Genomic DNA, 121,487 nt, shown 5'->3' with positions numbered 1-121,487 from the left:
AGACACTCCTTTGATGTTTGCTAATGTTCTCCCCCTTTTTCTCTCCATCCCTCTGGATTTGCAGCAGAAGAGAAGACGGAGAAGATGGATACCACTCCTGCCTCAGAGGAAAAGAAAGGTAGCTCCCCTCGCCATCATTCTCTCTCATTTTGCACTCGTCAATCAGCAAACTGCAGAAAAGGACATACTGTTGGTTTCCGTGCTTTGTGTCGGTCCACGTTTCTTCTTCACTCCGTTCTCTCTCTCACCCCATTTTCAACCTTGTTCTGTCTGCAGAGCAAAAGGAGGAGAAGGATGGCGTGAAGGCGGAGGAGCTGGCCAAGCTGCAGAACGGGGACAGTGTGAAGGAGGGAGCGGCGGCCAGAGTCAGTGAGGAGAAGAAGAAAGCCAAGACGAGATTCATGTTCAACATCGCCGACGGAGGATTCACAGGTAAGAGAACTGGAGTGTCAAGAGGGAAAGCATACCACAAACGCATGCGCAGATCTCCACACGTTCTCAGCAGAGTTTTGGTTGGTTTCATACATGGTTAAGCGCTACTCTTGGACTAAATAGCGTTTTCAATGGTCTCAGTTTCAACAAGTCTCAATTGTTACTTCAGGGAATCACTCTTTTTCTCCCCCCTACAGAGCTGCACTCCTTGTGGCAGAATGAGGAGAGAGCCGCCACCGTCACCAAGAAGACCAATGAGATCTGGCACCGTCGCCATGACTACTGGCTTCTGGCTGGCATCATACAGTATCCTTTTATACCACTGTTGACAAACTATGCTGCCCACCGTGGCTCTTTGCAAACAAACATCAGTGATTTACGGTCAAATCTTTCTCTTCAAAATGTAACCGGTGCAACGCTCATTGGAAAATTGCCTGTAGCAGGAAAAGTACAATCTCAACAGATCTAATAACTATGGCCAGCTTCAAGTATTGGTTAATGGTCACATACATTAGGCCAATATTGGGTCATACCGCAAACAGTGGGGCCAGTCTGTTTTTGTTTATCCCTTGACTCTGGCGCCCCCGAGACACGGCTACGCGCGTTGGCAGGACATCCAGAACGACGTGAAGTACGCCATCCTCAACGAGCCCTTCAAGGCTGAGATGAACCGAGGCAACTTCCTGGAGATAAAAAACAAGTTTCTGGCCAGGAGGTTCAAGGTATAAAGGCCTTTATTAGCCATGATCATTTATAAGCCACCTCTTTTTATACCCCCCCCCCCCAGGCCTGTTTGTCAGCCGGTCTCATTTTCACTCTTCTCGCGTAAAGATTTGTTGTGCTCCATGTACACACTGTGCATTTTGTATTGCTGTATTCTCATCCACTCCTGTGCTTCCCCATCTCCTCTCATCCCTCCTCCCCCTAGCTGCTGGAGCAGGCCCTGGTGATCGAGGAGCAGCTGCGCCGGGCGGCCTACCTCAACATGTCGGAGGACCCTTCCCACCCCTCCATGGCCCTCAACACTCGCTTCAGCGAGGTGGAGTGTCTGGCCGAGTCCCACCAACACCTCAGCAAGGAGTCCATGTCGGGGAACAAGCCCGCCAACGCCGTCCTGCACAAAGGTAAGCTAGCCAGCTGGCACTCGCCTAGTACGCCCGGGTCGAGTTCATTAGGGCACACTGTAGAAAAATGTTTGGCAACGGAAAATTAAAATGGTTCCTATGGTACCTCCCCATTTAACTTCGTGTCTGACCGTTTTGTGCCTACTGAACGTGACCCTGTGCAAAGGAATAGGAAGAATAGTGTCTCTGCTGACAGACCAAAATACATTTATCAACCTAACCTAAAGTACCTTGAGGCTTAGTTGAAGATTTGTAAAGTTAATAATAGATGTATTTTATACAGCACTTTTCATTCCAAGTAAGAAAGGAAGTATCTTAACAGGAGGGAGCATAATGGAGAGTCAGGCAGGGAGGTAGAGATCATTCATCGGCCACCCCGTCTTCCATTGTCACAGTTCCTCCTTCGTAGATGGGCTGGATCGTCCACTACTGAAATGTAGCACCCACCTGGGTGACGCTTCGGCGACTGTAAGACCATCACACCTCAGCAGTGGTCCAGAAAAGCCCCCTTACAAAGTGTAATTCTGCATCTCTGTACACCGCTGTCCACTTTCCACTAGGAACTGGGGCAGGAGGCAAAAAGCCAATGCTGTTGATCTGGTGTTGCCGAGTCATTCAAATCATACTACTAGCTAGCTAGTTAGCCAAGCCAATATATATATTTGCAACAATTTATTTTGCTTTGTCATTATGGGGTATTGTGTGTAGATTGATGAGGAACATGAATCACTTTTCGAACAAGGCTGTAATGTAACAGCATTTGGAGAAAGTCAAGGCATCTGAATACTTTCTGAATACACTGTATATAGGCATATGTAAGTTGGCAAGCACTTCCATTCTCTCTTTCCCCCTCAGTGCTGAAACAGCTGGAGGAGCTGCTCAGTGACATGAAAGCAGACGTGACCCGTCTCCCGGCAACCATCGCCCGGATACCCCCGGTCGCAGTGAGACTCCAGATGTCCGAGAGGAACATCCTCAGCCGCCTGGCCAGCAGAGGCCCCGAACCACAGCCTCAACAACCGCAGGTAAGCATCCCACCCCAATGACGGGTGTGTGAATGTTTTGTGCACAAGTCTTGTCACGTTTTGTAATGTGCTTGTTGCGTTCTTTCTCTTACAGCTGTCACAACAGTAGCCTGGCTTAGCCCCCTTGAACCTCACCACCTCTACATTCCTGATCGGCACAGCAGACGATGATGCGCCCAAGCTTGAAACCACGGCCCTTTATATAATATGGACTTGCAGCGTTCCTACAGGCTGACTCCTGGACACTGTGGAAATAATAGCTATTTTAATTTTTCCTTTTGTTTTGACTTTATTAATATTATTGATATAATGTTATTATGATTTTTTTGGGACCTAAATAAAAATGTAATAAAGGATGTTTGTTTTTTTATCATGTGATTTTGTGTGTGTGTGTGGGGGGGGGTGTTGAGGGAACGATTCAATGGTGTATAAGCAAGGCTAGTGAAAATATACAGAACAGGGAGGATCTAAGAGTGACTGAATCATATATTTGTTTTACCTCTTTTTGTTCCAGTCAAGACAAATTCATTTAGACTTTGAAGTAACAGACAGACTGATGAATGTTTATTTTTTTATTAAATTGGGGGGGGGAAATAAAATCACCTGCAGGCTGCCAGTTGGGGAACCCTGGCGTAGGCTGTACAGGGCCCTTTATATGATAAAAGGAAATGGAGTGAAAGGACCATGCACTGCCTGGACCTTAGTGGTACTGTGTGGCTGTTAGGAGCTTGGTGGCAACAACGCAAGTGTTGTGTGTTCAATTCCCACTGGGGACAGTCATATTAAATTGTATGCATTCACTGATGTAAATCGCTTTGGGTGAAGTCTCAATGACATGAGGTAAGATGAAATTCCAGTGAACCCGGTGGAGGCACACAGTCTATTCAAAATGTCTTGTGTTGTACAGACATTGTTCTTTTATACTTTATAAAAAAATCATTATGCACAACTGCAAAGAACGCGACCTGCAACGAGACCAGTTCGTAAATTCTTCCTGGAGTGCCAGTGGCATCTGGGTGTTCGTAAATTCAGCAGTTATTCTGCGCTATGGCACACTCAGGGCGTAAATTAGCTCTGGCTATCTACTCCGATTTCAGAGCACTCTCGTCTGAGTGTGCCAGAGCGCAGAATAACTGATGAATTTACAAACTCTCAACACCAGTTGAATATTGCCTGTGTCAGTAAACATCGGCAAAAAAGCTTCATTAAATTGTTGCCAGCAGCACAGTTAGTCACCAACGCTCTGGATAACATGATAACAGCCTAACCAGCTCCGCAAGGGTGAGTAAAATGGTCAGTGAGGTGTTCTCTCATTTATGTCTGGGAGAAGCTGGCCAAAGTTAGCTTGACTGCTGTGAGGTCAAGAACGACCAGCTCAACCTTGCTCCTCGGCCAGAGCGTCCAGCGTGCGCTCTAAACGCTCTGAATTTATGAAGGCTTACAAAGGCCCAGAGTGCGCACTGGCACTCCAGAGTGAATTTATGAATGCTCATTAAGTAGATTTCGGTTTCAAAACTGTAAGTCTTAAACACATGCTTAGTACTGTTAAAAAACACTGGGATTCAGATAAAGGTGCCTGAAACAATGTGACTACTACAGAGCCCAAGATGCAGCAGACCAACAAACAAAATACAATTACTTGGGGTTTTATTTTTCGGGGGCTGAGGGTCCCCCCCAAAATGTCCCCATGTTGGGGAATAAGAGATTTGAAAGTCTAGGTTTGAGATCAAATATGTCACCAATTACTGTTCCAAAATAAATTAGAATGTCAGATCTTTTACTTAATAGTGGAACTCTAAACATGCACAAATTCCCATTGGAACACAGCCACTTTAAAAGTGCAGGGCTTGTGCAACGTGCCATACCTTCATCTTACAGGAAGTATATATATATGTGAGGAGAAAGCTGAAGTCTCCATCTATCCATTGATGTAAATATATCCTCTGTCCGATTCCCAGTTCGTCCACTAGATAGCAATAGGAGAACACATGATGTCTCTTGGCCACTTGAAACCAGCTGCATCTGCTTTGCGTTGTGAATCACTGTCCCAAAATGGCTGAACGTATTTCTCAGCATGGGGGTTTCTTATGACAGTAGAAAGATTTGATTTCGATTTCCCTAAAAACAATTCCCAAAAAACAATGCCTGTAGCTTTCAAATAATATATAAGTTTCTATTTTCAAAACAACCGCTCAGAGTTTGACTTGTTAATCGGGTTCACTTGATCTATTATTATGAATTAGATTCAAATATGATCCCATTCATGCAGAAATACAGAAAATCCTAAAGGGTTCACAAACTTTTCTCTTAGCACTGTAACTCTGCTGGCTAGGTTAATTTACTAACTGTGTTATGTATACTTGCTGCAGATAGATCCCTGTGGCTCAGTTGGTAGAGCATGGTGTTTGCAACGCCAGGGTTGTGGGTTCGATTCCCACGGGGGGCCAGTATGGAGAAAAAAGAATGTATGAAATGAATTGAAATGCATGCATTCACTACTGTAAGTTGCTCTGGATAAGAGTGTCTGCTAAATGACTAAAATGTAAAATGTAGAGGTGGAGGCATCAGAATCAAACTACTTGGAACTTGTCTAAACTCTTCTAGATGACCCAAAAAAGAGAGAACACTTCTTCCAAGTTGGTGTGAGAACAATATTTCTAAAACAGACATTTAAATCAAGGAGGTAAACTGAACTGAACTGCAGTGCATGCACATCCTATTCCATTGAAATCCTTGTTACTGGCTTACTCAGTACTGCTGAAACTCAACTTGTATGCATTAGAGAGGAAACGCGCCGGGACGATTGCTTCTGACCAAAACACCGGTTGTAATTTGTTGTCCTGTTTTCTAGGATGTTTTTCCAGAGGAATTCAGCCCCATGTATGACACATCCCTGATGTGGGACTTTTTCTCCAGACTGGAGAAGCTGCTTCCAACACCAACATTTCAACAGGTAGGTGCAATTTGGGAAGAGACAATTGTGGCAGTCTTGAATTTCTGATGTCTTTGATGTCTGGTAGTACTAACAGGAAGTTGCCCCACTGTGTATTATGTTGTCATATTGCTGAGTGTACCATAAATTCTTGTTACTTGGTCAATTGAATTTGTTGCACGTTTAAAACCACCTCCCGTTCTCAGACTGCATCCTGGCTCAGACCTGCCCCCTCTATGCTGAAGGAGTGTGCACAGTCTGTGACTCAACCTCAGCCTTTGAAGACTCTCCTCCACCACCACAGATGCCATGGCCATTTATTCGCTAATGGTAGACATTTTTGTTGAAGTTTTTCCATCTCTGTATTCATACAGTGGCAAATAAGATGTATTACATTTGAATCATGGTTGCATAACACCTGCTAGAGACTCACACGTCAGCCACAGTTGAAAAGCTCCCACTAATCAATGACACTTGTTATACCGGCTGCAGACAACATGTAAGACTGATGGAGTGGTTTTGATCTTGATCTGTAAAACATGCCTCTGTTAATGTTAGCAGTCAAACAGAACGCTTCTCCTTCCTGAGCGGTATGACGGCTGCGTGGTCCCATGGTGTTTATACTTGCGTACTATTGTTTGTACAGATGAATGTGGTACCTTCAGATGTTTGGAAATTGCTCCCAAGGATGAACCAGACTTGTGGAGGACTCCACATTTTTTTTCCTGAGGTCTTGGCTGGTTACTTTAGACTTTCCCATGATGTCAAGCAAAGAGGCACTGAGTTTGAAGGTAGGCCTTGAAATACATCCACAGGTACAACTCCAATTGACTCAAATGATGTCAATTAGGTTATCAGAAGCTTCTAAAGCCATGACATCATTTTCTGGAATTTTCCCACTGGAATTGTGATACAGTGAATTATAAGTGAAATAATCTGTCTCTAAACAATTGTTGGAAAAATTACTTGTGTCATGCACAAAGTAGATGTCCTAACCGACTTGCCAAAACTATAGTTTATTAACAAGACATTTGTGGAGTGGTTTAAAAATGAGTTTTAATGACTCCAACCTAAGTGTATGTAAACTTCCGACTTCAACTGTATCTCTCTGTAGTTTTCTCCATTAATCTTTCCCATAAAACATAGAACCACAGTCCCTGCCGCTGAAAAACATCCCCACACCATGATGTTTCCTACAGACGTGACGCTTGGTATTCAGGCCAAAGAGTTCAGCCTTGGTTTCATCAGACCAGAGAATCTTTATTCTCATGGTCTGAGAGTCCTTTAGGTGCATTTTGGCAAACTCCAATCGGGCAGTCGTGCCTTTTACTTGGCTTCCGGCTGGCCACTACCATAAAGGCCTGATTGGTGGAGTGCTGCAAAGAAAGTTGTCCTTGGTGGTTCCAAACTTCTTCCATTTAAGAATGATGGAGACCACTGTGTTCTTGGGGACCTTCAATACTGCATACATTTTTTTGTACCCTTCCCCAGATCTTTGCGTCGACACAATCCTGTCTCTGAGCTCTACAGACAATTCCTTCGACCGCATGGCTTGGTTTTTGCTCTGACATGCACTCTCAACTGTGGGACCTTATATAGACAGGTGTGTGCTTTTCCAAATCATGTCCAATCAATTTAATTTACTACAAGTGGACTCCAAGTTGTAGAAACACCTTAAGGATGATCAATGGAAACAGGATACACCTGAGCTCAATTTCGAGTCTCATAGCAAAGGGTCTGAATACTTATGTAAATAAGGTATTTCTGTTTTACTTTTTTTTATACATTTGCAACTATTTCTAAAAACCTGTTTTCACTTTATCATTATGGGGTATTGTGTGTAGATTGATGAGGAGAAATAAATAATTGTATAAATTTTACAATATGACTAATGTTACAAAATGTGGAAAAAGTCAAAGGGTCTGAATACTTTCCGAATGCACAATGTACAACAATACAGCAGTTTGTAAATATCAAAGTGTCACTACCGTAACAAAATACAATACTGTATCGATATTAACCGGTTTTGTATCAGTATTGACCGTTTCAGGTGTGGCAATTTCAGCGTATTTTCCACTTTCCAAATCAATAGATGCACAATCCGAAAATCATATGATACAATCCAGAATATCCGAATTTGTATATAATTGAGAAATTATACACGTACGGTTGTGACACTTCTGGACCACATTTAGATTTTCAGAGTTTAGCTCATTCTCAAGCAGAGGCACACATGATAAAGAATCTCAGCTAAGTGACCATAAGGTCAGTTGATCCTCTTCAAGGGGCAGTGCAGTCCTGTGGTTTATATATACTGTATCTGTTTCTACATTATGAGGTTGGAATAATACTGAACTTGTGAAAATTATAATGCCCTTTTAGTGTAAGAGCTGTTTAAAAAGACCGCCTGAAATGTCAGTTTGTTTTGCAAGGCAGCGGGTTTGGACCGCCTGGCTACATCACCAGACGGTATAAGTTAACAGACCAATAACAAAGAGAGTTTGCCCACCTGCCAATAATAGCTATACATCAGATTACATGTCCCTCCCATTAGGCTCCAATTAAACACAAGAATGGAGCTATATACAGGAAGAAGTACCAGATCTATGTGCAGAGAGGTATGAGGTATTTGAGATAGATATGTACATATAGTCAGGGTAAAGTGACTAGGCATCAGGATAGATAATAACACGGGTAAAATAATAAACAGCAGCAAATGATGAGTGTAATGTAGTGTGTGTGCGTGTGAATATAAAGTATGGTCTAGTGAGTGTGCATAGGATCAGTACAAGATAGTTTGTGTACCATTCATTGACTATATATCAGTATGGCTATTTAGCAGTCTTATGGCTTGGGGTTAGAAGTTGTCTTGGAACCTGTTGGTCCAAGAGCTGACGCTCTGGGACCATAGCCACAGGAAGTAGTTTGGGGGTGCTGCAACTTTTTTCTCCGCCTGCACTACAGATGGCTATATCGGTCCGCTAATACAGGACTAGTAAAGGCCCAGTGCCCTACTGCAGCACCACTACTTCCTGCGGCTATGTACCGGAAGGTAGCAGAGTGAACAGTGTATGGCTTGGGTGGATTCTTCGGCAATTTTTCAGGCCTCCCTCTGACATATAGGTCCTGGATGTCAGGGAGCTCGGCCCCGGTGACACACCTCTCTGTGTCAAGGTTTTCAGAAGGCACTCCTTCAGAGAAGTTTTCAAAGTACATAATATACATAAAATGTGGAGCCGAAATGCTTCTCGGTAATGTGGAATTATGTCAGACATCACCTGTTCTATAGAATACATTTACTATGATTGGAAAGATACTATCTATTTGGCTGTTTTACAGAGAAACGGTCAACAGATGCTGTCCTTCGGCAAGTCAGTTTGTATTCCTTTCGTTCTATTTCCTAACATCTTTCGATATAGCAATATTCAGAAACGCAAGACGACTTCAAAGAGGACCACCTGGAACTCGACCATTGCTTCTTGTAGATGACGTCATGTTTGGAAGTAGCCCACCACTTTGTTTAGGCGACCAAAGGTATTGAATTTGGCTACTACCACTGATATTAACCATGTGGTAACTTACTAGATGCTGTAGGCTACTAGCAACAAAATTAGATCAACATTATCGACAATGGCACTGGCAGACGATGTCGAATGGCCATGGTCGCCGGAGGAGACAAAGGCGCTGATCTCCGTATGGTCAGACGAACAGAATATTCTGGAAATGGAGCAAACATGTAGAAAAAAACATGTTTACAGGGAAATTTCGGAGCGGCTAAATGACCTTGGTGTCAAACGGACGTGGAAGCAGTGTCAAAATAAGATGAAGGCCTTGAAGTACAAATACAGACAAACACGAAGAGACCCAAACAGTAGTGGCCGAACAACCTTTCCAATATTTTCTGAACTGGACGAATTTCTCGCCGCCATGCCTGATATGACCGAGTCTAAGGAAACTGGCGACGAGGAAGATGGTAAGCAAAGGTTAAATGTGTAGTTTTCAGTGACACACCATCATCGCTAATTGTTTTCTTGGAACTATGTATGGATATAAATTACACAAATGGAGTAATATTTTATATTTCTCAAGATTTAAGAGTTTAGTTGTCGCCGGCTAAGTGTCTGTATTATAGTGTGTGAGCGATGTCACAATTTAGGCCAGTATTTGGGTGGGTATAATTTGTAATACGTTCCAACAGGAATCTGTTCCAAAAACTTCTAAAGTACAAGGTTAACGCATACAAAGTAGCTTGATCAATTCACCTAGCTATCTAGTTGCCGAATAGGCATCAACTCACCACGTAGCTTATTTTTAATGTTTGTCCAGAGTGAGGACAGAAATGTTTAGGAGTAAACGTGGCGAGTGAAAAACGAAATAAAATTACCATTCTAATCAAGTGACAAGTGTGGGTATAATTTGTGGAACGTTCCAACAGGAATCTGTTCCAAAAACTTAGCAAATACAAAGTTGTATAGCGGCAGAATAACTTTTTGTATTTACGAAGTTTTTGGAACAGATTCCTGTTGTAACGTTCCACAAATTATACCCACCCTGTCACTTGGTTAGAATGGAAATTCGTCCTCAGCCTTTCACAACACCCCAGACACACACGTTAAAGGTCCAATACAGCCGTTTTTTTAAAATCTAAATATCAAAGTGCCTGGATTAGGACCTGCGCCGCTTCCTGTGTGAGGAAGAGCATTAACCTGCAGGAGCGAGTTACTGCTTTGATGTTTGCAGAGAACGACAGGGTGTTGTCTAGGTTCTTGGCACTCTGGGTGGGGGACACTGGAGTTGTCAACCATGATGGAGAGGTCTTGAAGAGGGCAGGCCTTCCCCAGGAGGAAGAGCAGCTCCATCTTGTTGAGATTGAGGTGGGTGTCTGACATCCAAGCTGAGATATCTTCCAGTCACACAGAGATGCGTGTAGCCACCTGGGTGTTAGAAGGGGGGGGGGGGTCATCTGCATAGCAATGAAAGGAGAGCGTGTGAAGATACGACTGAGCCAAGTGACTTGGTGTATAGAGAGAAAAGGAGAGGGCCTAGAACCAAGCCCTGGTCACCTGATAGGAGGAGAGAGAGAGAGAGTCAGCTTTGGCAGTGCTGAGAGCCTCCTTGACACAGAGAAGAGCAGTCTCCGGTTGAGTGACTCTCCTTGAAGCTTGACTGGTTCGGGTCAAGAAGATCGTTCTGAGAGAGACATGGAGAGAGTTGGTCAGAGAAAGTATACTCAAGTGTTTTAGAAAGAAGAGATACCTGTCTGTAGTTTTTTAAGTCAGAGGAGTCGAGTGTTGGTTTCGTGAGGAGCGGATGTCGTGTCAACCTTTTTCAAAGGGATTGACCATGTCGTCCGCAGAAGGGGGGGATTAAGGAAAGAGAAGGTGGAAAAGAGTATCCTAGGGTTAGAGGCAGAAGCTTGACATTTAGTGATATAAAGTGGCTTTAGCAATGGATACAGACGAGGAGGGAGTGAAAGGATGACCGGTCATCCGTAAGTTTAGTTTTCCTCCATTTTCGCTCCGCTGCCAACCGCCCTGTTCTGTAAGCTTGCAATGAGTCACTCAGCCACAGAGCAGGAGGGGAGGGCCAAGCCGGCTGGGAGGAAAGGGGACAGTGCGAACAGTGGAGGCTGGTGGGAGAAGCTATAGGAGGACAGGTTCATTGTATTGTCTGGAATGGAATAAAAGGAACGGAGTTAAGCACGTGGTTTCCATATGTTTGATACCGTTCCATTTATTCCATTCCAGCCCTAACAATGAGCCCGTCCTCCTATAGCTCCTCCCACCAGTCTCCACTGAGTGCGAGTCATAGGATGCGGGAAGGGAAGGGAGTAAGGTGGAACAGGCAGAATCAGGATACAGGAGGGAGAAGGATTTACCAGAAGGTAGATATGATATGATAGAAGAGGAGAGAGTAGTGGGAGAGAGAGAGAGTGAAGATTGTGACAGTGCATGACCATCTGGGTAGGGGCTGAGTGGCTAGGGTTGGAGCAGAGGGAGACAGAAAAGGACACAAAGTAGTGATCAGAGAGGGGGGGGTTGCAGTGAGATTAGTAGGCAAAAGTATTGCCTGCCTTGTGTGGTAAGGGACTGGGAAAGGGTGAGGTCAAAAGAGGCAAGGATGGGAGAGAGAGCATTGAAAGAAATTAATTGAAGGGATATGTCGGGAGGTTGAAGTTGCCGAGTATGAAGAAGGGTGAGCCATTGTCAAGAAATTAGTATATCAAGGTGACCAAAATTCCATCCCACCAAAACAGGCTGAAATTTCAGGTGTTATTTTCAAACAGCTTTTACACTAAAGGGCATTATCATAATTTTCACATATTCACAGTATTATTCCAACTTCATAGTGTGGAAATATACACTGAGGATACAAAACATTAAGAACACTTGCTCTTTCCATGACAGACTGACCAGGTGAAGACTATGATCCCTAAATGATGTCACTTGTTTAATCCACTTTTTTTTTTTTGAGCCTTGTGACAGTTGAGACATTGGACACACCTAGTAAGCAATACTATACACATTAAAAAGTGAAATACTGTAACTATGTTATCATAAAAATACAACTCCAAGCTAGAAGTATCAGAACGCTTAGAAAGGTAGTTCTAACCTTAAATATGACTGGGAGAAGTGTCAAGAATAAGAAAGCAATATATTCCATAGTACACTAGAACACAGCAAACATGAACAACAGTATTAACATAGCTGAGGGAAATTGAGCAAAATGTCCACTAGATGACAGCAAACGGACCTATCACACACAAGGTTAGAACACTTAAAGGTAGTTCTGATACTTCCAGCTTGGAGTTGTATTTTTATGATAACATAGTTACAGTATTTCACTTTTTAATGTGTATAGTATTGCTTACTAGGTGTGTCCAATCAATTATGTAACCACTCCCTCTTCAAATTAGGGCTAATTGGAAAAGCTGTTCAAAAGAGGACATTGTATTATTTCTTTGTACTCCCTGACGAAGGCCATGCGGCCGAAACGCGTCGGATGTTTAAAACCTTGTTTCTATTGAACATGCCATACAAATAAAGGCATTTTAATTAATTATATGAAGAGTGCCTTGGTCCTCCTTTTTGAAGACTTTACATGTTGCGTTTCATATTTTTGTTCAGTGTATATAAAACATAGGAAAATCAAGTTTTTGACTGCACTGGGCCTTGACACAGGGTGCAGTGCCTTGAGAGCAGTTGTGGGGGGGGGGGCTAAGTGCCTTGCTCAAGAACACAACAGCAGGGCACAGTTTTTCAAAACTGTAGTTTTAGAAATCGAATTGGGTATTTCAACACATAAAAATGCGACGCCGATTCTCGGAATAGGGATTCATATTTGGTAATCCAATCTGACCTTTTATTCAGGAATAAATGTTTTTGCATTTTTCCAAACCCAAAGGCTGTGATTAGGATTGTTTTGATGCCGTTAATCATGATCCCGCTGGAAGGGTGGCTACAGCGTGGATTTAGAAAGTTGAAAGGCACCACAAGCAAGATATTCAGTGTAACTAAGGTGGGGAGGTTTAAAAACAACAACTTTCATCTGAAAACCAAAGCTTCATTATGTTAAATTGACTGCAGTATAGTATGTGGTCAGTTGTTATATTGAAGTATCAAATAAAGGCATGTACTTACATGTAAGTGAAATGCAGGCTCAATTTAAACAAAAAAAATCTTAGTTACCTATATTCGTGTAGGCTCAAGTCTGTTTCACCATGAAAGCGGAGAAGTAATAGGCTATATAACCTGTCCAGTAAAAGGTAAATCTCTAGGCTACTGCCACCCACATTTAGCTAGCCAGCAACAAAACATCACCATGATGTGTGAGATCTGCTCATCTGTACGCTGCAATCGCAATAAAGGTGGCTTGGAACGTCAACAAAGTGTTTCTTTCCTACCAGGTCGTCCTCTTCCTCTGTCGTCTCTGCGTCTTTTGGTTCCTCCACTGCGGCTGGTGTCCGCAGCTCTATGGCAAGTTGTTCAGCGCAGAGACACAATGGACTACGGGTTGGTGGAGGAGTTTGTAACCACTGTGTTGGAGATAACCCCTGATCTGATGAGTTACAGAGAGAAAGTCCAGCTCATCATGGGGCTGCGAGCACAGGTGAGAAATTAAGAGGGGTGTGGTTGAGGTAGGAAGTTGGGTGACGTTGTGTTGTCAAAATCCCCCTGCAGACTGAAATCGATGTTTGTTTCGTCCTCTACAGTAAGGGCCCTGACAACTATACCATATTTGTATTACTAAGTGGAGGTATGCCATATAACTGATTTTACAATGGGTTTTGCAGGAGGCGGGGTAGCTTGCGCTAGTCCCACATGGCCAATCATATTAGCTGCACACTCTGATCATGCCGTCTGGATGGATAGGCGCAGAAGAAGGACTAGTCGGATAAATAACAACATTAATTGTTGCAAGACACTAAACGGAAGCTTTCTATGCTGTATTGTATCGACGTCTTAATTTGTTTTTACTTAGCTCGCACGCTAGGTGCCCATGCTAGCCAAACAGCTGTGGTCTTTCCAATGAAAGTAAGAGTCTTGTGGGCGTAGCCAATATGACGACGGAGTGACGTGGCTTCTCTTAATACAGGCTTCGGCTGTACTTTATAGTATATACCACATACTAGAACATTCCTATATCGTATTCAAATCAAATCAAATTTATTTATATAGCCCTTCTTACATCAGCTGATATCTCAAAGTGCTGTACAGAAACCCAGCCTAAAACCCCAAACAGCAAGCAATGCAGGTGTAGAAGCACGGTGGTTAGGAAAAACTCCCTAGAAAGGCCAAAACCTAGGAAGAAACCTAGAGAGGAACCAGGCTATGAGGGGTGGCCAGTCCTCTTCTGGCTGTGCCGGGTGGAGATTATAACAGCACATGGCCTAGATGTTCAAATGTTCATAAATGACCAGCATGGTCAAATAATAATAATCATAGTAGTTGTCGAGGGTGCAACAAGTCAGTTTACTGCCAGATTGGTTTGCGTCCAAAATGTTTCAGTGTTACCTGTTTGTTGTTGACAGCTGGTTCTGGAGTTGTGTCGCTCTGATCATTCAGCCGACCCGGAGACCATCCAGCCACACCTGAGCAGGATGAGGACCTGCATCATCACTCATAGAGAAAAGGAGGTGAGTGCCACTCTGTGATCAAGACTTGTAACTCTGCCGCCCGGGTTAATTTACTAACTGTGTTATGTATACTTTCTGTAGATAGATACAGAGGTGGAGGCATCAGAGTCAAACTTCTTGGAACTCGTCCAAACTCTTCTAGATGACCCACTTGAGAGGGAACACTTCTTCCAGGTTGGTGTGAGAACACATTTTCTGCTAAACTGACATTTAAATCTGGGAGGTAAACTGAACAGCAGTGTGTGTATGCACAATCTTGTCCTCATTATGAATGGTGTGGCTGTTGAACAAGTTGAGGAGACTAAATTACTTGGCGTTACCTTAGACAGTGAACTGTCATGGTCAAAACATATAGATTCAACGGCTGCAAAGATGGGGGAGATGTCTGTCCATAATAAAGAGGTGCTCTGCTTTTTTGACACCACACTCCAAAAAGCAAGTCCTGCAGGCTCTAGTTTTGTCTTAACGTGATTATTGTCCAGTCATATGGTCAACTGCTACAAAGAAAGACCTAGTTAAGCTGCAGCTGTCCCAGAGCAGAGCGGTACGTCAGTGGGCTAATATAAATACTATTCATGCCAGTCTCTTGGCTAAGAGTTGAGGAGAGACTGACCGAATCACTTGTGTTGAAAATTCATGTTAACACAGTTAACAGCACTGACACGCACACAGTTACCTCACCAGACATGCCACCAGGTATCTTTTCACACTCCCCAAATCCAGAACAAATTGAGGAAAGCGGACAGTGTTATATAGAGCCGTTATTGCATGGAACTCCCTTCCATCTCATATTGCTCAAATGAAAAGTGAACCTGGTTTTAAAAAAAACTGCTAAAGCAACACCTCGCGGCACAACGCCTCTCCCCTATTTGACCTAGGTAGTTTGTGTGTATGTATTGATATGTAGGCTACATGTGCTGTTTTTAGATGTATGTAGTTTTGTCCTTGAGCTGTTCTTGTCTATTAATGTATTGTGTCACGTTTCAACAGCTAATGAGGATCCTAATAAAATACAAAAAATGATATTCCATTGAAATCCTCATCACTACTCGGTTCTGCCGGATCTCAACTTGTATGCGTTAGCTAATATTGAGTTGACTTTGTTAGGTTCTGAACAAACGGAGTTAAAAACTCAAACGGACAACTAGGAAAAAGCTCAAACCAAGTTTATTCACCCACTGGGTCATACAGCTGCAAAGACAAGGTATGATTACACAAGCACATGTATTTATAACCTTCTAATAGGCGGGGTCAACTCTGTGCACGTCTAGACAGCCAATACATCTCTGTTGCTAGGCAGGAACTTAATTGGGCCCTCTCACTGCCTGACACTAGAACCTTTGTGGGCGTGGAATTGTATGTATGTGAGAGGACTGTAGTAGGAGAGTTGTTGTGGTGGGCCCCTCTGCCCCCCCCCCCCAACCCCCCCAGAGGTTTCTTCTCACTTCATCAGTTGACTTGACCTCGAGATGCAATCGTCGCTCCTCCCTTGTTCTGCAGCTGGCCTGCCTTATCAGAGACTTAACTATTGCCGTTTTGCCTCCCTCCTAAGAAACAAGAAGGTCAATCAGTACGTTCTAGTATGGAAACATGAAGAAGTATATTTCAAGCTTGAATCCAACAACGTATAGCTACTAATGATGTCAATAGAATGCATTTCATCTGTTGTACACCACTCAGATGCACTTTAATGTGTCTTCTAGGAAGTTTTTCCAGAAGAATTTGGCCCCATGTATGACACAGCACTGCAGACTCTGATGTGGGAGTTCCTCTCCAGGCTGGAGAAACTGCTTCCAACACCAACATTTCAACAGGTATGAGCAATTTGGGAAGGGCCAGCGGTGTCAGCCTTGGCTGATTTTTGAATTGGTGTTGTCATATTGCTGAGTGTACCATACGTTCTTGTTGTTACTTGGTCAATTGAATTTGTTGCACGTTTAAAACCACCTCCCGTTCTCAGACTGCATCCTGGCTCAGACCTGCCCCCTCTATGCTGAAGGAGTGTGCACAGTCTGTGACTCAACCTCAGCCTTTGAAGACTCTCCTCCACCACCACAGATGCCATGGCCATTTGTTCGCTAATGGTAGGCTTTTTTTCCCCCAGCTCTGTTTTCATAACAGTAGAAAATAACTGTTTTGTAAGATTTTAAATCATGTCTGTAACCACCTGCTCAGAAACGAACAGGCCTGCTACACTGGACGTGTAACGTTTGCAGAGCGTGAGATGTTCCTGGTGTTTGAAAGGAAACCTGGGCGGAAGCAGCGTGGCTCTGCATTCATTTACGCTTAATATGTTATTTTCAAGATATCAATTTGGTAAAGAGCTGAGGCATGGGGCTGGAAAGATTAAATCGTTCATATTCCTAAACAGAGCTATGGATGCAAGGACTGACCATCCGTGATACCAAAAATAGTTTTAACCATGTTTTGAGGCTATATAGTGTTTTACAATTACGTTGTTTACAAACAATCTTATATTTGTGGTTCTGATGGTGTACGACAGTTGAACTAAGCTCATGAAGCATTTATAAGTTATATTCTTCAAGAATCAATGGGTATATAATGAATGTAAAGGTAAAAAAAAAACATGTAGCAATCACAATAAGACATTTTATTGTTCTCTCTTTTCCACTATTTCAGCTCATTCATCTTGTGATGATGATCGCATCCTCTCTTCACTGTCTCACAAGTTTCCACCTTCAGAGAGGGTGGAAATGGACATTGATGAAGCACGCTCACATAGCCAGTCTATAGCCACATGTGCACCCAGAAAAGAAAGGGACACTTTGATAGAGCAAGATAATGCAGAGAAGAAGCTGGGGATGAGTTTTGACACGGTTAAGAAGGCAGTGGAAATGACGGATAGAAGGAACGAAGAATGGGGAGAGAAGAACTATGAGGAGAGACTGCAACATCAGTTGGATTATAATGTTTTACAGGTCGAGATTGTAGATGGAGAAGACGTGTCCTCAACGTCATTGACAACAGCCGACAATGTCGGACAGACCTGGTCCCCAAAGGAAACGGAAGCGCTGATCTCTGTATGGTCAAAGAAACAGATTCTTCAGGCGATGGAACGAAGTTACAGAAAAAAACATGTGTATAGCGAAATTTCAAAGCAGATGAAGGACCTTGGCGTCAAAAGGACTTGGAAGCAGTGTCAAACAAAGATAAAGGACATGAAGTTCAGCTACAGACAAACACTGAGGAACCCAAGCAGTAGTGGCCGAGTGACCTGTCCATTCTTTTCTGAACTGCACACATTTCTCGCCGCCACGCCTGATGCAACTGATATCCGGTTGCCTGAGTCGAAGGAAACTGTCAAGGTTTCAGATCCAGAAGTCATGTTCTCAGATCAGGATGAAGGGCCTTCTGTGGATGTCAAGTTAGAGAATCTACACGAGGAAATGGCTTCCAGAAAAGAGACACACAAGACACTCACTGGAATGAAAACAGAAGCGAGGAAAGGGGATGAGGCTTTTCACAGCCCTCAAAGTGACAGCAGGGTGAAAATCGGAAGAATATCCCACCGTTGCGAACAGATGGTTGAAGACACGTCAGATTTGGACCTTCAGCCCGTAGTGATGTTGACGCAACTTGATGAAACCCTTCTGATGACAGGTGAGTAAAACATTTGATATATCACTTAAAACAATAGATTAATTTATGGATGTTTTACGTGTGTAGAAAATGTAATTCCAAGTCTCAAGTTAGAGGTGAGTGACTACTCTCTGTATCCTCCTCTCAACACCAGGTGGTGATCCTCATCCTGTTTCCCATACCACAGGGCAGTCTTCTAAAAGAAGCAAACGTGCCAAAATATGCTCCTTTTGTGGGAAGAGTTTTGTTGAAGCAAAGGATTTGACAACACACATGAGATCTCACACTGAGCAGAGCCCTCACCAGTGCACCCAGTGTGGGGAAGGCTTTGACCACCCGGACGACTTACAAAAACATTGGCAGAATGATTGTGACGAGATGATGAAACAGGGGGTCAAGGAACACCAGCATGGAAAGGACAGGATCTCAGGAGAGTCCAGTAATGCAAGTACTGATCCAAAAACATGCCATCTATGCCATGAGACATTTGAATTTCAGTATGTGTTGAAAAATCGTCTTATTGTATTTCACAAAGGCAAAAGCCTTTATAAGTGTCCTCTGTGTATGAAGGGTTTTGGGTACCTCCGTGATTTGAAGAAAGACCAGAGTGAAAAAAGAGGTTGTCCTACAAGTGAAGCCGTCAAAAAAAGGAAGGAGTTAGGGTCAAATGAAAATGTTGTCGGACTGAACTCGACCCCCAACAAGTGCCCTGACGTCTTCAAGTGCTCCTTTTGTGAAGAGATATTTTCTCGGTGCATGGACCTGAAGAGCCACTACAGTCGTACTCATCAATTTACGGGACCGTTCCCCTGCCCTTCTTGTCAGACGACTTTTGTTTCATTAACTGAGCTGCGCTTACATCAGAGAAATGAGTCCACTCCTTACCAATGCTCTTTGTGCCAGCGATCATTCTTATCACTCGATAAACTGACTGTTCATGAGAGAATTCACACAGGGGAAAAACCGTACCTCTGTGCTGAGTGTGGAAAAGGTTTCCGGGATGCAAAAACCCTGGAAGAACACTCTAAGATTCATATTGAGGGAGAACTCCACACCTGCTCCCATTGTGGGAAAAGTTTCAAGCGAAAAGAGCTATTGAAACAACACATGTTAAATCACAAAGATGCCGCTTTCATCTGCCCAGACTGTGGGAAGAAGTTTTTTCGGTTGGTATGGTTAAGAAGGCATATGTTAATCCACACTGGCGAGAGACCGTTCCTCTGTGATCTCTGCGGGAAGGGTTTCAAATCTACAGTTGAATTGAGGTTGCACACCCGGACACACACTGGAGAACGGCCGTTCAAGTGCCCAGAATGTGGAAGAAGTTTTAAGCAGAAGTGTCATCTGCAGATACATCGGCGGACACACACAGGGGAGCGGCCGTATCCGTGCACCGTGTGCGATAAACGCTTTTATGTCAGCAAAGATAGAAAACGACACATGCTCATCCATACCGGAGAGAAGCCGTTCAAATGTCAAGTATGTGGCATGGCTTTCAACCGTAAAGGGCATTTGAGGGTACACCAACAAACCAAGAGGTGTTCATATAGGCACACAAGTCCCCTACATAGCACATCATTATAATAAGTGGTTTCCTGACTGACAGAACTGGACCTGTTCCTTTAAGCCACATTTTAAGATCTGAAGCCAAGAAAAAGTATTTGTTTACAAAGTGACAACAATATAAACCACAGTTGTAGCCTATGTTTGTTTTTTTGTTACAATGATGGATTTTGTAAAGAACTTCAAGGACGTGTTATGTATGTGACTGTTATTACATTGTTTTTTTTAAAGGCATGGGCATAGCGTCTGGTTATTTTAGTTGTTAGTTGGGTCATTCCTAGTCTGCGGTGCTTTTTGGACCTAACTTTTGGGGGGAAAGTATCTTTTAGATTTTGTTGTTGTATTCTATCAGAAAAGGGACATGTTTGACTTTATGAAAGACATATTGGTCAAGCTCAGACACTTAAATGTTTAGGTGCATTTTCCAACCGGTTAGGTGCATAATCCTAACAGGGTCAACATAACTGGAAATTTGGAGCCTAAATCAGCCATAGCTCTGTGAGTGAGCAAGATTGAGGTAGCGTAATGGTGAACACTTGAACCGGATTTTTAACTTCCCTATCAAATGTTTTAACATTTTAAGGAATTTGAGTGGGACATACAGAATAACAACATGGAAAAATAGATGTTTATTTAGCTTTGCACCATTGGTGGGAAAACAAAGAAAGTATGACACTTCTTGAATAGAGAGAAATAGTAAATATTGGTGTCTTTTTGTAGGCACTAACTCCATGGTTCGTTGGACAAAGCCTATAGGGAAATGAATGACGTCTTTTGTAGGGTTTTTGGATAAACGCCGAAAATAAGGTCTGGTAAACACAGGCTTAGGAGATCTGACCTGTTTTGTTCTATGAGATAATCTTCGTCAGCTAACTAGACTTTGAGTTTTGAAACATTTATGTAATAATAAACTAAACGTATATAAGATCTCCTAAGCCTGTGTTAGCCTCTGACCTTATTATCGGCATTTAACCCAAAACCCTATTCTTTCCCCACAGGAATGTCTGAACGAACTAGAGGTAACTCATTTCCGCTTTAAAGGACTACAAGCTGGCGAGCTCTATGTGGTGGCATTGTAGGAAGGGGCTGTTTTTAAAGGAGCATTACAACAAAATAACAGGGTGGGAAGTGACATCAGGGACACACAGAAAACAAATAAAATAATAAATACAATAATCATGAAAAAACCTTTTTGAAGAGAGAAATTAACTAGGACTATAAAATAATAAAAGCTTTTAAATATTTGATGGGTTCTATTTCTTATGGACGTTGATGAATAACACTCGAGTTCATGGCAAAAAACACCTACATCCACTAAAAAAATTTTGCAAAATGCATAAAATTCCCTTTCAAGATCCACATTTTTGTGTTTTTAAGGTAAGACACTTGACCTTTTATATTTAAAGCCTTTTGGAATCAACATTTTACAGTAAATAAGAAGTGATATTTCCCGGGAACAGAAAAAGCACCACATTGTAGGAATGACCCTGATGGTTTTGGCTGCATTTCAGTCATATTGCACAGATTTTCAGACTCGAGTCATATTGATTGGGTGCTTGAATTGTTCAACACCACAATGTCCATTTTTTTGGGTGACCGAAGTAAAATGATTATAAAGGATTGTGTTGTCATTGGGAGGAGTATGATTCAATGGTTTATGATCAAATTCAATGTTAGATTCTGCACATTTTGCTATGAGTAGAGAAAATATTGTAGTTTTAAAGCTACTTTCCTGGAATACTGCACATTTTGCTACGTGGTGAAGAGAAACATTTGCAATTTTAAAAACTAATTTCCTGCAATTATACACATTTTGCCTTGATTTATGCCATGTTCATACGATATCTGGTTGAATAACAAAATCAAGAGGGGCCCCCAAAAGGCTAGAGGGGGACCCCTGGAGGTGCTCTAAGTGCCTGGTCGGTAATTCATCCCTGATTATTACAAGGTTGAGATAGCTGGCAAGACTAATTTACCTAGGAATATATAACATTTTAACTGATGTGGGCTAACTGAGTGACTGACAACTACTGATGCACTACCAATTTAGAAATTGCAACCTTGTGTATTCTACTACCAACAGTAAATTGAGACTGGATTCCTAAAAAAAATATATAATCATTTTCACGAGGCCCCTTGAGGGTAAGTCCGCCACTGATAACTAAACCATAGGATAAATGGTAAGCCTTCTTGCGTAAACATTTTAATTCATAGGTCTATGATGAACATGAAAGCACTCTCAGATAAGTTTTCAAAGTACTTCATAAATATAAAATGTATTGCCTAGTTGAATAAATAGACATGCTTCTCTGTAATGTCTGAAATATGGAATTATGTTAGACCTCACCATTTCTATATGTATTATGATCAAATTGAACTCAGTGTGCAGACATTGATACCATCATCTGGACTGTTTTACAGAGACATTTAAATCGAACTTGCTTCGGTAAGTTGGTACGTATTCCTTTCAATTTCTAACATCTTTGGCAATATTCAGACACGCAGCACGACTGCAAAGAAGACCACCTGGAACTCGACCACTGTTCCTTGTAAATGACGTCATTACGTCACGCCTGGAAGTAGCCAGCCAAAGAGGGAGTAGTCCACTGTTCAGGCGACCGAAGCTTTTGAATTTAGCTAGGTACTACCACTAATATTAACCTTGTACTATCTAACTTACTAGCTGCTGTAGGCTATTATCAACTAGATCAACAATGTCATTGGCAGACGATGTCGGATGGACATGGTCGCCGGAGGAGACAAAGGCGCTGATCTCCGTATGGTCAAACGAACAGATTCTTCAGAAGATGGAGCAAACGTACAGAAACAAACATGTTTACAGCGAAATTTCGGAGCGGCTAAAGGACATTGGTGTCAAACGGACGTGGAAGCAGTGTCAAAATAAGATGAAGGCCTTGAAGTGGAGATACAGAGAAACACTGAGGAACCCAAGCAGCAGCCGACCGTGTCCATTCTTTTCTGAACTGCACGAATTCCTCGCCGCCATGCCTGACATGCCTGAGTCTAAGGAAACCGACGATGAGGAAGATAATGGTAAGCAAATTGGAATGAGTAGTTTTCAGTGTCACACTATTCATGTGAAAAGATCGGATGTGATTGGTCGAAAGACCAATTGGTGTAAAAATTGGGTTGCCTGTGTAAACCCAGTCACACAGATCGTCTTCCAATAGTTTAAGGATACATTTAGATGGGCAGCCAAATTCAGTTATTTTTTTCCCCACTAATTGATATTTTGACCAATCACATCAGCTCTTCTCACAGCAACTCTTTTACAGAACTGATCTGATTGGTTAAAAGAACAATTAGTGAAAAAAATATCATAATTGGGTTGCCTGTGTAAAGAATGTAACCAGGCTTAATTGCGACCACATATAGGTTCAAAAGAGAGAGCGCTGGCTGGAGGACAAGATTAGTTGAAATGGAAATTCGTCCTCTGTCTTTCCCAATATCCCCCAGACACACACGTTGAGAGGCACAGTGTGCAGCACCCCTGGATTGAGAACAGCTGGGAGAGTTTAAGTGCCTTGCACAAGAAAAACTGAGCCCTGCTGTTAACAAAATAAAATCTGATCAGATTTGGGCAAGGTGGGGAGGTTTAACTTGAAAAAAAATAAAAAATTGTGTCTGAAAACCAAAGCTTCATTATGTTAAATTGACTGCAGTATAGGTTAGTTGTTAAATTGATATGTGTCAAATAAATGCATGTAAGCTGTTATTAAAAAAAATCTTAGTCACCTTCATTCATGTAGTTTAATCATTTCAGTTTCACAGAAGGTGTAGAAGTAGTAACAAACTGTCCAATAGATGGCAAGCTTCTAGGCTACTGTATGGAGTGAGATAGCTGCCAAAAGGTTGAACATACACTACCGTTCAAAAGTTTGGGGTCACTTAGAAATGTCCTTGTTTTTGAAAGAAAAGCAATTTTTTGGTCCATTTAAAATAACATCAAATTGATCAGAAATACAGTGTTGACATTGTTAATGTTGTAAATGACTATTGTAGCTGGAAACAGCTGATTTTTAATGGAATATCTACAGAGGCCCATTATCAGCAACCATCACTCCTTTGTTCCAATGGCACGTTGTGTTAGCTAATCCAAGTTTATCATTTTAAAAGGCTAATTGATTATTAGAAAACCCTTTTACAATTATGTTAGCACAGCTGAAAACGGTTGTTCTGATTAAAAAAGCAATAAAACTGGCCTTTAGACTAGTTGAGTATCTGGAGCATCAGCACTTGTGGGTTTGATTACAGGCTAAAAAATAACTTTCTTCTGAAACTCGTTAGTCTATTCTTGTTCTGAGAAATGAAGGCTATTCCATGCAAGAAATTGCCAAGAAACTGAAGATCGCATGCTCTGCACTTTATTTGGCTAGTAGGCAAATAGTCAAATTAGGGTATAATGACTCTGACTGCATGCCTCCAGAAGGGGTGCTTTTCCTAAGGCTCATGGTGCTGTGGTGCTGCATGGAGATCAAACTCTTTAACTGGGCAGCAGTGTGTCGATGGAGGGAATAGCCTATACGGTGACTACCTAAGACCACTGCAGAGTTATTGTAAAGTGTGAGAATAAGCTTATGCCAGACTATATTTAACCTCTCCCATGTTATTTTCAAAGTCCACATGTTCATGATATTCGTCGCCAGACCCACTGGCTCCAGGTCATCTATAAGTCTATGCTAGGTAAAGCTCCGCCTTATCTCAGTTCACTGGTCACGATAACACCCACCCGTAGCACACGTTCCAGCAGGTAAATCTCTCACTGATCATCCCTAAAGCCAACACCTCATTTGGCCGCCTTTCCTTTCAGTTCTCTGCTGCCAGTGACTGGAACGAATTGCAAAAATCACTGAAGTTGGAGACTTTTATTTCCCTCGCCAACTTTAAACATCAGCTATCTTGAGCAGCTAACCGATCACTGCAGCTGTACATAGTCCATCTGTAAATAGCCCACCCAATCTACCTACCTCATCCCCATACTGTTTTTATTTACTTTTCTGCTCTTTTGCACACCAGTATCTCTACTTGCACATCATCATATGCTCATTTATCACTCCAGTGTTAATCTGCTAAATTGTAATTATTTGCTCCTATGGCCTATTTATTGCCTACCTCCTCATGCCTTTTGGACACACTGTATATAGACTTTCTTTTTTTTCTACTGTGTCATTGACTTGTTTGTGTTATTGGCTTGTTTATTGTTTATTCCATGTGTAACTCTGTGTTGTTGTCTGTGTCAAACTGATTTTGCTTTATCTTGGCCAGGTCGCAGTTGTAAATGAGAACTTGTTCTTAACTAGCCTACCTGGTTAAATAAAGGTGAAATAAAAACATAAAACCCGATTTGATATAAATCATGTCAAATTATTTTAAATTCATATAACCCCCTCCTACAGAATATGCTTTGGCAAAATTTAGTGATGAAATAAATATCTAAATATTGTAATATATTTTGAGTGGAGGAGACTCCAGTGGTCATACATAATTCATAGATTCACCAAAGATCTATTATTGTTCCGTGTTTCATTATTCCTGGTAGATACTGCTGGTTATCTTTCATTATTCCTGGTAGATACTGCTGGTTATGTTTCATTATTCCTGGTAGATACTACTGGATATGTTTCATTATTCCTGGTAGATACTGCTGGATATGTTTCATTATTCCTGGTAGATACTGCTGGATATGTTTCATTATTCCTGGTAGATACTGCTGGTTATGTTTCATTATTCCTGGTAGATACTGCTGGATATGTTTCATTATTCCTGGTAGATACTGCTGGATATGTTACATTATTCCTGGTAGATACTGCTGGATATGTTACATTATTCCTGGTAGATACTGCTGGATATGTTTCATTATTCCTGGTAGATACTACTGGTTATGTTTCATTATTCCTGGTAGATACTGCTGGATATGTTTCATTATTCCTGGTAGATACTGCTGGATATGTTTCATTATTCCTGGTAGATACTGCTGGTTATGTTTCATTATTGCTGGTAGATATTGCTGGTAGATACTACTGGTTATGTTTGCAGACAGAGCCCAGAGAATGGGGTGGTGCAATACTGAATTAGTCATATTTTGATAAGGTGCATGCATGGGGATGTCTACGTAACTTTTTTTTATACTGTGTTATGCTTGTTTGTGTGTGTTATGTTTGTTCAAACTCTGAACGGTATTATTGTATATGTCAGAATTGCAACACAAGATTTGTTCAAGCCTACAATGTTAGTCTGTAATCGTAACATGGTGTTTGTATGTTCACAGATAAAATTTTACGTTTCACGCATGGCTTTTCTTACGATCCTAACGATACATAAGTTCAACCTTTTGGCAGGTATTTCACTCCATACTACTGCCACCCACATTAGGCTACCCAGCAACAAAACCACATGACATGTAAAAGTCTGATAGTCCGCAATCGCAATAAAGGTGGCTTGGAACGTCAACAAAGTGTTTCTTTCCTACCAGGTCGTCCTCTTCCTCTGTCGTCTCTGCGTCTTTTGGTTCCTCCACTGCGGCTGGTGTCCGCAGCTCTATGGCAAGTTGTTCAGCGCAGAGACACAATGGACTACGGGTTGGTGGAGGAGTTTGTAACCACTGTGTTGGAGATAACCCCTGATCTGATGAGTTACAGAGAGAAAGTCCAGCTCATCATGGGGCTGCGAGCACAGGTGAGAAATTAAGAGGGGTGTGGTTGAGGTAGGAAGTTGGGTGACATTGTCCGCATGTAGGATTCCCTTGTGAAAGAGACCTTGGTTTCAATGGGACTCCCCATTAAGGTAAAAATAGAAAAAATCACATCAAAGTTTATTGGTCGCGTCCACAGTTTAGAAGATGTTATAGCGAGTGCAGCGAATTGCATACAGTATGTTACTTGCTCCTAACAATGCAATAAAATATCAAACAAGTACCGTAATTTCCGGACTATAAGCCGCAACTTTTTTCCCACGCTTTGAACCTCGCGGCTTAAACAATGACGCGGCTAATATATGGATTTTTCCCCCTTTAAATTTTTTTTGAAAGGAGATGACCAGTGGTTTCAGTGCACAGGAGGAGGAAGATAGTGACCAATGACTTTCTTGGTAGGCTACTGTTTACTGCAAATCTTTTATTTTCGTTAAAGCCTACTTATTTTTGTTACAAGCCGTGTTTCGTTAAAGCCTGTGTAAAGTTCATTTGTTTCAATGTACTGGTAGGCACCTGCGGCTTATAGACATGTGCGGCTTATTTATGTTCAAAATAATATTTTTTTTTAAATTCAGTGGGTGCGGCTTATATTCAGGTGCGCTCAATAGTCTGGAAATTACGGTACATAAATAATTAAAATGGAATCATGTCTAATCAATCAATGTTAATGTTATATTTCACACACCATGATCATTGTTGAGTCCTCTACAGTAAGGGCCTCTAAAACTAGACCATATTTTTTTGTACTAAGTGGAGGAATACAATATAGCTAATTTACAATGGGTTCGGCAGCAGGAAGGTTGCGCTGGTCCCACGTAACCAATCATTTTTGCTGCTTTCTCTGATCATGCTCTCTGTCACAGTTTCTGTGTTAGCCAAACAGCTGTGGTCTTTTCATGAAAACAAGCGCCCTGTAGGCGTAGCCAATATGGGGACTGAGTGACATGGCTTCACTTGATACAGGCTTTGACTTTATAGTAAATACCACATACTAGAACATTCCTATATCGTACTCACTGCCAGATTGGTTTGCATCCAAAATGTTTCAGTGTTACCTGTTTGTTGTTGACAGCTGGTTCTGGAGTTGTGTCGCTCTGATCATTCAGCCGACCCGGAGACCATCCAGCCACACCTGAGCAGGATGAGGACCTGCATCATCACTCATAGAGAAAAGGAGGTGAGTGCCACTCTGTGATCAAGACTTGTAACTCTGCCGCCCGGGTTAATTTACTGTGTTATGTATACTTTCTGTAGATAGATACAGAGGTGGAGGCATCAGAGTCAAACTTCTTGGAACTCGTCCAAACTCTTCTAGATGACCCACTTGAGAGGGAACACTTCTTCCAGGTTGGTGTGAGAACAATTTTTCTGCTAAACTGACATTTAAATCTGGGAGGTAAACTGAACAGCAGTGCATACACAATCTATTCCACATCCTATTCCATTGAAATCCTTGTTACTGGCTTACTCAGTACTGCTGAACCTCGGCTTGCATTAGCTAATATTGAGTGGACTTGTATAGTTACTAATTATGCATTTATTTAATCTGTTATACTCGACTCTTCTAGGAAGTTTTTCCAGAAGAATTTGGCCCCATGTATGACACAGCACTGCAGACTCTGATGTGGGAGTTCCTCTCCAGGCTGGAGAAACTGCTTCCAACACCAACATTTCAACAGGTATGAGCAATTTGGGAAGAGCCAGCGGTATCAGCCTTGGCTGATTTTTGAATTGATGTTGTCATATTGCTGAGTGTACCATACGTTCTTGTTGTTACTTGGTCAATTGAATTTGTTGCACGTTTAAAACCACCTCCCGTTCTCAGACTGCATCCTGGCTCAGACCTGCCCCCTCTATGCTGAAGGAGTGTGCACAGTCTGTGACTCAACCTCAGCCTTTGAAGACTCTCCTCCACCACCACAGATGCCATGGCCATTTGTTCGCTAATGGTAGGCTTTTTTTCCCCCAGCTCTGTTTTCATAAGTGGAAAATAAACATTGTATTACATTTAAACTTGCTACCCTGAACGGGAACTTTTGCAGAGATGCTCCCATTGTTTGAAAGGGAACCTGGGCGTAAGCTATGGGTGACGCACTGTTTCCATTTTCAAGGTATCGATTTGGTAAACATCTGAGGGATAGGTCTGGAGAAATGTAACCACATATATTCGTAGACGACGCTATGGATGCAAGGACTGACCATCCATGATTCCAAAATGTATCATTTTAACCATGTTGAGGCTATAAAGTGTTTGTTTACAAGTATGTTTACAATAATGGATTAAAACAAGCATATACAGTTCATTCGGAAAGTATTCAGACCCCTTGACTTTTTAAGCGTTTTGTTATGTTACAGCCGTATTCTAAAATGTATTGAATCGTTTTTTTCTCATCAATCTACCCACAATACCCCATAATGTCAAAGCAATAACATGCCTTTAGACTCTTCCTAGAGCTGGCCGCCCGGCCAAACTGAGCAATCGGGGGAGAAGGGCCTTGGACAGGGAGGTGACCAAGAACCCGATGGTCTCTCTGACAGAGCTCCAGAGTTCCTCTGTGGAGATGGGAGAACCTTCCTGAAGGACAACCACCTCTGCAGCACTCCACCAATCAGGCCTTTATGGTAGAGTGGCCAGACGGAAGCCACTCCTCAGTAAAATGCACAGGACAGCCCGCTTGGAGTTTGCCAAAAGTCACCTAAAGACCCTGACTATGAGAAACCAGATTAACCGGCCTGATGAAACCAAGTTTGAACTCTTTGGCCTGAATACCAGGTGTCACATCTGGAGGAAACCTGGCACCCTTTTATTCAGCCACAGGGACTGGGAGACTGGTCCGTATCAAGGAAAAGATGAACAGTGCAAAGTACAGAGAAATCCTTGATGAAAACCTGCTCCAGAGAGCTCAGGACCTCAGACTGGACAACGATCCTAAGCACACAGCCAAGACAACACAGGAGTGGCTTCAGGACAAGCCTCTAAATGTCCTTGAGTGGGCCAGCCAGAGCCCAGACTTGAACCCGATCGAACATCTGTTGAGAGACCAGAAAATAGCTGTGCAGCAACGCTCCCCATCCAACCTGACAGCACTTGAGAGGATCTGCAGAGAAGAATGTGAGAAACTCCCCAAATACAGGTATGCTAAGCTTGTAGCATCGTACCCAAGAAGACTCGAGGCTGTAATCGCTGCCAAAGGTGCTGCAAGAAAGTACTGAGTAAATTGTCTGAATACTTACGTAAATGTAATTTCTTCGGGGGTTTTTTAGACGTTTGCAGAAATTTCTAAAAACCTGTTTTCGCTTTGTCATTTTGGGGTATTGTGTTTTAGATTGATGGGGGAAAAACTATTTTATCAATTTTAGAAGAAGGCTGTAACATAACAAAATATGCAAAAAGTCAAGGGGTCTGAATACCTTCCGAATGCACTGTATATTCTTCAAGAATCAATGAGTATATATCATTAAAGTCACAGGAAGACAAAATATTTGATTTTTTTGGATTTTTTTCCCCCCCCAATGTTTCAGGTCATTCATCTTGTGCTGATGATCGCATCCTCTCTTCACTGTCTCACACATTCTCAGAGAGGGTGGAAATGGACATTGATGAAGCACGCTCACATAGCCAGTCTAAAGCCACATGTGGACCCAGAAAAGAAAGGGACACTTTGATAGAGCAAGATAATGCAGAGAAGGAGCTGGGGATGAGTTTGGACACGGTTAAGAAGGCAGTGGAAATGACAGATAGTTCTTCTCTCCCCATTCTTCGTTCCTTCTATGAGGAGAGACTGCAACATCAGTTGGATTATAATGTTTTACAGGTTGAGATTGTAGATGGAGAAGACATGTCCTCAACGTCATCGATGACAGCAGACGACGTCGGATGGACCTGCTGGACCCCCGATGAGACAACGGCGCTTATCTCTGTATGGTCAGATGAACAGATTCTTCATAAAATGGAGCAAAGTTATAGAAAAAAACATGTGTACAGAGAAATTTCTGAGTGTTTAAAGGACATTGGTGTCAAAAAGACGACGAAGCAGTGCCACAATAAGATAAAAGCTTTGAAGTGGAGATACAGAGAAACACTGAGGAACCCAAGCAGCCGACCGTGTCCATTCTTTTCTCAACTGCACAAATTTCTCGCCGCCATGCCTGACATGCCTGGGTCCAAGGAAACTGTCAAGGTTTCCGATGAAGTCGTGTCTTTGAATCAGGATATAGGGCCTGTGGATGTCGAGTTGGAGCATCTAAATGAGGAAATGGTTTCTAGAAAAGGGAAAGACGAGACCCTCACCAGAGAGCAAACAGAAGAGGGAAAGAGGGATGATGCTTTTTGCAGCCCTCAAAGTGACCGCAAGATGAAAATCCCCCCCAGAAAACTTTGTCGCAAACAGATGGTTGAAGATATGTCCTCAACAACATTGGTAGACAATGATACACGGACCTGGACCCTGGAGGGGACGAAAGCACTGATCTCCGTGTGGTCAAACAAACAGGTTCTTCAGATGATGGAACAGAGTTACCGAAAAAAACATGCGTACAGTGAAGTTTCAGAGCGGCTAAAGAACATTGGCATCAAAAGGACGTGGAAGCAATGCCAATCAAAGATGAAGCACATGAAGCACAGCTACAGACAAGCATTGAGGAACCCAAGCAGTAGTGGCCGAGCAACCTGTCCGTTCTTTTCTGAACTGCACAACTTTCTCGCCGCCATGCCTGACATGCCTGGTTCCAAGGAAACTGTCAAGGTTTCCGATGAAGTCATGTCTTCAGATCAGGATGAAGGGCCTTCTGTGGATGTCGAGTCGGAGCATCTAAATGAGGAAGTGGTTTCTAGAAAAGGGAAAGACGAGACGCCCACCAGAGAGCAAACGGAAGAGAGAAAGAGGGATGAAAGTGACAGCCGAATGAATATTGGAAGAAAACGGGCAGTTGAAGATGTGTCTGATTTGGAACTTCAACCCGTAGTGCCGCAAACCCAAATTGATGACAACCTTCTTGTGACAGGTGAGTAAAACATTTTTAAACAATATATTTATGACATGTATGGAAGTTGTGTGTGTAGAATTAATTCCATGGTTTAAGTTAGGGGTATGGCAGTGTGTGTGTGTAATAACTGGGTTGAGAGTGACATCTCTATCCTCTGTGTCCTTTAACAATGGATCTTCTCTCCTCTCAACACCAGGTGGTGATCCTCGTCCTGTTTCCCATACCACAGGGCAGTGTACTAAAAGAAGCAAACGTGCCAAAATATGCTCCTTATGTGGGAAGAGTTTTGTTGAAGCAAAGGATTTGACAACACACATGAGATCTCACACTGAGCAGAGCCCTCACCAGTGCACCCAGTGTGGGGAAGGCTTTGACCACCCGGACGACTTACAAAAACATTGGCAGAATGATTGTGAGGAGATGATGAAACAGGGGGTCAAGGAACACCAGCATGGAAAGGACAGGATCTCGGGAGAGTCCAGTAATGCAAGTACTGATCCAAAAACATGCCATCTATGCCATGAGACTTTTCAATTTCAGTATATGTTGAGAAGGCATCTTATTGTGTTTCACAAAGGCAGAAGACTTTTTAAGTGTCCTCTTTGTCTGAAGGGTTTTGCCTTCCTCAGTGCTTTGAAGAAACACCAGAGTAACAAAAGAGGTTGTCCTACAAGTGAAGCCGTCAAAAAAAGGAAGGAGTTAGGGTCAAAAAACCCTTATGCCCGCATAACTCCAGGACTTTCCTTAAATACAAATAATTCCAAAACGTGCCCTGTATGCCATGCAACTTTTTCACAAACGTCTAGTTTGAAAAGCCACTATTTTTACCATCATGCCCCAGACAAAAGCCGCTTCAAGTGTCCCCGATGTTTGAAGGCTTTTGTATCCCACAGTCAAAGGAAGAGACACCAGCAGAGCAAAAGAGGTTGTCGGTTAGAGAGAAGTCACAAAAATGGGAGTAGGCCAGCATGGTCGCTGACTCTTAGGGAAAAGAAAAATGAGATTCCTCAGCCTTCCAGTACAGCAACCCAGGAACCAACAACCTCTCAAGTTCCCACCACTACAGCACAGTCCTCTAATAAAAAGACAATTCCCAAAGCATGTCCTGTATGCCAGAAGACTTTTAAATTTGAAGCAACCATGGTAAGGCACATTGCTTCTCACCAAAAGGAAAGTCTCAACAAGTGCCCTGACATTTTGAAGTGTACCTTTTGTGAAGAGATCTTTTCTCAGGGCATGGACCTGAAGAGCCACTACAGTCGTACTCATCAATTTACGGGACCGTTCCCCTGCCCTTCTTGTCAGAAGACTTTTGTTTCATTAACTGAGCTGCGCTTACATCAGAGAAATGAGTCCACTCCTTACCAATGCTCAGTGTGCCAGCGACTATTCCGAACACAGTATACCTTAACTATTCACGAGCGAATTCACACAGGGGAGAAACCGTTCCTCTGCGCTGAGTGTGGAAAGGGTTTCCGGAGTGAAAAACTACTACAATCACACTCTAAGAGTCATGTTGAGGGAAAACCCCACTCTTGCTCCACTTGTGGGAAAAGGTTCCAGAGAAGAGAGCTATTAAAACAACACATGTTACATCACAAAGATGCCGCTTTCATCTGCCCAGACTGTGGGAAGAAGTTTTTTCAGTTGGTATGGTTAAGAAGGCATATGTTAATCCACACTGGCGAGAGACCGTTCCTCTGTGATCTCTGCGGGAAGGGTTTCAAATCTACAGCTGAATTGAGGATACACACCCGGACACACACTGGAGAACGGCCGTTCAAGTGCCAAGAATGTGGAAAAGGTTGTAGGCAGAAGAGTGAGCTGCAGGAGCATCTACGGAGACACACGGGGGAGCGGCCGTATCCGTGCCCCATATGCGATAAACGCTTTTATGTCAGCAAAGATAGAAAACGACATATGCTCATCCATACCGGAGAAAAACCGTTCAAATGTCAAGCATGTGGCATGGCTTTCAACCGTAGAACACTTTTGAGGGTACACCAAAAAAACAAGTTGTGTTTATATAGCCATACAAGTCCCCTACATTATACACCCCTACATTACACATCATTGTAATGTTGGGGATTTGTGGTCCTCGATCAGTGTTTGGATTCATGAAAGTAATTTGTTGTATATTGCTCATTACATTTGAGAGTAGTAATTGTTACGTTACATATTACTCATCATATGAGCGAAACCCCACCGAGGCGCTATGCTCGGTGCTGAATCCTTCATTCACAATCGGCAATTGATAGCCTAATATTGTCACCCATCAGACTATTGCGATTTTAAACTGGTCTGTAGGCGACATCTTTTATATGTGTGAAATTAGTTTTGATCTGCCTTTAGTCAACTGTCAGGTGAAGGAAGGGCAGCGGGGGGAAACTAAGTCCTCCTAAGCAAGGCTAACGAAATGCAAACTACAGTGGGGTCCGAAATGATTGACACCCTTGATAAAGATGAGTAAAAATGACAATAATAAATAATTGAAATACTGAGCTATATTGTATGTAAAAAAAAATTAAAAAAGGGAAATATTATTTTATACAATTGCTCACATGAAAAGATTTTGTTTAACAATTATTTTATTTTATTTTTAAAGGTAGGGGTCAAAATGAATGCCTCGCGTTCATTGCAGATCCTTGATATCCTTCGTCTGCATTTATGGACCGCCCTCTTCAATTCAAACCATAGGTTTTCAATGGGGTTCAATTGCAAAATGGCATTATACTTGGAAAGATGGTTTAATCTGTGGATATTTGAGGCTTGAAGAATGATTGATGGATTGGCCGCTGTGGGTGATAATCCAGCATTTGCAGAAAGAGAAAATTAGGAATATACAGTACCAGTCAAAAGTTTAGACACACCTACTCATTTAAGGGTTTTTCTTTATTTTTACTATTTTCTACATTGTAGAATAATAGTGAAGACAACTACATGTACCGTACATGTGAGTAAAAATAGCTAAATAATTATACATACAGTACCAGTCAAGTTTTGACACACCTACACATTCAAAGGTTTTTCTTTATTTGTACTATTTTCAACATTGTAAAACTAGACATTGACATCAACTATGAAATAACACATGTGGAATCATGCAGTAACCAGCCAAGAGTGTGCAAAGCTGTCAAGGCAAAGGGTGGCTACTTTGAAGAATCTCGAATATAAAATATATTTGTTTAACGCTTTTTTGCTTACTACATGATTCCATATGTGTTATTTCATAGTTTTGATGTTGATGTCAATGTCTTGTCTTGCAATGTGAAAATAAAGAAAAATATTTGAATGTGTAGGTGTGTCCAAACATTTGACTGGTACTGTATGTATAATTATTTAACTACATGTACTGTACATGTGAGTGAAAATAGCTGTTAGTAGAATTATGGTTGTCTATTAGTTTAGTGCAATCGGGAGGGGTGGTAGGGGAATAAATTAAAGGGGATTAGAAAATATGTAAATAATTACATTTATATCATTTTGAATACTAGAATGGTCATGAACCTTCTTATGATGGTTCAAAGGTCAGTCATATTGGTCAGGGAGTTTGTCAACCATGGTTTGCCAGTGCTGTGGTAAGATATTGTGAAGAATTTACCTGCACTGTATTTGTGTTAGCTAGCAAGACAGTTTTAGAGGAATGACTCAATTTTTGTTATTTTTATTAACCGTAAATATGCCAACATTCCATTCAAACAATTTAGTCAATCCACAGCCATACACTGGCTGAAATCAGTTGAGGATAGGACTTAAGCCGAAACCACACAGTGACGCCGTCGACGATGTCAAAATTTGCTTGCGAGAGTAGAGCGCGTCAATTCACATACATTACGTAGAGTATGCCAACTTAATGTCATGAGAATCCACAATAAACGGTTGTATTTTTATGTTCGCTATGTAGCCCTTGTCAATTATTGTTGTGTTCCTTTTTGACTTACTTTATATGTCCTACGGGAGCCACTGTATCCGCCTCCTGTTCTGTTGGGTCACAAGGAGAGCTACCCTACCTACTGTAGCGGTTTATAAAGAATTTAGCTAGTCTCATTCTTTCTACATAACAGTATTCTCTCTCGAACAGAGTTCCAGGAGTTTGCCAGCCATAGCCTGCCTAGGCTATATGCCTGTGTCGAAATTAACAGGTAGGCATAAAGTTATTGTTTTCAAATATGTATTATTGACACTGGCAGCTAAACTTAACACTAAATATACACTTTTTAACTGTTAATTCCTAACATAAATTGCCAGAAAATAAGACGTTGTGCATTATCTGCTCACTTTACCAGCATTGCTTTGTGTAGACGCGAGAAAAATAAACGTGCTTTCTTTTTGAAGCACATGATGCCGTTGACGGTGTTGACGCTCGCGGCCCATCTGTATTCTCTCATTCCTGTTTGTACATTTTTTTTTTTATAAAAAAAAAAGCTTTTTGTTTGATTTGGCCTTAACAAGTAGTAAATGCAACTACTGATATTGTATCATATAATGGCACACAGCTTTCCAAGAACAAATCTGATATTTATACAGAAAACGTGTATAAAACTCATATAAACAGTATTTATTATTTGTCTATAATCCCATTACACAATTTCTGACATCACATGCCTTTTATTTTCCTACATATGTAAAAGCAGGAAATGCATCACCTATGCCTTTACTGCCATTCATTCCAATTAGACTGGTTTTGGATTTCTCCCTGACCAAGATGGCTGCCATTTTGGTCCCATTATGGAACTTTGAGGATACATGGCATACTCCCTGTAGTAATATAATAGGATCTCTATGGATAGAACCCACAAATAAGCAGATAAGATTGTGGGTTTAGACGTGTGCTTGAGGTTCTTATCTTGCTGTAAAATCACTTGCAGCCAAGTTTTTTTTTTTGCTAAAATGATCTGTTACTGGGTAGTTCATGATGGCGTTAGTTTTAATCAGCTAACTTACTTTCAGGGGATACATTAGGTGGCAATATCCAAATATTGGTTGATTTGTTAGTCATCTATAGCTACCTGGTCTCAGAACATTTATTCTGTACGTAAATCTGAAACATTCCATTAAGTATGATATTTTACATCTGTGCAGATTGTCCACTCAAGTAAACTGGGTGAACTATATTATTTCCCTCTGTTTACTGTCATAAACCTACACGGGGGTGTGTTTAGTACAGTGTAGTCAAAGTGAAACTCAATCATTTCGCATATCTTGTTGTCTTTCTTTGCTATTACTGTACCTTTTTACAGTGAAGTTAGATTGGAGGGAGGTATACAGGTCTTAAGGGAGAGAAAAAGGACATGTGGATATCGAAAGACCACTATACCTAACAAGTTAGTTCAAGACATGCATATTAATTTGAAAAACAGAAGAGACAATCATTGATTGGGAAAAAATGGAGGGAAACTCATTCAACATGGACCGATCGGGGTTCGCTTTTGAAACAGGATTCATTCTCCCCCTTTGTTCCAGCTCTATAACTTTTGTCCACGTGGTCCCCCCGCCTTTCCCCCCTCAATATATCAGAGAAATCCATGCAGTCATTAAATGTTATAAGCCTTGTGTAATGTCACAAATTGTCCCTTGAAGGGAAAACACACAAATGGGATGGGGATTGGGGGGGGGGGTGAAGAAAGACAAAAACACTTGGAGAGAGCGCCAAAAATAGAATAGATACTTTATTGTCCATTTTTACAACAGAAGTTGATTGATTTGCTGTCACAATACCCAACCTTACACACACACACACCCACAAGGTCCGGGGAAGCACAGCGTCAGCCACAGAGCAGCGTCACCAGAGCAATTGTAGGGATTAAGTGCCTTGCTCAAGGACACAGCGGCAGAGAATAACCCGTGAGGATAGAAGAGGGAGAGGCACTGCGCCGACGTCTACGTGTGCATGGTGGTTTTCAGATGGAAGGCATTGGTAAGAAGAGGGGGATGAAGGAGGGGTAAAGGGAAGGCAGGATTCACACGTGGATTTGGCGGCATTTCAGTATCTCGTCTTGCGCTTGTTGTCCGTCCCTGAAGAGGCCAGCTCAATAATAGAAATACACTGCAAGGGAGAAGATGAGAGACCATGTACAGTGCCTTCGGAAAATATTCAGACCCCTTCCCCCTCTGCCACATTTTGTTACGTTACAGCCTTATTCCGAAAAATGATTAAATACATTTTTCTCAATCTACACAATACCCCGTAATGACAAAGTGAAAACAGGTTTTTAGACATTTTTGCAAGTGTATTAAAAATAAAAAAAATACCTTATTTACATAAGTATTCAAAGACTTTGTTATGAGACTCAAAATTGAGCTCGGGCGCATCCTGTTTCCTGTTTCTACAACTTGGAGTCCACCTGTGGTAAATTCAATTGATTGGACATTATTTGGAAAGGCACACACCGGTCTATATAAGGTCCCACAGCTGACTGCATGTCAGAGCAAAAACCAAGCCATGAGATTGAAGGAATTGTCCGTAGAGCTCCGAGACAGGATTGTGTCGAGGCACAGATCTGGGGAAGGGGTACCAAAACATTTCTGCAGCATTGAAGGTCCGTGGCCTCCATCATTCTTAAATGGAAGAAGTTTGGAACGACCAAGGCTCTTCCTAGAGCTGGCTACCCGGCCAAACTGAGCAATCGGGGGAGAAGGGCCTTGGACAGGGAGGTGACCAAGAACCCGATGGTCTCTCTGACAGAGCTCCAGAGTTCCTCTGTGGAGATGGGAGAACCTTCCTGAAGGACAACCACCTCTGCAGCATTCCACCAATCAGGCCTTTATGGTAGAGTGGCCAGACGGAAGCCACTCCTCAATAAAAGGCACATGACAGCCCGCTTGGAGTTTGCCAAAAGGCACCTAAAGACTCAGACCATGAGAAACCAGATTCTCTGGTCTGATGAAACCACGACTGAACTCTTTGGCCTGAATGCCAAGCGTCACATCTGTAGGAAACCAAGCACCATCCCTACGGTGAAGCATGATGGTGGCAGCATCATGCTGCGGATATGTTTTTTAGAGGCAGGGATTGGGAGACTAGTCAGGATCGAGGAAAAAATGACCAGAGCAAAGTACAGAGATCCTTGATAAAAACTTGCTCCAGAACGCTCAGGACCTCAGACTGGGGTGAAGGTTCACCTTCCAACAGGACAACAACCTTAAGCACACAGCCATGACAACGCAGGAGTGGCTTTGGGACAAGTCTTTGAATGTCCTTGGGTGGCCCAGCCAGTGCCCGGACTTGAACCCTATCTAACATCTCTGGAGAGACCTGAAAATAGCTGTGCAGCGACGCTCCACATCCAACCTGACAGAGCTTGAGAGGATCTGCAGAAAATAATGAGAGAAACTCCCCAAATACAGGTGTGCCAAGCTTGTAGCATCATACTCGAGGCTGTAATCACTGCCAAAGTAAAGGTTCTGAATACTTATGTAAATGTGATGTTTTTTTTATACGTTTGCAAAAATTTCTAAAAACCTGTTTTTGCTTTGTCATTATGGGGTATTGTGTGTAGATTGATGAGGGGAAAAAATTATTTCATCCATTTTAGAATAAGGCTGTAACGTAACAAAATGTGGGAAAAGTAAAGGGGTCTGACTACTTCCTGAATGAACTGTAAATATCACAGAGTAAACAGTTGTTTCCTACTTTTGACATCAGACTACAGCAATACAAAAATAAATGTGCATGTATTTCACAAAACTCAAGTGAAGCAGACTTCGTCTGTAAGTGAAAATGTATACTGAACAAAAAATATAATACGCAACGTAAAACAATGGCAACGATTTTACTAAGTTACAGTTGATATAAGGAAATCAGTCAATTGAAATGAATAAAGTAGGCCCAAATCTATGGATTTCACGACTGGGCAGGGGCACAGCCGTGGGTGGGCCTGGGAACGCATAGGCCCACCGACTTGGGAGCCAGGCCCAGCCAATCAGAATGAGTTTTTTCCCCTACAAATGGGCTTTATTACAGACATAAATACTCCTCAGTTTCATCAGCTGTCCGGGTGGCTGGTCTCAGACAATCCCACAGGTGAAGAAGCTGATGTGGTGGTCCTGGGCTGGCGTGGTTACATCAAATTTGTGGTACATGTGGTTTGCGGTTGTGAGGCCGGTTGGACAAACTGCCAAATTTGCTAAAACGACGGATGTCTCAAAACTTGAGACATCTGTGGCATTGTGTTGTGACAAAACTGCAGATTTGAGTGGCCTTTCATGCTGTTTAATCAGGTTCTTGATATGTGTAACCGATGTGAAATGGCTAGTTAGTTAGCGGTGGTGCGCGCTAGTAGCATTTCAATCGGTGACGTCACTCGCTCTGAGACTTGAAGTAGGGTTTCCCGTTGCGTTGCAAGGGCCGCGGCTTTTGTGGCGCGATGGGTAACGATGCTTCGTGGGGTGTCAGTTGTTGATGTGTGCAAGGGTCCCTGGTTCGAGCCCGGTTTGGGGCGAAGAGAGGGACGGAACCTACACTGTTACTTATGCCACATGTCAGGTGGATGGATTATCTTGGCAAAGGAGAAATGCTCACTAACAGGGATGTAAACACATTAGTGCACAACATTTTATGGAAAAGCTTTTTGTGTGTATGGGAAATTTCGGTGATCTTTTATCTCAGCTCATGAAACATGGGACCATCACTTTACATGTTGCGTTTATATTTTGATTCAGTATAGCTATATATGGTACTTACAGAAGACAACTCCAACACATATGACTCCTATGATTCCCATTATTATCATCATCTGGAGAAAAAAAAAAGAAACGATATAAAACCTTAAAATATGAACACTTCTATATTATCTCTAACACATTTCTGTATCATTTTTAATCTGGAGAGGGCTGAATCAAATCCCTTCAATGTTACTCTCTCATCATGACAGCTGTAACCTTGCTCTTTGCATATACACTACATGACCAAAAGTATGTGGACACTTGCTCATCGAACAACTCTTTCCAAAATCATGGGCATTAATATGGAGTTGGTCCCCCCTTTGCTGCTATAACAGCCTCCACTCTTCTGGGAAGGCTTTCCACTAGATGTTGGAACATTGCTGCGAGGACTTGCTTCCATTCAGCCACAAGAGCATTAGTGAGGTCGGGCACTGATGTTGTGCGGTTAGGCCTAGCTCGCAGTTGGCGTTCCAATTCATCCCAAAGGTGTTCGATGGGGTTGAGGTCAGGGCTCTGTGCAGGCCAGTCAAGTTCTTCCACACCGATCTCGACAAACTATTTCTGTATGGACCTCGCATTTCTGTATGGAGCAAACTGTTGGGTTTCCATGGCCAAAAAGTTGGAAGCACAGAATTGTCTAGAATGTAATTGTATGCTTTAGCGTTAAGATTTCCCTTCACTTGAACTAAGGGCCTAGCGCAAACTATGCTCGGCCATGGAAACCCATTTCATGAAGCTCCCGACGCTTCAGCACTCGCCGGTCCCGTTCTGTGAGCTTGTGTGACCTACCACTCCGCGGCTGATCCGTTGTTGCTCCTAGACGTTTCCACTTCACAATAACAGCACTTACAGTTGAGCGGGGCAGCTCTAGCAGGGCAGAAATCTGACAAACTGACTTGTTGGAAAGGTGGCCTACTACGATAGTGCCATGTTGAAAGTCACAGAGTTCTTCAGTAAGGCCATTCTACTGCCAATGTTTATCTATGGAGATTGCATGGCAGTGTGCTCGATTTTTATACACCTGTCAGCAGTGGGTGTGGCTGAAATAGCCGAATCCACTAATTTGAAGTGGCTTCCACATACTTTGTATATATAGTGTATATTGCTTGCTGTTGCTTCTCTCCATCTCTCTCATGGTTATTTACAATGTACAGTAGATCAGCTACTGATCATAAACAGATCAAACTGTAATGCGTTACATAGGCCGGGATTCAATCCAAGAGCAGCGGACTGGAAAGGTCAACCTTTTAAAAGGCAATTTCCAAAGCAAAATGCATGCACATGTCGGTTCAAGCGTAAATTACCTTTAAAAGTCTGCTCTATAATGTCCCTTGGATTGAATCCCAGCCATAGTAAACTCAGCAAAAAAAGAAACGTCCCTTTTTCAGGACCCTGTCTTTCAAAAATAATTCGTAAAAATCCAAATAACTTCACAGATCTTCATTGTAAAGGGTTTAAACACTGTTTCCCATGCTTGTTCAATGGACCATAAAGAATTAATGAACATGCATCTGTGGAACGGTCGTTAAGACACTAACAGCTTACAGACGGTAGGCAATTAAGGTCACAGTTATGAAAACTTTGGACACGAGGCCTTTCTACTGACTGAAAAACACCGAAAGAAAGATGACCAGGGTCCCTGCTCATCTGCGAGAATGTGCCTTAGGCATGCTGCAAGGAGGCATGAGGACTGCAGATGTGGCCAGGGAAATACATTGCAATGTCTGTACTGTGAGACGCCTAAGACAGTGCTACAGGGAGACAGCACGGACAGCTGATTGTCTTCGCAGTGGCAGACCACGTATAACAACACCTGCTGCACAGGATCGATACAGCCGAACATCACACCTGCGGGACAGGTACAGGATGGCAACAACAACTGCCCGAGTTACACCAGGAACGCACAATCCCTCCATCAGTGCTCAGACTGTCTGCAATAGGCTGAGAGAGGCTGGACTGGGGGCTTGTAGCCTGTTGTAAGGCAGGTCCTCACCAGACATCACCGGCAACAACGTCGCCTATGGGCACAAACCCACCATGGCTGGACCAGACAGGACTGGCAAAAAGTGCTCCTCACTAACGAGTTTTGATTTTGTCTCACCAGGGGTGATGGTCGGATTCGCGTTTATCGTCGAAGGAATGAGCGTTACACCGAGGCCTGTACTCTGGAGCGGGATCGATTTGGAGGTGGAGGGTCCGTTATGGTCTGGGGCGGTGTATCACAGCATCATCGGACTGAGCTTGTTGTCATTGCAGGCAATCTCAACGCTGTGCGTTACAGGGAAGACATCCTTCTCCCTCATGTGGTACCCTTCCTGCTGGCTCATCCTCACATGACCCTCCAGCATGACAATGCCACCAGCCATACTGCTTGTTCTGTGCGTGATTTCCTGCAAGACAGGAATGTCAGTGTTCTGCCATGGCCAGCGAAGAGCCCGGATCTCAATCCCATTAATCACATCTGGGACCTGTTGGATCGGAGGGTGAGGTCTAGGGCCATTCCCCCCCAGAAATGTCTGGGAACTTGCAGGTGCCTTGGTGGAAGAGTAGGGTAACATCTCACAGCAAGACCTGGCAAATCTGGTGCAGTCCATGAGGAGATGCACTGCAGTACTTAATGCAACTGGTCGCCACACCAGATACTGACATTTACTTTTGATTTTGACCCCCCCTTTGTTCAGGGACACATTATTCCATTTCTGTTAGTCACATGTCTGTGGAACTTGTTCAGTTTGTGTCTGTTGTTGAATCTTGTTGTGTAAATATTTGTATGAACAAATGTGAAATTTGCTGAAAATAAACGCAGTTGACAGTGAGAGGACGTTTCTTTTTTTGCTGAGTTTATAAACAAAAGCACTATAATACTGCTGCGGCACGTCCCATGTGGATTATACGCCAGGAAGACATAAGCATGACCATGACACTACTGCAAGTCAATCATCAATTCACATTCATTTCTAAAAGACCTTTTTACATCAGCAATGACCTAAACAGGTACACCGGTGTGATGTAGTTTATGCCTGTATGGCAAAGAATGATTCCATTTCAGAGAGAGGTTAGCCGTGATGAATATTATATTACAGCACAAGAGAGGAGAAAAATACAAATAAACTATTGGGGCGGAGACTGGATGACAGATTATACAAGGGGATCGTGAGCGAGAGGGCGAGAGAGAGAAGAGAGAGGAAGGGAGGGTTAGTACATAACAGAGGAAGAGAGGAATAGAGGGAGCATTAGAGTGAGAGGGAGAAAGGGATGAGCTGTAGGGGTTACATCACGAGTCGAGCCACAGCTGAGTTTATAATCCTGCATCACACTGTAATCCAGATTGGGATTTCTAACCACTCCCCCTCCTCAATGGACACACGTGATTGGACGGGCGACGGGACAGCCATCTGTGCTCAAAAGCAGAGGGAGGGGGGGTGGTTGGGGGTTGGTTGAGGGTTTATAAATTCATGCTGTGAGAAAGGTGGATTGAAGCATGGTTGATAGAAGGTTCTACATTTTGTGTCTGGTAAGGGCTCTACTCAATCCGTATCGCCGAAGTTCAACGTTACAGCGTGACTGAAATTTCAAGGCAATGTTCCCGTGTTAGCGGCTGCATTCACAATAAAAAAAGCGTTGCATATGTCGGCTCAACTGGAAATTCAAGTTACATTTCTACTGTGCAATCTAACACTTCAGCGATACAGAGTGAATAGAGCCCTAAGTGAGGTCACAGGAGAAAGGAGAAAACAAAGGCCTAAGATGGTAGTTGTAGGGGCAAAGGGTCACATAGACTGGCAGGATTTGCACTTTTGGGAATGTTCTGTTGGTTCCATATTCTGTTGGTTCCAGGTAAGCTCAGTCAAGCGCAGCTAAAGTGAAGGATTTCAAATACTGTATGAACCCAGGTCTGATATGTTGGAGAGAGAGAGTTCTCTCTGTATAGGGACATCATTTGTATAAAATGTCTGAGCACTGTGGAAATACCCCAATACCTTATCATGATATACAGTTAGTGTGTGACTGCCATGGTATGGTAGCCTGCACTATGCAAGCCTAAGCATAAAACAGCAAACTCACTTTATAATTAAAGAGTGACCTATGTGAAGGTTATTTTACAAATGACTCCTGCTTGTGTGAAGAGTTGCATGAGACCTGAAGACTTGTGTTAGCCCCCTGAAGTAATGCCTAGGCATTAACTCAGAGGGCTAATACAGACCTGCGGCGTGTAGGAGAACCGGGTTTGACCCCAGTCGGGCGCACACGCACAAACACGAACCTTGAGGTTTTTCCACCAGTACTTGTTCTTCAGCTTGGCAGCACTGCTCTCGAACTGTGAGGCCCCGGCTTGCAGCGCGTCGGCCCTGTCGTCCAGCTCCGACAGTCTCTGATCCCTCTCCAACACCTTGTCCACGTTCACACGCATGATGTCCACAACCTATAGGTGACAGGAGTGGAAAGGAGAGAACAGTCAGCATCATGCTAGTTTGGCCTTATCAGACCTCAACACTGTATTTCTTGTTGATGAAGAAACCTACAGGTATCTGCCAAAATAAAGGAAACACCAACATAAAGTTTCTTAATAGGGCGTTGGGGCACCACGAGGCAGAACAGCTTCAATGCACCTTGGTATAGATTCTACAAGTGTCTGGAACTCTATTGGAGGGATGTGACACCATTCTTCCACGAGAAACTCCATAATTTGGTGTTTTGTTGATGGTGGTGGAAAACGCTGTCTCAGGCACCGCTCCAGAATTTCCCATAAGTGTTCAGTTGGGTTGAGATCTGGTGACTGAGACGGCCATGGCAGATGGTTTACACCATGTTCATGCTCATCAAACCATTCGTGACCAATAGTTCCCTGTGGGGGGCATTGTCATCCTATGGGGGCATAGTCATGGTAGCCAAAATAATAGCCTGCCCAACATTTTTTTTATACATGAGCCTAAGCACGATGGGATGTTAATTGCTTAATTAACTCCTACACCACACCTGTGGGGAAGCACCTTCTTTCAATAGACTTTGTAGCCCTCATTTACTCAAGTGTTTCCATTATTTTGTCAGTTACCTGTAGAACGTCTGCAGTGGAGGCTAGCATTGCCCCGAATGGTCGGGAAATCAATTCTGACAGAGTAGAAGTAATGTGAACTTTTAACTGCCAATGTCAGTAATGTACGGTAGACGGTAAGGGCAGGACAGAGTCGACATTACCCAATGACCAGGTAATCAATCACGTCTGATCAGAACGGATGTTGTGAATCGTTGGTTGAATGCTACGGTATTTCAATAGCAACGTTTTTACCTCTATGGGCCCTCTTCATCCTCATTATGAGTGATTACAAAGGATGTGTAAACCTAAACTTTAAAAATGTTGATGTGACTCACACAGATGGCTAGAGAATACGTCAGGTTGTCTCCCTCTGTGATCAATGTTTCGGCCCCTGTAACCTCTCACTGACTCATCCCTATTTTCTTCGATCATTCTTCCTTTTATGGACCACTCATCCTTTAATCCCATCCTGCCTCCCATCACCTTGCCCATCTTCTCCACTTAGGACCCCCATCCTCCCATCGTTCTTGACTTTGATTTTCATCTTACGTCGTACTACAGTAAAGAGAGTATCCTTTATCCCTTCATTCTTTCCTCTCTTCTTTCCCCTGGCTTTATCCTTTCCTCCTTCCCTCTATTCATACCCTTCATTATCGTTTCCTCCCACCTTCCACCTGGTCTTTATAATAGTTTGCTTCACATATAAGCCTTCTGTACATCCCTGACAGATAAAGGTTGTTTACATGATCGTCTAAATAAATCAATCACACCGACATATCAAAAGAACAACACTTCAAAAACGGTCCTCTTTGAGTCTTACCTCGTCCACCTGTGCCTGTGTCTGCTGTAGTCGTCGGTTACTGGTGAGGTTGGGTGCTGGGGCCGAAGGCCCCCCCTCTCCCTCAGCGGCTCCCGAGGTTCCTGCGTCTGGGGTCGACCTGCGGAGAGAGAGAGAGAGAGAGGCATTATGTTCCTAACAACAGCAACTGACAAAAACCCACCAAAACGGATTATTTGTGTACCTGTTTGACATTTTACTCCATCGTTAGGGAATAAAAACATAACCATTTTGCTGCACGCACATAGACTTTGATTCTATCTGATCTTGCTAAGCCATATAGTAAGTAGGCTATACTAGCATTAGCATCTAAGTGAAGAATAACTGAAGTGGGCCTCTTCAAACACTATTAATAAGCAGTATTTGTCAGTTGTTTTTGTACATCGGCTATGGTATAAAATTGTCCATATGATGTTTAAACTATAAAAGGCAAATCATAGGCCTGTTCTATCATCATGGCTGAGCAAACCCTGACCAAATAACCCCTCGGGTTTGATTTGGTACAGAGCCTGTATTAGACAGGCTTGATTTCCACTGGCAAAATGGAGAGGGATTAGTGGGAAAAAGCCATGAAGGCTGCTCTTAACAAAGATGGATGCATCTTGTTCCAGATAAACAAGCCAGGCAAAGTGCTGTAGGCTAGTGATTAAAAAAAAACGATCCAAATTATATATATTTTTTAAACACTACAACACTTCATAAAAGCCAATATGAAGATGAGCACAGTGATGAATATTGACTGAGTCATTGTGAATGAGGCGTTCTACTATTGATATGATGAGACTGACAATAGAGAGACATCTAGCCTAACATTTCATTGTAATAGGCCTGCTTTCTGTGATGTATTTTACTTTTCGGGGAGACTATTGGAATACTAAAATAAATATATAAGAGCAGCTGTTTTAATAGAGCTTTAGCTTAGCAGGACCCTAACCCATAATTGCATTTAGTTGACATTACCAAAACAAACACTTTCTCTAACATCCTAAAATCATTATTTAACACACCGTATCTCTATCAGACACTATTTTAGAAATACATCGTATACATTTAGCTGAATTAAAAAACAGGATACAATTCAGTTTACTCACATGTCGATGGTAGCTGCTTTATACTAAATAATCCGCTTTCAAGGGAGAGAGGAGAGGGAGGGCTCGCACAGTGAGCGAGAGAGAGAGAGAGCGAGAGAGAGACTATAGCTATGTTTGTGAAAGTAGTACTGTACACAGACAAGGGACTTTTGGTTCAGTACTCCGTAGGAATCCAGACGTCTTCTGTCACTTTGGTCCAATTTATTCCAAACTCTCTACTGAAACAACTGCGAGGGGTCGCCTGTGGAAAATGTCGATGAGCCTTTGACGCACGACTCGCAGTCGGCAAGCCTACAGAGTGATGCAGCAGGTTCCCTGTATGTGACCGTCCCAATCGATAGTTGTATAAACACTTCTAAATGAAGTCAAAACTCTAGATCCAAAGTTTTTGGATTGATATAGTCGACTACTGAAAAATATAGCCAGTGGAAATGATCACTTGCTTGTCGCCACGAGAAAAGTGCGCTCTCTCAGAATGTATAATTCCATCAGAAAAACTACAGCTGCTCTGACTTGCTTTTGTGAACCTCTAGGGAGAGCCTACTGCTTTGTCTCGTTTTTCTCAGACCAATGATGCTTGAAAGTAACTCATGTCAGCTTCTAAGAGTAAATCCACTGCAAAACAGAAATGGAACTAGCTCAACATAAAGTGAGTGAGTGTGCGTACACGGGAGTGAGTGCGTCTGTGTGCTGGTTGCTTCGAGCTTATGCATAAGCAAGAAATCCCGTTTAGGCAGCAGATCATTATGAAGTTGAGGTCATCTGTAGTGGTCACGTAGCAGAAAGGCTCTCCAGCAATGACTTCAAAGTCGAGTCATTCGTTTCTTGTTTGGCTTTTAGGAAAGTCTAAATGGAAAGCGAATTATGAAATAATTAGGGAGTATGCGCCCGAGGGGGAAAAATGTTGTCATGGAGATTAATAGAAACAAACAAACTCCAGGGACCAGAGTCTCCTTCAAGATATTTTATTCTGTACACCACTTCCATTAATACATTGACAGATTGTTTCCGGAAACCTAGAGGTTGTTCAGTAACAACAGATACAGTGTATACACAGTCCCAGATAAAATATATTGGTCTCACAGGAGTACACGTCATAGTTTGCAATCATTCTAATCTTCCTTTACAATGCTGCTGTTTGACAAATTCATATTGGAAAATCACCTGCATTTCAAATAATGTTGAGACTGGAACTGTAATGTGTTACTCTTTGACCACATATAATCGTATTATTTCACCGCTGTTACTAATATTCACATTTCAACAGATGGATTTATTTACATTTCGATTTTTTTCAAAAGTTTACTTGCTGAGCTTCTGTACACAGTTGCATGAAGAGGTATGGTAGTCTATTGGTCGCTATGGTGATAGAAGTCTTAAGACTGCTTTTGCTGTGTTGCTTGCTTCTGTACATTCTGCTGTGTTGACTTTTTTTTGTGGTAAAGATTAGAGAAATGACTAGGCAGACATTCATGTTTTTATAATATGAAAGATATGTTTTGAATCCCCAGAGAGGTTGAACAAGTAAACTCTGAATCAATTCCTGCAATTGTCATAGACAGACATACACTACATGGCCAAAGGTGCAGTATGTGGATATCTCTGTTTATTATCATCATGTGTAGGCCTATATATTTCTCCTTTTTCACGCATTTCTGGAACTTTGGCTACCAGCTTTGTGCCTTTTGTGCACTACTTCCACATGCTACACTAAATGACCAAAAGTATGTGGACACCTGCTTGTCGAACATCTCATTCTGAAATCATGGCCGGTAATATGGAGTTGGTCCCCCCCTTTGCTGCTATAACAGCCTCCGCTCTTCTGATAAGGATTCCCACTAGATGTTGGAACATTACTGCGGGGGCTTGCTTCCATTCAGCCACGAGAGCATTAGTGTGGTCGGGCACTGATATTAAACTTCATCCCAAAGGTGTACGATAGGGTTCAGGTCAGGGCTCTGTGCAGGCCAGTCAAGTTGTTCAACACCGATCTCGACAAACCATTTCTGTATGGACCTCGCTTTGTCCACGGGGGCATTGTCATGCTGAAACAGGATAGGGCCTTCCCCAAACTGTTGCCACAAAGTTTGAAGCACAGAATTGTCTAGAACGTCATTGTATGCTGTAGCGTTAAGATTTTCACTGGAACTAAGGGGCCTAGCCCGAACCATGAAAAACAGCCCCAGACCATTATTCCTCCTCCACCAAACTTTACAGTTGGCACTATGCATTCAGATAGGTAGCGTTCTCCTGGCATCCGCCAGACCCAGATTCGTCCGTCGGACTGCCAGATGGTGAAGCGTGATTCATCACTCCAGAGAACGCGTTTCCACTGCTCCAGAGTCCAATGGCGGCGAGCTTTACACCACTCCAGCCAACGCTTGGCATTGCGCATGGTGATATTTGATATTAGGCTTGTGTGCGGCTGCTCAGCCATGGAAACCCATTTCATGAAGCTCCCGACGAACAGTTATTGTGCTCAGCAACGGGTGTGGCTAAAATAGCCGAATCTACTCATTTGAAGGGGTGTCCACATACTTTTGTATATATAATGTATATATGGTCTAGCCCACTGCTAAGGCATTCCCAGGAGTCAATGTGAATGTTTGATACACAGACAAATAGTCATATTGCCAGAAGTAGTATATAACCCATCAATTTGATTCTGCGCAAAACGGTGTATCTCAGAAGCACACTGTGTCATTTTAAACCCTGCACAAAATAATATCTACAGACAGAGGTAACCAACATACATGCACACCAACAGGTATACTAGCTTTTTGTGTATCCATGAGAACACCCAAAGACACTCTCAATACAATGGACACCTTTTCAGTCATACTGTCTGAAATCTCTTTCTGAAAATCTCTTACATGGCTTCCTCTTCACAGTGTACATTTACATGTTATTTACATTCAGTAGGCTAACAGCTAGTAAAGGTGTTACATTTGAGCATTTTTACACAGCGTTACAATTACTGTTGAATACAGATCATTTTGTGCAACTTTATATGTGCAGATTTACAAACTGTACAATGTAGAGGGGGGGAATGTTTTTACAATACGCTTTCAGACATCAACAAACAAAGGAGCGGCCCGATTGAATCGTGTGGTTGAAATGTAAAGGTAATTTCCAATTGAGCCGACATACGTAGCGTTTACCGTGAATGCGGTCTCCGCGAACACAGAAACCTTTGAATGTCAATCGTGCTGTAACGCTGATATTCTGCGCGGATTGAATCGAGCCCTAGACGTGATTGTTGTTTACGTTTTCTACAACTGTAAACATTGAGCGTGTTCAAGTGCGATGAAACTGTGCCACAACCACAGACAACCACAGAGCTCACAAAGCAAATGGGGTTTTAACACACTAGGTGGTCTACCCGTGCTCAGATAATGAAGGTCTCGCGCTACGTAAAACTTGTCACCGAGTGACCTTGAACGAGCTCCTAAAGCAGTTATTCGCCTGCTAGCTGTGTTTTATTGTCCTGAACAGAATTAATATCTACTGTGCTTGTCCCTTTGTCAGAGGCATTTAAACTCATACCTCTTAGGCTCTACATTTAAAAAAAAAGCGCACAAAAACGGCAGTCTGATTCACCGTTGGTTAATCAGAGAGCTTTTTTCCCCATTGCAGGTCACTGCTGGCTGGGTATGTATACACTTGCATTGAGTGAGTGCTTTTATAGGACGTGTTTATGTGGGTTGTGATATCAACAGTATCCAGGGGTCTACGTGCAGTATGCTCCTGTGTTTGGTTCTAGTTTGGGATTACAGCAATGTGCACGACCGTACAAAGCTAATGGTCCCAATGGTTTTCTTTTAACTCTAAACTTTGGAGAATAATTATACCTATGGCTTTTGTGAATTGTCTTTGCAAAACGACATAATATTATGCTGGGCATTTCATCTAAAAAAATATCAACTGTCATACTTTCATTGTCGCAATTGTAATAGAAAATAAATTAATAAATAGCAATAAAAATAAGTTATTTATTTATTTAAAAAAAAAAATACTGTAGCTATCTGAATTTCAATGACGAATGAAAAAGGGATGAAATAAATAAAGTGCATGAATATGTAACCAAGCAAAATAAATAACAATAAAGTTGTGAACCTCTCTGTTAATAACATGTTGTGTACATACAAATGTTGGGAACCTCTGTTAATAACGTGTACATACGAATGTTGGGAACCTCTGTTAATAACGTGTGTACATACAAATGTTATGAATCTCTGTTAATTACATGTTGTGTACATACGAATGTTGTGAACCTCTGTTAATAACATGTGAACAAACGAATGTTGTGAACCTCTGTTAATAACATGTGTACATACGAATGTTGTGAGATTGATTAAAACGGCTTTACATCCATTCATCTTTCTATATGTTTCTCAGAAATTGTATCCATACTTTCAAAAAGGGAAAATGGAATGAGAAGGATATTAACTATAAATAAAATAGATTTTCATAGATGCTATCAAGAGCTAGACCCTTTCCCTTTAGCAAACTGTAAATGTTAATTTTGTTCAAATGTGACAGTACTAGATAATGACTTATCCTGTGCAATGTTTTTGCTAATGGTGCATTTTTTTGTTTGCCTTCAAAAATTCTGCTGATGTTTCAAGTCTGTAAATGCAATGTAACATAAGGCATTTGTTCCACAAAAACTGTGTGCAAATTGTTTTCGATTGGATCTTGATACATATAGCAAGATCAATGGGCAAACTTAACAAAAAGGTATATATTTTGATCGTTCATATCATAGAAATATCACAATGTTAAGAAATCCAATTGATTTCCTTATTCTAAGTGCCATTTAGTCCTACCACAAGAGGGCAGTGGTGACTTATGGCCCTGGAAAGAGTCTGCTGGCTTTACATAATTTATGGCAAAAAAATGTAAACTGGTTTTACATCATTTATGGCAAAAAAATGTAAACAACAGCACTATCCAGACTATGGTACATCTACAGGGCATCATCAGTAAGGGTTAGGACTTCCTCCATGGTAAGTGAGGGACGGTACCACTATTAACCTTGGTGTCACAGTAGGGTTCATCACTTTCAGAGTCTGCGGGTGGGGACACCTTATTCCTCTCCTTCTCTCCGTCATCAGAGTCTTCCATTACCGCAGTAACGAGAGGGGGAGATTTCCTGAAAGGGAGACGGAGAGGCGGAGTCAATACAACCGGCAATGACCTTGAGACAAGACGACTCGAACAGTCCGTGCTCATTGCCTGGTCCCAAAGCTGTTTGTGCCGTCTTGCCAGCTCCTATGGTCATTGGCGTTATAATGATCATAGGAGATGGCAAGACGACACAAACAGATCTGGTTCCAGGCTACCATACTCACAGACAGGTCAATGTAATGGCATATGAAATCTATCACTATCAGTACAGTTGGGAGAATTAAAGAGTTAACTTTTACTGTAACTAATTTGTAATAGATGCATCACCAGCACATATTTCACACATTAAGAATTGTATTTCGTTACATGGGTTACTGTTCGATGATTACGAATGAACTAGGTGCTTGGCATCACCCTGCGAGAGGAGTCACAGTTACAGCATAGATCTCATTCCTCTCGTCTTTTCACCTCTTTCTGGTGTCTAATACCAGCCGTATCTCTAGGGTGTCTCTTTGACTGTTTGGATATCTCATACAGGTATCTCATACTGATATCTCATACCTAGGGCATCTTTTTGAGCGTTTAGAGTGTTCAGCACCATGCGGAGGTGTCTGATACCTGTCTCCACTCTGGGTGATGAGTCTCCTGCACGTCTCCATCTGCACGTCCAGGCCTCGCTTCATGGAACACATCTCCATGTACTCGTGCAGGTGTCTGTTCATGTCACTCTTAGCCGTGGCCAGCTCCAACTGCGGGGAACCAACGTAAGACATTCGCTCCGGTTTAAAATTTTCACCACAACATAATTTTTTTTTTGGGGGGGGGGGGGCAGGATCTTTGCAAATGCAAAACCAAAGGCCGCAGTCATTTACATAAATCTTTTCTTATTTTTCGGTGTTTGCTTTTTGGTTGATTGCATTTGTACTTATCGTGGCCGTGGGGAACAGAGAATTTAGCAATTTAGTTAACAAGAGGACGACTTCTGGAAAGGAGTTCTATTCAAAGAAAAAGACTATACTACCTTCAATTTGTTACTTCAATTTAACTTATCATCTGCACAGGAACTCATTTCAACAGTGACTCATGTAAGCATATAGAATGACCGTCTTGTTTATTTCCATAATATAATAATCCCAGAGAAAGTTCTATGTATTTATGGCTCTGTTTACAGCAGTGCTTCATCGCTCTCTGCAGACTTTATAAATAGCCTTCTCATGCAGCAAAGCCCTCATATTGTACAAATAGCAGCGGGAAAACTGGTACTTAGAGAAGGGCTTGTGTGTGTGTGTGTGTGTGTGTGTGTGTGTCTCACCTCGATCTGGTCGATGGTTTCCTGATACTCCTTCTCTCTGGTCTGGAAGAGAGACTCTGTGTCCTGTATTACCTTTTCTATGGACTCCTCCTGCTGCTGCTGTTGCTGTTGTGTGTGTGTGTGTGTGTGTGTGTGTGTGTGTGTGTGTGTGTGTGTGTGTGTGTGTGTGTGCTGTGTACGTGTGTGATGTGTGCTGTGTGTGTGTGTGTGTGTGTGTGTTGTGAGCGAAAGAGAGAGAGAGAACAATTGTTTTGTGCTAATTTGCCTAATATAAATGAGATGAAAAGAACTTCAATCAGTATATGGAAATCTAAAACACTTCCCATCCATTGCCCTGCCTCTTTTTTTCTGATATTGTCTACAGATTTTTTTTTAAATTGTCACTATTATTTAAATTGTCCACTCATGACTAACCAGATTGTTATTGGGAATGAGAATGACTAACAGTACCGGGGTAAATCAAGATAAGTGTGTGTGTGTGCTACCAGCTTATCTACATTACACTGTGATCCAGGGATCAGGACATGCCAATGTCACAGTCGTACATGGAATGTGTTAAGTAGGACACAGACACACAGATATGGCAGCCCAACCATAAGAATGATTGACAAGCAGGAAGTACAGTGGCTTTGGTTAAAACATGCCCTTTAACACAGTTCTGGGATCAGCTTAGCCTAGCCAGCTCCTAACATTAACCATTACATTGGTAAATACACAACTTATCTTAGATCAGCCAATGTCTACCGGCAAGTATAGTGGCTTACCTCTCCCTGTGTCTCCACTGCCCCCAGAGTGTATCCTGGGAAATCCTCCCACAGCAGCAGAGTCTCCTCAGTCTCCTCCCAGGCCAGGCTGTCACAGTCGTCCTCGAACTCACACTCCCTCCTGCAAGACCAACAATAGTATGGCTTACCAGTTGTACATCTATTTATAGTTCACTGGCCGACTCTGATCCACTCACGTCTTACAAGTGACAGACTCTAGTCCTGGAGATCGGCAGTGTGTAGGATTTTTATCCAGCCAAACTCTTAACAGTCCTGATTCAAAGAACCATGGTCTGAAATTTAGACCACAAGCTTTTGTATCAAGTGTGTTAGTGCAGAGTGGCTCTCCAGGTGTGACGTTGGAGACCATATCCTAAATAGTTAAAGAGCAGCCAGAGAACTCACAACTGGTTCAGCATCCTCTGCATTTCCTCGTTGATCTGATTGGCTGATGTGCTACATGACTCCTCATCCTTGCCCGCCTCGCTCTCAGAGATGCTGGTTGGTTCGTCCCCGTCGCCGCCTTTAACCGATTGGGCCGCCTGTTTCCGGGGCCGGCGGGTCAGAGTGGAAGGAGGTGTGGCCATCTGCTAGATAAAGGTGTAACAACTGTGTAATAGCAGTGTAATAAAGGTGTAATTAACATGGTTATTAAGGTATAATAACACAGGTATGAGTTGACCTAGAAGATATGAGTGGACTTGCCTCCACAGAGTCGATCACGCCGTAACTATACTAATTAGCTAGAGTTAGCTTACCCTGGAAAAATCCTACACGTAACCATTACGGTGGTAAATGCTAAGTTGTACTTAAATCCGTGTCTAGGGGCTACTTAACAGATAGTATAGTTAGTAGTATAGTGGCCTATGAGCGGTCCTGACCTGGAAGATCTGGATCATGTCTTCACAGTTCCTCTGCTGGGCCACGTCACACAGGCGAGCTGTGATGTCGATGCGTCTACAGATGTCCATGTCCACCTTCATGGCCTTCTCCTGGATCTTACTGTCCAGATCCGACAGGTTCTGATAGAGAGAGAGGAGAGGAGAGCGAGTGACACTCGCAAAAGGAAATATGTGTTCCCAGATCTTCTTTGTGTTTTCAAAGACATTTCCTAAGTAAACTGTACCAATACCATAAAAGTAGTTTGTTCGAGATTTTTGTTACTCAAAAGCGAGTAGAGCTAAATTCCTATTCCACGCCATCTCTCGTGGGACTACTTTTGAGGTATACAAATCTCAACAACTTTTTGGGGTGAGCTATTCCAACAGTGCTACGAGGGACTCACGTTGCTCATAAGGCCTTTGAAGAGGACCAGCTCAGCTTTCAGCTGTTTCACCCTGAGGGCCAGCTCATCCTGACACACCTCACTCTCCTGGAGGTCCTGTGTGCACAGGACACACACACACACACACACACACACACACACACATACACACACAAAGAGCCTAATTTGCATAGCATGTATGACATAAAATATCTGATTATGAGTATAAGTACACCAAATCAACAAAATGGGTGGGGTATTGAATAGTTCATTTGTAGTTCTGTCTAGCTAAAGTAACAAAATACACTCTCTACTACTGCTTTCCAATCAACCCAGCTGATCTGAGGTGGAATCATCATGTTAGTGTGAAATATTAAAGGGATAATCTGCAGTTCAAACAATAACAAAGCAGTCACCCACCACATTTTTAGGTTAACAGCTTAGGGATGGGGCTGGAGAAATGTAACCAATATCAAATTCATAAACAGTGCTATGGACACAAGGACTGACCATCCATGTGCTCAAATTGATAGTTTGACCATGTTTTAAAGCTATACAGGGGTTGTTTACAATTACATTGTTTACAAACAATGGCGTTAAACACGCTTATGTTCTGAACAAAAATATAAAACGCATCGTGCAACAATTTCTAATATTTTGCTGAGTTACAGTTCATATAAGAAAATCTGTCAATTGAAATGAATTCATTAGGTCATAATCTATGGATTTCACATGACTGGGTGGGGGCACAGCCATGGGTTGGCCTGGGAGGGCATAGGCCCACCCGCTTGGGAGCCAGCCCAGCCAATCAGAATACATTTTTCCCCAAAAAGGGCTTTATTACAGACAGAAATACTCCTCAACACCTCCGTCCCTCCCCCCTCTCTGATGATCCCACAGGTGAAGAAGCTGGATGTGGAGGTCCTGGTCTGGTGGCTTATGGTAGAGAAATGAACAGTAAATTCTCTGGCAACATATCTGCAGTCAGCATGCCAATTTCACGCTCCCTCAAAACTTGAGACATCGGTGGCATTGTGTTATGTGACTAAACTGCACATTTTAGAGTGGGATTTTATTGTCCTCAGCATAAGGTGCACCTGTGTAATGATCATGCTATTTAATCAACTTATTGATATGCCACACCTGTCAGGTGGATGGATTATCTTGATAAAGGATCAAATTCTCACTAACGGGGATGTAAACAAATTTGTGCACATTTGAGAGAAATCAGCTTTTTGTGCGTATGGAACATTTCTGGGATCTTTTATTTCAGCTCATGAAACATGAGACCAACAGTTCACATGTTGCTTTCTATTTTTATTTCAGTGTATTTTGGGTTCTGAGGGGGTTAGACAGTTGGACTAACCTCATGAGGTATTTATACGTTTTATTATTCAAGAATCAATGGCTTTATATCATGAATAAAAAAAATTACGTAGCAGATTGCCCTTTATCATTGACACAGCTAAGGGCTTACCTCCTCCAGCTCAGCCACTTTCTCCTGGAGGTCCACTCTGACTGTGTACTCTTCCTCCCATCTATTGAAAACACACACACACACACACACACACACACACACACACACACACACACACACACACACACACACACACACACAGAGAGAGAGAGATCATATGGATGAGAATGGAGATTGATGAGGAAGTCATCACACACCATCATCACTGTCTCTTCTCTTTTGGGAACAGTATTGACGTCAGTATTCACTGTTATAACGACACTGCTTCCAGACAGCCAGTGTCAAAGACGCAAAGACACAACTTCCACTTAGACACCCAATTTTAGCAGCTCAATCCCACAATTGCCATTATTGTCTATTAGGGTACTCCAGAACCTCAATTATTGCAACCATCTGTGACTGAGGGTAGATAACTATGTCAAAGGCCAAAAATTGTAAAATAGTAACACTGGTTACAAATACCAGAGACAGAAATCAGACAGAGAGCCTAATATCATGTACTATAGGCTACAGTGTTGTGTTCATGCGGTTCAATAAAGTTTGACGGTGTTTGAATCCATGTTGTGTGCCTGATCTCCCTTACTCAGCTGTGTTACGCAACAGATGCAGTATGCATGTAGAGCACGCTGCTGCAACACTTACAGAAGGCGAGAAGTGGTGCCATATTGCACATTACCTCGACGCACTGTTATTGGTCTGCTCAGTGAATACAGTAGCCTGTTTTTAATGGTATACTTGGGCATCTTATACTGCAAGTTCTACAAGCCATTAACGGTATACACTTCATAAACTGAATGGAAAATTAAGTTGTATTCCATCTTCCCACAGCCCCCCTGGAAACTCATTAAACAAACACCAATTGTCTGATATTGTATTGTTATGAGACATTTTTTTTATTTTTATGAGATCCGAGGCAAATGATTGGAAATGTTCCCGTTAAGCCATTTGACCTTCTCAATAAAAGAGAATTAGAGGAGGGTGTTTCGACTGGCGAGTCATAGAGGCTTGTAAACTGAGAGAGATGCCTTGTTGCCATTAACATTCAGACAGTGGACTACAGGCTGTAGGGAAGGTTACTGGTGTCATTTAGTGACGTCAGCGGCTTCTCATGGACGCTGCAGAGGGCGAGTGGCCGTACGGGATGGGTAGAGGGGGGGGGTGAGAGAGAAAGAAAGACAACGGAAAAGAGAGTTTGTGTGTGAGAGAGAGAGAAATAGTGGGAGCGGGAGGTGAGAGAAAAAGAGATCAAGAGATGGAGTGATACAGAGAGAGAGAGGAAGAGAAATAGGGAACGTGAAAGAGAGAGAATAATGTGGAGAGCCTCTGGAGCCACCACTAGCGGTCACAGCTTTCAGCACAGTGCTGCATTGCAGGTGCTGAGACAAAAACGCAGAGGGGCGGAGGAGGGGGAGAGAGAGAGAGAGAGATGGGGGAAGGCCATGTAAGTGACAAAAACAAGTGTACTGCTGACTTCTCTCCAGCCAACTCAGCCCTCTCTAGATAATCCTCCTATTGGATAAGAGATTGGCCAGTGCTGTTCTTCTAAATGCTGTGCTCAACTATGTTTGAACTATGATCCCCTACAAGCATATAGTGAAGCCTTGTCATGCCATATCATTTTGGGAAGTACAGGGGCAATTTGAAGACAAAAAGTAGAGCAGCTAAAAACACTTCAAGGTTTACAGAGTAACCAGAAGCCATCTTATGGAGGATGATGACGAGGATGATGATGGAGGACGATGACGAATGACGACGACAAAAACAGAACAGATGTCTCTCCATTTCAACTCAGCTCTAAGCTACACAGTACTTCTGCAGCATGATCATCAGCTGGACAGCCATAGAGCCTGAAATATAGCTCTGCCTTATATTACAAGATATGCATGCAACTCATCTAGACCTTGCATGATGATGTAATGTTATTTTCTTGTGTTCTGGGGTGTAATTTGGTATGAAGAAAGCAAAAACACTCAATAGTTGAATGGGCTCAAAATAGGCTACTGTTCGTTGAGATACATTGCACTCCACATTTGTAATAGGAGAACCCACTGTAAATATCTCTAACACAATCATTTTTTCTAGTTTTCTATGACAAGACCCCTTTTATATATCCCCATTCTGACATGAGGTTGGCAGAATGACAGTGAGATGTTATGGTGGCTGTCGCTATAAACAGGATCACTGATTAGTAGACCCAGATGTGTGACTAGAGCAGGGCTGGAACAAAAGCCTCCACACCCCTTCGCTCTCTAGGAGGAGGGTTGGCCAATCCTGGGGTAGGGGTGTTGCCCTAATAATGATGGGCTAGAGAGAGACAATAAATGACATCACACATCAGGCCTACAAGTGACAATAATGTAGGCTTAAGGCCCCAGATCTTTAAACAATGATACTCAAGACTTCTTCATTCATACCTGCGTTTATACTCATCCCTCTCTCGTTTCACCTTTCCCAACACGTTGTACAGGGCCCGTATTTCAGGGGTGATGGTGTCGATTTGAACACCTACTCCGTCCGTTTGGGCACAAGGCACACCCATGTCTGTTACACGCGACTCCCGCCCCGCGCCAAACCTGCGGTCGTGGTTGTAGGACCAAACGGTGCCGGGAAGGAAACGGGGAGGCGGGATAGTAGACATACCAGTCCCAGAACTGACATATTTCTCGTTAATGTTGGATATATTGTTGGAAGTATCAGTAGGGGTTAATAAAGGACTGAGGGAAATATGTGGAGTGAGTTGGTTGGAATTGAGGTTGGAAGTCGAGTCAGTCAGAGTCGAGGTCCTAAATACTGATTTGCTGTTGGACTCAAAGGAGGGAGTTGTAGGCCTGTTGAGTGATGGAGAGAGAAGACCCCCGGGCAGGTATGCAGAGTTATTGACGTTCTGGAGTGGGATATGTCCGGGCCTAACTGCGATGGGCCCTACGAAACCAGTCTGGACTCCCATTTCCTTAGTCAATGGCTTTTTCCCGTGTCCTTCTGAATTGTCCTCATTATTTTCCAAAGCCTGTTGAAGCTGCTTCTCCAAAGCTTTATTCCGACGCTCCAGTTCATGAACTTTAGCCAAAAAGCAACGGAAGCGCAAATTCAAGGTCTTGAGAACACTGATGTTGGAACCCAAGTCGTTACGCAGGTCCATCGCTGCGGGGGGCGGCGGTGCACGGTGCATGTTGTTCTGGTGTAAATAAGCGAGTCCTGAAGGTGGCAGCGAATTTAAGTCCAGGCCAGATATGCCATCTTGTCCAAACCCAGTGTGGTCGCCCAAGATGAAGCCTGAGTCAGCTGCACCGTAGGAGTCTAGGCCTGTCATGGAAGAATCAGAATGGCTCCCCATCTGGTTATGCTGCTGTTGCTGAACCAGGAACGCGTTCTCCCCCAATAATGGATTCATGCTTGAGTATGAAAATCTGAAATGCTCAAAATCCGGCATCAAAACAGACTTCTTAATTTAGCTTGAAAGCTAACTCCTGATGAAAACAATAGCCAACTTGCTCTAAAACTATCCCTAAATAGCCTTAACCTATGACGACTTAGCTTATGCGTTCCACCATGACATAATAAGAAAACCGGAAAACAAATCAAATCATTTATAGGCTATAGGTAAATAGGTGCTATTAAACAAGTAGCCTATTCCAGGTCTTAAAATGAGACGCGCCAGTGATTGAAAGAGCCGCAGCAATCAAGCGGTGAAGGCTACGCAAGCTACCTGGCTGGCCGCAGTGCAACTACTAACTTTGGCGTAGGAGATAAGTCTGCTGAGGAAAACGTGCTGTCGGGACGATGGCCAGGCAGAAATAAACAGGCTACTGCGGTTTTTAACTACCGTCATGACTAGAGTAAACGCGCAATAGACATCCTAATTTTGGATAGGCTACTGCTTGGCTTGAGTGAATTTCCCGACACTTTTAATTGATATCATAATGTGTGTTTAACACCAATGGTATTATTATTTGTTTCAATGATTTTGTTTAAATTCTTTATTTCAATTGACATGGCTCACAATTTAGGAGTTTTACGGCACACTCAGCGTCACTTGGGGACGTCGAGCGTTCGATTCACGAAATGCATTTTGTTTGTCAAATCCCTATCATTTCAAAATTACACAGAATACATGGAATTATTATGAACATGAACATATACAGTACCAGTCAAAAGTTTGGACCCTCTCATTCAAGGATTTTTCCTTATTTTTGACTATTTTCTACTTTGTAGAAAATAAGATAAATCCCTTAGATTGCAGCCCAAATAAATACTTCAGAGTTCAAGTAACAGACACATCTCAACATCAACTGTTCAGAGGAGACTGCGTGAATCAGGCCTTCATGGTCGAATTGCTGCAAAGAAACCACAACTAAAGGACACCAATAAGAAGAAAATACTTGCTTGGGCCATGAAACACGAGCAATGGACATTACACCAATGGAAATCTGTCCTTTGGTCTGATGACTCCAAATTTGAGATTTTTGGTTCCAAACGCCGTGTCTTTGTGAGACGCAGAGTAGGTGAACGGATGATCTCCGCATGTGTGGTTCCTACTATGGAGGAGGAGGTGTGGGGATGCTTTGCTGGTGACACTGTCAGTTATTTATTGAGAATTCAAGCCACACTTAACCAGCATGGCTACCACAGCATTCTGAGGCAATATGCCATCCCATCTGGTTTGCGCTTAGTGGGACTATCATTTGTTTTTCAACAGGACAATTACCCAAAACACACCTCCAGGCTGTGTAAGGGCTATTTGACCAAGAAGGAGAGTGATGGAGTGCTGCATCAGATAAGCTGGCCTCCACAATCACCCAACCTCAACCGACATTGAGATGGTTTGGGATGAGTTGGACTGCAGAGTGAAGGAAAAGCAGCCAATGCTCAGCATATGTGGATCTCCTTCAAGACTGTTGGAAAAGCATTCCTCATGAAGCTGGTTGAGGGAATGCCAAGAGTATGCAAAAGCTGTCATCAAGGCTAAGGATGGCTACTTTGAAGAATTTCAAATATAAAATATATTTTCATTTGTTTAACACTTTTTTGCTTACTACATGATTCCATATGTGTTATTTCATGTTGATGTCTTCACTATTATTCTACAAAGTAGAAAATAGTAAAAATGAAGAAATACCCTTGAAGGAGTAGGTGTGTCCAAACTTTTGACTGGGGCTGTATGTATGTATGTATATATATATTACAATGAAGCAAGCATGGCTTTGAACAGATGTTTTCTTTTGACTGGCTATGTACCATCTTAAAACAACAGGCAGGTACGTACAGCACAGAGGTCTATTAGGTCATCATTTTCAAAGGCTGATAGGAAGTTGTAGAATTATTGTAGAATGAATTAGACTGCAATAAAACTGGAATGGAAATAACCAACTCGTCACTTTTCAGACGAGCTATTATCTCTAATAATAGTAGTCATTTCAATGCACAGTTCTCCAACATGTAAGTGAATTACATGTATTGGTAAGAGTTGAGACCTTGAATGGAGGAAAGTGCTTCTTCCTCAACATCCTCTTCCTCAACATCTTTCTCCTCAACATGCAGGGCTGCGGGTACAGGAGCCATGACTTTTTCTTTTCTTTAACTTGTGGATGTGGCATAGGTAGGAGCAGCTGTAGTCGGGCTGGAAGAGGTTTTCCCAACATTATCTTCCTCCTCTATGAGACAGAGAAAGAGAGCGAGAGATGGGGCATGTAAACCCATTTAGCCTTCAAATTTAAAAGGCACAAACTGTAACTTTGGCAATAAGACGAAGACAAACCCATTCATGTAATATTTACGATTTCCCCATCTGATAAATGTGAGATTGCGAGGCCCATTCGAACACACCATCGGACAGACAACTGATCTCACCCAGCTCCTGGAAGAGAAGGGGTTGATCTTCTTTGAGACACTTGAAGGTCATACAACTCTCATTTGATCCTGGGGGGATCTTTTCTTTGTGTATTTGATCGTACGCCTCCTGTTGCATCATGCCCTTTCCAAGCAGGTAATCCACTATTACCACGGTGACCCTCTTAATGAGTGTGCACATCCACAAACGCAACACCTTGGATTCAGATGAGAAAAATAAGTGTTTATTTTTCAGGAAAACTTGTAATCTTTTACACTGGTGATGATTTGAAGCAAGATTATTTTTCACAAGTTACATGTTTATTTTGAAAAAAATGCAAATATGTGATATAGCATTTATTGCATCTCTCCTCAAAATGTTTTTCATAGTGCCTCTATGAGATGAATGGTAACCCTGAACGCTCTTGCTAACCCTGAACGATGTCATCTTGATCACGGTCCATATTTGTAAACTATTTCACAGAAGCAAGGCTGTAACGTAACATTTGGCAAAAGCTAAAGGGTCTGAACACTTTCCGAATGCACTGTAATAGTTTATCGGAATAGTAATAGATTGGACAGAAAACTATTTTTCCTCAGAAGTGCGCACCGGTTTTCCCTGTCGTAAAAAAAATAAAAGGTACATTTAGTGACGGTTATGAATAACCCCTAGAAAGTTCACTTACATGAACAATAATAGCCTCTTTTTTTTGCCTGTTATCTTGTTCCTGGTCTTGTGTTTAAAGAGCAATGATCTGTGTGATTTGAATGCATTGATCTCTTATTGACTTGATCTGACATACGTCACTGACTATAGCTCCTGCCATCATGTGACCTGTTTCTCGTCTAAGGAACCAACAACAATATGGAGAGTCAAGCATTTTTCTTTAGAATACAATGCACTACTGAACTAGTCTACTTTTTGCTTCCATCTGGAAAATGGTTTCAGTTAAATGGTTACACCCACTTCTGAAGAACTCTCAATCACTCCTCAGAAAAGGTATACTTTCACTTTCCACTAGGTGTTGACAGACAAGTCCATCTACACATCTCTTGTCAACATCATTTAAGACTCAGACTTGAGTAAATGGGAACATTTTAGCATGCCATTCATGGTCCAAATGATTAGTTATACAGCCTCTGTTGGGCTTTAATGGAATGTACCCTGAATGCCAAGTTTGATTCACAGAAATAAAATGTAAACAGATCTAAATTAATGCGTGGATTTGAACAATTCAAGCATATACAAGACGTGCTCCTGAGGACTGAGACGACAAAATAATTTTCAGAAACCGATGACTTTTATTGACAACTAAGGCACGGCAGACAGGAATATTCTGCAGGAAAAAAAACAGACTCAGTCTTCTGAACAGAACAGAGGTGTGACTTATTATAAAACATTGCTATAGACTTTACTACTGGGTTCTTTCACGGGCGGTGGACTGGTTGGATGTCCGTTCAGGAGAAGGAAGAGGCCTGGGGGGGGGTTGGAGGTGTGTTGTGGAAACTTTACTCTTTGAGTGCCATGTGCAGACACAAGTCAATAACGCGGTTGCTATACCCGTACTCATTGTCGTACCTATGGGAGAGGGAGCAAGAGGAAGGAGTCTTTATAATGTATATAAATATTAAAAATTACAACATTGATTGTGTTGGGCGGGGGGGGGTTTTGGGGGTAGGTCTAGATAGATACATACCATGAGACCAGCTTGACAAAGTGGTCGTTGAGGGCAATGCCTGCCCCGGCGTCAAAGATTGAGGAACGTTTGTCGCCGTTGAAGTCTGTGGACACCACCTGGGGGGGTTCGGAAGCAACAGGCTTTAGGCTCATTATGTGAAAAACTGAAATGAACAAACCAATTAACTCTACTGCTCTACTGCTCCCTAGTGTTTGAACTCAGGTATTGCATCATATGACCTTGAGGCTCAGTGCATGAGTGTAAGGAACGCTTGGGCCCTGTTGATGTACTCTTTAAAATCGCATCCTTCCTTATTTCCTTCATTGTGGTCATCACTGACATGACAGCAACACAGATCCTTACTCACAGCTATCAAATCATGTTAGATCAGATTTCTTAAAGTATGGAAGGAATGATGCATTTTATAGTATTCAAGCAGGGTCTTGGAATGGGAAAATATTTACCTGGTCCTCCGTGTATCCCAGAATTCCCTTCATGGGTCCTTTGGAAGCCTCCTTGATGACTCTCTTGATCTCTTCATAAGGGGCCTGAGGCAGACAGGAGAAAACATTAAAATGTAGAACAATGTAACCAAATGGAGACAAATGCCTGTTGCATGTTATGTTGACAGTAAGGAAATGTGCAAAAACAAGGGTATCTTGTAGTTGGGTTGGAAGCGTGGGCAAGAGGAATTAGGTATTCGGAGTAGCTTTACTTGTGCATAACATCTATTTCAATAAAATGCCTCAAAAAGAGCAGAGAGAGCTGATTGGGAGACTTACAGCCTTCTCAAGACGGACAGTCAGGTCAACCACGGACACGTTGGGAGTGGGGACACGGAAGGCCATGCCTGTCAGCTTGCTGTGGGTCAGGAGGTTCAGTTAAAAAATGAATGACAGCCCTGGTTTTGATATACAGCTGAGGGATGGGGCTAGGGAAATGTAAAGCTTTGGAATATTCAGATGCGCCCTTAGTGAAAAGCACTATACAAATCCCATCCATTATCACCATGGTCGTAAAACCTCCATTACGAAACCAGTGGTCCCGGATTGGTTCATACCCGTTCAGCTCTGGGATAACCTTGCTCACGGCCTTGGCGGCGCCGGTGGAGGCAGGGATAATGTTCTGGCTGGCACCACGTCCATCTCTCCACAGCTTACCGGAGGGCCCGTCAACAGTCTTCTGTGTGGCGGTGACGGCGTGAACTGTGCTCTGGGGGAAGAAACAAGTGATATGGATGTTAGTCTAAGCAAGTTGTTGTTCATTAGGCACCAAACTGAAGAAAACGGGAAGTTACCATCTGAACTAATAAGAAAACCTAATTTAAAAATGTTCCACTGTGTACCCTAATGAACACAACCCAGGACTTGTGCAGAGCAGCAACATGGCTGTTGTTAGCATTAGCATGTACATTGACGTCTCTATTAATGTTAGCATTTACATCTCCACCAGTGTTGACCCACTTTTTACCGCTACATCCCAGTCCCTATGGTAATTGTGCTGTTTGGATCCATTCTTACCATGAGACCCTCAATGATGCCGAAGTTGTCGTTGATAACCTTGGCGATGGGAGCCAGGCAGTTAGTTGTGCAGGAGGCGTTGCTGTGAGGACATGACATCATTATCAATAATAATCAACATGCTCCCACTCGGAAAAGACGCTACGCCACTTCAACGTCTGTTACACCGACAACAAATCAGCATCTAGCCACTCCTCCACCCACCTTTGAACCACATTAAATCCTGCCTCTCTGAAATAAAAACCTGGACGCAACAGAACTTTGCCTTTGTGCTGGGTGTGTTCTTCCAGTCCAAACTCCAGAGTTTTGTCGTCAGGGTCTTTTCTACAGCGACACTCAGGGTCTAGAACTCCTTCTAGACCCTGAGTCCTTCTAGTCCTTCTAGTCCTGTCTAAACCTACCCATAACTCCCACTCCACCTCAGTTCCTTCAAATTTCTTGTTTGTTTTGCCTTTATGTTTCCTTTATTGCCCATTAGAAAAGCGGCATATAAGAACCATTATTGACAATATGACAGCGCCACAAATGTTGAGTAATTTAACATTGTGCCACACAGCCATAAAGTAATAATTTTAAGAGCAGCAACCTGTAGTTTTATTTTAAGCAAACCTGTATTAAAATCAATAGTTTTCCATGTTACCCAGTCTGATTTGTTGTTTTCTTACCTCAAGAGAAGATATGCGGCTGCCATATAATTTTAATACACGGTCTATGGAAATCCCTGTGAAGTAAACAATGCGAGTACACACAATTTGACAAAAATGGTGGAAAACAGTTCTGTTCCAAAATCTGTCAAACACCTTCTCTAGCGATATTGTCCCAATGTTTTCAGGCCACGTTTCATACTCGCATTCTCAGTAAGACTGAGAGGGAGGGTTTTTGACCTGCTGGAACTGAGTGTGTGTGTTTCAGTGATTGTTTGTACAAGTAACATATCACCATGTGGCAGGACTGTTTGTACAGGTCACACTGCGCCTTTAAAATAATGTTATGGTGGAGGGGAGTGGCTTACCTGACAACCTTCAGGGAGTTATCGTAATGATGGTGGTTGACACCCATCACGAACATGGGGGCATCAGCGCTGGGGGCGGAGATGATGACCCTCTTGGCACCTCCCTGCAGGTGAGCCTATGGTGGTGGTGGGTGGGGTGAGAGGTCAAAGAGTACATTTGTGTAACAAATACACAGCATCAAGGCTGCCTTGCTTGGTTCAGTCACATACAGCCGATGATATGCAAAATTGGTAGACTGGAGGCGATTAAAACGATTTACAACATGAAAATATATACAGCACTGTGCTTACTCACTGCTCACCCACAATATTATAGCCATGAAGTATTTAAACATATTTTTCACAGAATTCAAGTATAGACCATTGTCAATATGACCTACTTCCTACTGCTAGTGAACTGAGGTACTTACAGAGGCCTTGTCGATGGTGGTGAACACACCAGTAGACTCAACAACGTAGTCAGCGCCAGCGTCACCCCACTTGATCTGGGAAGGGTCCCTCCTGAAGATGGCAAAGAGATGGGAGAAGTTAGGATTAAACCACAAAACCAGGGTTAGAATAAATATATGAGTTGATCCCCCTTTGCTGCTATAACAGCCTCCACCCTTCTGGGAAGGCTTTCCACTAGATGTTGGAACTGCGGGGACTTGCTTCCAGTCAGCCACAAAAGCATTAGCGAGGTCAGGCACTGATGTTGTGCGATTAGGCCTGGCTCGCAGTCGGCGTTCCAATTCATCCCAAAAGTGTTCAATGGGGTTGAGGTCAGGGCTCTGTGCAGGCCAGTCAAGTTCTTCAACACCGATCTCGACAAGCATTTCTGTATGGGCCTCGCTTTGTGCAAGGGGGCGTTGTAATGCTGAAACAGGGAAGAGCCTTCCCCAAACTGTTGCCTCAAAGTTGGAAGCACAGAACTGTGTAGAACGTCATTGTATGCTGTAGCATTAAGATTTCCCTTCACTGGAACTAAGGGGCCTAGACCAAACAATGAAAAACAGCACAGACCATTATTCCGCCTCCAAACTTTACAGTTGGCACTATGCATTTGGGCAAGTAGCGTTCTTCTGGCATCCGCCAAACCCAGATTAGTCTCTCGGAATGCCAGATGTAGGAGTGCGATTCATCACTCCCAGAGAACGCGTTTCCACTGCTCCAGATTTCAATGGCGGTGAGCTTTACACCACTCCGGCTGACGCTTGGCATTGTGCATAGTGATCTTAGGCGTGTCTGTGGCTGCTCGGCCATGGAAACCCATTTCATAGAGCTCCCGACGAACAGTTATTGTGCTGATGTTGCTTCCAGAGGCAGTTTGGAACTCTGTAGTGAGTGTTGCAACCGAGGACAGACAATTTTTACGCGCTACAGCACTCGGCGGTCCCGTTCTGTGAGCTTGTGTGGCTTCCCACTTAGCGGCTGAGCAGTTGTGGCGCCTAGACGTTTCCACTTCACAATAACAGCACTTAGTTGCCTGAGGCAGCTCTAGCACAGCAGAAAACTGACTTGTTGGAAAGGTGGCATCCTAGTATGGTGCCACACCGAAAGTCACTGAGCTCTTCAGTAAGGCCATTCTACTGCCAATGTTTGTCTATAGGGATTGCATGGCTGTGTGCTCGATTTTTTTATACACCTGTCAGCAACGTGCGTGGCTGAAATAGCCGAATCCACTAATTTGAAGGGGTGTCCACATACCTTGTTTGGTCCAGCCTACTGCTAAGGCATTCCCAAGAGTCAATGTGAATGTTTAAGATACAGACAAATATACATATTGCCAGAAGTAGTATATAACCCATCAATTTGATTCTGCGCAAAACAGTGTCTCAGAAACAGTTTCATTTCAAACCATGCACAAAATAAGCCAATGAATGTACCTGGAGCATTAGTAAAAAGGAAAAACACTTACTCATGGAAAACTGTGATGTGCAGGTTGCCAATGATCAGCTTGCCATTCTCTTGTCTCACTTCACTGTGCATCCATACACCGTGAGTGGAGTCATACTTGAACATGTAGACCTACGGAACAACAACCTTTAGGGAGGTGTTCAATATGAGAACAGTAAACCTGTGCACCTGAGATTTTTCTAGAGTTTAACCGAAAGAAACCTGACCCACTCAAGGTCTGACTTCGGTAAAATATTTTTACATTTCTCCCTCAATTTCAGTAACCTATATTTTGATTTTACATTTCGGTGTATTAAGCAGTAGGCTGTGTGAAGTTCTCACCATGTAGTCCAGATCAATGAAGGGGTCGTTGATTGCGACGACGTTGACTTCACCGCTCTTGGCAGCGGCACGGGTCACCAGGCGCCCGATACGCCCAAATCTGAGAAGAGAAAAATTTTTAAATCAGTCTTACAGGTAATTCATATATATGCAAATTCATATTACCACACTATACCAGGCGGTGGCAGCAGCCATGTGACGCAGGCAGACACACCCACACCTAAAAATGAGTCCTGCACACAAGGGTCAACGGATGGCTCAGCAAAGGAGTCAAAGTTCATCAGAAAGGAGTCAACATGCATCAGAAAGAACACAAGGCAAAAAACAAAAGGTTTGGTAAGGTGTTCTGGCGAAAAATACCTTGTTATCAATTTCCTTTAACAAGTCATTTAGTTCTGGTCAGCAAAGTTACAGCATACTATACTTCACAAACCGTTTTGGAACTGCGAACAGTCAGCATGATCTTTTAGTCAGTCATTAGACATCATTTAGTTTCCATACTTAGGAGGAGTGAAATATCAGTCTCCAGGTCGCAGCGTTTCGTCTTTCAACTGGGCACAGTAAAACTGTTGGGTTGATTTTGGGAAAGGGTCTATCATAACAAACTTTAATCTTCCAGCAGTTTAGTGACAGCTGACTATTGGTCAAATAAAGGTTAGAGGAATAGGATTTGTAAGAGTTCCTCCAAACTGTCTCGCTGTGATCTCTGAACTTCAGCTGAAAAGGTTAGCGGGATATTATTAGATGGGTAGAATAAAGGAATGTGACAGCTGAGGAGAGGAAAGATACAAGAGTGTTGCAAAGAGGCGTTGTGACAACCAAACCATAAATAAGTAGAGGATGGTAGTGGCCAGACCAGGGAGGTGTTGAACACACCATAGCAAAATGAAAATAAGCATTTCTTATTGCACAAGTTCAGGTAGTCCCTTCTCATTTCGGCCTGTATGCTTCTGTTTTCGTTTCTAGTGAAAGCTGTACAACCCAGGCTTGTGAATTTGAGAGCAAGCGCCTATGGTATCAACTAGACTCAGCCGCAGGCTTATTTTATTTGAGCGGATGGTCAGGGGCCCGGAACATAATTACAAATAACTGCAAGAAGCCCAAACGGATATAATATTGAACTAAAACAGAATCATTTCAAAACTTGCTTACATTTGTATACGATATCTCTATTATGCATGGGAATACTTTGGAACAGATTTCCAGAATTAAAAAAATATTTAAAAAAAAAAAATCGCTTGGAGCTGATTTGCGGGGGTTTTTTTTCAGTCTTTTATGTCCAACAACATGCATACATATTTTTCGGAGAAAACTTGGAGCGACAAATAAATTATTTAAAAAATCACCCGCGGGCCGGCCGCCAGCTGGAGAACCCTGGCCTATGGCATGTACAGTACAGAAGTGCAATGCAGCCCAGGGTCTATCCTGAGACCCGATCCTGTCATCAGAGACGTCTTATGTTCTCTTTAAGACAATACCATTTAAAAGATCCTAAATTTGCCCAGTGACAGAAGCAGACACACCCCCAAGTAAAAACAGGAGTCTTACACACAATGCATGGCCCAGCAGTTTGGTCAGGCTTATGAACTTGAGAGCAAGCGCCTATGGAATGTACAGTACGGAAGTGCAATGCAGCCCAGGGTATTACCTTGTCACCTGATCCTGTCAACAGCCTGTTCTTTTTAAAATATATCATTTTAAAGAAAAATATGCAACTTACCCATTGATTCCAATCTTCACCATTCTGCCTGATCTTGTCTAGTTCGCTGAAGGTAAAACCAAATAAAATAATAGGTAATTAACTTGTGCGTTACGTAGCCCAGCACAGTGTGAACATGAGGCAAAATTTGAATAAGCAACTAAAGTCATCTATGTACAACAATACATTAAGCATCACTGATAAACCGTCAATACAGAAAGAAACTAGCAGTGATAGATGCCACAAAATAGGTGTATCTATAGAATCCCAAGAATTGCACAATGCATACATGACATCAGAATAATTTCAAAGAGCCCAAAAATGTTTCTCGCCTAAAATACTCAACTATCCATGCCACGTAAGCTAATTTATTCTCTCTCATCTACACAAATTGTAGCCTGCATCTATACAAATTGTAGTTATACAAGACAGCTATTCAAAACGCCAGGTAGGACTCCACCTGCCGAAGTGTAAATTGCCACAAAGAATCAACGCATAATTCTACAATGAAATGTCAAATTGGCTACGAAGCCATAAAGAGATGAATAAGTACCGTTTGTGAGTTGCTCTGTCCACTATGTTGGCAAGGTGCGCTAGCAATTTATGTTCCTATAGGGTCCATGAACACGCCCCCACGTGAACACCAACTCATGTGCACACGCCCCTTCAGAATGTCAAGTCACAGATGGATGGGGAGCCAAGGTCGTTGTCGCAATCGACACGAACATAAATTACAGAACAGGAAATTCATTTGAATGTCACCCACCACTATTGATGTGATCATCTTGGCTACATTGCGTGTGGAATGAGCTGGATGCATCTTGGCCCCCAAAAAAGAGGAAGATTTGTATTTGGATGGATTTGATAGTTAGATAAGAATTGTATTAACCAGCTGTTTGACATGAACTTTATTTAAAGGCTATAATCTTTGGGAAAACATTTTAATCATATTTTTCCAGGGCATTGGGTGTGCTTGGCTGCAAGACAGTCTTGCAGTGAAAGACAGTTGAAAGAACATGGGATGAAACCCAATGCTTCTTCGAGTGATAACAGTGTGTCCATCAATTGGCCTTTTGCCAAGGTAAGACCACAGCTGCACTTGGACTTGTCTAAAGTCAAGCGGGCTCATATTCAGAGTATGACACTTTGAGCAGTGCTTGACTTGGACAGGAGCTCATCGGAGCTGAGTACCGGCACCTCATATGTTCTACTGCTTGAGCTCCTGTTCCTCCTATAGAATATTAGCTCAAAAGTATTGTGGAGCTCCTGCACCTAAATATAAACAGTACCAGAACCCAAAATGAGTACCGGAACCCATTTCAGTCCAAGTCAACACTGACTTTGAGACATGATGGGGCATGTGATGTTCTGGTGCCCGTGGCTATGTGATATCCTGCATGAGCTGTAGGATGCTTAATGCAGCAAGATAAATTAGCGTTATCCTATATTCTGAGAATTTGGATGTAAAGGAAACTAAAGTGTAGATACTGAATGTTGGAGGTTCTTTATTACTTATCATGAACCTAAGCATCAATGTTCTCTGGACCAAAATAAACCTGGAGAGAGAGTGAGAGAGAGAGAGAGAGAGAGAGAGGACAGGGTAGTGTGTGAGTCGATGTAAGAAAAAAAAAAAAGTCACTGGAGGTTGACATTTACAAGATCCTCTATACCCCCCTTCCCCACCCCCAAGACAGGTGTGCATAGTGAGAGGATCTGTTCGTGCATAACCCAGAACTTGAGCCCAGAACCACTACAGTAGGCTACTATGCATGCAGAAATTGAGTCTAATTTATTGCCTACGCACAAACAAAAATGATCTACGCAATTGCCAGCACAATGTACACTGCACCGTCCCATCTGGACAAGAGGAATACCTATGTAAGAATGTTGTTCATTGACTATTGCTCAGCATTCAACACCATAGTACCCTCCAAACTCATCATTAAGCTTGAGGCCCTGGGTCTCAACCCCGCCCTGTGCCATTGGGTCCAGGACTTCCTGACGGGCCGCCCCCTGGTGGTGAAGGTAGGAAACAACATCTCCACTTCGCTGATCCTCAACACTTGGGGTCCCACAAGGGTGCGTGCTCAGCCCCCTCCTGTACTCCTTGTTCACCCACGACTGTGTGGCCATGCACGCCTCCAACTCAATCATCGAGTTTGCAGACGACACAACAGTAGTAGGCTTGATTAAGTTCTAAGTTCCTCAGCGTACACATCACAGACAAACTGAAATGGACCACCCATTCAGACAGTGTGTTGAAGAACGCGCAACAATACCTCTACAACCTCAGGAGGCTGAAGAAATTTGGCTTGTCACCTAAAACCCTCACAAACTTTTACAAATGCACAATTGAGAGCATCCTGTCGGGCTGTATCACCGCCTGGTATGGCAACTGCACCGCCCACAACCGCAAGGCTCTCCAGAGGGTGGTGCGATCTGCACAACGCATCACCGGGGGCATTACCTGCCCTCCAGGACACCTACAGCACCCGATGTCACAAGAAGGCCAAAAATATCATCAAGGACAACAATCACCCAAGCCACTGCCTGTTCACCCCTCTACCATCCAGAAGGCGGGGTCAGTACAGGTGCATCAAAGCTGGGACTGAGAGACTGAAAAACAGCTTCTATCTCAAGGCCATCAGACTGTTAAACAGCCATCCCTAACACAAAGAGGCTACTGCCTACATACAGACTTGAAATCATTGGCCACTTTAATAAATGGATCACTAGTCACTTTAATAATGCCACTTTAATGTTTACATATCTTGCATTACTCATCTCATATACTGTATTTTATACCATCTATTGCATCCTGCCTATGCTGCTCTGTCATTGCTCATCCATATATTTATATGTATATATTCTTATTTCATTCCTATTCTTAGATTTGTGTGTATTAGGTAGTTGTTGTGGAATTATTAGATTACATGTTAGATATTGCTGCACTGTTGGAACTAGAAGCACAAGCATTTTGCTACACTCGCAATAACATCTGCTAAGCATGTGTATGTGACCAATATATATCTTTTTTATTTGAAGGTGGTGAAAGCGAGAGGCAGGCTGTGGGATCGAGGATAGCGGGCGTCACTTGAACGGTGAGTCTCTTGAGACTCTGTGCCTCATTCCCTTGTTCCTCTCACGCTTCCTCCTGTTCTACTGTCCGTTAGGAGTACCTGTTAAGAATTCCCCTGCTGGTGATCTCTGACACTCTCTTCATCTCTTTCTCAAGCTCCCCCAAACGTTAGCCTTGCTGCAGAAGATAGCAGAGCCATAAAACGGGGCATGGTGAGCTCCTTACTGTGCCCGGGCTGCAAGGCTCCTAGATAGAACAATAAGATTACTAATACATCTAACTGATACAGTGATTTTTATCACATAAAGTATCTAAAATCGCATAAAAATCTACACAAAAAGGAAATGCAAATATACTGTAGCATACAAAAGCAGATATAAGAGATCAGGAAGGGAGTTGAGGCAGTTTGTTTTTGGGAGCATCTTAAGCCTGATGAGCAGAGGGAGGGTTGCATCTCAACCTCCTGTAACTGTCTGTAACTTTGAGTGACCTGAGTGGCCAGGCCTCCCATTGGTCAATCCCGTTACAGCCTGCCCCTGAAAATCCGCTCACCTCTCCCACTAGCCACGGTTTCCCAGCAGCAGGTCAGCGTCTCCTGGCATACTATCCCCTGAGCTGCTCTCATAAAGTTGAGTGCGTATTCAAATGTATGTTTGACATTGTTGTTCCTATTCTTGGTATTGGGTTGGGTTTGTACTGCTGCCTTTATACAGTTCTTTGTTATCTTAAAGCGGTCATTGTTCTACTGGGCGATTGTTAGTGTTTTTATCATTCCATTCCATCTGTACTTCCATTTTATACTTATTATTTATGTTGTATTCATTACATTCATGCATGTATTCCTACTTCTGAGTCAAGAGGATGATTTCTTATTACGGGCTTATCACCCAGCAGAGGAATCTACGGTGGATCCAGAATTGCTGCTGGAGGTTGGCCCAGGGCCAGGCAAAGATCCTGGGGCCAGGGCCGGCTGTGCTCCTCTCCCTGGAGAGGGCTTTGGCACCACTGTTGATACAGGGAAAGACTCCATGGTAGGAATCTGCCTGGCCGCAGTGGTGGCCACCATGGGCCTGCCATGGTTTCGCTCCAAGTCGTAACATGCCTCAATTAAAGCCCAAGGCAAATGTTTACATAGTGATTTGGATAGGGGCAATTTGGCTGAAATCCTTCTGACATGTACAGCAACGCCTTCCAACTCCATTCCCGTAGGGTCAGATGTTGGCTATTGCTCCAGCACCACTCTTCATAACATAACTCATGACACATCCGTTAAATATACATTTACAATTGAGTTATTTAGCAGATGCTCTTATGCTGCTCTTATTACAGTCTCTGCATTCAACTTTTCAAGGGAAAACAACCACATAACTTAGTCATTGCAAGTAGACCCTTTTTCGATTAAACCCATATTTCCGTTAGACAATACATGCCATACTTAGGATGTTATTTGAGATTTCAACATCAACATGTATTGACTAGACTGAACTAGGGAGAATTTGGGGTGTTAAATTTGATAAATTGATGAGTGACAGTATGAAACTGGCTGCATAATCAGAGTCCCTGCAGATATTGTCACTGAATGGAGATTAATTGAAATTACAGGACACACAGTAGCTTGTACAACTTTCACCCTACATTTAAAACCATTAAGACAAGTAGAAGTTATCTATCTCTGTGTATATCTTCTTGGTCTATATGCTACAGATGTCAGAGTATGCTAGAAAAGTGAGTTGAAATGAAATCAGGCTTTTCCTCTAAATTGAGCCATCTTCTTTCAGAGCACAGACTTCACATAGGGCCTAGGCAAAGGAAAGGTCAGCCTAAAGGTCAACCATACGGCAGATAACCTTCTCCATGGTCTGCCATGCTACTGTATACAGTGCACCCGACCCGGGGATGGCCTATATCTTCCTCTTATAGTTTAAATATGTCAAAGGCTATGACATTTTGGCAAGGAGGTACCGAGATGCCGGCTGTGGGATCGAGGATAGACGAGGTGACAGTGTATTTCCAATGGTATGTTTTGCTAAGTTTGCTTTCCTAATTCCAGAGTAACTTGGTTTGATGTAAACCAGTTATATACTCCATAAATAGGAGAGGACATTTCCTGATGAAAATGTGTGCGCTTGCTCATCTATAGTGAGTATTGGCTACAAGTTATAGGCAATAGGAAGGGGGTTTGTTGGGTTGTTTTGGGGGGTGTTACACATAGTAAGGGCAGGGTGGTGAACGTGGGAAGAGAGAGTTCATTGACCTGGAGTAAACTTCCGTCTTCAACTGTATGAAGAAAATGCGGAGTGGAAATCGGAAGTTTACGTACACCTTAGCCAAATACATTTAAACTCAGCTTTCACAATTCCTGACATTTAATCCGTGTAAAAATTCCCTGTTTTAGGTCAGTTAGGATCATCACTTTATTTTAAAAATGTGAAATGTCAGAATAATAGTAGAGTGATTTATTTCAGCTTTTATTTCTTTCATCACATTCCCAGTGGGTCAGAAGTTTACATACACTCAATTAGTATTTGGTAGCATTGCCTTTAAATTGTTTAACTTGGGTCAAATGTTTTGGGTAGCCTTCCACAAGCTTCCCACAATAAGTTGGGTGAATTTTGGCCAATTCCTCCTGACAGAGCGAGTGTAACTGAGTCAGGTTTGTAGGCCTCCTTGCTCGCACACACTTTTTCAGTTCTGCCCACAAATTTTCCATAGGATTGAGGTCGGGGCTTTGTGATGGCCACTCCAATACCGTGACTTTGTTGTCCTTAAGCCATTTTGCCACAACTTTGTAAGTATGCTTGGGGTCATTGTCCATTTGGAAGACCCATTTGCGACCAAGCTTTAACTTCCTGACTGATGTCTTGAGATGTTGCTTCAATATATCCACATAATTTTTCACCCTCATGATGGCATCTATTTTGTGAAGTGCACCAGTTCCTCCTGCAGCAAAACACCCCCACAACATGATGCTGCCACCCCCGTGCTTCACGGTTGGGATGGTGTTCTTCGGCTTGCAAGCCTCCCCCTTTTTCCTCCAAACATAACAATGGTCATTATGGCCAAACAGTTCTATTTTTGTTTCATTAGACCATAGGACATTTCTCCAAAAAGTACGATCTTTGTCCCCATGTGGAGTTGCAAACCATAGTCTGGCTTTTTTATGGTGGTTTTGGAGCAGTGGCTTCTTCTTTGCTGTGTGGCCTTTCAGGTTATGTCGATATAAATGGATATAGATACTGTAGATATAGATACTTTTGTACCTGTTTCCTCCAGCATCTTCACGTGGTCCTTTGCTGTTCTGGGATTGATTTGCACTTTTTGCACCAAAATACGTTTATCTCTAGGAGACAGAATGCGTCTCCTTCCTGAGCGGTATGACGGCTGCGTGGTCCCATGGTGTTTATACTTGCGTACTACTGTTTGTACAGATGAACGTGGTACCTTCAGGCATTTGGTAATTGCTCCCAAGGTTGAACCAGACTTGTGGAGGTCTACAATTTTTTTCTGAGGTCTTGGCTGATTTCTTTTGATTATCCCATGATGTCAAGCAAAGAGGCACTGAGTTTGAAAGTAGGCCTTAAAATGCATCCACAGGTACACCTCCAATTGACTCAAATGTCAATTAGCCTATCAGAAGCTTCAAAAGCCATGACATTTTCTGGAATTTTCTAAGCTGTTTAAAGGCACAGTCAACTTATGTATGTAAACTTCTGACCCACTGGAATTGTGATGAATTATAAATGAAATAATCTGTCTGTAAACAATTGTTGGAAAAAATTACTTGTCATGCACACAGTAGATGTCCTAACTGACTTGCCAAAACTGTGGTTTGTTAACAAGAAATTTGGGAAGTGGTTGAAAAACGAATTTTAATGACTCCAATTTATTTGATACCTGGTGGTGAGTTATGCAGTCTCACCATTAAAATGTGCAGTCAAATCCATATGGCACATTGTGTCAGCTTCTTTAACTACAAGACCTACAACCCAGTATTTCCCCATAGTATGTTTTAAAAGGTTTGTTTTGCTAATGTTAAGATTTCCAGCATAACTTGGTTGATACAACCCAGTTTTATTCTAAATAGATACATGATACTAAGGTTATAGGTAAAGATTCAGGAAAGTTGTTTAAAAGTTAAATCACTTAACATGTTTGAGCCTAAAACACCTGTTTATGCCTCGTGTTAATGCCTTTAGGTTGTCCTTGTATCACTTATTTTGTCCTCCAGGAGCCAGCTGTCCTGCGTTTAGTTTTGATTACAGGACCTGTTTCAGGTGAGAGTTGGGCATCCTGACAACATGGCTAGTCCATCAGAGCTTGTGTTGAATGGTGGTGGTGGTGATGCTGTGGATGTTTTCCTCCTCAAGGACACTGGTGTTGGTGTGCCGGTCTTCTCAGCTGATCATGTAGCGGAGGCCATCTTTGGTGCTGAGACTCCAGGGCTTCGAGATGCCTGCTGTATGTGGTCCATATAATTCGGGTAGGGAGCACTAGTGGTTTGTAGACCAGGATTTTGGTTCTGGCCTGGATGTCGCAATCCTCCGAGACTCTTTTCCTCCGTCTTGAGAAGGCTCCAGTGGCACACCTTAGGTTGGCGGTGGTTTATTTCCGTGTCAATTTCAGCTTTGGAGGAGAGAAGGCTGCTATGTTAGGTAAAGTGGATTGAGCAGCAGACACTGAGGAAGTCTGCAGACACCACCTGAAGGATGAGTTGTGAAAAATTCATTACTTTACTACTCTCGTGTCTGAGCTTAGACACTGCAGTTTGTATTTGAGGCCCAGGACATGAGTAGGAAAAACTTGGGCCCTTTTCGATACTCTTACAAACATATCTTTACTTCCTCCCTTAATCCCTGATCTGACATTTGAAAGCAATGCAGAGGAAAGCTTGTGCACACACCAATCCAGTTGTCATAGTGGTTTCTTGAACGAATGAGCGGTAACCTTCCAAAAACCACCAGGCTCTCTGGTTTTTAACTTTGTGCACTACGTCAGACACTGGCTTTTATCCGCAACAAGTCCATTTGGTGGAACCCCTACTAGTGGGAAAATGTATTTTGTTTATGCAGATTTTAGAATATTTGCAGGACAATCTGTTGGAAACCTAGCTATAGAGAAGCATTGGAGACCACTGGACTTTCAGTTGATTTACTAAATTGACACCAACCCTGACCCTAGTTACCACTAACAAAAGCATAGGAAATACTGATTGGGACACTTCCTTGCCTGGCTACCTGGACTCCTTGCGCCAGCCAAACGTTTGGATCCGAGTACCTCCCGACCCGTCACCAAATGTGAACACATTCGGGGGTTGTCCGAATGGTCCAGAACACACGTGGGTAAAGCGGCAGTTAGAAAACATGTCATTGGCTTTGATACGTGTTAGATGATCCAGTCGCTAATGACTTTCTTACAACACCCCTCGTACTTCCTCCTCACCACAATGTCAGTCTGACTAAAGTATGTAGCAAACGACAGAGCTTACGTCTTCACAAGCCGGATTGTCAGGTCAACCAGACAAGGGGTACATGGAAGCCATACCAGTCAGCTTGCTGCGGGTCCTAGTTCCTTTTAGATCCACACTATTACAAGCAAAATGTGGCTTAAATGTAAACATTAAAAGAACCTGTTTGAAGCCGTGTCCAATACTGTGGTTCATCTTAACTTATAGCAAATTGGGTGTGTCAACTACTGTAGACCAGCTCCATATGACTGCTTAAGAATTGAGATTCCACTAGTGAAAAGCAGTATACAATTCCTAACCATCACTGGTGATAAAAACCCATTAAGGAACCAGTGTTCATGGATTGGTTCATACCACAGCCTGTTCTGGCTGGCACATCTCTCCAGCTTAGAGTTCTGCGCATCTGTGTTCTGCGACAGGATGAGCTGTGGGGCAGAGACGTCAGTCCACGCAGTGTGGTGTTTATGAGGCACTGAGTGGAACACTGTTACATTAATGTTCCATTGCAAAACATTTCAGAACAGTTGCGTGCCCTAATGAACATGTGCTCTGGAAGAATGAGATGACAGTTCAATAACAGGACTTTTATTGTGAAGGAGTGCAAATTAAGCCACAGTGTAGTAAACAGAAATATTCTGCAGGCAAAAATACTCAATCCTCACACTGAACAGAACAGAGGTGTCTTAGAAAAATGTTGCCCATTGAGTTCACTGCAGGCTCTCTGGCATCGGACTGGTGGGGTGTCCGTTCAGGAGAAGGAAGAGGTCACGAGTGGTTGGAAGTGTGGTGTGGAAACTTTACTCCTTGGAGGCCATGTGCAGACACAGGTCAACAACACGGTTGCTGTAGCCAAACTCGTTGTCGTACCTATGGAAGACGGAGTTAGAAAATTCACAAAAACCTACAATCACGGGAACGTTAAGGATGTACTAATTCAATTAATGTTGCGATGGAACAGAATTACAACATTGATCATGTCCGAGTGAGTGACGCCCATGTCCATGAACTGCATTCAACTATGCAGTTCACACCTTTGTGGTCCAGCTGACACTAGACAGCATTGGATGCCACAAGTTCAAACATTTTTTTTTTCTCCAAATTGTGTTGCGCTTTGCCACACCGCAATCACAATAAGTTTATTTAATAAGCCCTTTTGTTATTTGAATGTTTTTTGTTGCCTGGTTTAGATCCTGGCATGGTATCAATTTGTGGATGGAAACTCTGCCAAATCAAAGGAAAGTGTCATGTTCCTCAAGGCTCTGTTCATTACATATGCTGCCCCTTGTAATGTTATAACAGTTGCAACATGCAATGCAAATGAGGCACAGCTTTACATGTCGATGAAACGGAGTCGGTGGACACCTGGTGTGAGCCCAATGTGTAGGTTTCTGCTATTACATACCATGAGACCAGCTTGACAAAGTGGTCGTTGAGGGCAATGCCTGCGCCGGCGTCAAAGATTGAGGAGCGGCAGTCGCCGTTGAAGTCTGTGGACACCACCTGAGGGGAGCAGCACGTTTCAGTGTAAACGATTAACCCATCACTAGACATTTCAGCCTCTGACCTTGAGGCCCATGGCATAGGAGTAGGGAACGGTTGCCTTACTTCCCAATCACTCCTTTCTCCAGAAGTGTGCTCTACGTCCATGCATTTGATGTGTTCCCTAACTAGCGCAACTTATTCAAGTTGTCACCTAATCAAGCGCCTCTAAATCAGCTGTGGAACACACCAAATATGTGGACTGGCTGGGGGTACTCTAGACCAAGGTTTCCCCAAACAGTCCTGGGCGCACGTTTTGTTTGTCAACCTAACACGACACAGCAGAATAACCAAAGCGTGATGAATTGGTTATGCGAGTCAGCTGTGTAGTGCTAGGGCAAAAAGCAAGATGCGCCCAGGGGGGGCCTCAGGACAGAGATCAGGAAACACTGATCTAGATCAATCTAATGATTTTAAATTTGTGGGAAGTAGTGTACAAGTGCACACTAAGAAAAGGACAGATTGGGACACGGTTGGAATGGGGAAATATTTACCTGGTCTTCTGTGTATCCCAGAATTCCCTTCATGGGTCCTTCAGCGGCAGCCTTGATGACCTTCTTGATCTCGTCATAAGGCGCCTAAAGCAGAAGAGCGAACAGGTAAAAAAAAATATATATATATATATATATAGTAAAAATGTATGAAGTGCCTGTTGCCGTAATGCTGGTAACTTGCACCAAAATCCCAGTTCACCTCTAGTAGACATTAGCAAAAGTATAAAAAGGTTGATTGGGAGACTTACGGCCTTCTCAAGACGGACAGTCAGGTCAACCACAGACACGTTGGGAGTGGGGACACGGAAGGCCATGCCGGTCAGCTTGCTGTGGGTCAGAAAGACCCACAAAAGGTTCAGGATCCACACCATTATGGGCACAAGTGGGCCTCAAATAATTTCTTCAAAAAACAAAACCCTAGTAAAAAGCACTAGGGCTATATAAATCTCAGCAGTTAACACTATGATCATCAAACCTCCATTAAAAAACTATGGTCCTGGATTGGTTCATACCCATTCAGCTCTGGGATAACCTTGCCCACGGCCTTGGCGGCACCGGTGGAAGCAGGGATAATGTTCTGGCTGGCACCACGTCCATCTCGCCACAGCTTACCGGAGGGCCCGTCAACAGTCTTCTGTGTGGCGGTGACGGCGTGAACTGTGCTCTGGGGCGGACGACAACATTAGTCCATGCATGGAGCACCACTAAGATTAAAGGACTATGACATTCAAAAAGTCAAACGCTGAATGAAGATCCGTTCTTACCATGAGACCCTCAACGATGCCGAAGTTGTCGTTGATAACCTTGGCGATGGGAGCCAGGCAGTTAGTTGTGCAGGAGGCGTTGCTGTGAGGACATAATTGTTAGTAACATGACACTAACAGATATTTAACAATTAAACATTGTGCCACAAATTCATAAAATAATCAGCTGAAATTACAATACTTGAATTGAAATAGTATTACTCAGGACTGAAAGAAGTGAGAACACTGCACACTGAGTACGTGTTTGTTTCAGCCATTCTTTGTACAAGTCATAATTTGGCCGCAGGGAATTACCAATGCTCCTTAAAAGGTAACGCAACAGGAGGCTTACCTGACAACCTTTAGGGAGTTGTCGTACTTCTCGTGGTTGACACCCATCACGAACATGGGTGCGTCGGCGCTGGGGGCAGAGATGATGACCCTCTTGGCACCTCCCTGCAGATGAGCCTGTGGTGGGTGGTTGGATGAGGGCAAAGGTTAGGTTTGTGGAAATGCAAAGCCACTGAATGAACTAAGCCAGCCAACCTTTAGCACATAGCAGAAAAAGCCCAGTGAAATGCTAAAAAACAAAACATGAGTTAAGGTAAGAAGAAAAAAAAGGGTCGTAATTGAAACTGGGGTCATACTGCATAACATGCCTACCAAAATAAAAAGAACGCACACCAAATCACTAACTACCTAAAAATGTGACCATGGACTTCCTACTGCTAGTGAACTGAGGTACTTACAGAGGCCTTGTCGATGGTGGTGAACACACCAGTTGACTCGACAACGTAGTCCGCGCCAGCGTCACCCCACTTGATGGCGGTGGGGTCCCTCCTGAAGAAAGCAACGAGATGAAGTTGGGGTGAAACTACAAAACTAGCATTCCAATTACAGAAGTACAATGTTCCAATGTGTGTGAAACCCATAGGCATAATATACCTGTTCTATCCTACTAGAGCACTCAGTCAATGGGGCAGTTTCCCCAGAACCAGAGAGGAATCTTTTTTACTCCACCACTAAGCTTAATATGTGTGCACAACCATCCAACTGTGTCATTTGAACCAATGTACCTAAAGAATAAGTCAAGGAAAACCCACTCACTCATGGAAAACTGTGATGTGCAGATTGCCAATGATCAGCTTTCCACCTTCCTGCTTCACTTCGCTGTCCTTCCAAACACCGTGGGTGGAGTCATACTTGAACATGTAGACCTATGGAACAAGGGCAGGACTTTAAAGCCAGTAAGTGGTGGTACAGTAAACACGAGCAGCTAAAACTGGTTTGTGTACTGCATTTCTTAATGCGGTATGAAGTTCACCATGTAGTCCAGGTCAATGAAGGGGTCATTGATGGCGACGACCTCGACCTTGCCGCCCTTGGCGGCGGCACGGGTCACCAGACGCCCAATACGCCCAAATCTGAGACGAGAAGGAATCTTACAGTTAATCCTCGTGTATCATATTACCACACCAGCATGTGGCAGCAGCCCTAAACTGACATGTCTGGCAGCTCTACAACACCTGCCAACCTTGACATTTGCAGCCCAGAGCCTTTGTTTATGCCCAATATGGTTGGGTTGGTGCAGCGTGACCAGAAATGAGAAGTGCGGGGTTGAGGACAAATTGGAAAAGCAGGTTAAAGACCAGTCTGTTTAAGCTTGGTTGGCCTGTGCAGTTAAAGGGACATTACCCTCAAATCATAGCATTTTTTTATACACTGAACAAAAATAAATGCAACATATGACAGCAGTAATGTTCCATACGCACAAAAAGCTTTTGTAAAATTGTGTACAAATTTGTTTACATCCCTCTATGAGCATTTTAGCCTTTGTCAAGATAGTCCATCCACTTGACAGGTGTGGCATAATAAGCAGCGGATTAAACAGCATGATCATTACACAGGGGCACCTTCTGCTGGGGACAATAAAAGGCAACTCTACAATTTGCAGTTTTGTTACGCAACGCCAGATGTCTCAAGCTGAGGGAGCATGCAATTGCTATGACTGCAGGAATGCCCACCAGAGCTGTTGGCAGAGAATCATTTCTACCATAAGCCACCTCCAACATCATTTAAGAATTTGGCAGTACATCCAATCAGCCTCAACCTTGTCAACCCAGGACCTCCACATCCAGGTTCTTCACCTGTGGGATACTGAGGAGTCTTAAAGCCTTTTTGTGGGGGGAACTGATTGGCTAGGCCTAGCTCCCCAATGGGTGCGCTTGGCACCCAAGTGGGTGGGTTTATGCAACCCCTGCTCAGTCATGTGAAATCCACAGATTAGTGCCTAATTTATTGATTTCAGTTAACTAATTTCCTTATGACCTGTAACTCAGCAAAATCTTTTAAATAGTTGGGTTTATATTTTTGTTCAGGATAGCTAAATGTACATCTTGCCATCGGTTGTGTAGGTAGTTTCAGCATAAATTGGGTGAATAGTTAAGAGTTAGTTAAGAGCAGCCACATGGGACTGCTCCCTTACGTGAAGTGAATGAAGTCTGATGGTTACTGTTTAACTCTAGCTGATTACTGATAGGACCACATTGGTCAAATACTGTGAATGCTGGAGACTTTAGTTGCAGTCAGTGGTTGAGAAAAGCCTAGACACCACTGAAATACAAACTAAACTGGATTATAGTCTAGAATTCTTTTATATACACTTTTTTTTTAAAGTCAGTTCCTGGCAGCTGAAATAACTTTAATGTACATAACATTAGCAGCCAATTACTGCACAGATTTGTCTTGTGATATATACAGACTAATCAAGTTCAGAGGGGATGATAAAATCCCTGTGATTGAGGATTCAGTGTCACTCATAAGGATAACCACAATGTTTAACTCATTTCAACTTTGCCCAGTGACACAAAATCCGACACACCCCCAGCTAAAAGGGTGTCCTGTTCACAAGGGTCAATGTATTGACCACCAAAGGAGTCAAAGTGCATCAGAACTGAGTAAAAACAGGATGAAAAACAAGCCTATTTGGTAACAGTATGAGCCAGTGAAAAATTGGCGTTGGGGAGCAAATTCCTTGCTGTCCTTTACCATTAACAAGTAATTTTTTTAAATCAATGAAGTTAAGTCATACTAAATACCTTTGTATGAGTCTATGACATAGGTTGAGGGACCTGAACAGTCAGGAGGATCTTTTGCACTCAATGTGAAGAGTTCAGTTTCCATACTGTATATAGGTCAATCAGCACATTCGTGTCCCAGATTTCAAATGGGCATCATTACAGGTTGATTTTGGGAAAGGGCTTCTATCAATCTTAGCTTCCTGCAGTTCAATTACAGCAGTCTATTGGTCAAATAAAGGTTAGAAGGATATGATTGGTCAAAGAGCTCCAAACAAAAAGAAAATCTGAACTTTAGCTGACAAGGTCAGCGGGATATTATTAGATGGGTAGAATAAAGGAATGTGACAGCTGAGGAGATACAAGAGTGCTGTAGAGGCGATGTGACACCTTAACTATAAATAAGTAGAGAATGGACATGAGAAGTGTTCAGACTAGGCTTGTGAACTAGCAGTTACAGTATGGCACGAGTTTTCCTCCAACTTGGTTCCAAAGTACACAAACTGTATCAAGGGATTTGTGCAATGCAAGCATGGGTCTCTTCTGTGACATTTTGAACTCTGTCCTCTAGTGCTGATACAAAAACCAGTCATTTCTTTTAAAAGTATTGACAAAAAGCAGGTTACCCATTGATCCCAATCTTCACCATTTTGCCTGATATGGTATAATACTCTGAAAATAAAACACTAATTAAAACCCAACAAGTAGGAGTAGAATGCACATTGACTAAGTACCCATGTCAGCGTTTCCCCAAACGTGTTTTTTGTTCTAGTAGTAGACAGCCGATTCAAATGATCAACGCATCATGCTTTGATTAGGCTATTTGAAATCAGCTTTGCACTACTTTGGGTCCCCAGGACTGAGTTTGGGAAACACTGATCTACGTATCAGATTAACAGTCACTATAGAGAGAAAACAAATAAGATGGCCATTACATCTGTGGCATCTATCAGCAGTGTTTTGTTAATGTACACAGTTGACATAAGTCATGGAAAATGTACTAAGTCTGCATGCACAGAAAACACATTTAAAACACACGTAGGCTAGCCCAAAGTTAAAAGACAGCTATTCAAAACACCAGGTAGGCCTACACTGCACAGTGCGTAAATCACATACAATTAAGGCATACTTGAAACTGTCAACTAAAGTTGGTTTTGGAACGCATAAAAGAGCAAAGAAAGTTTTTAAAGTACCGTTCTTGTATAGCCTCTGTCTGTCCACTTGTTCACAAGGGGAAGCGGGGACGAGTAAAGGTGCGCTCGCCTTTTATCTCCCCATTGAGTCCGTGGACACGCCTCCGCGTGCGCACGCCCGGTCAGAATGTCAAGGTCGCGGTGGCTAGTCAATCCACAGTAAATACGGAACAAAAAACCTGTACCATTCATTTGGACGGTGTGGACAGTCGTGCTTTGTACCCCCATTATTATTGTTTTGGTTAGATTGGCAGCATTGCAACTGGGCGCATCTTGGCAAAAAAATATATGTTCTCATTACCAGCCTAATTTGATATTTCATTAATATTGTAACGACCCTGGGTTTATAAGCGCGGATATCGACTCTGCAGTTCGAGCATGCTTTTGCGGCACAGTCGATAGCGAGCTGGACTTCGGGCTAGAAGGCCGAGGGTTCAAACCTGCCCCCTTCCTGTTTCATTACAATATAGCTACTAATAAATGAAACAGGTGAGGTTAGATGGATTGATAAACCAATTTGACAATTGTTAATACACATGGAAATACAGGTAGACTCAGCCAAATTATGTTACCATGAGCAGCACTGCAGATATTGGGTGCTTTTCCCTGCCTAGGCATTGCTGATGCCTGCCAGATCTTACAACGACTGGATCACAGGAGGTTGGTGGCGCCTTTATTGGGGAGGACGGGCTCGTGGTAATGACTGGAGCGGAATTGGTGGAATGGTATCAAATACATCAAACACACGGTTTTCATTTGTCTGATGCCATTCATTCCATTACCACCTTCCAGCCATTATTATGACCCGTCCTTCCCTCAGCTGCCTCCTGTGGCCTGGACAGGTATTTTATGTATCAGCTAACCACATCATATGTTATAGCAATCTGTCAGTCTGACATGGTCGATGACATGACAAGCAACCATTGGTTGATGCATGCAATGTCTGAGCAGTGGAAAGCAACCATTGAGATGAGCGAAATGCAAGACTTCGCTCTCACACAGTCACACACAGTATCATCCACCTGACAGGTGTGGCATAACAAGAAGCTGATTAAACAGCATGACCATTACACAGGTGTACCTTGTGCTGGGGGACAATAAAAGGCCACTATAAAATGTGCAGTTTTGTCACACAACACAATGCCACAGACGTCTCAAGTTGTGAGGGAGCGTGCAATTGGCATGCTGACTGCAGGAATGTCCACCAGAGCTGTTGGCAGAGAATTTTAATTTCTCTACCATAAGCCGCCTCCAACATAGTTTTAGAGAATTTGGCATTACGTCCAACTGGGCCTCACAGCCCAGGACCTCCTCATCCGGCTTCTTCACCTGTGGGATCGTCTGAGACCAGCCACCCAGACAGCTGATGAAACTGGGTTTGCACAACTGAAGAATTGATGCACAAACTGTCAGAAACCATCTCAGCGAAGCTCATCTGCATGCTCGTTGTCCTCACCAGGATCTTGACCTGACTGCAGTTCGGCGTTGTAACTGACTTCAGTGGGCAAATACTCACCTTCGATGGCCAATGGCACACTGAAGAAGCATGCTCTTCACAGATGAATCCCGGTTTCAACTGTACCGGGCAGCATGCTAGCAGATACCCATAGACTTCCAGTCATTGTGCTAGCATTGGCTCACAAAACTACCTCTAACTTCCATCATACTGGACACAGAGACATAAAAAATGGTATCCACAGGTTCATCTGACGCTGGGGAAGTACATAAAGGGCATCATGGACTAAATCCCAAAGTATCCCTTTAAGGTCACTACATTACCCCGTGTCCCCACGCTTCTCTATGCCAGATCCCTCACGTGTACACGTCTCTCCGATGGCCTCACGGGCTCCATCCCACTTCTGACACCAATACAGCAAATTTGGGGGGTAGTGTGGCGATCCTCGCTATTTGAGCTACGTCACAAGTCCCACCAAGTGGGTTAATTGTATTCGTGCAATGTGTAGGGTTTCACACCAGGGACCCGGGTTCACTTCCCTTCCCTGCTGTTCGCTACAATGGTGTCAGAAGTGGGATAGCCCTACTAGCTTAAATAACAAAAGGACAGAGAGGGAATTACAGTTAATGCCAACAAGCGTTTTAATGTTACACAGCGGGGTAACGGGAGCTGCATAAAACTACATACCTAGCCTGAACTACAGTAGCTAGCCTTAACTCACAGTCCAGTGGGAGGTATTCCCTCAGAGAGATAATAATGAGAGAACGAAATGGGAGTCTTCCCCTAATTATTGCCGCGTTCAAAACAACTGGGAACTCGAAAATCTCTGACTTCTGACTTCAGTGCGTTCAAAACAACTGGGAACTGAAAAAAACTATCTCCGACAGAGAAGAATCGACTTGAACGGTCATCCAACTCGGAATTCCAACTCGGGAACTCGGCCTCTTTCTAGAGCTCCGACTTTCCAACCTGAAGATCACTGACGTCATGATTTGACCTCGTATTTATTCGAGTTCCCAGTTGTTCTGAATGCGGCATATATCCCTACAGAACCTATGCCTCTGTAACCGATGTTAAATGGCTAGCTCGTTAGCGGTGGTGCGCGCTAATAGCGTTTCAATCGGTGACGTCACTCGCTCTGAGACCTTGCTCTGCAAGGGCCGTGGCTTTTGTGGAGCGATGGGCAACGATGCTTCGAGGGTGGCTGTTATTGATGTGTGCAGAGGGTCCCTGGTTCGAGCCCAGGTAGGGGCGAGGAGAGGGACGGAAGCTATACTGTTACACCTCCCCCCTTTCCGATGACTATGACAACCCCATAAACAATTAAAGTGATTGCTGCTGCCAGTCCGGGACAGCATCTGCCCACGCTTAACATAAGACATTGATAAGATTTCCTAAAACATTTATATTACCATATCACAGAAAATATCCATGGTAAAGTTGTGCCTGCCTTTCGGTGTCGCCTTACCAAAATGTCACCCTCTTTGACATGATAAATCTATATAAATAGAGAGATATAGGCCATCCCAGGGTGCAGTGTATATGTATTCAGTAGCCTGGCAGATTATGAGAAGGTCATCTGCCATATTTTTAGGTTGACCTTTACTTCGTCTATGTGATTTAACTACTGCAAGGGTTCAAATGTGGGGTGCTGGAGAGCTACCACAGGCCTATTGCTTGTCATTTCACCTCATCTCCATTCAGTGAGTGACCATATTTGCAGAGACATTGATGTTCATTGTGCCTGCAGCCAATTACATATTGATACTCATCAATTTGTCAATTGTAACACTCCACATTCTCCCAAGTTCAGTCTACATGTTGATGTTGGAAGCTCAAATAACATCCTAAAAATGGAACGTATCAGGAACCAGGAAGGACTGTGCCAATTTCATTTTCCATGTGGGTTTATCGAATGTGTGTGACTTGAACGATGATACCATGATAGAGTGGTGCTGGAGCAAAGACCAGCGTTTGACCCTGAAGGAATGGCGTTGGAAGGCTTTGGTGCAATGGATACCCTAAGGCACATGCGTCAAACTCATTCCACGGAAGGCCGAGTGTCTGAAGGTTTTCCCTCCTCCCTTGTACTTGATTGATGAAATAAGGTGACTAATTAGTAAGGAACTCCCCTAACCTGGTTGCCTAGGTCTTAATTGAAAGGAAAACCCAGAAACCTGCAGACACTAGGGCCTCCAGGGAATTCAGCAAAATAGCTTGTATCAAAACCACTATCTAAACATTTGCCTTTGCCTTCACTTGATACAGGCCACGACTTGGCAATAACCATGACGGGCCTATGGTGTACATATTGTAGCAACCCTCAGGAGTTGAAAGAGCTGTTGTGCACATTGCACAGAGTATCTGCAAATGTCTGTAGTTGTTTGGTTCATCTTTCTAACATTTCAGGAATCATTTGTTTATTCATGTAAACCTCAGTCCTATGCTCTAATAAAATAGAGATACATTTGCATGAAAATCAGCATTCATAGGGACAGTTCAGGAATAAGGGTTTTGATTCTGCTCTTAAGATACAGAACCCCTTGCAACAGGCCTCTGAATGCTTCTTGGCGTTCGTACCCAGTATTCTTGTAAAAAGAATCTTCCAAATAATCTCTACCCATGAATAAATTCCACATACAGGTAACTGCCAAAATAAAGGAAACACCCATTTAAAAGTGTCTTAACACGGCATTGGGCCACCACGAGCCAAAACAGCTTCAATGCACCTTGGCATAGATTCTACATGTATCTGGAACTATTGTAGGGATGCGACACCATTTTTCCACAAGAAATTAAATAATTTGGTGTTTTGTTGATGGAAAACGTTGCCTCAGGCGCTGTTCCAGAATGTCCTATAAGTATTCAATTGGGTTGAGATCTGGTCTGAGACAGCCATGGCATATGTCTTACATTGTTTTCATGCTCATCAAACTATTCAGTGGCCACTCGTGCCCTGTGGATTGAGGCATTGTTATCCTATGGGGGCATAGCCAATGCAGGCAAAATAATAGGCAAGTGGGCCTGCCCAACATTTTTATACATGACCCTAAGCATGATGGGATGTTAACTGCTTAGGAATTGCTCAGGACCACCATGTGCAGAAGTACCAGCTTTCAATATACTGTACTTTGTATCCCTCATTATTCAAGTGTTTCCTTTATTTTGGCAGATACCTGTATATATACACTACCGTTCAAAAGTTTGTGGTCACTTAGAAATGTCCTTGTTTTTGAAAGAATGAAAGAAAAGCAATTTTTTTGCCCATTAAAATAACATCAAATTGATCAGAAATACAGTGTAGACATTGTTAATGACTATTGTAGCTGGAAACGGCTGATTTGTAATGGAATATCTACAGTTGAAGTCGGAAGTTTACATACACCTTAGCGAAATACATTTAAACACAGTTTTTCACAATTCCTGACATTTAATCCTGGTAAAAATGTCCTATTTTAGGACAGTTAGGATCACCACTTTATTTTAAGAATGTGACGTCAGAATAATAGTAGAGAGACATTTATTTCAGCTTTTATTTATTTCTTCACATTCCCATTGGGTCCGACTTTACATACACTAAATTAGTATTTGGTAGCATTGCCTTTAAATTGTTTAACTTGGGTCAAACATTTCAGGTAGCCTTCCACAAGCTTCCCACAATAAGTTGGGTGAATTTTGGCCCATTCCTCCTGACAGAGATGGTGTAACGGAGTCAGGTTTGTAGGCCTCCTTGCTCGCACACGCTTTTTCAGTTATGCCCACACATTTTCTATAGGATTGAGGTCAGGGCTTTGTGATGGCCATTCCAATATATTGACTTTGTTGTCTTGTTGTCCAGTCTCAAAGTCAACAGTGAAGAGGCAACTCCGGGATGCTGGCATTCTAGGCAGAGTTGCAAAGAAAAAGCCATTTCTCAGACTGGCCAATAAAAATGTAAAGATTAAGATGGGCAAAAGAACACAGACACTGGACAGAGGAACTCTGCCTAGAAGGCCAGCATCCCGGAGTCGCCTCTTCATTGTTAATGTTGAGACTGGTGTTTTGCGGGTACTATTTAATATAGCTGCCAGTTGAGGACTTGTGAGGCGTCTGTTTCTCAAACTAGACACTAATGTACTTGTCCTGTTGCTCAGTTGTGCACCGGGTCCTCCCACTCCTCTTTCTATTCTGGTTAGAGACAGTTTGCGCTCTTCTGTGAAGGGAGAAGTACACAGCGTTGTATGAGATCTTCAGTTTCTTGGCAATTTCTCGCATTGAACCCACAAATGCTGATGCTCCAGATACTCAACAAGTCTAAAGGCCAGTTTCATTGCTTCAATCAGCACAACAGTTTTCAGCTGTGCTAACATAATTGCAAAAGGGTTTAATGATCAATTAGCCTTTTAAAATGATAAACTTGGATTAGCTAACACAACGTGCCATTGTAACACAGGAGTGATGGTTGCTGATAATGGACCTCTGTACACCTATGTAGATATTCCATTAAAGAAAAATCACCCGTTTCCAGCTACGATAGTCATTTACAACATTAACAATGTCTACACTGTATTTCTGATCAATTTGATGTTATTTTAATGGACAAAACGTGTGCTTTTCTTTCAAAAACAAGGACATTTCTATGTGACCCCAAACTTTTGAACGGTAATGTACATTTGTTATATAATGAATCCATCAGTGTCAAATTGGAGATAGTAGACACCATCTGGTATTTTGGAAAGCACAGGATATCCTATGGTCTATAATAGTGCAGTGATGAGAGCAGCTAGACATCTTGTGGCCAGATTGAACACTGCACTGGAGATGTAATACTTTGGGAATGGGCCAGCAGAGTACAATGTTGGATTTATGAAGTTATTTGATGTAGAAGAAAATAACATCTCAGAGTGATGCACTGTTGGAGAACTGCAGATTGATAATCTGTCAATACTATGCACGCAAACAAAGATGTCTTTATCTTTCTCAATAGAAAGACACCGGACTGAAAATGAATACAAGTAGTAAATAAACAGCAATACACCAACAAAGCTCATGATGATAGTAGAACTTTTAGAAATAAGAAATGGCATTTTACTCTGGTTGTTTTTTTTGTTTTTGTGCTTTATTCCTTGTGCTTTATTCCATAAGAATAGATAACTCCAAAAACAACACCCAATGTTTTGAAGTACATTATTCAATTAGTCAGAATACAAAAAGGTCATAGCATCAAAATACAGTTTCATTAGTTTTAATGTTTTAATAAATGAAGTTATATTCTTGAGGCTTCAGTCAAACCATACTGAGCAACGTAGCCAGTCATTCTGGATACTTGTACTTTTAAGCACATTTAAATGGTTATTCTTACAGTACTGATCAATAAGGCTCTTCATAAAGCACAGTCAGTCAAAGAAAGGCCTCTTCCTAATAGAAATATACAGGACGTTGTTGAATTTTTTGAGATGGGCCTATCAAAATGTCTATATATCAGAAAATATATTTTTTTAAAGCTTTACCATCTAGATTCAGTTATCAATACATTTTCCAGTTCACTAATTCCTGCTCTTTTGGGCAAACAACCTGCAATTCAGGTGATTGCTGTTTAAATGAATATGAGAGAGAAATTTGGTGCAGTTTGCTTCCGACAGCATTCTGAACTAGCACATCTAGGTATGTACATTCTCCTTTTCAGTCAAATCGACAATCTAGCTACATCAACGACTCCGCTTAATCAACCCACTTTCTTTTCAGCCCCCCAAAAGTCTGTTATGGAAATAACCAGTGAGAATATAGAGAATAGTTGGAGAACAAAAGAGTTGATACACGTGATCGGTGTGTATCAGGGCTGAATAGTGTTCAGTATAAAAGCATCCAGTACGAGTCGCTGTTACAGTCTATCATGAAGCAAAAAGAAGGGTATACGTCCCTGTAGTACTCTGCATAAATAAGCATTAAAGCAACCATCAAAAAGTTAAACAATTAAAAAAACATATATATAGTCATGATTGAGGAACATCAATTAGGCTAACAGCTGTAACTACACCTCCGTCAAATGTCCATCTTCTTTCTGTTTGACAAAGAGAGGTATACAGGATAGCAGACCAGAAGTACCATTAGACACTGAACGGAAGAACACACACTGAAAAAGGGGAGGGGCTACTTGGACTTGGTCCAATAGGAAATGCTCATTTTGGTTTTGCGTTTCAACCCAACTCGTGATGGTGTGACCTATTAAACATGACCCAGCAGAGTCTATGTTAGTGTTTATGGATGTTTATGGAGGGCTTGCCATGTTTCAAAACAAACACTGGACCCTCCTTTGTAAACTCTACATCCCTCTAGCGTTATGATTGTTGGTTATGATCGTCTCTGGGTTCATTTTCTCTTCCTCTCCTGAGTACACCTTGGACAGTACCTGGGCGAAAGAAATGAGAGAACAAGAGAAAAGAGGGTGAGAGAGACAGAGAGAGAGAAAAGTACGTTCAGTGAGTTGGTCTCTTCCATGTTACAGGAGAAACATCTTTATTTTCCCATCCTAAATTCCAAGCTCTTCCTTGACTTACCATTTTCCTCTGGGTTTTGTCGTCAGCCCCACGCAGGCAAAGTGGAACCACTCAATGGAGCACTACAATGAGACACACACACACACACAGTACATTCTGATTAGTATTATTCCATTAGTATAGGGAGCAACTTTTATAATGCTGTGCTGTACACTAGTGGGTTACTCTTGGTCAAAATGTACCAAAAGGAACTAGCCTTTATTTAGGTTTTACTGAATTAATCTGTGATTTAAGCACCAAACATTCCAACACCATCTCTCATTTCTTGACACTACACTAATTTATAACTCAAGACTTTTTTGGTAAAATCACACATTTATGTCAAAGTGGTATTTTCTGTAGAAAAATTCTAGTGCCCTGATTTCAGGTTAGGATTTGGCTCATAGTGAATAGTTGACCCAATCAGGGTTGGGTTTCATTTCAATTCCACCATCTCAGGAAGTGATGTCATTGCTTCTCTCTATGAGGAAAAAAAAAGGGAATTGGAATTTACGTTTACTTCCTGAATTGAAAGGGAAATGACCCCAACTCTGGACCTAGTGCTCATGTACCGCTAGATAACCAATGGCAGAAAGCTGTGGACTCACGTCTGTGTTGTCACAGCCGATCATCTCTCCATAAGACACTTGGTGACACAGGCAGTAGGTGGGCTCGTTGGGGTCCACGGGCATGTCCAGCACGTCCGAGGGGTGGACGTTCCCAAAGTTCACTGTAGGGGCTGTGAACTCTGGCCTAAGGACACAACAAGGGAGGACAATGGGAATTAATACTGAGAGGAAGAGATGTACTGTATCAGAGACTGTTGTAAGGTACAGAGTGAGAGAAGACCAGAACATTTCAGTTAGGTTCAGGGAGTTATTGGAGTGGAGATGAGAATTTGCTGTCTAGCTTATATCTGGTACAAAGCATCAGCTTATGAAACATATGTTTCAAATTGTACATACGTTTGTGTTAGTTTGACTTTCTTCTGCCCGCTCTTGGGGCTGCAGTCGTCGTCTGACTTCGCCTTCAACCTCGTGCGAGCCACCTTCTTCTCTTTTGGCCCCCTGAGCTCACCTTACGAAAGACACAAAACTCTTCAGGCTATGGACACATAAGGAGCTTGCCTGGGTCGTGTTCATTAAGCACCAAACAGAAGAAAATAGACTCATATAGGGAGGGACTAATTGGACTTGTCCAATAAGAATAAGCCAGTTTTTTGTAAAACATTTTCCATTGCATGTAATTATAAACACGGCCCAGTTCCCAGCTATCTATAGGCTTAAACGTTGTTGTCTGTGTGTTTGTTTATGTGTGGACAGCAATGAGACAGCACTAAAAAGTAACGTGTTCAAGGGACAGAACCGAATGAAAATGAGCACAGTGTCAGAACAGAACTTACTCTTGTTTCCCTTGCTGGAGGTCGAGTCATAGTCGGTGCTCTCAATCTTTTTCTCCTTTAGGTCTGCCTCGAAGCGGGCCAGGTCTGTGTCCAGCCTGCGGATGTGTTTGTCCACCTGAGGGATCACAATGAATAACAGAACACTGACTGAGGCATCACATGTACAAATTACTTGACATCACAGCTTGTCTAGGCTAACTAATCACAGTGGAAGCAAAAAGTGTGTCCACTGCTGCTCAACATCAAAATATGTGCTATTCAACATTTCCAGCTGCATCAAACATGCTAATTGAGAATATAACATATCTTTCACTATGTAAGGTTTACCTGCAACCTGAGGTACAGATGACAAATTATACTAGAGTGCATGTTTACAGGCAGGCAAGGGTAACCCTCTCTCCAAAGAGAACCTTTATTTTCCTCACTACTAGTATGGACCCCAAGCAGCACTCCTATTCTCGATCTACTGCAACCATCCTAAGGTTTTACTCACCATCTCATAGGTCTGCATGGCCAGCTGGACCTTGTCATCTCCAAACTCTTTACACTTGCCATACGACTGCTGAATTTGGCGGAGCAGGGAGAGCTTCTGCTCCGAGGAGAGGGTGTGTGCATTTGACGTGCACTCACAAGCCAAAGAGTCTATCTGCCCTTTCAGATCTGAGAGAAAGAGAGATGAAATGATTTATTGTAAGTTGTGGTTACAACCATCATATGGGCTACATGCACACTGACTTTTGACTGGAGCTTGGATAAGTGTTTGCTACTTACCTGTTATGATAACAACAACAATGAGGATAATATCAGATCTGTGTGAGAGTCTCACCCTCGGTCCGTGTGTCCAGGTCTCTCATCAGAGTGAAATTCCTCTGTAGCTCAAATGGCAGGTTTTCTATACCTAGAAAAACAAGGTGTTGTACAGTATACTAAGTCATATATCGGTCCCAATTCAAATACAGCAGTATCAGTGTCAGTGGGCTGCAACATAGCTAGTGTGTGTTAAGTAACGTTACTAATGCTGGCCTATAAATATGTATATTATGTAAACGTAGGGAAACCACTGAATAGAACCATACGATACAATAAATTAATTTAGAATCTATTAAGAATGGTACAATTATGCACTGTTTTACTAGCTCGGATAGCAAGCGAGCTAACTAAGCTAGCTTTCTCGCGTGCTCTTCGTCCCTCGCTCTGGACTTTTCATTGGAGTAACGTTAGCCGAAACAGTAACGTTAACTGGGCTTCTCATCTCCTCAAACTCAGGTACTGGTTGTGGGAGTAGCTATGCGTGCATGTAAAACAAATACACACAACACATTACACAATATTTAGTAGGATGATAAATTACTATCTTACTGTCAAGGTAGTGTTCCAAATACATTCCCGCCGCCATCTTGAAAATAATAAACAAAGGTTTTTCCGGTCAGACAGGAAATATTCTTCGATGGGGTTTAACGGCCGTTGGCATTCAATGTTAATTGTGCATTACCGCCACCAACTGGACGGGGTATTGAATAAGAACTCAAAAAAACGTGGGAAAGTGGGAAAACGGCATCATACAAAATAAAAACACGTCAACTAAAAAAACCCACCCCACTTCTTTAATCACAGTCCACTCCAAAATACTTCTTACACATGCCCAGGGGCCTGTGATGGCGGTACATTCACCGACAGGATTTCTTGCACCGCCTCGGCTGTGACATCATGAAGACCCCAAAAACGTTCAGCGGCATTTCACAATGATTCCAATTTTCTTAGACTTTTTCTCCGCGGTTTAAGACCATTGCAGTAAATAATACAAAGTCCACCTTTTTAACATGTAGCATTTCACAATTCCTCAGTTGATGAAAAACTTTCACTGGTCGTGGTGGCTCTACTACCATTGCTTCTTCCCCGCCACTCGTTCCTTCCAATCTTCTCACTGCCTCCAGATAAGAGACATGCTGGACACTCCTTACCCTTGCCACCTCATTCTTCACCTTAACAAGGCACTCCAGGAATTCAGGCGCATGTTCATCTCCACAGTTGCAGCATTTCACCTCATCTGGCATTCGATACTCTTCCCTTCTGCACACACTTGACACATGACCAAATCTTTTACATTTATATCACTGAAGGGGCTTGTGTACAAAAGCTCTTACAGTGTATCTCATGAATCCTAACTTTATATGAGAAGGGAGAGACTTGTGCTGGAAACGAATAACTAATATCTGTGTTCTATTCAGTATGACCAGAACCTTGTTTAGAGAAAGGGATATCTCAGTTTCAAGGTCTCAGCTTAGAAAGAAGAAGCCTCGTGCGGTATTGGTCTGTCACATGTTATGAACCAGTATTGGTCGGTCACATGAATGAAACAAAACGATAATGATTAATTAATTATTCTAAATCATACAAATATAACTTGTCTGTGTATGTAAGACAACTACTGGGACTGCCCCAGCAGAGCTCCTGATTGACATGTGTACTATGGTGCATTGAGTTGGTTGGAACCTCTCCAGCGTGCTGATAATAAAGAATGATTAATTTAAGATTGACTTCGAGTGTCCCTGTGTAAGAATTTACACAACAATTTGGCGTCACGAATTGGATGATTGATTCTGCCTGCAGAGCTTTCCAGTTAGGGTCTGCGAGGAAAACCAGTGGCACATTTTATGAAGTGTGAGGGAAATTCCCGTCTGACCAAAACAGGATGAGGACCCACCCAGACCCTTACTGTGAGTTGCCCAGCAGAAGACACATCATCTGCAAACAATTGAGGGATGGCAACTGATTTCAGTAAGTCAATTTAAGTCAATTTGTATAAAAATAAATGATAAAACCAATGAAACTAAACATAAAGATGTAGAAGGAGGGTACCACTAGCCTACACAATAACACAAGGTGTTTTTGAATCCGGGGTGTTATTTACATGTATGGGAAGCAGCAAGACTATAGAGCCTAAAAAGACCATAGCATTTATGATTAAATAAACTACTGAAGCTATAGACACACGAGACTATAGATAATGTAGACTATACATATATATATTTTATTTATTTAACCTTTATTTAGCTAGGCAAGTCAGTTAAGAACAAATTCTTATTTACAATGACGGCCTCCCCCGGTCAAACCCGGACGACGCTGTGCCAATCACGGCCGGATGTGATACAGCCTAGATTCAAACCAGGGTGTCAAGGCTTTGGGTAACTGGTGAAAAGGAGTCAGGCGCAGGAGAGCTGAGATGCGTGGACAAGGTATTTAATACACGAAAAACACCAGTATAGAAACAATACAACGGTGCGTGAACTATACCGGTACCACCAAAATTACACGGGTGCATAGTACAAAACCCGGCAACAAAATACCAGCCGTCAGATACAGCCATCAACATAGAACAAACACGCACAATTACATGTGGGAAACAGAGGGTTAAATAATGAACAGGTAATGGGGGAATTGAAACCAGGTGTGAAAAACCCACAGACAAAACAAATGGAAAATGAATCAGCGATGGCTAGAAGACCGGTGACGTCAACCGCCGAGCGCTGCCCGAACAAGGAGAGGGACCGACCTCGGCGGAAGTCGTGACACAGGGACTGTAGGGACGCAGATGCACTGAGATTCAGTGCATTAGACCGCTGTGCCACTCGGGAGCCTGAGATACATGAGACTATAGATACTATAGAGAGTATAGATACTGTAGAGACTATGGCGACTGTAGAGACTATAGAGGAACCGTTGAAGATACATATGACGTGGAAGAAGGCTAGAGCTAGTCTTAGAGAGAAGACTAGAGCGAGGGCAAGTAACGGTACCATGCCCCGCTGACAGCTGTCTGTAGGCATTTATAAGATAAATGTCTACATGGTCTGCAGCCACTGGTAGAGAATAGCATAAGGTGCACTCTGTGCTATTTTATATGTATAGTGAAGATACATATGATGCATAGGAGGTAATTACAGAGAATTGTTGAAGATGCACATGGGGTAATAAGGGAGACTACCGAGTGTGTTTGGGAATAGTACTAAGTGAATGTGGATGTGAAAGTTGTGTATGGTTGTGTGAGTGTGGAAAGGACGTGTTAACCTCTACAGGATCCGTGGGTCGAGCTAACATAGGCTAATGCAATTAGCATGAGGTTGTAAGTAACAAGAAAATTTCCCAGGACGTAGACATATCTGATATTGGCAGAAAGCTTAAATTCTTAATGAAATGCACTGTCCAATTTAGCTATTACAGTGAAAGAATACCGTGCTATTGTTTGAGCAGAGTGCACAGTTATGAACTTGAAAATGTATTAATAAATCAATTAGGTACATTTGGGCAGTCTTGATACAACATTTTGAACAGAAATGCAATGGTTTATTGGATCAGTCTAAAACGTTGCACATACACTGCTGCCATCTGGTGGCCAGAATCTAAATTGCGCTTGGGCTGGAATAGTATATTATGGCCTTACTCTTGCATTTCAAAGATGATGGTACAAAGAAAATACACCAAATATGCATGGTTTTTCCTTTGTATTATCTTTTACCAGATCTAATGTGTCATATTCTTCAACAGTCATTTCACATTTCCACAAACTTCAAAGTGTTTCCTTTTCAAATGGTATCAAGAATATGTACATCCTGGCTTCAGGTCCTGAGCTACAGGCAGTTAGATTTGGGTATGTCATTTTAGGCGAAAATTTAAAAAAGGTGCTGATTTTTAGAAATTTGGATAAAAACTGATTGATAGAAATTTGGTGTTAAGCTGGTTGGAATTTGGATAATAAGAGATTGAAATGTGGTTATTAAGCAGACTGTACAGAGTGAATGAGAGCTGTCAAGGGACTAGCTCCAGTGTGAAAGAGGATTACAGAGTGCGTGAAAGAATGGATACCCCAACCAGTTCTGTGTGAGCTGAGTTTTTAGATCTATAACGTTATCTAGGGGTTCTGTCCACCACCGCCCATCAATCTACAGGTAGTGAGCACTGACAGGAGAAGCCATTGAAAGATATGTGTACCTCTCGGGCTGCTCCATTGTGATTGTTGCTGCAGTGTGGAGGTAAAAACCTAAAGATTTATAACGTTATAAAGGGATTCTGTATGGAGATATGAAAGGAGAAAGTACTATTTCCGAATATGCTGTTAAATAGAACACTCGTGAATATCTAAACCCCTGTATGTATAGAACACTGGTGTAGAAGAGGAATTTGTGATGTAGCACAAATGTATAATGGGTTAGTAGAGATAAAGTAACACAATATTTGTATAATGGGATACTAGAGATCTGATGAAGTAACAATAGGAATAATAATAATATACAACTTGCACACCCACACGTAGATGTACAAAAGTGGTGTAAAAAGTATTCTGTTCAGAATGGTCCCTTTATGGATAATTTGATGAAGATGGGGTTAAAGCATTGTATGGGACTTAATTTACACCTAACCAATAAAACTATACACGTTTATGAGATTTCCTCCACCCTGGTAATACATTTTGAAATAAGCCCATACCCTGTTAAATAGAACCAATGATTTTCTGTATTCACCAACTCACCTGTTTAACTTGCTAGGTAGAGACTTATTATGGACAGAGTATGCCATCTACAGGGGACTGATAGACAGTGCAACTCAGTTAATATTAATATAATTCTAATATAAATATAATATAGTTAATTTAATCATATTGATCCCTCCAAAGCATTACATATGAATCTTAAAATAATAAACGTAATCAATATTGAAGCAGAAAGTGAATATCCAACAGAAATTTGAAATAAATATATAGTAACTTTTGAAGTTATACTAAAATGAAAATAATGCTTTCCAATATGGAGAAAGTTATTACATTTGTTTTGTTTTAAACCTTGCAATAGGGGGAAAAGCAGAATGTTGTTTGAGAGTGATTCGTGTGTTCGAGCGGTAGTGATTGAGGTATTCTTATTGGGAAGGGAGTCCAAGTTGAAGGAAACAGATATGGAGACTAGTGAAAGCAACAAAGTGAATGGTAATTGGCTTTCAGATAGCAATCCAATAATGCAATATCTCAGTAATTTGACGAAGTAAGACAGAGGGATTGAGCATTGCTACTTAAATTAGAGGCCGCTCACTCTTCAAGGCCTGGTCCACTGATCTCGTGTTTAAGCCATCTGGTGTTTTGGTTAAGAGATAAACTTCCTGTGGAACAACAGCCACCAGTACACATTGAACTCAAATAGGCTGTAAGAGAGACAGTGGGGAAATTTGGGACAGAGGTATGAATAATTGAATAAGAAATGTTTTTGACAATTTATTTCTAAATTCTGTAGTTTGGGTAGCACTAAGTCAGAAGGTAATGTCATCTAAAACAATAATATGTTTCCATTACGTGGAACTGTGTCCAGAATTGTAGATCCAAATTAATGTTTTTAGTCCCGAATATTGAGCTGATAAGCCAGCAATAACATTTTGAAGGTCCTAGCAGATTTGTTAAACAACAGGTTTTATATTTTGACTAAGTTCATGTCCCAGGGAGAGTTTGTACAGTATGTTGATGCAACAGGTCAAAATGACAATGATTTCAAGAGAGGGGCGCTGGGGGATTGTTTACTTTGGAAGGTGCCTATTCAGCTTGACGAGACACTGTGTCATCTGATGTGTCTGAAGTATAATTCTGTATAGACTGATGGAATGTCCGCTACCAGTTTTTTCTTCATGTTTATCAATGATACTGTATCTCTCCCTTTGGAAGGCTTCCTAAGGCAAGTGCCTTGGGAAAGCAGTTAAAAGTAGCCGGATCCAGCTGTTAAGGGAGCTCCCAAATTAACTAAGGCCATTTTGTTTGTTTTTACCCTACGTTTTACCACACACGCCAGCACCCACGCACAAACCCACCTATTATGAATATTTGTTAGTGGTGTTAATACTGATTTATGGCGTGGGGTCTTTCTATTTGGTTTTAGTGGGTTTTTCACGGGTTAGAAAGGATGCAACTTAAAGGGTACACAAATGACATTTTCTGAAGTTTCTATCATCAGAGTTTTCGTTGCACACATGTAAAATATCTTTAAATAATGTCTGAGGTACAGGAAAACAAACACTCACTTAATAGGGCTGACTGACCTCGGATCTCTGTTCTGACTTCCTGGTGAGGCCTGATCACCCTCAATAGAAAGACTGGAGACATTGGTTTTGATTTAAATGGGCTATGTAAACAATAATAATTAGAATAAGTTTATAATTGATCAATAGTCCCATGTGTGATTCGGACCAGGAGGCGGACAGAGAGAGAGCGCTGCCCCTGAATGAATGTAGTCTATTTTACCATTACGATGTGAGTTATGTGTCCAAAGGGGGAATTACCAGTCCCCTGGGGCCCTGGCACTTTGGTAAATAAGCAAATTGAGTTTGTTCACATGCCTGCCTATGAAATAAGAAATATGTACTGGTAATGGTTGACAGTTACTCCAAATGGATTTAAGTTTTCCCCACCTCGAGTGATATATGTGTATTGCTGTTGTTGTTGTTTTCTTGTCTTTGTTTTTGTCTTGCTTCAATAACAAATCTCACCAGATTGGGTTTGCTGGATGGTCAAGATTTCTCCCTAAGGATTAGACCTCTAACTCCCTGACCTGTAACTCTGCAGTGAGATCGCCAAGATGACAGGGAAGTATAAGCAAATTTTGAAAAAAAATTGTTTCAACTGTGTGTTGTTATTCTCTTTAACTTTTGTTTTAGAAATCTGTATTAATTAGGGCTAGGCCCTTTTTTTCTCCACTTCCTATCTGAATGACGTGCCCAAAGTAAACTGCCTGTAGATCAGGCCCTGAAGCCAAGATATGCATAGAATTGGTACCATTAGAAAGAAACTCTTTGAAGTTCGTAGAAATGTTAAAATAATGTAGGAGAATATAACACAATAGATATGGTCAGAGAAAATCCAAAGAAAAATCTACCAGAATTATTTTTGGGGAGAGATAAACTATCCTCTTAGAAAGGCAAGAGAAAGGTCATATTGAAAATTAGCCCCCTGGATGCAATTCCTATGACTTCCACAGGGTGTCAACAGTCTATGTTCAAGGTTACAGGCTTGTAACTTCAAAAAGGAATAAGAAATATCAGTTTTAGCAGATGGACATAGACTTGGAAATTCGTGTTTGTGTGCAAATGAAGACATTACGCACCTGTTAAAATTGGTTTCCTATTCATAATACTTCTTTCCGTAAGAAATATTATAGATTGATTACGTTGTAGGGTATCTGAGGAGTAAATAGAAACGTATTTTGACTTGTTGAAACAAAGTTTAGGGGTAGATTTTTGGATTATTTTCTCTGCATGCTGAACGAGTGGATTACTCAAATTGATGGCGCCAACTAAACAGACTTTTTAGGATATAAAGAAGGATTTTATCTAACAAAACGACACTACAAGTTATAGCTGGGACCCTTTGGATGACAAATCAGAGGAAGATTTTCAAAAAGTAAGTGAATATTTAATCGTTATTTGTGAATGTATGTGCCGGTGCCAGTGGAAAAATATTTTGATGTGGGGTGCCGTACTCAAACAATCGCATGGCATGTTTTCTCTGTAATAGCTACTGTAAATCGGACAGTACAGTTAGATTAACAAGAATTTAAGCTTTCAGCCAATATAAGACACTTATATGTACATAAATGTTTAAAATCCATAATATTCATGATTATTTATTTGAATTGCACGCCCTCCAGTTTCACCGGAAGTTGTCCCGCTAGTGGGACTGCTATCCCTAAGAAGTTTTAAGAAGAAGGTAGCAGTAATCATTTGTCATACAGTAAATCATTTGTCTGAATTTCCTGAATGAGCCCTAAACTAAACTGTTTTTCTGGTCTGTCCTCTCTCGAGGTGATGGCGAAGGTGACCACAGATGGTGTCTAGACGTCAAGGCTCAGGAGTAAACCCAGATGCAGACAGTTTCGAAGTAACAAAAGTTTATTACAAAAACAGAGGGGGCAGGCAAACAACAGGTCAAGGGCAGGCAGAGGTCAGTAGTCCAGAGCAGAGTCCAAAAAGTACATAACTTCAGGCAGGGTCAGGGCAGGCAGAGTTCAGTAATCCAGGGTGGTGTGACAAGGTACAGAACGACAGGCAGGCTCAGGGTCAGGACAGGCAGAATGGTAAAAACTGGGAAAGCTAGAAAACAGGAACTAGAGACAGACAGGAGCACCTGAAAAAACGCTAGTAGGCTTGAAAAAAAAAACTAACTGGCAAAAGACAAACAGAGAACACAGGTCTAAATACACTGGGGACAATGAGAAAGGTGGGCAACACCTGGAGGGGGGTGAAGACAAGCACAAAGACAGGTTAAACAGATCAGGGTGTGATGCATGGAAGGAATAATTAGATGCATGGAAGGGATAATTTGACCAAGAACAGTGTGACCCTTAACACCCCCTCTAAGCGGCTGAAGTAATGGTGACAATGGCGTTCAGTATGGTCCTTCACCACTTCTACCGTGAGACCTGAGTCCAAGCCAGCAACCTGTACACAGCATCCAGTCGAAGCTATCAGGAGTACGACATGAGTCCAATGGAGTAAGCATGGAGAGGGATCCCGTCCAAACTTCTCTCATGCTGCTGGTTTACTGGTGGGAAAATGGACAAAGACATAATGGACAAAGACATAATGAACTGTAAAGAATGTCTCTCAGGTGAGAGACATTACCAAGGGCCGTCCACTTTGAACATGTGCCATTGGGAGTACAAACTGAAACACTAGCTGAAGAAGAACATGAAGAAACGCCAGAAGGATGAGTACCGGGAGGGAGGGGGTGGTCAACCGTGCCTCTAATTGATTTAGGCTTATCCAAAATTGTTTATTTGGGGTATCAGGTTGATTGTGGAGGTCTGCACACTGTGAAAGTTATAGTAATTTTGATTAAGAAGGCATTGAGATACCAATGTGATAATAGGTGATGAGAATAGGTAATGCTTGAAATATAAGATGAATATACTGTATGTCAATGTAAATGTACATTCTGCCAGTATCGGTGTGTGTTAAATTGAGGGTCTTAAATTAGAGTGATAGAACTGGCATGAAGCCCTAAGGACTGTCATTCTAAATTTGGGTTGGATAATTTATCATAAGTTATAATTATGATTTGGAAAGGTGAGGCCATTCTAAATTTGGGTTGGGTAATTTATCAATAGTTAAAGCTATGATTTGGAAAGGCAAGGTTTCTAAAGACAGAGCTATGCCCCTAAATTGTGAGGAGAGCCACTAGATTATACCTTGGGCTAGTCTTGCCCCAATATCACTCTTATCAAGGTTGGTGTGAAACTGCTATATCACGTGTTCTCTCTCTTTCATGTGAAAGTCAATACGCATGTGCCCTGGATCAAATTCGGCTAAGACATAGAGAACCTCTAGAGACATGGAGAAGTTGGCAATGCTAAAATAATTGCATAAATTGGCTTTGAAAAACAGAGACTCTTGACTATCATTTGGCAGGTCAAGGGGGCACTTGTGCAATCATTGGCAATGAATGTTGTACTTTTGTCCCTGATCACTCTTCTAATATGACTGATCTCGCCGAATGCATTGTCACTGCTGATGATAACCCAGAATGAAGGGCTTGAAATTATGAAGTGTCTGGTTTTATGTGTTGATTTCACTCCCATTAATAGAAGTATAACCTTTATTATGATTTATTAGAATCATATATTTTGATATAAAAGCTACAGTTGAAATGCTTACGTTAAAATGTTTTGATGATTATCACAAATTATGTGATAAGAGGAGGGAATGTGCTGGAAATAATCAATGTTTGTGCTTTTCTAATAACTCATTTCTGTGTTCTATTCGTGTGCTTTTGTAATAAACGTTTTTTGTGCTCATGTCAGTGACTGACTGAACGAATATTCACTATCAGTAACTGCAATTTGGCAGTACGCCCAGAACCTTGTTTAGAGAAAGGGATATCTCAGTTTCAAGGTCTCAGCTTAAAGAGAAGAAGCCTGGTGAGGTATTGGTCTGTCACATGTTAGGAAACAGTATTGGTCAGTCACATGAATGAAACAAAATGGTAATGATGAATTAATTATGCTAAATCATGCAAATATAACTTGTTGTAAGTTGGGTGGAACCTCTCCAGCATGCTGATAATAAAGAATGATTCATTTAAGATTGACTTCGAGTGTCCCTGTGTAAGAATTTACACAACAGAATCTTCATTCAAAGAAATGTAGCACAGATGAAGTGAATTTATTTTCTCCATCCACCACACAGGTCAGTCAACGTGCACCAACCACTCCATCGATGTCTTCAGGAAGAACCTTTGCCTTTATTTCTTGCACCACACCAGAAATAACCCCCTTGATAGGCGCCCGGCTATGAAAATCCATACAGGAAACATTCCACTCCATACATTCCACTACATATCTTTTTTGAGTATTAAAACACGCTTCTTCTGCTCAGCAGACACACAACCAATCTAAATAAGACCACTTCTTGTGACTCTCACCGACTCCACACTTTCCTCCAACACATTCCAAATTTTCCTCGAGATGTTCAACGGATTTCCAATGTAGCATTGATCCAAAACCCCTCATTTGGATTAAAAACGAGTCTAGCGGTTTCCTATTTTCCACCACAGCTTTACTTCTCTTGTTTCCCCAACACGGCCGCTCTTCACTCCGATCTTCTGTATCCTCCACCCGTCTGCACACACTTGAAACATGTCCAAATCCTAATTTATTTTACACCGTAGTGGTTTGGGAACAAAAGCTCTTACTGCGTACCTAGTATACCCCAGCTTTACACATTGGTGGAAAAGTAGTGAATTGCCATATTTGAGTATAAGTAAAGATATCTTAATAGAAAATGACTCAAGTCAAAGTGAGTCACCCAATAAAATACTACTTGAGTGAAATCTAAATGTATCTCGTATTAAATGTACTTAACCTTTATTATTGTGGAAAAAGTACTCAATTGTCATACTTAAGTAAAAGTAAAAAGTAAATGCTATACATCAAATTCCTTATATTAAAACTTCTCTAGGGTAGGGGGCAGTATTTTGACGTCCGGATGAAAGGCATGCCCAAATTAAACTGCCTGCTACTCAGGCTCAGAAGGTAGGATATGCATATCATTAGAAGATTTGGATAGAAAACACTCTGAAGTTTCTAAAACTGTTTGAATGATGTCTGTGAGTATAACAGAACTCATATGGCAGGCAAAACCCTGAGAAAAATCCAACCAGGAAGTTGAAAATCTGAGGCTTGTAGTTTTTTCAATTGATTCCCTATTCAAACTATAGTGACTTAGGGTTCATTTTGCACTTCCTAAGGCTTCCACTAGATGTCAACAGTCTTTAGAACGTTGTTTCATGATTCTACTGTGAACATGGACCGAACAAAAGGGCCTGGAAGTTGATGAGTGAGGAAATGACATGAGCTCAGAGGTGCGCACTCACGTGAGTGTGAGCTGTGTTCCTTTTCTTTTTTGAAGTCATTGGAATTGTCTGGTTGAAATATTACTGACGATTTATGTTAAAAACATCCTAAAGATTGATGCTATACATCGTTTGACATATTTCTACGAACGTAAATCTAACTTTTTTTGACTTTTCATCGTGACATTTTGCGCGCGCTTCCTGCATTTGGAGTAGTGGACTGAACGCGCAAACAAAAAGGAGGTATTTGGACATAAATGATGGACTTTATCGAACAAAACAAACATTTATTGTCGACCTGGGATTCCTGGGAGTGCATTCTGATGAAGATCATCAAAGGTAAGTGAATATTTCTAATATTATTTCTGAGTTTTATTGACTCCACAAAATGGCGGGTTTGGTTTCATGTCTGAACGCTGTACTCAGATTATTGCAAAGTGTGCTTTTGCTGTAAAGTTTTTTGAAATCTGACACAGCGGTTGCATTAACCTCTTACATCTAGACGTTCCGCTAGCGGAACACCTGCTCCAATATCCAATGATAGGCGTGGCGCGAATTACAAATTCCTCTAAAATACAAAAACTTCCATTTTTCAAACATATGACTATTTCACAGAATTTTAAAGACAAGACTCTCCTTTATCTAACCACACTGTCCGATTTCAAAAAGGCTTTACAGCGAAAGCAAAACATTAGATTATGTCAGCAGAGTACCCAGCCAGAAATAATCAGACACCCATTTTTCAAGCTAGCATATAATGTCACAAAAAACAAAACCACAGCTAAATGCACTAACCTTTGATAATCTTCATCAGATGACACACCTAGGACATTATGTTATACAATATATGCATGTTTTGTTCAATCAAGTTCATATTTATATCAAAAACCAGCTTTTTACATTAGCATGTGACGTTCAGAACTAGCAAACCTCCGGTGAATTTACTAAATTACTCACGATAAACGTTCACAAAAAATATAACAATTATTTTAAGAATTATAGATACAGAACTCCTTTGTGCAATCGAGGTGTCCGATTTTAAAATAGCTTTTTGGTGAAAGCACATTTTGCAATATTCTGAGTAGATAGCCCAGCCATCACGGCTAGCTATTTAGACACCCAGCAAATGTAGCACTCATAAAAGTCAGATTTACTATAAGAAAAATGTTCTTACCTTTGCTGTCTTCGTCAGAATGCACTCCCAGGACTGCTACTTCAATAACAAATGTTGGTTTGGTTCAAAATAATCCATAGTTATATCCAAACAGCGGCGTTTTGTTTGTGCGTTCAAGACACTATCCGAAGTGTAAATAAGGGTCACGAGCATGGCACATTTCGTGACAAAAGATTTCTAAATATTCCATTACCGTACTTCGAAGCATGTCAACCGCTGTTTAAAATCAATTTTTATGCCATTTTTCTCATAAAAAAGCGATAATATTCCGACCGGGAATCTGCGTTTAGGTAAACAGACGAAAGAAAACAAAACATGGGGTCGACGCGGGCACGAGCCTGAGTCTCACAGTACTGTAACCAGCCACTATCCAAACGCGCTACTTTTTTTCAGCCAGAGCCTGAAAAGCCACGATTCAGCTTTTTGCCGCCTTCTGAGAGCCCATGGGAGCCGTAGGAAGTGTCACGTAACAGCAGAGATCCTCTGTAATGGATAGAGATAATCAAGAAGGGCAAGAAATTGTCAGACAGGGCACTTCCTGCATGGAATCTTCTCAGGTTTTGGCCTGCCAAATAAGTTCTGTTATACTCACAGACAACATTCAAACAGTTTTAGAAACTTTGGAGTGTTTTCTATCCAAAGCTAATAATTATATGCATATTCTAGTTTCTGGGCAGGAGTAATAATCAGATTAAATCGGGTACGTTTTTTATCCGGCTGTGAAAATACTGCCCCCTAGCCATAACAGGTTAAGGAGAACTGTATCTATAATTCTTTGAATTACAGTTTAATGTTTTAGCAACGTTTATGATGAGTATTTCTGTAAATTGATGTGCTCGTTCACCGGAAGTTTTGGGAGGCAAAACATTTCTGAACATTACACGCCAATGTAAAATGGGGTTTTTGGATATAAATATGAACTTTATCGAGCAAAACAAACATGTTTTGTGTAACATGAAGTCCTATGAGTGCCATCTGATGAAGATCATCAAAGGTTAGTGATTAATTTTAGCTGTATTTCTGGTTTTTGTGACGCCTCTCCTAGCTTGGAAAATGGCTGTGTGGTTTTTCTTATCAAGGTGATGTCCTAACATAATCTAATGCTATGCTTTTGCCGTAAAGCCTTTTTGAAATCAAACAATGTGGTTGGATTAACGAGAAGATTATCTTTAAAATGGTGTAAAATACTTGTGTGTGTGAGAAATTTGAATTATGAGATTTTTGTTGTTTTGAATTTGGCGCCCTGCTATTTCACTGGCTGTTGAATAGTGTGTCCCGCAGGTGGGACGGTCACATCCCACATACCCAAGAGAGGTTTTAAGCAAACCAGACAACACTATGAAAATAATATAATAATTACGGACAGACAGGGGCACACTCCAACACTCAGACATCATTTACAAAGGCAATATTTGTGTTTAGTGGGTCCGCCAGATCAGAGGATGGATGGCAATGAGTAAGGATGACAATGCGTTCTAGTGATACTGTTGGTGCGTGAACCGGACCATATTTTTGTAAGGATGAGTAAGGATGACAATGCGTTCTAGTGATACTGTTGGTGCGTGAACCGGACCATATTTTTGTTCTGCCTGAGCATTCGAAATGTAACGAGCACTTTTGTATGTCAGGGAAAATTAATGTGAGTAAAAAGTACATTATTTTCACCAGTAATGTAGTGGAGTAAAACTAAAAGTTACAAGTATAAATACTAAAGTATAGTACAGATATCCCAAAAATGACTTAAGTAGTACTTTAAAGTACTTTAACTTAAGTACTTTACACCACTGGCTTTACATGCGTAGAGAGGTGCTTGCCATTAAAAAACAATAGAACTGACAAGGTTTTCCTCCATGACTTCCATCGACACCCAGAGATGACACCCTTAACAGGTGCCCTACTCTGGAGTTCAAATCACGATACTTTGATTGGCTCAATACTTGTGAGGCCCACTGCCCTCTTCCTCTGTTCCACACAATTCATCAGGACAAGCCCACTCCTGGTCACTCTGATTGATTTAACGTTTCCTAACATACAATTCACCCTCTTCGACACCCCCAGACGGATATCCCAGAGAAAGACCCTCATCAAAAATTGCATCCCAACAACAAACAACTCCACATAATCTTCCCCTTCTATTATCGACACTACTGTTTTCCGTTCTTCTTCTCCAACTAAACTACACAAACTTCTTGTTTCAAACTCGGCATTCACTTCCACCATGATTCCCAACCCAAGTCCCTGAAATCTTCTACTTCTTTGGTATTATGGCGGTCCAAAAACAAATGTTAAAGGTGCATGCCGTCACCTATTGGCTGTGTATCAGCCTACTATTCTGTAGTATGAATTCATTACACTTAGTCCCTGAAATCTTCTTCTTCTGTGTATTTTTATATGGCAGTTGGCAACCAACTTCAAAGGGGCAATCAGCATAAACGCTTCATGAGCTTAGTTCAACTGTCTTACCCCATCAGAACCTAAAATATAAGCTTGCTTTACTCCAATGTTAGTTAGCAAAGTCAATGTAAACAAACACTATATACCCTCAAAACATGGTTAAAACTATAATTTTGATATCATGGATAGTCAGTCCTTGCATCCATAGCTCTGTCTATGAATTTGAGAGTGGTTACATTTCTCCAGCCCTATCCCTCATCTTTTTACTGAAACAGGGGCGGGGCGTTTTCTTTGTTATTGTTTCAACTGCTGATTGCCGCTTTAAGGTGCAGTATGGCCAGCAACTCCATTGTGTATACAGATAAATTATCCGTTGCTCTTTTTGTCAGTGCCACCTTAAACTCAGAAACACTAAAAGCTGCCCCTGTCCTCCCTGTTTGAGGGTCCTTAGATCCATCAGTAAATATATTTTAAAATACATATATTAAATATAAATGTTAAAATATAATACTGTGTTCCTCATGTTCACTTATTTACTGGAGCTACTCCTTTCTCACCAGCTCTTACCCTCTCAAGCAACCCTAGGTCTATCATTGGCTGAGGGAGCCATCAAGGTGGTATAGCAGGAAGAACCACAGAAGGGCTGAACTCCTTTTCAAACAGTCCCATCTCTCGCCATGCCATTACCTATCCACCCAAAGCTTGTATTCAGACTTCGTTCATGCTCCCAGCCATTCTAGGAGTGCAATTTTGTAAGAGTGTAATCTTATGTCTTTGAAGATTTACCCAATTACGCTATTGTTGGTTGTTTTCTCATCTTTAACAGCCCTTTCCCCAACTCTACCTGCAGTGCTGCCACCGTGGTGGTCCTGATTACTCCACAACATATTGTTATGGCTTGTGTTTGGAGTACATCTAGCTTTTCTAAAAGATGTCTGAGATACTGATCCATACGCTACACTACCATAGTCCAGTGATCCGACAGGAAATGAAGTCCGGGGGGGTCATCCAGTATGGGACATCCTTTTTCTTTTTGCGCAACCAAAATAAGGTTTTCACACATTTAGTACATAATAAAGATTTTCTATTACATTTCGGTTATTTCAACTTTTAAAAAATAAATAAAATGATTTGGGCCGATTTCTGTAGGCTGTGTTACAAACAAGATGAAATATGCATTAGGCTAATGTATTCAACAGCTGGCAGGCAACCAGATGGAGTGATTGGAATAATTTGGCCAGAGGATGCAGACAAGACATTATTCATTCATTCAATATTCATTGATTTATTATTTGTGGCACTTCAAAATTACAAAGCGATTATCTGAGTGGATGTCATCAATAGGTGGCAGTGTAATGTATTCTATCACCATCACAATTCACTGTCAGTAAAGAACCTGATGAAATGGAAGTAGTTTCCCCTACCACTGATCTAGAATCAGAATCGGTTTCTAGCTTGAGCACTGAAATGACAAGGACTGAGTGAGTAGCAGCACAGGTGAGATGCAAGGAATGATCAACCTATTGGGGCAAAAGCACTCGACCCACCAGAGACGCATCACTAAGAGAGACAAGCGCAAACACGAAGAGGGGTTGACAAACTGACAGGAGGAACTCAGACATGTGCACCACATGACTTGCAGACGAGTGTGAAAGGCTCTGAATTATAGAGATCAAACATGCAGGCACTCATACACACATGCAAATGCACTCTCTCGCTCTCCCTCTTTTTCTCTCTCTGGGCGCCCACTGCCACTCATCTTCCTCATCAGTTGTGCCTCTGTGTCAAGCAGGTTAAACTAGATTAGCTCTTTATCTCACTTCCTCTCTCAGAAGCTGGTTTCAAAATATGCTGCTATTTTGTCATGAGGAAAAACATGACCGGTGCTAAAGCCACAAACCTGAATTTGTGTGTCAGCAAACGGCAGCCCCGACACTTGATTTGCTAAACTGAGGAATAGGGCTGGAGAAATGGAAGCACCCTGAAATTCATAGATGAAACTATATGGATTGAATCAGTATATTTGCTCCAGAAATTGTTTTAAAAAGCTATACTGTAAAGGCAGCAGTACAGCCAGACAAAGGTGGCGGCAGGTAGCCTAGCGGTTAGAGCGTTGGGCCAGCAACCAAAAAGTCACTGGTTTGAATACTTGAGCTGACAAGGTGAAAAATCGGTTGACACTTAACCCTATTTTGCTCCAGGGGCACCTTAATACTATGAAAACAACACATTTCACTGTATATGACAACAACAAAAAATTGCCACGTAATAATTGTGTTATTGCAACATACATCTTTTTGTTGTTGATTTTTTGGGGGGTTTGGCTGCTCTATCTAACCCTGTGGTCATATCAACACTGCAGCTGCAGCTGTGTTCTTCCCATAATTTGTGTGACAAGTTTTGGCACAGGGCTTCTTGACACAAGCAGACCCTAAATAGTATGCTACAATCTGCTACATTTACTGCTGTTCAATTATCATTTCAATTAATGATACACTTCAAATTAGTGGATTCAGCTATTTCAGCCACACCCATTGCTGACAGGTGTATAGAATCGAGCACACAGCCATGCAATCTCTATAGACAAACATTTGCAGTAGAATGACCTTACTGAAGAGCTCAGTGACTTTCAACGTGGCACTGTCATAGGTTTTTACTTTTCCAACAAGTCAGTTCGTCAAATTTCTGCCCTGCTAGAGCTGCCCCCGCAACTGTAAGTGCTGTTATTGTGAAGTGGAAATGTCTAGGAGCAATAACGGCTCTGCCACTAAGTGGTAGGCCACACAAGCTCACAGAAAGGGTCCACCAAGTGCTGAAGCCTGTAGCGGTTAAAAATTGTCTGTCCTCATTTGCAACACTCACTACCAAGTTCCAAACTGCCTCTGGAAGCAACCTCAGCACAATAACTGTTTGTCGGGAACTTAATGAAATGGGTTTCCTTGGACGAGCAGCCACACACAAGTCTAAGATCACCATGTGCAATGCCAAGCATCTGCTGGAGTGGTGTAAAGCTCACTGCCATTGGACTCTGGAGCAGTGGAAACAAGTTCTCTGGGGTGATGAATCAAGCTTCACCATATGGACAAATCTGGGTTTGGGGAATAGCAGGAGAACGCTCCCTGTCCGAATGCATAGTGCCAACTGTAAAGTTTGGTGGAGGAGGAATAATGATCTGGGTAGGGCTGTGGTGGTCATGAAATTTTGTCAGCCCATTATTGTCTCATGGTAATTGACCGTTAATTAACATAACCACTTTTAGCATATCCAGGCTCCACACATACAAGCCTCTGATGCTTTGGATCATCTGCATTTAAAATCAATTGAATATACACTATCACAATAAATGAATGATTTATTTTAGGCAGATCTAAAGAAACATTACGATATGAAGAAAATGTATTTCAGAATAACAGAATATGAGTTGGCCTACTGTATGTTATCTGGCTAGTAAGGTTCTGCTTTTCTTTTCTTAGTCAACCTTGTGTTCTTTTTCTCTGTGTTCTGGAACGTAGCCCTGTCTTTCATTTTTGTTCATTGATTTCACCTGTATTCGTTTCGCACCTGGTCTCATCAGCTCCCTATTTAGTTCAAGTCTTTCTGTTTGTATCGTTGTGAGGTATTGTTTGTTTTTGACTGCCTACCTGTGTTTGACCATTGCCTATGGCCACGATTCCTGCCTTCTGTGACGGCTTAATAAACATCTGCCTCGCTCTGTGCGTGAATCTACACCTTTTTATCCCTAACCTAAAAACGGAATGGATTCAGCGGAGCTACAGCGGCGCCTAACGCAGCAAGAGGAGCTTATGGAGGAAATTTGCCATCTTCTCCTGCAAGCCTATCCCTACTCCTCCAATGCCAGGTATCGTAACCCATAGCCCTCCTTCATTCATACCCATGCCTGGAAAATATGACAGTTCACCTGGGAAATGTCAGGGATTTCTGATTCAATGCAGCAAATACATTGAGCACAACCCCACTAACTTCTCCACTGACAAGAGCAGGGTGGATTTTGTTGTCTCTACTCACAGGCAAAGCCCTGGATTGGGCCACCGCCATATGGACTGCCAACAGCACAGAACTCGGATCCGAGACCCATTTCCACACCCTATTCAAAGAGGTATTCGATCATTCTCCCTCAGGTCATCCTATAGGTGACCTCCTCATGGAACTTCAACAAGGACACAATTCAGCTGCCAAGTATACCCTTGAGTTCCACACCATGGCTGCAGGGAGTGGCTGGAATGAGGCTGCTATACTTGCTGTCTACCGTAGAGGGCTCAACGGGGAACTTCAGGATTTAAATCAATATATTCGTATGTCCATCTCCCTCAACCACCTCATCGCCGACCGCCGAAGAACTCTGCCCAGGAACACATAACCTTCTCTTTCCATCATCCCGTCCGAGTTTTCCAGAGCCCATGGAGTTGGGCCACGCACCTCTCCAGTGTATCGAACGTCAAAAGCGGATCCAAGAAGGGCTCTGTCTATACTGTGGAGGGAAAAATCAGCTACTCAGCCATTGCCCTGCTCACCCCCCACGGAGAGATGAGACGGGTCCCCCTGCTGCCATTCAGGTAGGCGCATCCTTATTTCTAAATATCTCCCAGAAGCAATTCTCTGCCCCTGTATTGATAACAGTGAAGGGGGTTACCAAGTATGTTGAAGGCTTGATAGATTTGGGAGCAGCAGGTAATTTTATCGATCCCCAGCTAGTACAAGAGCTTGACATTTGTCTAACACCTGTCACCCCTCCCTTAAGGATTAACACCCTGGACAGACAGCCATTGGGCACGGGCTTCATCACGCACCTGACACAGTGTCACCCTCCAGATTGGAGTCTTCCACACCGAAACCATTCAACTCATGGAACTCTCATCCCCCAAACAGCCACTCATCCTCGGACACCCCTGGCTTTGTTGTCACGACCCTGCCATCTCGTGGCAACAAGGTGAACTACTGTCCTGGTCTTCTACCTGCTTCACCAGTTGTCTCAGCTTACCCTGCAGAGTCACCACCATTGATGAATCTGCCTTGGCAGTGCCACCCACCATACCATCTGAATACGCCCAGTATATCAATGTCTTCAGCAAAATCAAGGCCTCCCCTCTGCCATCACATTGCCCAGGAAACTGTGCTATTGACTTACTCACTAGAGTGTCCCCACCGACGGGCTGTTTACCCCCTATCTATCCTGGAAAATGAGGCAATGGAGAACTACATAGATGACTCACTCAAACGGTTTCACTCCTTCTTCCCAGGGTGCATCCAGCTTCTTCCGTGGATAAAAAGGACGGTGGTCTCCGTCCATGTATTGACTATTGTTCCCTGAATGACGTCACGGTCAAGAACCATTTCCCTCTGATCCCAGCGACCCTTGAACAAGTGGGCCGCGCCATCATCTATACCAAACTCGACCTGCAAAGTGCATATAACCTTGTCCGTATACGTGAAGGCGATGAATGGAAGATGGCCTTATCACTGCTCGAGGGCACTACGAATACCTGGTCATGCCCTACGGCCTTACTAACGCCCCCGCCGTCTTCCAATCCTTTATGAACGAGGTTTTCCAGGATATAATCAACTGCTTTCTCATCGTCTACATTGACATTCTGATTTACTCCTACTTCCGGAAGGAACACATACAGCATGTGCAAAAGGTTCCTCAATGGCTCCTTGACCAGCACATAAAAGTTAAGACTGAAAAGAGTGCCTTCCATGTAACCCCGATAAGCTTCGTTCTGACACTTGGCGGGGTCAGCATAGATGAGAACAAAGTCACCGCCGTCAGTAACTGGCCCAAACCCACCACCGTTAAGGAACTCCAACAATTCATTGGGTTCTCCAACTTCTATCGCTGGTTCATTCCGCTCCCCTCACTGCCCTTACCAGCCAAAAGACCCAGACCCTTCAATGGACTGCGTTCAACTTGAAACGCCTCTTCACCTTAGCTCCTGTCCTTCGCCAACCTGATCCAACCCTTCCTTTCACCCTGGAGATGGATGCCTCAAGTAGGAGCCATACTCTTTCAGTGGGTGTGCACACTTCCCAAATCACATCCCTGTGCCTTCTTCTCCAGGAAGTTAACCCCCGCTGAGAGGAACTGAACTCCTCGCTATCAAGCTGGCCCTCGAGGAGTGGCACCACTGGTTGGAGGGTGCAAAACATCCCTTTCTCGTCCTAACAGATCATTGTAATCTGGAATATATCAGTGGTCAAGAGGTTACACTCCAGACAAGCCTGCTGGGCACTTCACACGCTTCCATTTTCATGTTACTTACATCACTGGAAAGACAAACGTAAAAGGTGATGTTCTCTCGATCAAGTTTGACCTTCCGACCAGTAACTCAGATCCTACACCCATTCTTCCTGCCTCTTGCATTATGGGACCGGTACAGTGGAAGGTTCACTCTGCCATACAAGAAGCCCTAACCTCAGACCCGGCTCCTCCTAAGACACCAGTTGGGAAAAGTTACATACCAGCAGCTGTTAGACCCCAACTGATGCAATGGTGTCACACGTCTGTGAGGTCAGAACATCTGGGCATTACGAACCACCAAACTTCTAGCCCGGAAGTTCTGGTGCTCCTCACTGGCATCCTACATAAGGGTTTTATGTACTCTCTGTCCAGTCTGCACCCAAACCGAAAGCCCTCGTCATCTCCCTTCTGGGAAGCTTCAACCTTGCAAGTTCCTCACAGACATTGGTCCCACATAGCTGTTGACTTCATCACAGACATTCCTGAATCCTCTGGTAACACCACCATCCTTGTCATAGACCTTTTTTCAAAAATGTCTGGTTCCTCTTCCTCATTTACCTAATGCGTGGAATTGGCGGAGGGTGTTCTGTCTGTATGGGATTCCAGAGGACATAGGTGGTGACCCTTCTGTGACCGACTGGGGGTCGCCCTCAGCCTCTCCTCCGGGTACCACCCCCAGACTAACGGGCAGACAGAACACCTGAACCAAGAAATAGGGAAGTACCTCTGCCAACATTCTGCCTCTCCACATGACTGCAGTCAGTGTATGGCCTGGGCCGAATACGCTCAGAACTCACTCATGCACTCATCCCTCCACCTTACTCCGTTTCAGTGTGTCCTTGGTTACCAAACAACCCATGATTCCCTGGGAGGCGGAGCCTGGGACTGTCCCAGCTGTCGACGACTGGTTTCGGTGTATTGAGCAGGTATGGGAGACCGCTCACCAGCATCTGCAGGAAGCCTCTAATACCCAGAAACGCTTTGCCGACAGACACCGCCGACCTACGCCACTCTTTCACCCCGGACAGCGTGTGTGGCTCTCTACCAGAGACATCCGGCTCCGCCTCCCCTGCAAAAAGTTCTGTTCTCGCTTCATTGGCCCCTTCATAACCCATTACATCAACCCTGTCATGTACCGCCTCCAGTTACCCCGTCAGTATAAAATCTCCTCGTCCTTCGATGTGTCTCTGTTAAAACCGGTCACCTACAGTCCTCCAGTCTCTACCCGCAGTGCGCCCCCAGTGTTGGATGTCGGAGGGGAACCTGCCTATGCCATATGGGCCATCCTTGATTTCCAAACGCCTGAAGGTCGCCTCCACTACCTACCTACTACCTCCACTACCTACCTCCTTCAGGGAGTAGGAGCTTTTATTTTCTTAGTCAACCTTGTTCTTTTTCCTTGAGGTAGCCCTGTTTCTTTGCTCTGAAACTAGCCCTGTCTTTCATTGATTTCACCTGTGTTTGTTTCTCACCTGGTCTCATCACCTTCCTATTTTGTTCAAGTCTTTCTGTTTGTATGGTTGGGCGGTATTGTTTGACTGCCTACCTGTGTTTGACCATTGTCTGCCTGTGACCACCACCTGCCTTTTGCGAAGGCTTAATAAACATTTGCACTGCTCTGCGCATGAATCTACACCTTTTTCTCCCTAAGTATTCATTACAGCTATGCGCCATGACATACACTGTAGGCTTGTTAATTTAGCAGACAAGATAGGCTTATAAATCCCGTGCTACTATTTTATATGATTGTATAGTAAGAATAATATAACTGACCTTGGCTGAATAAAATAGAATGACATTTTTCACATTCCGAAAGCGAGTGCGCGCATATGAAGTGGCTATGTTGAGTGTAAAATTGCTCATTTGGAACGGGTCCTATACACTAGATTTGGAGATCTGTGGCAACTTTAGTGAATGATACAACCCATAGAATGCGTTAGAACTCAAAAGAATATATATATATATATATATATATATGGGCTATTGATGATCTGAAAAATCGCAACCAAAAAAAGCTTGCGATCTGTTGCCTCAGGCTGTACAAGTTCTCTCATCAATGATCATATTTTCACCCTTCTAACTACTCTCAATATAATTAGTATTTACTACTATGGAAAAGGAATTTCGATTTAGAATGGCCCATTGTCATATGGGCAAGACGATAGCGAACGGAGGGCAATATCCCGCGAGTGCGTTTTCACTCATATTGGGTAGACTACTCCGGTAATTTCGCTGCGCCACAGATTACATTCTGCTCAAACTCTGTATGCCAATTGGCTCTCCAACTCGGTTCCTGCAGCTACTGTACCAAGTGAAATCTGTTCTTGAACATGGATAGTAACATGGTTTTAAAACGAAACATATTTCATTAAACTGTTGACAGCACCTCTGCGCGCTGGAAAAAGGAATGGAGTGGAGGAGATGGAAACACCGTGGTGAGATAGATATTCTGTAGTTTAAAGTAATGTGTCAGTCAATTATGGGGCGGGAAAATGCCCTATTAATAGGCTATTCAAAAATAAATGTTTAATTGTAGGCTAAATCTGAATTTGTATAATTTGGGCTAGACCAATTATGTACCAAAGATATCTTAAATCAATGTTTTAATGTTTTTCTGCCATGTGTAATATGTGTGTAGGCAATGTATTGTATAAAGGCACAATCATTATTTTAATAAAAAAAGAAATCGGCCTTGGGCTCATTCATATATTGGCCTATGCTTATGCATCAGCTCTAATATGCATACGGGGGTTTTGAATGAATCGTCACTTTAGAAAGTGCTGTCCATTTCGTTGTTAGGCTTTGAAACAACATCCACAACGACCATGTTTACCACTCAGTTTCAACCTGTTGTTGAACTTCTTTCTTCAAATTGATCAATCACAAGGTGAGTTTTAAAATCAGTACTGTTTTGATAAGTGTTTGATGTGATTTTGGGGAAGACCCTTTCCTGTTTCAGCATGGCATTGCCCCTGTGCACAAAGCGAGGTCTATACAGAAAATGGTTTGTCAAGATTGGTGTGGAATAACTTGACTGGCCTGCACAGAACCCTGACCTCAACCCCATCGGACACCTTTGGGATGAATTGGAATATTAACTGCAAGCCAGGCCTAATCACCCAACATCAGTGCCTGACCTTACTAATGCTCTTGTGGCTGAATGGAAGCAAGTCCCCGCAGCAATGTTCCAACATCTAGTGGAAATAGAAGCAAAGGGGGGACCAACTCCATATTAATGCCCATGATTTTGGAATGGGATGTTTGATGAGCAGGTGTCCACATACTTT

The 121,487-nt window shown here is 42.4% G+C and overlaps 8 protein-coding genes across 31 annotated transcripts in view; 3 read left to right on the top strand and 5 right to left on the bottom strand.

Annotated features, from left to right (window-relative positions):
• The window catches only part of LOC106588422 (chromodomain-helicase-DNA-binding protein 4), a 23,623-nt gene extending 20,672 nt beyond the window's left edge, over positions 1 to 2,951 (top strand). For 17 of the 18 annotated variants that reach the window (XM_045709292.1, XM_045709288.1, XM_045709284.1 and 14 more), the window contains 7 exons: positions 65 to 118; positions 277 to 432; positions 630 to 738; positions 1,022 to 1,154; positions 1,361 to 1,556; positions 2,412 to 2,581; positions 2,676 to 2,951. In XM_045709292.1, coding sequence (XP_045565248.1) covers positions 65 to 118; positions 277 to 432; positions 630 to 738; positions 1,022 to 1,154; positions 1,361 to 1,556; positions 2,412 to 2,581; positions 2,676 to 2,690 — 833 coding nt within the window. In that variant the 3' untranslated portion in view covers positions 2,691 to 2,951. The remainder of the gene's footprint in view (positions 1 to 64; positions 119 to 276; positions 433 to 629; positions 739 to 1,021; positions 1,155 to 1,360; positions 1,557 to 2,411; positions 2,582 to 2,675) is intronic. The other variant, XM_045709278.1, reaches the window with a different exon arrangement.
• A 5,806-nt stretch (positions 2,952 to 8,757) lies between these two features.
• On the top strand, positions 8,758 to 21,614 carry LOC106588427 (zinc finger protein 615). Of its 2 annotated transcripts, none has more exons than XM_045709260.1 (8): positions 8,758 to 9,486; positions 13,420 to 13,622; positions 14,545 to 14,649; positions 14,731 to 14,823; positions 16,353 to 16,463; positions 16,610 to 16,733; positions 17,290 to 18,270; positions 18,437 to 21,614. In XM_045709260.1, exons 1-8 carry the CDS (start codon positions 9,144 to 9,146, stop codon positions 19,831 to 19,833), a joined length of 3,357 nt encoding a protein of 1,118 aa, XP_045565216.1. In that variant the 5' UTR covers positions 8,758 to 9,143; the 3' UTR covers positions 19,834 to 21,614. The 2 variants fall into 2 exon arrangements, with proteins under 2 accessions (XP_045565216.1, XP_045565215.1); XM_045709259.1 differs by having other exon boundaries at positions 8,762 to 9,486; positions 18,404 to 21,614.
• Positions 21,615 to 21,907: 293 nt separating this feature from the next.
• On the top strand, positions 21,908 to 35,405 carry LOC123723742 (zinc finger protein 227). The gene is made up of 8 exons (XM_014177405.2): positions 21,908 to 22,866; positions 26,306 to 26,508; positions 27,597 to 27,701; positions 27,779 to 27,871; positions 28,093 to 28,203; positions 28,350 to 28,473; positions 30,047 to 31,528; positions 31,707 to 35,405. The coding sequence occupies exons 1-8, from the start codon at positions 22,527 to 22,529 to the stop codon at positions 33,587 to 33,589; spliced, it is 4,341 nt and encodes a 1,446-aa protein (XP_014032880.2). The 5' UTR covers positions 21,908 to 22,526; the 3' UTR covers positions 33,590 to 35,405.
• A 1,747-nt stretch (positions 35,406 to 37,152) lies between these two features.
• On the bottom strand, positions 37,153 to 47,981 carry LOC106588428 (vesicle-associated membrane protein 2). The gene is made up of 5 exons (XM_014177408.2): positions 47,139 to 47,981; positions 46,030 to 46,147; positions 44,439 to 44,597; positions 40,194 to 40,245; positions 37,153 to 37,556 (listed from the first exon to the last, which is right to left on the bottom strand). Coding segments are annotated over exons 1-5 (348 nt in total). The 5' UTR covers positions 47,141 to 47,981; the 3' UTR covers positions 37,153 to 37,539.
• A 1,566-nt stretch (positions 47,982 to 49,547) lies between these two features.
• LOC106588429 (non-homologous end joining factor IFFO1) lies at positions 49,548 to 60,865 on the bottom strand. 4 transcript variants are annotated; one of them, XM_045709649.1, is made up of 9 exons: positions 59,500 to 60,865; positions 57,086 to 57,146; positions 55,630 to 55,725; positions 55,226 to 55,366; positions 54,750 to 54,934; positions 54,345 to 54,465; positions 53,581 to 53,685; positions 52,830 to 53,017; positions 49,548 to 52,293 (listed from the first exon to the last, which is right to left on the bottom strand). In XM_045709649.1, the coding sequence occupies exons 1-9, from the start codon at positions 60,513 to 60,515 to the stop codon at positions 52,131 to 52,133; spliced, it is 2,076 nt and encodes a 691-aa protein (XP_045565605.1). In that variant the 5' UTR covers positions 60,516 to 60,865; the 3' UTR covers positions 49,548 to 52,130. The 4 variants fall into 4 exon arrangements, with proteins under 4 accessions (XP_045565605.1, XP_045565608.1, XP_045565607.1 ...); XM_045709652.1 differs by having other exon boundaries at positions 52,887 to 53,017; XM_045709651.1 differs by having other exon boundaries at positions 53,581 to 53,679.
• A 3,328-nt stretch (positions 60,866 to 64,193) lies between these two features.
• Positions 64,194 to 71,731, bottom strand: LOC106588432 (glyceraldehyde-3-phosphate dehydrogenase). 2 transcript variants are annotated; one of them, XM_014177418.2, is made up of 12 exons: positions 71,592 to 71,731; positions 71,060 to 71,105; positions 69,340 to 69,439; positions 69,020 to 69,129; positions 67,533 to 67,623; positions 67,123 to 67,238; positions 66,111 to 66,192; positions 65,651 to 65,802; positions 65,373 to 65,451; positions 65,055 to 65,138; positions 64,609 to 64,706; positions 64,194 to 64,490 (listed from the first exon to the last, which is right to left on the bottom strand). In XM_014177418.2, the coding sequence occupies exons 2-12, from the start codon at positions 71,080 to 71,082 to the stop codon at positions 64,421 to 64,423; spliced, it is 1,005 nt and encodes a 334-aa protein (XP_014032893.2). In that variant the 5' UTR covers positions 71,083 to 71,105; positions 71,592 to 71,731; the 3' UTR covers positions 64,194 to 64,420. The 2 variants fall into 2 exon arrangements, with proteins under 2 accessions (XP_014032893.2, XP_014032894.2); XM_014177419.2 differs by lacking the exon at positions 71,592 to 71,731 and adding an exon at positions 71,499 to 71,517.
• Positions 71,732 to 80,150: 8,419 nt separating this feature from the next.
• Positions 80,151 to 86,738, bottom strand: LOC106588431 (glyceraldehyde-3-phosphate dehydrogenase). Its single transcript, XM_014177417.2, has 12 exons — positions 86,628 to 86,738; positions 86,061 to 86,106; positions 83,682 to 83,781; positions 83,465 to 83,574; positions 83,107 to 83,197; positions 82,710 to 82,825; positions 82,379 to 82,460; positions 82,127 to 82,278; positions 81,863 to 81,941; positions 81,615 to 81,698; positions 80,984 to 81,081; positions 80,151 to 80,448 (listed from the first exon to the last, which is right to left on the bottom strand). Exons 2-12 carry the CDS (start codon positions 86,081 to 86,083, stop codon positions 80,379 to 80,381), a joined length of 1,005 nt encoding a protein of 334 aa, XP_014032892.1. The 5' UTR covers positions 86,084 to 86,106; positions 86,628 to 86,738; the 3' UTR covers positions 80,151 to 80,378.
• A 6,421-nt stretch (positions 86,739 to 93,159) lies between these two features.
• On the bottom strand, positions 93,160 to 97,455 carry LOC106588433 (inhibitor of growth protein 4). 2 transcript variants are annotated; one of them, XM_014177421.2, is made up of 8 exons: positions 97,360 to 97,455; positions 96,827 to 96,898; positions 96,494 to 96,660; positions 96,001 to 96,115; positions 95,564 to 95,675; positions 95,207 to 95,351; positions 94,620 to 94,681; positions 93,160 to 94,471 (listed from the first exon to the last, which is right to left on the bottom strand). In XM_014177421.2, exons 1-8 carry the CDS (start codon positions 97,394 to 97,396, stop codon positions 94,432 to 94,434), a joined length of 750 nt encoding a protein of 249 aa, XP_014032896.1. In that variant the 5' UTR covers positions 97,397 to 97,455; the 3' UTR covers positions 93,160 to 94,431. The 2 variants fall into 2 exon arrangements, with proteins under 2 accessions (XP_014032896.1, XP_045565628.1); XM_045709672.1 differs by lacking the exons at positions 93,160 to 94,471; positions 94,620 to 94,681 and adding an exon at positions 94,688 to 95,079.
• Positions 97,456 to 121,487: the final 24,032 nt, after the last annotated feature.

Source organism: Salmo salar, chromosome ssa27 (genome assembly GCF_905237065.1).
Source record: "Salmo salar chromosome ssa27, Ssal_v3.1, whole genome shotgun sequence".
Taxonomy (NCBI): Eukaryota; Metazoa; Chordata; class Actinopteri; order Salmoniformes; family Salmonidae; genus Salmo; species Salmo salar.
This window is presented reverse-complemented; position numbering and strand designations above follow the sequence as displayed.

Coding starts and splice junctions, on each gene's coding strand:
- LOC106588427 (XM_045709259.1), top strand. CDS start 9,144: ATGGCACTGGCAGACGATGTCGAATGGCCATGGTCGCCGGAGGAGACA. Junction 13,623..14,544: donor TCATGGGGCTGCGAGCACAG/GTGAGAAATTAA, acceptor TGTTGTTGACAG/CTGGTTCTGGAGTTGTGTCG. Junction 14,824..16,352: donor AGAGGGAACACTTCTTCCAG/GTTGGTGTGAGA, acceptor TGTGTCTTCTAG/GAAGTTTTTCCAGAAGAATT.
- LOC123723742 (XM_014177405.2), top strand. CDS start 22,527: ATGTCATTGGCAGACGATGTCGGATGGACATGGTCGCCGGAGGAGACA. Junction 22,867..26,305: donor CGACGATGAGGAAGATAATG/GTAAGCAAATTG, acceptor CTTTCCTACCAG/GTCGTCCTCTTCCTCTGTCG. Junction 26,509..27,596: donor TCATGGGGCTGCGAGCACAG/GTGAGAAATTAA, acceptor TGTTGTTGACAG/CTGGTTCTGGAGTTGTGTCG.
- LOC106588428 (XM_014177408.2), bottom strand. Junction 44,598..46,029: donor CACAGGCACAGGTGGACGAG/GTAAGACTCAAA, acceptor TGTCACCTATAG/GTTGTGGACATCATGCGTGT. Junction 40,246..44,438: donor ACTGGTGGAAAAACCTCAAG/GTTCGTGTTTGT, acceptor TTTTTTCTCCAG/ATGATGATAATAATGGGAAT.
- LOC106588429 (XM_045709649.1), bottom strand. CDS start 60,515: ATGCCGGATTTTGAGCATTTCAGATTTTCATACTCAAGCATGAATCCA. Junction 54,466..54,749: donor CAGAGGATGCTGAACCAGTT/GTGAGTTCTCTG, acceptor TTGGTCTTGCAG/GAGGGAGTGTGAGTTCGAGG. Junction 52,294..52,829: donor CGCTCAAAAAGATGCCCTAG/GTATGAGATATC, acceptor TCTCCCTTTCAG/GAAATCTCCCCCTCTCGTTA.
- LOC106588432 (XM_014177418.2), bottom strand. CDS start 71,082: ATGGTGAAGATTGGAATCAATGG. Junction 69,440..71,059: donor GTGAAGATTGGAATCAATGG/GTAAGTTGCATA, acceptor TTCTCTTCTCAG/ATTTGGGCGTATCGGGCGCC. Junction 69,130..69,339: donor TCATTGATCTGGACTACATG/GTGAGAACTTCA, acceptor GTTGTTCCGTAG/GTCTACATGTTCAAGTATGA.
- LOC106588431 (XM_014177417.2), bottom strand. CDS start 86,083: ATGGTGAAGATTGGGATCAATGG. Junction 82,461..82,709: donor AACTCCCTAAAGGTTGTCAG/GTAAGCCTCCTG, acceptor ATGTCCTCACAG/CAACGCCTCCTGCACAACTA. Junction 82,279..82,378: donor GCATCGTTGAGGGTCTCATG/GTAAGAACGGAT, acceptor CGTCCGCCCCAG/AGCACAGTTCACGCCGTCAC.
- LOC106588433 (XM_014177421.2), bottom strand. CDS start 97,396: ATGGCGGCGGGAATGTATTTGGAACACTACCTTGACA. Junction 96,899..97,359: donor TTTGGAACACTACCTTGACA/GTAAGATAGTAA, acceptor TTGTTTTTCTAG/GTATAGAAAACCTGCCATTT. Junction 96,661..96,826: donor CCTGGACACACGGACCGAGG/GTGAGACTCTCA, acceptor TCTTTCTCTCAG/ATCTGAAAGGGCAGATAGAC.